We start from the raw sequence: 144,179 nt of genomic DNA on the forward strand, positions 1-144,179 counted from the left end.
CACCGACTCGATGGACGTGAGTTTGAGTGAACTCCAGAGTTGGTGATGGACAGGGAGGCCTGGCATGCTGCGATTCATGGCATCGCAAAGAGTCGGACACTACTGAGCGACTGAACTGAACTGAAGACAATTTTATTGCACGTAATCAGTCACTCAGTAATATGTGACTATGTGACTTCATGGACTGTAGTCCACCAGGCTCCTCTGTCCATGGAATTTTCTAGGCAAGAATGCTGGAGTGGCTTGCCATTTCTACTCCAGGGGATCTTCCTGACTCAGAGATTGAACTGCTCATCTGAGGTTTCTTTTGTTCATTCTTTTTAAAAATTCTGTCCTTTCTTTGTCACCAAAGTCATCTTTGTAAGCCAACTAGAATGATTCTGTTGCCTTTCTCACAACCTTTCCCAGACTTGTCACTTTTCAAGATAAAGTTCCAAGTCTTTCACATAGCATATAGGGCCATTTGTCATCTCTTCCCTGGCCACACACCCACCAAATCTCTTGCCAGAGAACACAACAGGTACTTGGAGTTCTGCAAACAGCATATGTATGCTCTTTTATGCCAGAGTCTTCTCATGGCCTATGAGTCTATCACTTCCTTCCTATCTTGTTTCACTGTCAAAGAACTACAGCAGTCTCCCCTTATTCATAGAGGGTGCATCTCAAGACCTCCAGTGGACCCCTGAAACTGCTGCTGCTGCCAAGTCACTTCAGTCGTGTCTGACTCTGTGCGACCCCATGGACGGCAGCCCACCAGGCTCCCCCGTCCCTGGGATTCTCCAGGCAAGAACACTGGAGTGGGTTGCCATTTCCTTCTCCAGTGCATGAAAGTGAAGTCGCTCAGTTGTGTCCAACTCTTAGTGACCCCATGGATTGCAGCCTACCAGGCTCCTCCGTCCATGGGATTTTCCAGGCAAGAGTATGCCTGTAACCATAGATAGTATCAAATCCTATATATACTATGTTTTTTTTCCTACACATACATACCTATGATAAAGTTTAATTTACACATTAGGCACAGTAAGAGATTAACCAAGATAACTTACAATAAAATCAAATAATTATAACAATATACTGTAATAAAAATTAAATGAATATGATTTTTCTCTCTCTCTCTCTTTCTCTCTGAATGTCTTAGTGTACAAACTTAATGCCTTTTAAAGTCTTGTCCAAGTACTAATCACTCACTGCGCCTGTAACTTTTGCAGTTTGAGGGGTGACAGACAAAGCAGCATGAATTTATTTTTCCTTCTTCACAGCTTCACAGATAGAAAACTTGTTCTTACCATAGAATTCAGCAACCTCAGCACACAATTTTTTTTTTCTTTCCTTATTGAGAACTTTCACCTTTTCACTTAAAGGAAGCATCTTTCATCTTCTCTTTGGCGTATCTGAATGGCCAGCATCACTACTCTTGTGTTGTGGGGCTGTCATTAAGTAAAATGAGGGTGACTTGAATACAAGCACAAATATCATATGATATCACTTACGTGTGGAATCTTAAAAAAGAAAATGAGACAAATGAACTTACATACAAAACAGAAATAGACCTCAGACACAGAAAACAAACATGGTTGCCAAAGAGGAAAGTGAAGGAGGGATTGTTTGGGATGAATATATACATACCACTATATATGAAATAGATGACCAACAAGTACCCACTGTATAGCAGAGCGAAACATACCCAGTATTTAGTAATAATCCATAAGGGAAAAGAATCTAAAAAAGAATATATATATGTATAACTGAGTCACTTTCTTGTACATCTGAAACTATAACATTGTAAATCAACTATCCTTCAATTTAAAAAAAAGTTAAAAAATAACATTTAGAAACACATTGCTGGACTCTACAAAGCAAAACAAAACACCTTATCGCTAAAAAATGCTAACCATCACCTGGCAAAGCAAGGTGGTCACAAATCCTGCTTGTCAAAACCACACCATCCCAGTGTCCTCCAATGATTCTATCTAACTAGTCATCTTGGCTTTTTCTTCTGCAGCTCATTTGGATTTTGTGCTTCATGATGCTGCCAAATGGGGGTCTACTGACTGGGAGAGAAACAGGGATTAGGAGTCACTGAGCAGGTCAGTCAAGGGAACTGGAGGAAGAGAAATGGAAAAATGGCGAACACTGTGGCGCACCGCCCCACCCCTCCAGCCATGTTTGTACCTCCTCTTCCTTTCAGTTGAGCTCCGGGATATTTGTTTTTGCTTAAATATGCTTGAAGGAAATGGCACCCCACTCCAGTACTCTTGCCTGGAAAATCCCATGGACAGAGGAGACTGGTGGGCTACAGTCCACGGGGTCGCAAAGAGTCGGACACGACTGAGCGACTTCACTTTCACTTCACTATGCTTGACTTTGTGACATTCAAAATCTTGTAGAATGGAAAGCAAATGCTCTTTTTGGAACTTGCAATATGAATGTATCTTTATTTTGTTTGCTGTAATTTTGTTTGTTGAAAGAAAGGGAATGGTTAATCATCAAAACTGAGTAAGAATCTCTTAAATGTATTACAACTTGTAGCCTCGGTAAATTTGACCTACTGCCCACATTTAACAGTTTCTGATAGAAGAGACTGTAATGTAAAATATCCTTCATGCAGCCTGGCTAAAACTGGCATTTGGTTAATCAGAAAAAGAAAGAAAGAAAAAAAAGCAATGAAATGTCTGATGACTTATTTCCCAGTGTTCTCCAGCAATTCCATGTAACTATCCATCTTGGCCGTTTCTTCTGAAGTACATTTGGATTGTTTCATGATACAGCCAAATGGTATCTTTTTTTAAAATAGGAAAACTGAGTTCCCCATTTTGCTGGTATAGTTTCAGCCACATGTGAAGAATGGAATAAATATGTGTCATCAGGAGCAGACTGTTAGCAGATGAGATGATGCCTCAAACCGTATCTCAGCAACATCCTTTGCCAAACTCTACTCCCTAAGGAAAGAGAAGCAAATGTACTTTTGAAAAACACTTACATGAGATTAAACATCCTTACATATTTGAGAAATATTTATCATCTTATTAGTAATGAACAGGTTGGTTTCATTATTTAAAAGAAAAATCAAGATTTGTGAACTAGGAAGAAAAAATAATTGAGGGTATATAAGCTTGGAATAATTGAACTGATTATTATTTACTATAAAATAGGCATGATGATTTTTTTGAGATATAAAAATTTACTTACAAATTGCATATTTCTAGTGCTTTTCTTTCTTTGGCATTGGATGTACCACGCTTACTATGTCACCTACAAAAATTTTATGCGAGCATTACACAAAATAAGCGAGGTGACTCTGGGGCAAGTGTGCACACAGGAGTCCTTAAATTCACTAGAGAGACTCAAGCATTCTTTGTAATGATTTTGCATAGGAAGAGTGTCTGACCAGTTGCTGTCTCTATAAATATTAACTGAATTGAATCACTACCCACAAGTTGGATGCAGATGAGAAGCAGATGGAACATGGTCTTTTTGCTTGTCATTGCAAGGGAAATAATTTAATGTAATAACACTTTAGGATGAAAATGTTGAATTTTCCTAGTATAGTACATTGCAGATTTTAGTTTCCTAAGGCAAAAGGGGATACTTTTCTTGTCTAACAATACCAATAATAATTAGAGCTAAATACCATTTTCATATCTAAATGAAGTGGCTTAATAAGTGAACACTGTTTCAAATAGTAGAAAACAAGAGAGTTAAAATGTCACTAAGCTTAGCTCAAAGACACAATTACAGACAGTATTCCCTTATCTGAGATTTTAAAGTAAAATCAGTACATCTTTGGCTTGTGTTTGGTTAATAATGGAAAACATTTCCTAAATTTTAAAAATGAAGTCCATACTTTAGTGATAGAACTAAGGAAAGTTAGCACTCTCTCTCTCCCCATTCCCTCCAAAGCTTTTCCTCCAGATGTTATTTGGTATTTATTTTGCAGTGTTTATTATGACAGTTCAAGCCGTTTATGTTTTAAAGATGCATTGGTCAGTTTATTTATAGAGAGACAGCTTCTTGAAGTCAAGACAATTGACGTGGGTGTGGGTTAAAGCTACCCAGTGCTAGAAAGAATGGAGACGGCTGGTTTCCTCCAGTATGTTCTCTGTCATTTCTTTCATTATGGGGGTTCTGGAGTTTTCTTTTCTTTTTCTTATTTTTTTTCTCAGTCCCATAGGTTTTACGTGATATACCCTGGGAGGAAAAGCTGATTTCCTGGAGCTGTTATCCTGCACAGGAAATGAAAGAAACACAAGGCAGAAGGGGTGACTGGGCCTTCATACATTTGCTTACAATCTGGCTCCAGTCCAGGGTGAAACTGGAAGAGCTGGAGATTTTCCCAAGGCACCCAGGTTGGAGTGCAGTTCGTCTGTTTGGATAGCATCGCTGGTGCTTCTCGAACCGGGCTCAGGACTGGGGGGTGGGCAGTAGGTGGTTATGAGTGTGCAGTAGGGCTGGATCAAGGCTGTGGAGGTTTCCTGTGCTGAACTGTGCTGTAATCCTTTCCCTTTGTGTGTTGCAAAGTAAAACGATATTGAATTGCAAAACCGGGATGAGAAAGTTCAACAAAGTTCTCATTTTTCTCATTGTGATTACTTCACTGACACTTTGACAATATTGAATGGCATTAAAATTTTTTTGTAATGTAAAACAGCAATTTTTTTCCCCAAAGATTGCTTTTCCTTGCCTTTGCTTTCCTGAGTTCCTTAGAACTTTCCATTGGGAAGTCTAGATAGGAAATACATCTACTGACTGAGTTTGTGGGAGTGCAAGCTCAGGAAATGGCACCCCACTCCAGTGTTCTTGCCTGGAGAATCCCAGGGACGGGGGAGCCTGGTGGGCTGCTGTCTATGGGGTCGCACAGAGTCGGACACGACTGAAGCGACTTAGCAGCAGCAGCAGCAAGCTGAGGGCAGTGGCAAGTGGAAGCTGGGGGCGTGGCACCCAATGAAGTCTGGGGAAGCGCTGAGGACCGTTATGGCTTAGGGCTGGTGTGGTGTCTTTAGAACCACAATGCAGTACTTTGTAGTAAGACTGAAGCTTTGTCTTGCAAATTAGAATGTATAGGGAATTTCACTTTTAATTATTGTCCTCTCCTTTAGCAGAATGTGTCTTTCCAAGCTTTAAGAAACAACTTAGCAATGAATTTGTTATCTCAATTCATTTTTAACTTAATATGTGAGTGTTGTACAGCGTTTCAAGTTACACAGTGAAAGGCAAGACAATATGCTACTTTTCTTTGAGGGTCTAAAATAATCTTACACAGGGTTAGCTCTCCACTTGAAATGCTACTCAAAGGTATATTTTATTTTTTTCAACCCTTTGAAGCACTGCTTAAATAGTACTTAGTTACGTTAGTTCAGTAGTGATTTTTATAAAGAATTTTCCTTCAGAACTTAAATCACTCTGATTCTTTGTAAAGTTAGACTTCTGTATTTTCAAATTTTCTTGTTTTTTGGTATCAAAACTTATAAAGTTATATAACTACAAAGGCAATAATGTTTTCTTATCATTTTTACAAGCTGGAAAACATTAATATTTACAACAGATGCCAGGTATGGTAGAGCAATTATTGCAAAATAATATAAAGCTTTAACTTCTTCATACCTGGAGATGATAAATTTTAAGAGAATATATAACTTATACACATGGAAATACTAAATCTAATTGGGTAGCCCTATTGGTCCCTCAAAGCACTGTTGCTGTTAGCTTTATAATAAGGATGGCAGAATCTATCCTTTGATTATTTATTCATTTAAATGATGACTCGTAAGTGGATGGTGCTATTGTCTGAACGTGTCCCCTTCCAATTTCATGTCTTGAGATCTTAATGCTTGTTGTAATGGTATTAGGAGATAGGGTTATTACATCATGTGGATGTAGCCCTCATGATTGGAATTAGTGCCCTTGTAAAAGAGGCTCCAGAGAGATCCTTAGCCTGTTCTACCACAAGATGTCCCAACAAGAAGGTGCCATCTATTAATCAGAAAGTGGGCACTCAAAGGCGAGGTGAAAGTCATTAAGTCATGTCCGACTCTTTGCAACCCCATGGACTATACATGCAGTCCCTGGAATTCTATAGGCCAGAATACTGGAAGGGGTAGCCGTTCCCTTCTCCAAGTGATCTTCCCAATCCAGGGGTTGAACACAGGTCTTCTGCATTGCAGCAGGTTCTTTACTAGCTGAGCCACCAGGGAAGCCCAAGAATACTGGAGTGGGTAGCCTATCTCTTCTCCAGTGGATCTTTCTGACCCAGGAATCGAATTGGGGTTTTCTGCATTGCAGGCAGATTCTTTACCAGCTGAGCATCCAGGAAAGCCTTAAGTGGGCTCTAACTAGATACCAAATCTTCTGGTGCTTTCATCCTTAGTTTCTAAACTCCAGAACTGTTATTTATAAGCTACCAGACTTAGTTATTTTGTTATGGCAGCCCAAACGGACTAAGACAGATAGGAAATACATCTACTGATCAGTTTTGTAGAACTGTCCCACAGGTGACTATATCAAACCTGAAACAACTGATGCTTTTCTACAGTCTTTTCTCTTTAAACTTATTATTCCTTGTTAATTTAATTGCTTAAAAATTATCTAGTTGGCTGGTTGTTTTGAGGGGTGGAAAGGGTTGAGGCAATAAAATTGATGTTGGCCCTGAATTTCATGTTGCTTCAGCCTAGAACAATGGCTATGACCAAACAATTTATTTTGAAGATGTGGAAAGGATAATTTTCACAATAAATTTGAAAAATCTGGAGACATGGAATAGCACATTCTAATGATCTCTTGCTTTCTATAAATAGTAGCATTTTGGATTTGGTTGGATCATATAGATTCCAATTAAGCTGTATTCTCTTGACCCTTTCTTTCACATGTTGCATAGTAAGCTATGCTTTAAATATTCCACAGTCAACAAGTGGAAATATTGGTTTACCACAATAATTCATTTCCCCCCTCCCACCCTAAAAATGTCAACATTTAAAGGAGAGTAGGATGGCAATCAAGAAAGTTAGGATTTACTTGCATGAAAATGATTCACTTTTCTAAACTGACTCTGCTTGTCTATGTCTTTTTTGGAATCATAAACTACTCTCACTGCTGGTTTGGATAAAACTATAATCTATTTTCCTGTAGTGTATGGTGTGTTCTTGTTATGAGTCATAACCATTTTTTTCTATGGGAAAAAGATGAGTAGGGGCAAACTTCGTGATAAATAGGATCTGTTTCTAAACAGTTATCACATAAAGACAATCCCTAGGATGTTAAATACCAAGTGTTTTTATTTTTGTTTTTTCTAGTTTTTATTTTTGTACTGTGTCTTTTTGACTCATGGCATGCAGGATCTTCCCCAACTGGGGATCCAGTCCAAGCCCCTTGCAGTGGAAGCATGAAATCATAACCCCACTGGGCTGCCAGGGAATTCTTAGTTTCCTTTTGTTTTTATTTTATTAAACTACTGCTTTAAGAAGTGTAAAATAATGTCTTTCCTTAGTTTTACATTGAGCAGAGGAACTTATTCAACTATGTCTTCTCCAACTTATTCCAAGATTAATTTTTAAATCATTAGGTCATTTTTTTCCCCTTCTCAAACTAGCCAACCAAAAAAACAATCACGTGAAGTATAGGACCAAAGCAAGGGGAGAGGCCACAGTCCAGGATGACTGACATTGCCATCAGGAAGAGCCCAGTGCCCCATGCCCTAAGGCTAGGAATGTGGCTTTTTTTTTTTTTTTTTTTTTGGATAACATTCTTGGGCTGATAGCTCAGCTGGTAAAGAATCTACCTGCAATGCAAGGAACCCTGGTTTGACTCCTGGGCCAGGAAGATTTGCTGGGGAAGGCATAGACCACCCACTCCAGTATTCTGGCCTGGAGAATTCCATGAACTATATAGTTCATGGGGTCTCAAAGAGTCAGACACGACTGAGCAACTTTTACTTTCACTTGGGGAGAAGCAGTGAGGTAGTACATAGCTGTCTGTGAGTAGAGCTAAGGGCCCCCATTCTTTTGGAATCATAACTTTTCTTCTATTTTCTTGTTTTCAAACCTTGAGGCTGTCATGGCCAGATGGTTGAGTGAGCTGTTAAGGAACCTTCTGCCTCTTGGGAGGTTGGAACTCGGCAAGAGTGTGGATGATCCAGGGACAGAGAGCACACAGGATAGCATCAATGCACTCAAAACCGTCTCCAGTATAAAATTAAGAGTTAGTGGGAACTTATGTTACTGTGTCTAGGCACCACAGATTTGACAAAATGAAGCGGTGTCCCCTTCCCCATTTTTGATGGAGCTCCAATGACAGCAGCTATAAGAAAACCAGAGTGAAAGTGAAAGTTACTCAGTAGTGTCTGACTCTCTGTGACTCCATGGACTGCAGCCCATCAGGCTCCTCTTTTCATCAGGTATTTCTGGGGAAGGATACTGGGGTGGTTTGCCATTTCCTTCTCCAGGAGATCTTCCCCACCCAGGGATCCAACTGGGGTCTCCTGCACGGCAGGCATTTTTTTACCAACTGTGCTACCAGGGAAGCCCCAACAGAAAAATAAGCCAGAAGGAAGGCTGCGTGTTGCATTCTCAAATATGGGGTCTGTCAACTCGGGAATGAGTGCTTTTATTAATTCCTTCTTGGGAAGGACATGGATAATTTCCTCTAAAAATAGTCTCGAGTGTCTCAACAGTGTGAGGAGTGGAGAAAGGCAATCTGTTGCTTTAGCTAGTGACTGGCTAGCAACAATAGTAGCTTGTATATTTACTGTGCTTTGTAATTTCAAAGCACTTATTTTATTACAAAAGTAGGCGTTTCTGCAAAAATTTTAATGGGTTGTTAAGTGGGTTGAAAAACTCTATCTCTTGCTTCAAATCTACTTGTGATATGGAAATTTGATAGGGATAGCTAAAATAGTAACTGATGTTAATGGTACAAAAACCTTTTCAATAAGAATTTGCTAATTTTCTATTTTTAAAAGTAAAACTTAGTCTTTAATATTCAATATTTTTGATTGCTCAATACCATTTTGAACAATATTTTTCATTGCACAGACTGTAGATATAGAAGTATAAGGTATTTTTCAAACTATTTATGGCCATTAAATTCAGTCTTCTGCCATTATCATGTTGCCAGTTTTCCAGCTAATAAAATATTCTTACTGGTTGAGATTCTCTTACAAGTGTATTTTCACGACTATGGGGAATTCCCTGGTGGTCCAGTGACTAAGATTCTGTGCTCTCAGTTCAGGGGACCTAGGTTTGATCCCCTGGCAGGTGACCAGATCCTACATGTGGCAGACTTGGTGCAGCCAAATAAATAAATAATGACTATGAATAAAGCTATGGTTACTCTTTTTGCCTCCGTCTTTACTTCCCTCCATTCATTTCTTCTTTCTTTTCTTCATTTCTTAAAACCTACTTATATGATGGATATACTGCTCTTTGAATTACTGGAGAGACAGGATGGGCAAGAAAAGACATGTGGCAACTGAAACAGCGATACATTCAGTAGCTAGGGGAAAGTGAGGACTCATCTGAAGGAAGCTGTTCTGGCATTTCCAATAGTGAGAAAGATCTGCTGATGCTTATTCTCGTGTCATTTTAACTCTTGACAAGGACTCAAGGGAAAGATAATAGAATTGGCCAATATCCTGCTTACACCGAAAGAGAACCGGATTGAGAGTCATTACACAGTAATAAAGAACGGCTATAGCAATCCAGGACTTTCCCAAGGAGCCATACTTGCCATTCCTTTTGTATGTGAATGCTGGTCTTCTTCGGAGGGCAAATAATTCTCATTTTTCCATTTCCCTCTGAGCACACTTGAATCCTCCCATCAAATCTTCTACTAGCCAGCCCATAGACTTTTTGGAGCCCCCATCCCACCCCCGCCCCCAACACACACACCTACAAATAGTCACATTTGAGTTCAGATTCAGAGTTGAGTCTTATCCTGGGCTAAGGCTTCTGTGATTTGACTTTTCTGCTTCTTCTTTATGAGCTACTAGTTCAGATCACAAGAAAATACTCCTATAATATGTTTATAGACTTCTTTGGAACTAAGAATAAACATGATTTTTTTTTTTTTTTGGTCACTCTGTACAGCATGTGCAACTTCCCTGATTAGGGATTGAACACATGCCCTCAGCAGTGGAAGCATGGAGTCTTAACCACTGTATCACCAGGGAATTCCAAAGAGTTATGAGGTAGGGGAAGGAGCAGGAGCAGAGCTGAAGTGACTTCCAGGCTTATTGATTACTGCTTCTGTGACTTCGGGTGCTTCTCTGTGCTCTAGTTTCCTCATTTTAACAACAAATATATCAATAACCTGCTCACTGTGCTTTGGAGATAATTACATAATATAATTCAGTCAAAGGATAACTGGTTAGCATGAAGGAGGTACAGACAATTTGGGGGTTTTGTTTCTTTTTTCTAATAAATCCAGAAGTAAGAATATAATAAAAATGATCACACATCTACTAAGTTAGTGGCTTGGGAACAACCTGGAGGGGTTGGTCACTAGGTTGGTAACAACCTAGTTTGGGAGGGAGGTGAGAGGGACGTTCAAGTGGGAGGGGACATGGGGAAACCTATGGCTGATTCATGTTGATGTTTGGTGAAAACCAACACAATACTGTTTAGCGATTATACTTTAATTAAAAATAAATAGGTTAAAAAAGCCGGTGAAATGTTATTATTTGCAACAGAAAAAGTCTCAGTTGATCCAACTGCCATCTTTAGGTAATCTTATTCTTTAGTGGAGGATGAATTTATATTGGCTTCCAGACTAACTCTGTGTTACAAGAAGTAACATATCAGCTTAAGAAAGAGGCCTTGTCTCCCACTAATTTGCCCAGAAATAGTTGCAGCTGGACTGAGATAGAGTCTAGTCAGTTCCTCAGCGTCTTTATGCTCATTTATTTTAAAAAATGCATAATTTCAAGAATATGTGATTTCTTAATTTTAACAAATCCAAGACAACACCTGTGTTTACATTTTGGTTACTAATATTCATTTCGTTTCCACTGAATCCTACAGATATACTTATTCCTGGAAATTATTACATTAATTTCCAGGAATAAGTAATTCCTTGATGCAATAATTTCAAAGAATTACTTATTCCTGGAAGTTAATGTGACAATTTCAAGGAATTACTTATTCCTTGAAATTAATGTAATAATTTCAAGGACTAAGCACACTTATATGGATAATATCACATATTAATCAGGACAAAAATGGACTTATATGTGTGGCTTGTGGGATTAGTTATTTTTCTTGATATTTATTATGTACAGAATAATTATTATATTGAGTGGTGAAACTTCTAATTCTCATCTAAGAGCCTGTACATTCCCACTTTTTGGAAAAGCAAAGTTGGGGAACCCAGAAGGACACTGTCACTAATGAGGGGTTATGAGACATCACCTTGAACTAACACAAAGGACAAGGCTTTCCTGCCAATGGTCATCTCCAGACCACCTCTTTCATGCTACACATAAGAAATGAGGACGCGGAGCAGTTAAGTAGTTTGCCGGTCGTTAAGTAGTGCCAGCTATCTATGACTGGATAGAAAAGAGACCTCCTTTCTCTTATAAAGTAGAATTTGGAGACCAGAACAGGCGTGTGGATCAAACACAGATTTACTGCAGATTGCTGCATTCCCTTCATTTTCTTTGTATCTAGACTTTACCAACCATCTGTCACCATTAACAGTTTACCAGATCTTAGAGACAGAATCAGAGCAGAAAGTTAATGCCTTCAGTGACTAATACAGGAATTTTATCAGAAGTCAAGCAGGAGATTTTCCCAAAGTTGAGTAGGCTGCTAGTTTGAAGATGATAATGATTTCACGTGCTTTAAAATCTAATTACGTGTGGATTAAGAACTGCAGTTAAAGTTGATGTTTTCTTTGTCTTCACTTCTATTTCACCCAATGAAAGTGAAAGTGAGGTCACTCAGTCGTGTCCGACTCTTTGCGACCCCGTGGACTGTAGCCCACCAGGCTCCACTGTCCATGAGGCTCTGCTGTCCATGGGATTCTCCAGGCAAGAATACTGGAGTGGGTTGCCATTTCCTTCTCCAGGGGATCTTCCCAACCCAGGGATCGAACCCAGGTCTCCTGCATTGCAGGCAGATGCGTTAACCTCTGAGCCACCAGGGAAGCCCATTTCACCCAATATGTGACTATAATGCTGGTTTTCTTTTTTTTTTTCCCTTCGTAATAATTCTACGTGTAATTATGCGCTGCATCAGAGATTCAGATTATCTGCCATTGTCTGGGGGCCACAGAGTAAAAGTCTGGAGTCAAAACACCTGGGAAGACATGATAATCATTTGCCACAGTTGTTGTGCCCTGGTTTATTTCACCTTTCTTCAGCATTGCATATGCAGGTGTAGACCTTCTCAGTCATTGCTTGTTGAAAGGATGAAGACAATGATAAACACAGAGAGTACACAAAAATTATTTGGCCACATAGGCTTGACTAGGTAAGATTGAGGACAAAGATGGTGATAGAAACCACCTCTAAGGTCTAGAAGATGGGACTATACTTCCACCTAACACAACTCTGTAAGGAAAATGTTTGTTTCTCCTTGGTGACATAAATTTTGTAGTTGAAGATTGGATTATTTTTATACATAACACATTTCACGTGGACCAGAAAAGAAAATACAGAATAAGAAGCAGGAACACATCACTCAGAAATTTTATATCTTGGAAGAGGAAAAGAGAATTAAGGCAAACGGTCCACATGAAGAGTATAGTTTGTGGAGAAAGAATGACCAGAAATTGGCAGCTAGAAACCAGACTCACTGCCAGCTCTTCAGAAAGCAGTGCTCTTTAGAGGGCTAGGAAGACTGGTGAACGGGTAGCTGTGTGTCCTTCCATTGCAACAGGAAGGTTATGGTGGGTCATGAGAGTCTGTGGCACCTGTCTCCTCTTGCCCCAGGCTGTCTGTGGCCTCTCTGAAATACTGGTGAAGCCTCCAGATAGGGTGACTTCAGTTCCCCAAAGAGATCCAGAGACTGAAAAACATGCAGAAGAAAAGGCCAAATGTTCAAGACGCCGGAGGAACCGACATACAAGAAAAGATACAAATTTCGAAGCAAAAAAGGGGGAGTATGAAATCATTTAGGGAGGCCCCTGTAGCTATAACTAGAATTTTTTTAATCACAATAAGAAAAATGGGATAAATATCTTCTAATACTTTATAAGTAAATTTCCATCAGCTCAGATAAGGCTGGACTCCAAAAGCAAACACAGAAATGTAATATGTTCTGAATTCCATAGGATACACAATCCTCTTTCTTATTTCAGGAATCTCTCAGAGTAACAACTTTTTAATAAAACAAACAATAAAATGAACAAAACTTTAAAAACTATCAACAAATATATTTATTGTGGTGGCTCCCCCCTATTAGATACACTTTGTTAGAAAGTAGTATCCCTTTTAGTTCCATGTGGACAATTAAGCAGGTAATAAGATTGTTTTTCCCCCTCCCAGTTGAGAGAGAAAGAAAACACATGACTTTGCAAATATGTTATATTTTCCTTGCTCTAGTTTTTGTTTTCTATGAAATCAGAATTTTCTTCTAATAAGTATGATTTTGTTTTGGAAGTAAGTTACAGGTACATGTTTACAGACATATAACCCAAGGGGTAGCAGAGGCTGAACCACACAGTGCGGACATAGACTGGAGACCTGTTCCAGGTAATCACAACCCTTCACAGTTTTGTAAAGCACAAAAATCATCTCCAGCTCTATGGTTTAGTCCACATTTTGCCTTCCTCCAAGCCCATACAGTATATCAATTCTGAAAATATGTGCACTCTCATGCTTCTTGCAGAAGGACAAATGAGGGCAAGAGAACCAAGCTTAAAACAATTGTTTCCGTGGTGATAATTCCTATGATTCCAAATGCCAGGCCCTAATATCTGAGCACTCCCTAGATTTCCTGGACAAAACAACACTGTCCTTTGAAAGGTGTTTCTCTCCTCTGATCTCTGGTTTCTTCTGAAGGGACACAGCATCTTTCAGTTTGCAGAACTGTCATTTGCTTCTTTAAGCAATAGCTTGAAAACATGACTTTACAGGGAGAAGGTGTTGCTTCTCCAGCTGTTATCATTAGGTTGTTACAGCTTCTAGCCTATTGATGATTATGTACAAAATTCCTTGTCTCTTAAAAATGCACAGAAGCACGTAAGATAACCATTCAAAAGCATCCCTTCTTTGGACTTTTGGCTCTTTGTTGTTAACTATGCTTGTATGAAGAATATAGCGACTATCTGGAATGTTGTTTAGACTGAGCAGTAACTGACACGTTGTCCATTTGTGGTCCTAACGGCTAGAGCACCTGTCCTGGGCATCTGGTGGAGATAGCAGCATTACGAGTTTACGACAATCTCACGGGACCCTCTAGTGTACAGTGCTGACGGATACCGATTTCTGTTGTTTATCTTGGACCTTTCGTTTCTTCTGCTGCTGTTTGTTTTCTCGTTGCTCTGGAGTTTCCCTGCTGGGCTCCAGACCTTTGTTATCAGGTATTGCATCTTTACTTTCTTCTTTATTAGGTTTTTTTCTCTTTCTCTCCCTTCCTTTTCTTCCTGAAATGAAAGGAGACACCTTTTAAAAAGCATTCAGTCATGTTCAGTTTCATTTTTCAAAGTTTTTAAAGACAAGTTGAATTTCTCTTAGGCTGCATACCATGCCCATAGATACGAAATTATCCCGTATTTAAATCATTCATCCAGTTAGTTTTATGAAGGCTGTTGTACTATACTTAAAGCAACGCAAACATGAAACACATGCACATATGATGACATAATTAATACTTGATAGTTCTGAATTCCAGAAGGTTCTATTGCTGTCAGTTTGGTATGAGTATAATTTTACGTGATAGCTATTGGTGGATAATTAATATAAATTTTTGAATAGATTTCTGGTGGCTCAGATGGGACAGAATCTGCATGCAATGCAGAAGACCCAGGTTCTATCCCTAGGTCAGGAAGATCCCCTGGAGAAGGGAATGGCAACCCACTCCAGTATTCTTGCCTGGAGAATTCCATGGATAGAAGAGCATGGCGGGCTACACTCTATGGGGTTGTAAAGAGTCAGACAAAATTGAGAGATTAATACCTTCTTTCAAGAAACTTACTAATGTGTATATGTTATCTGACTCCTATAAGAGGTTCTATTTTGTTTTCAAAATTTTCCAAGTAGCAGTTACCTGTTTGAATTCTGTTCCAAAGAAAGGCAATGTCAAAGAAGGTTAAAACTACTGCACAGTTGCACTCATCTCACACGCTAGCAAAGCAATGTTCAAAATTCTCTAAGCCATGCTTCAACAGTACATGAACCATGAACTTCCAGATGTTCAAGCTGGATTTAGAAAGGGCAGAGATCAAATTGCCAGCATCCGTTGGATCATTGAAAAAGCAAGAAATTTCCAGGAAAAACATCTACTTTTGCTTTATTGACTACGCCAAAGCCTTTGACTGTGTGGATCACAACAAACCGTGGAAAATTCTTCAAGAGATGGGAATACCAGACCACCTGACCTGCCTCCTGAGAAATCTGTATCCAAGTCAAGAAGCAACAGTTAAAACCAGACATGGAACAACAGACTGGTTCCAAATTGGGAAAGGAGTGAGTCAAAGCTGTATATTGTCACCCTGTTTATTGAACTCATATGCAGAGTACATCATGAGAAATGCTGGGCTGGATGAAGCACAAGCTGGAGTCAAGATTGCCAGGAGAAATATCAATAACCTCAGATATGCAATGACACCACCCTTATGACAGAAATCGAAGAACTAAAGAGCCTTTTGGTGAAAGTGAAAGAGGAGAGTGAAAATGTTGGCTTAAAACTCAACATTCAGAAAACTAAGATGATGACATCTAGTCCCATCACTTCATGGCAGATAGATGGGGAAACAATGGAAACAGAGAGAGACTTTATTTTGGGGGGCTCCAAAATCACTGCAGATGCTGAGTGCAGCCACGAAATTAAAAGACGCTTGCTCCTTGGAAGAAAAGTTATGACCAACCTAGACAGCATATTAAAAAGCAGAGACATTTCTTGCCAACAAAGGTCCATCTAGTCAAAGCTATGGTTTTTCCAGTAGTCATGTATGGATGTGAGAGTTGGACTATAGAGAAATGTTTGACTATGACTATGACTTAATAACCCTATGGTATTAGCCATGAGGGCAGGAACTTTCTCTCTCTTAACCAAATGAGTGGATGTTTATTGAAATATACTGGATTCCATGAGAATCTTGACCTTGAACAGGGTTTGAAGCACAGATTTATTCAGATACACAGTGGAAACATTTTAAAAAGTGGAATCAATACAACTTTAAAGGTTTTGATGCAGGAAGCATAGTGAAAGAAAGATTGGGGCCAGAACGAAGAAATGAATTTCATTCTATTGGCCTTGGGTAACTGTTGGCAGTTTTAGGAGAGAGTAATTTCATCAATGGGCTTCCCAGGTGGTGCCAGTGGTAAAGAACCCACCTGCCAATGCAGGAGACATAAGAGAAGCAGGTTTGATCCCTGGCTCAGAAAAATCCTCTGAGGATGGCATGGCAACCCACTCCAGTATTCTTGCCTGGAGAATCCCATGGACAGAGGGACCTTGTCAGGCTATGGTCCACAGGGTCACAAAGAGTCAGACAAGACTGAAATGACAGCATGCAATTTGATCAAAGTGCATGAGTCTGGCACCACATTAGATGAATTGTTTTTAAATTTCAAATTAGTATATTAGCTATATTTTATTATTATGTTAACATTTTACACTTACAACCTACACTGTAAAGTAATTTGGGGGGCATGGTTTAGCAATCTCCATTAACACACATATCCCAGTGAAAAATTACTGATTCAAATCGATACAGTAAGTGAAAACTAAGAACCAAGTATACCTGGGTGTGGAAGAAATTCTGATTGGGCGTATCCCTACATACTGAGTCATGTAGAATCTGAAATTAGTTTCAGTCTACAAAAAGTCATTTTGAACAAAAGTATTTTCGAGAAATTATTTGCATGGGAGAACCAAAATATTTTCACATCCTGAAATAGGCTGCAAATATTGAATTCAGTGGTTTGGCTTTCCTTTTCTTGAGCTCTGGTTATGGAATTCTAGGAACCAACATTATTAATACTGTATATGTATGCTCAGCCAACACAGTCTCCTTCGATTTTATGCCACAACTAGCTTTGTCTGAGACTATATTTATAAAGTCTTCCAGTTATGTTGTGAAAACTTGCCTTGTTGGGCTCAACATGAAAATCTCCAAATTTTGGACTTTAGAAGGAGAGTAAACAAAAACAAGAATTCAGACCACGTAAATCAAATATCAGGCAAATTATTTGGGATATGTAGAGAACAAAAAATATTAGAGTTGACTATTACGTCTAGGGCTGACTAGTCGTATACAGATTTATGAATTTCACCATTCTTTTCACTTAAGAGACTATTGCTGGATTGATAATATTTCTATAGAAGAAATTCAGGGTGTTTTCTTTTTTTTCATGTTGGCTTTACACATTTTCAGTGCTGACATGAACTTAGTAACTAAGAGAAAACTGAAAAGCTAATTTATTGTCTTGCATGTGTACTATAATTTTCATAAATCTGTACAAACTGAAAGAGAGAGATGCTGGTTTTTGTGGTATGTGGTTGATTTTCCAAAGAACATGGCTGAAAAGGTTAGATTACATAATATTTCCATTTGAAGAGCATTTTGGAAGTGTTCAAGTTCATCTCTAAAAATATCGTCAGTGAAAATCATTCCAAAGTTCCATAAAAACTACTGACCCTAAACAAAATGTTATTTTTATGGAAATCATCCAAAAGTTCAGCGTTTGACATTGTTCTCTTGATGATGGCCCAACATTTTACAGCTGTGATCCCAACCATAAAAAATATATAGTTTCTTTCTTGGTCATGGATTGATTTATATGTTTGCTAGCTACATGTGACAACGTATTCAACTTACAGTGCATTTCTGCTTATTAGCAAACTGATATGATTGTTTCTTAACACAGGCAGAAACATTCTTGGAAGTAGCTTGAAACCAGTATTAGAGTTTTATTATCCAAGGAATAACTATTTAGTCTGGGTGGTGAGTGAAAGGGGAGGCTCTACTAAAGTAACAGGAAACTAGCATGTTGTATGTTGTTGTTGCCTAACAGAGGGCTATTGCACAATAGAAAAATGAGATTATTATTTTTTACAGGCCATGTGTTAGTGGTTGGAAATGCTAACTATCCTTTTGCATAAGTAATATGTTTTCCTCTTGTCCAAGAAATAAAAATGCAGAAGAGTGTCTCTAGTCCATTAAAAATCACATGCAATTTGGGAAACCCTGTCAGGTTTTCATTAAAGGAGATTTCTTTTTCTATTCTGCTGACTTTTCATTGATGTGGGCAGGAGTTATTTTATACATTTTTTGGTGATTTTGCAAACTATGCATTCCAGTTATCACAGTCTTGCATATACATTTGTGCTCTGTCATTCACTGATTATGTGTGTGCATGCACCCACGTGCACCAGAATTGGGTTGTAGAGTGCTCCAGTGATTAAAAGAATCTTCATCATGCTTCCATGTCCCAGCTATGAGGGCGGGGTTTGGATAGAAACCATCAAAAAGAAATTAGTCCTAGCACAGAAGTGTAACATTTAAGAACATTAAACACTACATTAGTCAGAAAAACATGGTGTTCAAATTCTAGATCTGCCACCAGCTAGTTGTGTGACTTTTGACAAGTTGATATCTTTGGGATTAATTGTCTGATATTTAAAATGGGGATAATCATTACCACTTGCTGAACTTTTTAAGGGTGCTTGTAAAGCACTTAGCATAGTACATGGTACATATAAATCATGGGAGAAATGAAGGCTACTGTTATTAACTCATTACACAGACAGGAATTAAGCCTCCATCCCTGCCAAGGAGTGTGTTAAAACCTGGAGATACAAGTGAGATATGGGGACAGATACAATAAATAAAGCCGCACACTAATGCAAAAATAGTAGCATGCACAAGATCTATTGATTGCAGAACAAGGAAAGCATTGAACTCTGCCAATGGAGATCGAAAAAGACTCCCCGGACGGGGTGATGTTTAAGCTGAGCTTTAAAGAATTAATGAGAGTCCGCCAGGCTGATGAGGGAAAAAGGGCACAGCAGGCAGTGAACAATATGTCAATGGCATGCAGGCATGCAAGGACGCGGTGAATCTGGGGAACTGAAGTAGACTTCCTTGGTTTGATCAGAGCCTATATATAGTATATTACCCAGAGAAGCTGGAACGACAGACAGGACTCGATTGCCATTTTGGGAGTTTGTTCTGAGGACCAGTGGTACTGAAAACTGGAGAAGGGCAAGGTCAGAATCTAAGAGCAAAGCAGAATGTGGGTGTTTCTGTGACTAGTTTAGAAAAGGCTATTTTCTATTTCAGGAACTTCTAAAAGTAATAAGAACCCATAAAGTGAGTATGGTGATGTACCATTTGAGCCTTGACTTTGAAGAGTAGCTAAAATTTAGCCTAGATCTCTGCGAAGACCATATAGCCACATATTATTCAATATTTGTTGCAAATTATAATTGAGTAGGCCAGTGACATTTTTGAGATTCTGAAGTTATTTTCTGTAAATACAATACTGGAATGGGTTTCCATGCCCTCCTCCAGGAGATCTGCCCAACCCGGGGATCAAACCCCAGGTCTCCCGCATTGCAGGTGGATTCTTTACCGTCTGAGACACCAGGGAAGCCCATGAACACAATAGCGTATTGTCACTTATGTAAAGATCTCCTAGGGCCTTCTGCAAACCGGGTTTCCAAGCACAGATGACTTTGAAAAATAGATTCCTAGTGCCACTCCTGGAGATTATGAGTCAGTAGTTTTATGATGTGCCCAGGAATTAACAACATGTTCATTCCCAGTTGATTCTTCTGTGCAGCTACATTTAAGAACCATAACTAGAGATCAAAAGAAGTCCATGTTCTCAAACATGTGCTTTCAAAAAGTTTATTTCATATCACAGCATTGATCATTTAATTTCTTATACTTCCCCATGGATATCCGGTATGTTTTTTTGACTTACTGTAGCTATTAATTTTTAAGCCAAGTTTTCTAATTAGGTACATTTGGAACATGCACCTATATACAAGATAAAAATTAGTTGCAGATTGTCTTTTTAAAATATGTTCCAAAAGAAGTATGAACTGAAAAGTAAATACATTAAAAAAGAACAAAATAAGTGGTCTTGAATAATATTTCCTAAATTGTGTATTACATACTTTAAGTTCCAAGTAAAAATAAAAACCACAGAAAATGCTGTTATCTTTTTAAATGTAATAGGGTTATAAACAAAAGAATCGTCCTCGCTAGAATCACAAATAGAATTTGTTTATTGAGAATTACTCAAATTAGGAATATCAGTTCACAATTTTCAGGGTGTTTAGAAATATCTGTGTATAGATCGTCATAAAAGCTGCTTCTTGGTGAATTTCTTGCAAGGTACCACTAAGGGGAGCTATTGAGCTTTAAGTAGCTCAACTTCCAAGACTAAGTTTTCTCAGAAAGCTAAAAATGTATCCCACACTCTATGAACTGAGGACTAAATATCACAGAATCTACGATCAAGCCAGTTAAATGAGTATCTCATCAAAAGTACGAAATTCATTGTTAGGTAGTTCTCTTAATTTGGTATGGAAGGAAATTCATTCGATTGGGTATAGAAGGAAATTCATTTGAGAAGCCAAGACTTTATACTTTCAAAAGAGCGCAAATAATGTGAAAAAGGAGTTAATCTGATGATTTTTGGACCTAGAGTTGGACCTGAATTTTATGTATAGAGGATGAAATTCCAATTTTTTCCTTTTTTGTGAAGACATCACTGAAGAAATTTCGCAAAGGAGGGGAAATTGCTACAGTATGACTTCTTCAGCAAATATGATCTATTGTGTAAATACATATTTAAAGGTCTTTGAATTGTGGGCTATATAAACACAGGACAGCTTGACCTAGTGGTGCAGAACAGAGCTGAAAGTCAGCAAGGCTAAATTCTTTTTCAGCTATATTTTTACCAAGTAGAACTGACTTGAGAAATGCATTAAAACCTCTTGGGTTTTTGTTGTTTAACAGAACAGAAATACTTATTTCCTTTCTATTATTTTAACCTAGGAATTTATTTCAAATACAGTGCAAATATGGTATAATGGATACTTAAAATAGGCAGACGATGTCTCCAAATGGAAATTTAAGCTACCTGTTTTATCTACTCTGTATAGTTGATCCTTGAAGAACACAGGTTTGAACTGCACAAGTCGACTTATACATGGATATTTTTCAACAATAATACTACAGTACTACAGCTTCTGGTTGGTTAAATCCCCAGATGCAGGGGAACCACAGATATGGAGGGTGACTATAAATTATACTTGGCGTAACCCTCTGGAGTTGTATAATGGTCAACCATTGTTTAATACATGAATTAGTTCAATTGTATTTCCATTTAATTTCCAAGATGCTTCTGAGTAATTATTTACAGGAAAATAATTTGATGTATCATTACATACTCTGCTAAATGCTGTAATCTGAGAAATTATCTTGAGCCCATGTTTGCAAAGATATTAAGACTGAAACAACATTTTGGCTACCAAATGAAAAGGGTTAATATAAGAGGTGTTCATCCATTGTTAATGGAAGAAAATGAAGAGAAACTAAACAGCCTCTTGATGACAGTGAAAGAAGAGAGTGAAAAAAATGGCTTGGAACTCAACATTCAAAAAACTAAGATGATGGCATCCATCATTTTGTGGCAAATAGAAGGGAAAAGGTGGAAGCAGTGACATGTTTTTTTCTTGGGCTCCAAAATCACTGCAGATAGTGACTGCAGTCATGAAATTGAAAGACATTTGCTCCTTGGAAGGGAATCTACGACGAACCTAGATAGCCTCTTAGAAAGCCGAGACATCACTTTGCCAACAAAGGTCTGTCTGCCACAGCTATGGTTTTTGCAGTAGTCATGTACAGATGTGAGAGTTGGACCATAAAGCTGAGTGCCAAAGAACTGATGCTTTTGAACCATGGTGCTAAAGAAGACTTGAGAGTCCCTTGGACCTCAAGGAGATCAAACCAGTCCATCCTAAAGGAAATCAGTCCTAAAGATTCATCAGAAGGACTGATGCTGAAGCTGAAGTTCCAATCCTTTGGCCACCTGATGTGAAGAGCTGACTCACTGGAAAAGACCCTGATGCTGGGAAAGATTGAAGGCAAAAGGAGAAGCAGGTGGCAGAGGATGAGATAGATAGCATCAGTAACTCAACGGACATGATATTTGAGCAAACTCTGGGAGATAGAGGAGGGCAGAAGAGCCTGGCGTGCTGCAGTTCATGGGTTCAGAAAGAGTGGGGCATGACTTCATGACCAAACAACAACAACAAATCTATTTATGCCCCATTCTTTCGGGGATTCTGAAACAAGATTGTCCTGACTATAGGTACTGAGTGTAAATTTTCAGAGGTTAAAGAAGATAAACCCAAGCTTCCTACCATGGCACCCAGCGCACTTATCCTCTGTGACCGGGCCCCTGCTTACGCAGTCATCAACGTTGAAGTCCTCATCCTGCTCTTGCCAGTCACCCCTGCACAGCACTCACCATAACCCACAATGCTTATAAATCCTACTGATGCATTTCCCTAGAATGCATTCTCTAGTGTCCCTGGATCTAACTCAGACTTAAGTGCTTACATGTCACACCTTCAGAAAAATCTTCCCCATTCTTGTAATCTTTTCCTCTGCTGGATTAATTATGTCTCTCTTCTCTTTGCTCCTTAAACTCCCAATTAGTAATCCTATTGTAATAATCAAGATGAAGATGACTTAGGCTGTCTATTTTTAGAAATACAATCTGCCACTCTTTCTACTTTTGGCCTATCTATTTGCCATGAAGTGATGGGACCGGATGCCATGATCTTAGTTTTTTGAATGTTGAGTTTTAAGCCACCTGTTTCACTCTCCTTTTTCACCTTCATCAAGGGGCTCTTTAGTTCCTCTTCACTTTCTGCCATTAGAGTGGTATCATCTACATGTCTGAAGTTGTTGATATTTCTCCTGGCAATCTTGGTTCCAGCTTGTGATTCATCCAGTTGGCATTTCACACGATACACTGTGCATATAAGTTAAATAAGCAGAGTGACAATATACAGCTTTGATGTACTCCTTTCCCAATTTTGAACCAGCCTGTTGTTCCATGTCTGGTTTTAACTGTTGCTTCTTGACCTGCATATAAGTTTCACAGGAGGCAGGTAAGGTGCTTTGGTATTCCCATCTCTTGAAGAATTTTCCACTGTTTGTTGTGATCAACACAGTCAAAGACTTTAGCGTAGTCAATGAAACAGAAGTAGATGTTTCTCTGCAAGTCCCTTGCTTTTTCTAAAAGACCCTGATCCTGGGAAAGACTGAGGGCAGGAAGAGAAGGGGGCGACAGAGGATGAGATGGTTGGATGGCATCAGTGACTCAATGGACATGAAAACTGTCAAACTCTGGGAGATAGTGAAGGACAGGGAAGCCTGGCATTCTGCAGTCCACAGTGTCTCAAAGAGTTGAACACCAGTTAGCAACTAAACAAAAACAATAACAATTTTTAGAAATAGTAAGAGTAATGATAGATGACTACAATTTAATGAACATGTCCAAGTGCCAGCCATACTCCTAAGAGTAAGTACTGTGTCTATAAGTTCTGTTATCACCTCCATGGAGAGATGAGGAAAAAGATGAGGAAAACCACTGCGCTTCTCTGCCTTCACATTCTATTTTGACAGAACACAATGTGACATGACATCCTTGTATTCTTGTTTTATTTACACTGAAACTGATGAGGACAAAGAAACAAAAAAAGAAAATACAGTGTCCAGGTGTGAACTAACACAAGAAAACATAGAGGTTTTGTAAAGATGAGAACATACTTCCTTGACCTCTTGAAATTCCGGTTTCCTGAGCACCCAGTTGCTCTTCAGAACCTAAGAGCACTTTGCAGTAGATGTTTTGTGTCAGCACGTTCATTTACACTGTGCGTTACAGGCTTCTGTTTTATTGCTACAAGTCAATTTTCATTATTTCCACCCCTCTCACAATCATTTAGAGGTGACATATTGTATACATGTAATTTGGAAATCATTTATATATTTCATCATTCATATGTAACTTAGAAACTTCATTTGACCTTTGAAACTACTATTACACTTTTAACATTCTGATAGAATTCAGCAGAAATTTTTATATTTAGCTAACATTTAATATCAGATAAAGAGGAAGAAAAACTGTATGAATTCAAATTTCAAAATCCTACTGAGGTTTGAAGGCAGTTCTATTATCAATAACTTCATTTCATGGCAGATATCATAAATAGTAATATTAACAACTTTTAAGAATCTATATATTCATAATACCTTAGCATGATGAACTTGCTTTTGCCAAAGCAAGTATGTTTCTTATTGATTGTTGTCAATAGGTCTTTATGGATTTTTTTTTCTCCTTCAGTTGTTTAAGTAGTTTCATTACTCATTGAAGATATAGGGTCTGAAATTTTGAATTCTGGCTCCATGTTCCAACTGAACTTTTCTTATGCCTTTCTCCCAAGGTAACTCCAGTCTATCACAGTGCTTCTGTTGCTCAGAATACTACCCTGTAGAATTTTTGCACTCAAAAGGGGCATTAACTTAGAGTCCAAAAGGGACTGTTAAAGATACTGAATAGTGCATACTATGATGCTCTCTTGTTGTAAGTCATCAGTATTAAAAATAGTTAAAAAGTACAAGGAGAAAAAAACACCCTCAAATGTGTTACTATTTGCAATATGCACAATTTACCCATTATAAAAGTAAAGTGTATCCTGTATTTTATTTTACAATATTTAAACAATATAACAGGGCATTACAATTTATATTATATAGCTATTTTAAATTTAATATTCTTTTATGTGGGCTGATTTCTTTTGAATCAACTACTCTTGTTTGAAAGTTCATTTGAAATTAGTGATTTCATTGAATTTTTTTTTTTTTTTTTTTTTAGTGCGAAATTTCTTAACTTGACTTTGAAATTCTACCCAGCACATTAGGTTAGACAAAATTCTTGAAAACTAAATCATGTACAATTTATGTGTCAGAAGTTTCTTGACCTAAGCATGTTTGCATAATGTGTTTAGAACTAGATCTTGGGTCTTATACAATTTTATCTATTGGATAAGCACGTAAACATTCCGATTTTCATTTGCTGTCAAAGAATGTGTTGGTAAATTTCAGTTTGAAATCAATTAAATTTGGTTCATTACTTCTACCATGAAATTCACGACTAGTTTGTAAAATTACTATTACGGCTCTCCTTAGAAAAAACTGACTCTGGATATGAGTTTTGGATTGTTTAACATGCTGTTTGTGAATTTATGAGCATATGTGTATATTGTTTATCTTCAGAAATTTAGATAGTGATGTGGCTAGTACCGCTATTTCAAAAACTGTTGAAGCTTGCCTTGTAGCATTGTCAAGCGTCCTCCCTGAAATTTTCAGTTGAGATCCTTCTTCTCAAAGTACTAATGACTATCTCAGGGATGAAGTGATGTGTTTCTCTTGGTTGCAGCGCTCATTCTCTGCCTTGCTTCCCTCAGGGCCCACCCTCAACTCGTGGTGGCTGCTAGGTAGCCTACCACCTCATATAGCAAGGTAGAGAATATATGTGAGTCTATGGAATGTTTTCATCAATTTTTGTTCATATCATCCTTAAAAAAAATCGAGTGCAGCCATTTAAATATGAAAAAAACACCCAGTAGAATGGCCTCTTAGAAAGCTCCTACCATATGCATATTGCCAAACTTGAAGTATGTAAGATAGTATTACAGATAGGATTTCTTGCAAAATTATTTTAGAGCAGAACACACAATTATCATCCAGACTATATTTTGAGTGATTCCTTTAAGAAGTATGAACAATTAATTCTTTAATACTTCATGATACTTAATTAAATTTTTTTTCACATTTGTGATAAATTAGTTTTCTTAATTTGTGTCAATTAAAATTTTAAATGTAACAATTTTAATAAGTTACTAGTCAACAATAAGTTGAAAATAAGTGTAGGGCGCTTAGAAACTCTGAGCCTTAAAAATGTTTTTTCCTAGTGAATTTTCATTTTCTTGCTTTAAATCTTTCTGAGTTGACAATCATGTTATCTCAGTCCCCATAAAACATGTTAAAGTAACAATGAAAAATGCTTCAATATGTTGACTTACCCAATTCATTTACCTTAGAAGATCAGAAACCTCAGTTATATCAACATTTGATTCTGAAAATTAACACTTGATATTTTAAACTGTTTTACATCCTTGCATATTCCTCTCGAGAGAGAACACAGTGATAGTGCATTTTTGCGTAGAGCTTAGGATAACACTGGTATTTGAATTTTCTTTTTTTTCTTTCGCTAGGTGTGTAGGCTCACAGTTCAGTTTTTCATACTTGAAATACAGGTTCTGAAATCTCTTTATGGTAAATATCCACCAAATGCTTTTTTTTTTTTAAGAGAATCTCTAAGCCAAGAGCACTGTCTTCATCTTTGATGAAATATAACCTTCCAATTAACAGGAAAGTCCTCCATTTCAAAAGGCTGAACAGAATGCTACTTGAAAATTCATTCCAGCTGGTTAAATTAAAGAACTGAAATAAATCCAAAGAAAGAATATTCTCTTGGCATTTATCATTTGATTCTCATTTGGATAAATTTCCATTTGCTCCAAGAACTTGTCTCGTCTCAGAATTTTGTTCTTCTGAGACAAAAAAAGAAGTGTTGATAGGCATGTTTGACTCTGCTGTACTTCCTCCCTTACCCGGATTGTCTACACGGTTGCATTGACAGTTGGAGATGGCCTCATACTTGGTGACACATTTGCAGTGATTGATTATACAAGATGTTGATATTATTCTCGTCTCTTTCATCATTTTATGTACCAGCTGACTGTGCTGTCTAATTCTCATTCTACCACATCCCACTCTTTCCTTCCTTTGAAGCTTTTTACTGCTCTATGGGGGAAAAAATGTAGCTCTAATCCAGAATTACATCACAGGGGGAAAAACAACTACCAAGTGTCTCATTTAGCATGTGCTACTCCACATTTTTAGTAAAGATGTCACACTCTTTTATAGTCATAATTTACTGTTTTCAGAAATTTATTGATTACTTACATAAAGCTAATTTTTTAATACACTTTCAGTACATCCTCAAATATTTTTACTTTTCTTTTTTGTTATAGACTTGATGCTAAACTCTTGACTTCTTAACTAGCTTGGAAAACAGAGAAAATCCCATGTAGCCTTTACTATATTAAAATGTGTAAGAAATAAATTTTCTTCATTCATGCAAATAAGATCATATGGGGCATATTTCAGCTTTAGTAGATAACGCAAGCTGTTTCAGTTCTTTTTCTCTCACTGTTGGAGCAAAGATCTGTTTTTGATTAGAAATACTTTTCACATTCATTTCACATTCACATTTTCACATTCACTTTCAATAATTACAAGATAGCACCTTGTAATTATTTCATCAACAGTGGTTACATATACTTGAATGGAATACAAACAATTTAATTTCTTCAAGTTTTTAGCAGTTGAGTATTCACTCATCTAGAAATATCAGTCCAATAATTAAGCAAGATTTGAGACCTGGGTTTGATCACTGCATTGGGAAGATCCCCTGGAGAAGGAAATGGCAACCAACTCCAGTATTCTTGCCTAGAGAATCTCATGGACAGGGGAACCTGACGGGCTACAGTTGGACATGACTGGACAACTAACTCACTCACTCACAGTAATATTTTACCACATCTCACTTTACAGTTTTTCGTGGTGCTTCCTTTTTCACTGTACTGATGCATGTTAGGGTGGAAAGAGTCAGGAGGGGAGACACATGTGCAACAAATGTGTGTGTATGTTTTTGTATATATATGAATTTATATGCACATATTTATTTATAGGTCCTTTCCCACTACAGATGGAAAAGTTCTATCTTTCTGCTGGATTTAAAAATACCAATTCAAGACAGAAAGCCTGTTTTCCAATTTAATTTTCAGTAAGTCTAAAAGGGGATTTAGCCAATTAAAAGAGTCCTTCAGAAACTCAAACCTTTAAAATTAAGAGACTCTGCTAGATTACACGTGACTTTTTTTTTATCAAACATTTTCCATATGCTAAATTAAACTTAAATTAACTTGCACCCTTTCTTTTTTTCTTTGAAAACTTTCAAAATGTTTTAGGGAAAATAGAATATGGTGCCCTTATATGCATCTGATTAATGCAGGAAAATTTAAAAAATTATATTCATTCTTCAAATACTCTTTTACACGTGGACTTTCTCTCCTAATGTTGACGTTATCATGAGAAGACCAATTTCCCTCTTCTTTCTTCATGACTAACTAGTTCATTTCCTTCCATTGTTTTGATCGGGTTTCTAAGTGTACATTATATGTATTATATATATATATATAAAATCTAATGAATTCTGACCTATATATTTCTAGGCCCTTTTGTAATACAACATGATGATATTGAATTATATTTCTATTTTTTGTAAAAGTAGTTATATTTTGTGTATATATATATATAATTATATTTCTATTTTTTGTAGTAGTAATAACTGAAATATGATGGACTTATCTTTGTAGAAACTCAACCTTAAATCTGCTTCCCTATAAAAATATTTGAAAAGAAAATACAAGTCACAGAATGGGTTATTTTGGGTGGGGTGCGTAATGTTGGGGTTTCCAGTAGTGGGTTCCTGATTCATTTGCATAATTCTGTGCACAGAGAACCTGGAGGCATAGGGAGGCCTCCATACCTCGGTACACAGGTAAGCGCTGCTACCATTGCTCTGAAGAATGTGGTAGTTTGCCTTGCTCTTTGTCACAAGCCTCCTGTGCACAGTAGTGACTCAATACATATTTGTTGAAAAACTAAGTGAAAATATGAATGATGCTCTTTTTTTCTTGATTTAATGCCTGTCATTCTATTGAGGGAGAGATGGGGAAGGGCAGGCATGCACAGAGATACTTTTGGTGTTATTCTCACACACACAAGCATGCTGTGAGTGAGTGAATGAAGTCACTCAGTTGTGTCCGACTCTTTGTGACCCCATGGACTGTAAGCCTGCCAGGCTCCTCCGTCCATGGGATTTTCCAGGCAAGAATACTGGAGTGGGTTGCCATTTCCTTCTCCAAAGCATGCTGTGATTACCCAATATTTTGAACAACTTGTCTTAATGAACGACATTTTGGAGTCCTCTGCCAGTTAGGGGCTTCCCTGGTAGCTTAGTCAGGAAAGAATCCGCTTGCAGTACAGGAGACTTGGGTTTGATCCCTGGGTCGGGAAGATCCCCTGGAGAAGCAAATGGCAAATCATTCTAGAATCCTTGCCTGGAAAATTCCATGGACAGAGGAGCCTGGCAGGCTGCGGTTCATGAGGTCCCAAAGAGTCAGGCATGACTGAGTGACTAACCCTGTCACTTTTCTGCCAGTTAGCCACTTCCATTTCAGTATTGGTTTCAAGTGAGTACAACCCACTCCAGAGAGCTACATCATGGTTGCAGGGAACTAATTTTGATTTGTCATGCTCTAAAAGATCATCTTTGGGACCAAACCGATGATTAATAACTGCAGTATCCACAAGGCTGCTTCAGAAGAGACCTTAGAAGTCCAGGGTGCACAGAGAGATTACAGAGGATCCGACTGTCTTCTACTGTGAGGAGGAACTTAAATTCCAGAACAGTTTTAGGGATTTGAAGGCTCTAAGGTTTCACTGAAACTCGGAATGTGGACCAACTCTCAGCCCCAAACTTGGAAACAGGGCCTAACAAAAATGTTTTCTGAGGCTGGAGAATAAGAGGTGGTTAGGGAGAGAGACAGAGAGGGGAAACAGAGGAGGAAGCGAAGGGAACTGACTGACTGTGAAAAGTTGAAAGATGACAAAATAAGTTTTTTCTTCAAATTATCTTCTACAGCAGGCATAAATGATGTGTTATTTGGTGTAGATGGGAATGTAGTCTTCTTCTAAAATAATGAAAAATGACCCTGGCTTATCTTGGCCCAGTCTTGGGCCCAATCTTTTGAGCTGGTACTACACAGTCGCAGAATCTTGATTTCCTCTTGAGTTTTGAATGACTGTGTTTCTTGTTGTAATCCACCAAATCCTGCATTCAGTGGAATTCCACTATAATAAAGGGCCATTTGACAATACGATGATACTGTCAATTGAAGAGGGCGTAGCAAGGGCAGCAAATGGCACGTGTAATGCAAGTAACCAGAGAAAGTCCTGGGAAGACTTCAGCCAAATGAGCTGAAAATGAAAGAAACTGTGACAGTTTCTGAAGGAACGAACGCCCTCTTCCTCAATCTCCATGAAAATGAATATTTATTGTTTAATTGAGTATTTAAGAATCAAATAAGAAGGTCTTGGAAATAAAAAGGCTGAATGAAATAGCAAAAAAAAAAATGTTTTAAAGGAATAGACAGTTTTTAATATCTCATGTTTTGCTTTTTTATTTTCTGAGAAAAATACAGAATCTTCTTGTATCCCTGAAGACCACTTGAAAGTATAAAGGGAAATATGTGACTAATGATTGATATAAAACTTTGCCTTATCTCCAGGGGATTTTTAGGAAAAAGGATAGTGGTCAGGAGGTGATTGAAAATGCTAGGAATATGGACTTCCCTGGTGGTCCAGTGATGAGTTTGCCTGCTGATGCTGGGGACACAGGTTCAATCCTTGCTCTGGGAAGTTTCCACATGCTGCGGGGCAGCTAAGCCCATGCATCACAACTGCTGAAGCCTGAGTGCCTAAAGCCTGTGCGCCGCAACAAGAGAAGCCACTTCAATGAGAAATCTGAGTCCTGCAACTAGAGAGTAACCCCTGCTCACCACAGCTAGAGAAAGCCTGCATACAGCAAAGAAGACCCAGTGCAGCCAAAATATTATTATTAACAATAAATATTAATAATGATATTAATAAGTATTAGTGATGTTAATAAAATATTAAAACTAATTTTTAAAATGCTGAGGAGTCAAAATATTTAAGGAAGGCAGGAGTCAGGCTGGCAGATTTGTCTCTGCTGGGCTAGGGCCTGGAGGGACAGGAAGGAGAATCCTTTTCCATCACATCCTTTTGCTGTTGTTTCGTCACTAAGATGTGTCCGACTCTTTTGTGACCCCATGGACTGTAGCCCACCGGGCTCCTTGGTCCATGGGATTCTCCAGGCAAGAATACTGAGTCTGTTGCCATTTCCTTCTCCAGGGGATCTTCCCAGTCCAGGGACTGAATCCATGTCTTCCGCACTGGCAGGGAGATTCTTTACTGCTGAGCCACCAGGGAAGCCCTGGGCGTCCTTAATCAAGTACATTTTTGGATCCTGCAAACTTCATTGGCCCTTTTAGCTTCAGAAGCCTTGAGGAGTGAAGCACAAAAGGCTGTCTTGTGGGCAGCCTTCCCTGAGTATGAATAGGTCTGGGTATGGGTGATGATTCTGTCCTAACTGAAAACAATACCAGTGATTTCTAAAAATCAGCAAATATTTCAGAGCTCATCAAATGCTCTAATAGATGATTTTCCCTATTGCTTACAACATGTAACAACTATTTGTGTTCTTTAGGTATGCTAATATATTTAACATTTTTGATTCACACCTGGATTAATCACATATTTTACTGTATTAGTTGTTAAGTGTTTTGAAAATCACTCCTTGCCTATAGACATCCTTCAAGATACATTTCAAAGGCTGCTTTGTCCATGAAGTCCTCCCTAGTTATTCTCCAGAAGGTGAGTAGGGATGCAGTAAAGTCTAGCTTGTATGACCTTGGACTTTGAAGTTAGACAGATCCTAGTCTGATTCCCTGCCAACCCATTTAGTCATTGTCTATGCTTGAGGGATGTTACTTAAACTCTCAAGACCTCATTTAAAAATATGTATGAGCTTAAAAATATGTGTGGTATTAAATTAAATGTCAAACATGTGAAATGGGTATCAGAAAATGTGCATTTTATATTTGGCTATGTTCCTTAGCAGCTATGTGACCTTAAGTGAAGCACTTTCTGCAATTTAGTTGCCTCATTTATAAACATGAACAGATAATTCCTCTTCTTCTCACTAGTTGGGATAGATGTGAGGAACAAGTACTTAGAAAATTGAAAAAATTATAATTATATATGTTATTTATAGTTATAAAGTTATAAGTCCTAAAATATTATGATGATGGTGGTGGTGCTCTCTATGAAAATACAAAACAGTGGAGTAAACCTAGTCACCTTTGAAAATAGAAAAGCTCTAATATGACTAAAATAAAACTTCAGGGGCACTTAATTTTTTAAGACTTTTGGTGGACGTCCTTAACCCACTCAAGTCTATGTTGTTGTTCAGTCGTTCAGTTGTGTGTGACTCTTTGCGACCCCACGCATGGCAGTACATCAGGCTTCCCTGTCTTTCACTATCTCCTGGAGTTTGCTCAAATTTATGTCCATTGAGTCGGTGATGCCATCCAACCATCTCATTCTCTGTCACCCCCTTCTCCTGCCCTCAATCTTTCCGAGCATCACTGTCTTTTCCAATGAGTCAGCTCTTTGCATCAGATAGCCACAGTATTGGAATTTCAGCTTCAGCATCAGTCCTTCCAATGAATATCCAGGACTGATTTCCTTTAGGATTGACTGGTTGGATCTCCCTGCTGTCCAGGGAACTCTCAAGAGTCTTATCCATCATCACAGTTCAAAAGCATCAATTCTTTGGCACACATCTTTACGGTCCAATTCTCACATCTGTACATGACTACTGGAAAAACCATAGCTTTGACTATATTGACCTTGTCAGCGAAGTGATGTCTCTGCTTTTTAATATGCTGTCTAGGACTATGACTCAAGTCCATGTGCTTTAGTAAAATTTAAAAAAAAAATCTTACTTCTTATATGTTTCTCAACCTTGTTACAGTCTCTTCATTCTCATTTAGTTCAAGCTTCTTACCATCTCTAGAGTACAATTTTGTACAACTAGGGACATTGCATTTTTTTTTTTTTTTCCGCTTTCAGATGTTTCCTACCTTGCTGTCAGGTTACCTTCTTATAGCATAGAGGGCTGCTCTGCCCTTCCCATTGGTCTCTTGTTTTTTTAATCTCCCTGGTTCCTGTACTTCCAAAGTTGGGAGTATATGGTTTAGAAGGTCCTTCAGAATCTGACCCCAGTCTGTTTTATAGAGTGTAATTTTTTCCCCCAATTCGCCTTTGATTTAGCTAAAACCACATGTGTCATGATTATCTGATCACATCATATTCTTTCTTGCTTTTGTGCCTTCGATGCTGGTCCTTAATAGAAAGCTTCTTTAGCTGGAAAAATTCTACTTGTTCTTCAAGAACCAATTATACTTTATCTCCTCTGTTTCCAGAACACCCAACCCATCTGTCTATTTTACCATTATTTGTTTACAACCAACTCTCACAAGAAATTGTAAACTCTCAAGTAAGTCTCATACAGATTTATGTATCCTCCTTGTCATTTTCGCTTCTTGACTACGATGGTTTCTGGAATACAGTAGTTACTCAACTCATAAAGTCAAATGAAAGGATGAATAGGCAGTGTTCAGTGACAGAATCCTGCAAAGCTGGGCAAGCAGTAATACCGCAAAACTTAATCAACAGAAGAGTCTGACAATTCCAGTCATGAAAACAGATTTTCTTATAGGACATCAAGCTTATTTTTCAGACTTACTTTGCTTTTGTCACAATGATATTGCTTTGTTAGTTTCTTTACATTGTGTTTGGTAAAGGAATCTTTGTTTTTGGTGATGGTGTGATCCTGTAAATAAAACTGTTCTATATGAGGAATGGCATCATCATGTCACTTCAGCTGGAAGCAAGGCTTACTCATGGTACTGTTACATCCAACTTTCAATTTTCTAGGCTTCAGTTTGTCCTCTGATTGATATGCACAACACATGCCTGATGAGTTAGAGATGATGGATTTAGTCATATTTTCTACAGTCTGTTTATGAGAAGGATTAACTTCTCTTTTAAGTCAGTGAGGATAGTCAGAGGGGACACATAGAGTAATGAAAGAACTGGACAGACAGCTGAATCTGTCAACAATTTCTTATGGAGGAAATCATCACAGTGAGTCTTCACTTCATAAAAAGGAGCAATGCCAGTTAATGTTTGGTCCTTGGCTTGGTAATCATTTATCCAGGGCCCCTTCAGAGAGCATTATGTAAATTGGGGGGTGGGGGGCTTCAAATTTATAAGTAGCATGGCTTGTTTTGCTGGAACAGCTCAGTGGAAAGCAGAATAAGAGCCTCCCAAAGCTGTCTGTGGCCTAATGCTGGAGCCTATGAATATGCTGCTTTACAAGGTAGATGGAATTAAGGTTGCTATTCAGGAGACTTTGAGATGAGTAGAATATCTGGGATTATCTAGGTAAGCGTAGTCTAATTTCACGAGTCCTTGTGTATGCATGTTCAGTTGCTTCAGTCATGTCTGACTCTTCATGACCCCGAGGATTGTAGCCTGCCAGTCTTCACTGTCCATGGGATTCTCCAGGCAAGAATACTAGAGTGGGTTACCATGCCCTTCTCCAGGGGATCTTCCCAACCCAGGGACTGAACCTGGATCTCCTGCTTTGCAGGTGGATTCTTTACTGCTGAGCCACTGGGGAAGGCCTCATGAGTCCTTAAAAGAACTTAAAAGGAAGAGGCAGAAGAGAGAGTCAAGAGATATGGTATGGTTAAAGACTCAACCTGCCATTTGTGGCTTTGTAGATGGAGGAAGAGGCCATGAGTCAAGAAATGTGGGCAATCTATACAAGCTGGGAAAGACAAGAAAATGAATTCTCCCTTAGCACTTCTAGAAAGAGATACTGCCCCTTGGACACCCTGATTTTAAACTGATTAGGCATGTATTGGTCTTCTGACATAAGAGAATTGTAAGATGATAACTTTGTGTTGTTTAAGACACTAAATTTTGGCAGTGATAGAAAACTAATATGAGCCCAAACTTTGTAATGATTTTCTTATATTTCAGCTCATAAATATATGCCAAAATGGTTTTGAAGGCCATTGTTTTGCTATTTAAATGCTCTAGGAAACTTGAATGGATCATCTTGGTTCTGAATAACATCTCGCTTGTCTACACAGACTTTTAGAACATAAGCACCATACGTTTCATTCTGGCAACTTTCTTTCTGGACATTTGGAGAAACTGAATTTACTGATGATCAAGTGAAAAATAGTAGATCAAAAGCAGCCAAATGTCAGAAATACTCATTTCTTAAAAAGTTCATAACCTCTAATATTTATCCAGTTCTTGTGAGAACCAAAAATTTGCTTCTCCTGAAAACAATCTGATTAATTTTAAGACAAAGTTGTAAAACAAGATGGGTCCTTTCCATCTTATTTTTACATGTATGGTGAATACATTTTCTGCATCAATTTGTGAACAAGGATTCCTATTAAGCAGAAAATCATCTGGAATATATCATCTGCAAGACCAGCTTTAAGAGAAATGAAAGAATGTAAAAACAGGGAGATTCTTTAAGAATGAAATTATGCCTTCCTCCAAGCACCCACACCAGTGTGGTTATAGAGCTTCAGGGAATTTATTCCAATGTTTTCTGAACTCACAGTGTTCATTGCTTCACTTCTTCCTATCAGAACCTCCTGAGGTCAGAAAGTTTTGCCCTTTTCAGAGACTTTTTTCAGCCAGTGAAGGCTTCTGAGCTAACCAGAAATCAAAATGGGATGCTGCATTATGTCAGAACTGCATGTTTAGTCTGCTTTCTTAGAAATAATCAAGAAAAGTTAGATGTGAAAAGTCACAGATGTTCCTTTCCCAGCAATATTTTCATACTTTTGAAGCATACTATGAAAAAATTTAGTTGCAATCTAGAACAATATCTATTTTGCATATCTACATATTTTATTGATTTATATAAGTTAACTAAAGACAAATATATTTTGGAAATGTCTAAGATTATATAATAATATGATTATATCATATATAATATGTGATGCAAGGCAATAAATGTTGTTTCATGTTGATGTTGACCCTTAACCCAGCATGTATTTCTTTGAAAATTCATAGGAAATAGATATTCTACTGTTTATTCTGACTTATGTGAAGTGTTAGTCACTTAGTCATGTCCTATTCTTTGTGACCCCATGGACTCTAGCCCATCAGGCTCTTCTGTCCATGAAATTTTCTAGGCAAGAATACTGGAGTGGGTAGTCATTCTCTTTTCCAAGGGATCTTCCTGATCCAGGGATTGAACCTGGGTCTCCTGTATTGTAGACAGATTCTTTACCGTTTGAGCCACCAGGGAAGCCTATTCTGACTTACAGTTGAGCATATTTATAGCATGGAGAATATTTTTCATTTATTAGACTTCCAATCATTTTAGGAAAATCTTTGAAGAGGTACCTAAAAACTAAGTTGCCCAAAATTTAATCACGTTACTTGTCTTTCATTTTTATTATTATGTGAGAAAACAGGGCTCAAGTTTAAGCTGCCTTAAGACATATATTCTGTTTTGAGTTTAGTAACTAAGCATGTGTATATGTCTTAGAGAATCTCAAAGAGTTTTTGTAACATTTAAAGTTGTTGTTCAACACAAATTCTACAAAATGTCACTGCTTGTCGACTTAATGTATAATCTGTTTAAAAATACAGAGTGAAATAAAATTAGTTAACATTTCAATATTTGAATTAAAGATAACTATAGACTCTTTCACAGAATGTAAAGTCCTAGAGAAACAGTTAGGTAAATACCTATTAATATTCTATGAATGCCAGATTCATTAAACACGTCATTCTATTTCAGAAATGAGTCAAAGGACTGTAACCCACAGTATGAGGCTGATACTAATGAAATAAAACTTATTATTCTATTCAATCATTGAAAAAAACTCAGCAAAACCCCAAGAAACAAAAACAAAACTTTAAGACCACTATTTGGCTGTCTCTCACTCCTTTCCCTGGACACCCATTAAATGATTGACTTTTGAGGAAAAACAAACACATTTGTAAAAAGTTTGGCTTCCTGTGAGTCCTTTCTCCCGTTGTCTTTCATCTGTCTTACTCAAGTTATTAGAAAAAAAGAGAGAGAAAGTAGATGCAAATCTTCTTAATTTACATTTTAAAAACTCCTTTTCAGTTCCTGCTTAACCAGTTTAGTTGTTCACCCAACTCTGACTATTCATCTTTACAGTTCTTGACTTACTAGTCACACCTTATCAGAAATTCTAATAGAATATAGAGTTCAGTTCTTGTGATCAGAACTTATTACTGGCATGGAATAGTTGGTGCCAACCACAAACTAATTTCAGGTTATGTTTGTATCCACGTCCTCTTTTTGACAGGGCACTATCTTCTGCTCGGAGCAAATATACAGGTCCTGCCTGCTGGATGGCCAGCTGGGTTTAAGAAGGAGGCAGGACCTCATGGTTGATAGATACCAGATGAATGTGCCTCTTCTATACAGCTGAGATATGGAATTGTTGTTGGTGAGCATTTGGTACAATCTGGTAGCTTGAAAGGCTGGGAATTCACATTCGTGAATAATTCACATTCGTGATAATTTAAGCAGATTTTAGTCTCACTGGCTTATTCCCAAGAATTGGGTAACATGTTATAGCTTTTGATGATTTGTTGGTTATTTGTTATTCTTCTAAATTCCCAAAGAATGAGCAAAATATCCAGTGGGAATACTGACGTGAGCAGCCACACTCAGCAGTCACTTTGTGAGCCATCAGCCGTGGCACATCACGTTAAAAACCCCCAAGACAGGCCAGTTTTTGGGTCAGAACTCTCTCCAGTTAGAGGAAGGCTCTACCATTAACAAAAGAACAAGTTCAAAAGAAGTCTTGGTTTAAAACTTAAGGTTTGAGAATCTTAGTAGGGTGGAAGCGGGTGGAAACAGGTAGTGTTTGTTAAAAGTAACAATTTGCTGCCACGGAGAATCATAGGGGTTATCAAGAGTATTGTAATTCAGCAACAAGGAATTCATATCTTGTAATTCAGCAACAAGGAATTCATATCTTGTAACGAGTGTCACCTGAGTTAAATGAAGATAAACTTGAACACTTTTTTGCGTGCTGCATTCCATGGGGTCGCAAAGAGTCGGACACTACTGAGCTACAGAACTGAACTGAAACTTTGACTTTTATTTGAAATTAAATATATATATAAATCCTAGAGTAGAATATTTCTTCTTTTATAACATATCTTGAGGTTTTTCACTGTCCAAACCATGGATTATTACAAATTCATCCTAAATTACTTTCTGGTGATTCCTAAGATAAAGTGCTTTCCACCCCACCCCCACTTCCTAGATATTAAAACACATTATGTTCTTTTAAAGGCTTATTCCCCTCATGTGTTTGGCCATATTAAGAATAGTCATGAAAAATGGCTGACCTAAAATAAAACAAGTGGGATTCCAGGACTCAAAGAAGCTGATTGTTAGGAGTGAGCATTTAGGTCTATTCACACACACAAAAAGGAAATAACAAGTTCCCTGACATTGGAGCGTCAATTTCTTTTGTTCCAGGCTTGCACTTCAGCTTCTTTTTCTGCTAAGTCATTGCTTTAACTCCCACTCTGAGATTAATTGCATGACCCTTGGAGATGAATGGTCTTCTACTTAATCTTAGCCAATGCAATCTGGACAACCTCAGGGTTGGTGAGGCTCCTCTTGGGTGGTTTTTCATTTGTTTTAGGAACATTAAAGTATCTCATAAATCTATATTTATTATATTGGTGAGTAATCTATTATAATTAAATATGAAATGCTGAAGACAATGTTAAGGTAACATTGGGGTCACAAACACGCTTTTTATGGTGGTTTCATGGCTGCAAAAATACTCTGGAATTTGCTTTTGTCTTTACGTCTGCATCTGTTTAACATTACGAAGCATCCAACAGCATATCATTTTCAAATGGGCACTTTGTGTTTTAAAATAATAGTGATCTTTTTGATTATAAATACACACTGCTTAAAACAAAAAATTTAGGATGAATCTTGGAGGGAATATGGCTAATTCATTCAAAATGAAGTGTCTTCACTCACCAGTATTAGAAAATTTGGTAAGCCAGTCTTAATAATAACATATTTATGAATATTCAGGGTTTAATACTAGATCTGTTCCTATTAGTTTTCAGACTGAGATCAGCATGGAGATAAAAGAAATTAAGTAATAAAAAAAAATTCAGCTTAAGTATGTGAATTTGGAATCTGCGTTCAGAACAAACTATGATAAATATGCTGAAATTGACCTTTGCAGTATCATCAGGGAGAAAGAGGATTTATTATGCAAATTAATACTGAAACAAATGGTTGGTTTAGAAGTGTTTAAATTATCAAAAAATATAAACTTTTCCAGTCTTTTATATCATTTACAAAAAAAAAAAATTCATCTTACCAGGAAGTATTATTTGATAACTGAAGCAGCTCTCCTAACCAATTTTCCACTTGACTACAATAGGTCAATCACGCATTTGAGGAAAGTGTCACAACTGCATATCGTTCAAACATGTTCTGTAACTCACACCAGGAAAGCTATTTCCTTGGATTTTCTGAGGTTTCAATATTTAGCAGATGCAACCCCTGCCCCACCCTCCACTAACCTCAACAAAACTAAATACCGTGCTTTGGGACTTTCTCTTCAGTAAAAGGACTCAATTTTCTAAGTCAGACAGATGAACAAACCAAAACAAATAGGCATACCCAAAGATAAGAGACACTGTCAATTATAAGGATAAAACCAAGAGTCAACAAATAACTCATACTAGGAAAATAAATGCTAGAGGAAAAATGAATTATAGAACATAATGAGAGTGAGGCCATTTCAGTAAGCTGGGAAAATTACTACTTTTCGTATTTAAATGTGCTACAAAATCTATTCACTAAAGAGTTTTAAAATTGAATAAAGTTTCATGCAGTTGTACCTAAAGTCAGGGATACAAAGGAGTTACTCATAATGATTCCCCGGCTAGTTTAACACGTTAAGATAAAGTTGCCCTGAGCAAGCTTCTTTGTAAATCTAAACACTATTTCTATCAGACATTCTTCCAAATTGGTCTAGGAAAATTTTACTGAGTACTTCAAATGGAACTTTATTGTATGGCTGATAATAAATACAAATAGATCAAACAATGGACTTTGTTAAAAACAAAACGTAGTTGGTGACTACATTTCCAGTTCTCTTGACTCCACATGTATTATTTTAATTATTTTTTAGCACATGTGTACTTAACTTTTGAGGAGAAGGAAGTAAGACTAGTTACATTCTAATGGTGTCAGAAAATATGGTGGTGTGTGTGTGTGTGTGTGCACGCTAAGTTGCATCCAACTCTTTGTGACCCTATGGACTGTAGCCTGCCAGATTCCTCGGTCTATGGGATTCTCCAAGCAAGAATACGGGAGTGGGTTGCCATTTCCTTCTCCAGGGCATCTTCCTCACCCAGGCATCAAACTTGCATCTCCTGCATTGACAGGCAGGCTCTTCACCACTAGCATTACCTGGGAGGCCCTATGGTGGGGGTGAGGTCAAGTTGTAAAGCCATGGTCTTCATGTTCCCACAGGACAGCAGCAACAAAATAAAATCCAGCAAAGAAGCAGTTTCATAAAGTATCTATTACCCTGCTTTTTTAACATCCCATGTTTCCTTTGCTCTCTTCACACGTCTTGTTGTTTTCCTGATGGGAGCATATCCACCGTTCAAAAATGAGATCAAATGAAGTGTTTGTAAAAACACACGGGCAAGGCCAAAATGGCAAGCACCAATTTGTTCTTATTTCCATGAGGCCATCCTTGAATTCGAAGATGTCTAATTATGTTTCATGTGCTCTAGAAGGCTTAATAGATCACTAGTAGGTTTTACCGCATCTTAATTCTGAAAATCTGTATATAATTGAAAGGAAACATATTCCATGTGTTTCTGACTAACTTGCCATTAAGCTTATTTTGTGAGCTCAATTTCATGTCTAAAAAATATTTAAAAGCCTCTTTAAATTGTTAAGCTTTTGCCAAGAGCAAGGTATCGCAACCATGCACACCATTAGAAGTGGGCTGGTCTTTGACAGCCCAAACTAAAGTCTGTAAATAGATACCTAATAAAGCTACTAGAGGAAATATATGCTCCCATCTTTTTGCAAACAAACAGCTTCCTGCCCTCTTTTTCCCTACCTGGAGGAACATGCTATATAATGTTAATGTTAGAAATAAACTCTTCTTCTGTAACAGTCAGTTTCAAAGTTAAGCTACTATATTCTAGGAGGAATTTTACACCATAGCCCTACCCTCAATCTCACATGCCTTCAGCAGATGTCTAGAGCAATTGAGAGCAGCATGTGATTTTTCCATACAGTCGTGAGTTCCCAAAGAACAAACCAAAAGTCATGCTGCATCTGCTTTATTCCTACATGTCCACTGTGTTCTCTCTTGGAACTCTATCCTTGTACAGCTTGCTTCAGGCTTGGAAGCCTCCTGGGTTGGGAACTTTGCTCCACGTCTGGCATATTCACTGGTTCACACGACACTTAGGAGACATATATATTTTGTAAACCGAGTTGCAAATCTGAACCTCTGAAATATATTTTTGCTTTTGTGAATTTCATTTTGTCTTGTTATTTTATAGTAGTTGGATGAGGCATTATTTTTCATAACCTTTTAAAAACCCAAATGAGGATCTTTATTAGGTTCCGTATTTAAACACAACCCAGTGGAAATGGCATCTAAGGCATTTAGAGCCTGAAGGTAACACACTATTGACAGACAGTGTCTTTGTTTAGACAGTGTGACGCTGCAAACATAACCATTTACTCCATTTGAATACGATGTTAGCAATTTGTGAAAACCATTTGGCTTTAAAACAGCAGTGTGATTTGAGGCAAAAGGCCAATTTGCTCATTAAGTTCAAGTTTGTTCTTTGAACAACAGAATGATTATAAAACAGGAAAGATTTAGCAGATTTCGTGGTAGAAATAGAAGGTTCTCAATTTCACCAGCAATAAAATGACAATAAGAAATAATAGCTAATGCCAACCACATGTGGGGTGTGTATAATTTTAAAAGGTCAGAAAAATATAAATAAATGGTTGTCTTGAACATGTGGCAAAAATGTTGAAAGACATAGCGTAGAAAGAAGATTGGATTAACAGACAAAATATCCACATTCTAGTCCTGAATCATCTCTTTACTAGCTAACACTCTTCAGGTTGTTATAAACTTTTTTCAGCCTCAGTTACTTGAAATGTCACTGATCTTGGAGTCAGGTCTGAGTTTGAGTTCTATGTCTGTAGCTTAATATGTGTGATTTATAGTCACCTACTCACATGCATCTGGTCCCATCACTTCATGGGAAATAGATGGGGAAACAGTGGAAACAGTGTCAGACTTTGTTTTTTGGGGCTCCTAAATCACTGTGGATGGTGATTGCAGTCATGAAATTAAAAGACACTTACTCCTTGGAAGGAAAGTTATGACCAACCTAGATAGCATATTCAAAAGCAGAGACATTACTTCGCCAACAAAGGTTCGCCTAGTCAAGGCTATGGTTTTTCCAGTAGTCATGTATGGAGTGAGAGCTGGACTGTGAAGAAAGCTGAGCGCCGAAGAATTGATGCTTTTGAACTGTGGTGTTGGAGAAGACTCTTGAGAGTGTCTTGGACTGCAAGGAGATCCAACCAGTCCATTCTGAAGGAGATCAGCCCTGGGATTTCTTTGGAGGGAATGATGCTAAAGCTGAAACTCCAGTACTTTGGCCACCTCATGTGAAGAGTTGACTCATTGGAAAAGACTCTGATGCTGGGAGGGATTGGGGGCAGGAGGAGAAGGGGACAACCAAGGATGAGATGGCTGGATGGCATCACTGACTCGATGGACGTGAGTCTGAGTGAACTCCAGGAGTTGGTGATGGACAGGGAGGCCTGGTGTGCTGTGATTCATGGGGTCGCAAAGAGTCGGACACGACTGAGCGACTGAACTGAACTGAACTGACTCACATGCACCCAGGTGGCTCAGTGGGTGAAGAATCTGCCTGCAATGAAGGAGGTTCAGAAGACTCAGTTTCAGTCCCTGGATTGGGAAGATCCCCTGGAGAAGGAAATGCAACCCACTCCAGTATTCTTGCCTGAATAATCCCATGGACAGAGGAACCTGGTGGGCTACAGTCCAAAGGGTCAAAAGAGTCAGACACAATTGAGCGACTAAGCACTCAAATGCAAAGTCTCAATATCCTCATTTTTAAAATGGAGTTGATAATAGAAATGCAGAGGTACCTGCAATAGTTAAAAGAACTACATGAGATAATTATGCAAAACTGCCAAGATTTAGACAAATCATATTGTTAAATCACAACCCCACCAGAAAGAATATATGTCAGTGGATATGGTTATTGGGTTTGAGTAAAAGATATACAGCAAGGATATACAACCTAACCAAATTATTTTCTAGCTTTCTTGCCTGGAGAATCCATGGACAGAGGAACCTGATGGGTCATAGTCCTTAGGGTCTCAAAGAGTTGGACACGACTGGAGCGACTTAGCATGCATGCAGGCAAGGATACAACCCAAGCAAATTATTTTCTTTGGCTCTTTGAAAAAGGTAATTTCTGGTCCACTATAATTACTGGAAAATCCCATGGATGGAGGAGCCTGGTAGGCTGCAGTCCATGGGGTCACTAAGAGTAGGACAGACTGAGTGACTTCACTTTCACTTTTCACTTTCATGCACTGGAGAAGGACATGGCAACCCACTCCAGTATTCTTGCCTGGAGAATCCCATGGATGGAGGAGCCTGGTAGGCTGCAGTCCATGGGGTTGCTAAGAGTAGGACAGACTGAGTGACTTCACTTTCACTTTTCACTTTCATGCACTGGAGAAGGACATGGCAACCCACTCCAGTATTCTTGCCTGGAGAATCCCAGCGATGGGGGAGCCTGGTGGGCTGCCGTCTATGGGGTTGCACAGAGTCGGACATGAATGAAGCAACTTAGCAGCAGCAGCAGCAGCATAATTACCCTGGAAAACCATTATTACTTCTTTAATAACTAGAAGTCTCATCTCCATTTTAATCATTTTATCAAGTTCCCAGGAATAATGAAACTAGGAAACAGAACTACTCCACCTTACCCCTTAGTGTCCAGCAGTGAGAAAATTCTCTTCCAGTTGTTGTGCAATTTAGTGGGGCTCCATGGAATATTAAGATTTAAACCAACTCAGAATTTGAATTTTTTAAATAAAAAATTGACTATAAAAGGTAAGTATGTTAAACAACCTGGTTTTAGACTGTAATATCAATAATTAAGGGTTTATTAATGATTCATAAGTCTCCTTTCGAGAGAAATGTAGGTTTGTGAAAAGGCCTTTTAGTTTAAAGGAACAGAGTTTCATGGCAAATCCAATATCTAACATCATGAATTAAAGACAGTTTTATGTTTCCTATGGAACTTTGGGTTTTTGCAGTTAGAAGATTCTGGATCATGTGTTGGTAGTTTTATTCTTTTCAATATTCCAAATACATATATTCAAGTCCTTTGGGTCTTAAACTAACTTATTTTTTTAAATTTAGTATTGCACACACATTTTTAGTTAAGCAATAAACATCTGTCATCTGCCATTTATTAATATTAATTATAAATGGTCAGTGGCTCATGGGATCCAAGTACAGCAGCTGAGATTTTTCTACATCTGACCTCCTTAGAGTTTATATAAAAAGTGTTCAGAGTAGTTCTCCTAAGCTCCTAGCCAATTTAAAGCTGGTTTGTAACCTAGTGTTTTCAATTCTGCATCTAGCAATTAAAAAAAGGAGAAATAAATAACAAAAAACCTGAAAAAAAGCACTGTGCTAGGGGATTAGGTGGAACAAATAACAAGAATATGTCCTGGGACATATAACAAGGGGCAAATAACTGGTCATAGCAAACACCCTCTTCCAACAACACAAGAGAAGACTCTACACATGGACATCACCAGATGGTCAACACCAGAATCAGACTGATTATATTCTTTGCCGTCAAAGATGGAGAAGCTCTATACAGTCAGCAAAAACAAGACCAGGAGCTGACTGCAGCTCAGATCATGAACTCCTTATTGCCAAATTCAGACTTGAAGAAAGTAGGAAAAACAACTAGACCATTCAGGTGTGACCTAAATCAAATCCCTTCTGATTACTCAGGGGAACTGGCAAATAGATTCAAAGGATTAGATCTGATAGACAGAGAGCCTGAAGAACTATGGACAGAGGTTCGTGACACTGTACAGGAGGCAGGGGTTATGACCATCCCCGAGAAAAAGAAATGCAAAAAGGCAAAACGGTTGTCTGAGGAGGCCGTACAAATAGCTGTGAAAAGAAGTGAAAGGCAAAGGAGAAAAGGAAAGATATACCCATTTGAATGCAGAGTTCCAAAGAATAGCTAGGAGATAAGAAAGGCTTCCTCAGTGATCAATGTAAAGAAATAGAGGAAAACAACAGAATGGGAAAGACTAGAGATTTCTTCAAGAAAATTAGAGATACCAAGGGGACATTTCATGCAAAGATGGGCTTGATAAAGGACAGAAATGGTATGGATCTAACAGAAGCAGAAGATAGTCTCCATGACCCAGACAACCACGATGGTGTGATCCCTCACCTAGAGCCAGACATCCTGAAATGTGAAGTCAAGTGGGCCTTAGGAAGCATCATTACGAACAAAGTTAGTGAAGGTGACAGAATTCCAGTTGAGCTATTTCAAATCCTGAAAGATGATGCTGTGAAAGTACTGCACTCAATATGCCAGGAAATCTGGAAAACTCAGCAGTGGCCACAGGACTGGAAAAGGGCAGTTTTCATTCCAATCCCAAAGAAAGGCAATGCCAAAGAGTGTTCAAACTGCCGCAAAATTGCACTCATCTCACATGCTAGCAAAGTAATGCTCAAAATTCTCCAAGCCAAACTTCAACAGTACATGAACTGTGAACTTCCAGATGTTCAAGCTGGATTTAGAAAAAGCATAGGCACCAGAGATCAAATTGCCAACATCTGCTGGATCTACTTTGGCTTTATTGACTATGCAAAAGCCTTTGACTGTGTGGATCACAATAAAACTGGACAATTCTTCAAGAGATGGGAATACCAGACCAGCTGACCTGCCTCCTGAGAAATCTGTATGCATGTCAAGAAGCAACAGTTAGAACTGTACATAGAACAACAGACTGGTTCCAAATCGGGAAAGGAGTACGTCAAGGCTGCATATTGTCACTCTCTTATTTATCTTACATGCAGAGTACATCATGCGAAATGCCAGGCTGGATGAAGAGATTCACAAGCTGGAATCAAGATTGCGGGAGAAATATCAATAACCTCAGATATGCAGATGACACCACCCTTATGGCAGAAAGTGAAGAAGAACTAAAGAGCTTCTTGATGAAAGTGAAAGAGGAGAGTGAAAAAGTTGTTTTAAAACTCTACACTCAGAAAACTAAGATCATGGCATCTGGTCCCATCACTTCATGGCAAATAGGTAGGGAAACAATGGAAACAGTGAGAGACTTTATCTTTTTGGGCTCCAAAATCACTGCAGATGGTGGCTGAAGCCATGAAATTAAAAGACACTTGCTCCTTAGAAGAAAAGCTATGACCAACCTAGACAGCCTATTAAAAACCAGAAATGTTACTTTGTCAACAAAGGTCTGTCTAGTCAAAGCTATGATTTTTCCAGTAGTCATGTATGGATCTGGACTATGAACAAAGCTGAGCGCTGAAGAATTGATGCTTTTAAACTGTGGTGTTGGAGAAGACTCTTAAGAGTCCCTTGACTGCAAGGAGATCCAACCAGTCCATCCTAAAGGAAATCAGTCCTGAATATTCATTGGAAGGACTGAGGCTGAAGCTGAAGCTCCAATACTTTGGCCACCTGATGGGAAGAACTGACTCATTTGAAAAGACCCTAATGCTGGGAAAGATTGAGGGTGAGAGGAGAAGGGGGTGACAGAGGATGAAATGGTTGGATGGCATCACTGACTTGATGGACATGTGTTTGAGTAAGCTCCAGGAGTTGATGATGGACAGGGAAGCCTGATGTGCTGCAGTCCATGGGGTCGCAAAGAGTCGGACACGACGGAGCGACTGCACTGATCACCTCTTTAACCTCTGGTAGAAAATGAGTGCATCAGTTCATTAACACTACAGAGATTTTTGTTGTAGTACTAAGAGCAAAAAAGAGGAAAATGTTTTGCTATCTATGTGTACTATTATGGTATATTGGTAGTATGCCATTCTGGTATCTATACATGCCATATCATGTATACACTTACTGACATTAAAAATAATCCTTTTGTGAAAATTAACCAAAGACAATAAAGAAACAGCAAATCCAGAGTTGAACTGAGATGTTTTGGTTGTCAAACTAGTTCAGCAGTGTTTTACTTAAGTAGGTTGACACTGTGTGTATTAAACTACTCTGACAACTGTGAGCACAAGAAGAAATGATGATTCTATGAACAGATAATCCTTTGAAAATGGAGGAAACCTGCATGAATGGAAGGAAAGGGTGATAAGGCAGGACACAAAGCAAGAGGAGGGACACTAAGGGCGTGAAAGAGGGGAGGAAGCCAAAGGTCCTAGGGAGAGGAATTAAACAGAAAAACTCCTTTTTCCTACACATTTCAAAGAAAAATTAGAAAAACTGGACAAGTGTGCATCCACCACCAGTTTGTCCAAGAAATACTTTAGTCACCTGCATCTTAACTATTGAAACAAACCAATCTGAAACAAAACAAAATTCCTTTATGAGCTTAGTGTTGGTTGGAAAACAGAGGAGCATAATATCAGAGATTAACAGTTTTGTACTTATTACTTTGAGGAATATTTCACTATTTCATATGTCTACACTCCATAAAAAAGAAAAAAGCTATCTAATTAGCATTCTCCTATAAATTAGGATAATCGTTTTTGCTCACAGGTTGTAATTAATTAGATATGTATACATTTCTATGACTCATTTTCAGATTTATCAACTACTCATATTTTCCAAGTGTGAATTCAGTATACTGATATTTCCTTGCCTAAAATGTGATATTATTTAAAAGAAAAAAATCAGTGAGGTATTTCCTGGTGGTCCAGTCGTTAAGTATCTGCCTGCCAAGGCAGGGGACACGGGTTCAATCCTTGGTCTGGGAAGATTCCACTTGTTGCTGGGCAACTAAGTCTGTGCACCACCATTACTGAGCCTGAACTTCAGAGCTCATGAACTGCAGCTACTGAAGCCTGTGCACCGAGAGCCTGGGTGCTTTAAGAAGAGAAGCCACTGCAGTGAGAAGCCCACGCATCACATCTAGAGAGTAACCCCTAGTCTCTGCAACTAGAGAAAGCCCACCTGCAGCAATGAAGACCCAGGGTAGCCAAAAAGAAATAAAAAATAATTAATGTTTAAAAATCAATGAGAAATGAGTGCCACCATGTTTCCAGCCATTAGGTTTCACATAGGACAAGAGTAAAAGGGATATCTCATTTTCAAATGTACATTTTGCATTGAGATAGAAAACATAATTGGACTCTGTTCACAAACCATTTCCTAAATTTGATCTCTTGCAAAAATTACAAAAGTTGGCTTTTCCAGCAGAAACAACAAATAAACAAAACAAGCTTTTACAAAACATATTTTTCAATTATGGCAGCTTGGGCTCACAAAGGATAGAGTTATGACCGGGTGGTGTATACACAGTATAAACACAAGAGTTCAGTAATTAAGTTTGAGTTAATCTTAAAGTTCCAGTGGCCTGGTGCATAATCAAGCAAAAGGTCATTACCCACACTGGTACATTTCACACAGAACACTCAGCTGCTAGAAATGGAAATGGACATGTCTTTACTTTAGCCTGCACAAATCAATTCCAGAAACCATTCATATGAATAGTGGAGTCTTTTTCTATTCATTTGAGAGCCCATTTATTCACAAAGAAAGGTTTATAGCAAACCAGAAAAATCAGAAAAAAAATCAATTAAAATATTAGCATTATGCTGGGCACGCTTGTCTAGTCTAAAACAGATGAAGCAAAGCTTTGGTTACACACTTTTTTACTTAAATGTTTTTTTTTTTTTCCATAAATAATATTGGATAGGGATTACCCTATAGAAGAGTACAAGCTTTTTAATCTTGGGCTTCCCTGGTTGCTCAGATGGTTAAGAATCTGCTTGCAGTGTAAGAGATCTGGGTTCGAGCTCTGGGTCAGGAAGATCCCTTGGAGAAGGGAATGGCTACTGACTCCAGTATTCTTGCCTGGAGAATTCCATGGGCCGAGGAGCCAGGAGGGCTAGAGTCCATTGGGTTGCAAAGAGTCAGACACGGCTGAGTGACTAATATTTTTTTTTTACCCTATAGGAGAGTAAAAAGCTTCTTAATTTTGAGCTTTTTTTTTTTGGAAGAGTATCATGTGCATCTGTTGTTTCTTCAGCCTAGCCCTCTTATTTCTACATAGAACTGCCACTCAAAATGGCCCATGTGACCCTTGGCTTCAGCAGTGGGCATGTGACTGAGGCGGACCAATCACAGCACTCCATTTCCTCTGCTACAGTGAGGGGCTCAAGGGGAGACACATGAGTCAAGCAGGGTCAGTTTGCATCTTCCATGTGATTGGATGAATGGACGCTGAAAGAGAGCTTACTGTCCTTTTGGACTGAGAGCAACCTGGATGTAGACTTAGGGCTTCCCCAGCCAAGCTTTCCCTGTGAGTAGAGACAGACTCCCTGTAGCAGGGGAGACCAATGCCAATAAACAAACACAAACAGAGGCAGGATGAATTGCAATGGCAAGAAGGAGGAAAGAAGATGTATCCAATGATACTGTTTGAGCACTTAGAGCAAGCTGTGTTTTCAGCCAATAGGTTCCTTTTTGCTTAAGTTAATTTAACATCTGTCATTTTTAAATATCCTAGTGAGTACACAGAGGGTAACGGTGCTTGGTGAAAAAGGACTATCAATGAAGGATAAAATACTCTGACATAAACTGTTTTACTCTTAATAATGACAACATTTGCAAACAATTTTTTAAAGAAACTTAAAAACAGTAAGAAAAGTGATAGAAAACATTTCCGATTTAGGACATGAAGAATGAGGTGCTTTAAGCAAAAGGAAAAACGAATCAAATAGAAAATAAAATGGAAAGTGAAGTACATGTGAAGGAGAGCAGAAACTTAGTAGAATAATGGGTTTTGAAGAATTTATACTCATTTTGCACATGTTACTGATAATAGCCCACTGGTGCCAGCCACTGCACTAGAATTTTATGCTTGGGTTTGTCCATTAGTACAAAAGTACACCATAATCTATTTGGGGTCTGCTTTGACAGTGATGTACGAGAATGAAACCATTCAAGTGATCTTTCATGATGCTAAAAATGATAGGGTTTTAATGTAAACAAGTTTGAGAATGTTTCTGTTTCAGTGAGGTCAGGGAATTTCATTGTAATATAGTTGTATTGGCTTGGTGTTGTAACCTAGGTTGTATTGGCCTCTTGGGAGGCGGGTGGATGGAGGTAACTAGTCTTTTCTGTCAGGCTGTTAACAATCTACAAACTTAGTCTGTAACGCTTCTACGAAGTTACCGGAGTAGATAAAAAAAGAGAACAAGATAATAATCTATGGAAATAATAATTCGTTTGTGCCTTCAAATGTGAGGTGATTTCTTTGCCAAAGAGGTTTCAGCAACACCAGCAGTTTCAAGGAGTGACTGTTTGGGAGGTGGGAAGGAGGACAGGAGCATGAAAGGAGGAAGTGTCTTTTTTGCTGGAGAAATGTTTACTTTGTAATTAGCAAAGGACAAGAAGGCCCTTTTGGAAACTATACTTGGGGGTCCAGAATTTAAATTTATGCTGATGCTCTCTGAGGTTCTCTCTAGGGAGCCCTCCTCATTGGCAGGGATCTCAGCTGGCTGGAACAGGCTGCACACGAAGCCAAGGTCTCGGGGTCATTTCTCCAAAGGGCCCGTTAACTCAGCTCTGTTCCACAACTACAAGCTGTACCTTTAACCCTACTCACTCATCTCACAAACACACATTAGCACATCGACACGGTGGTCACAGAGAAAAAGATTTGCCTGCAGACCAAAAAGAAAAGCAGGCGGAGATAGTTCGTTTTTGCCAGCATAAACAAATGTTTTTGTAAATGCAAACTAGTGAAACTGCAGCTACTGACAGAACAAATCAGGATGAAAACTGTCCACACGAGTGGATGCTACAAGCGAGCTGATCACTGATGGTCTTTGCTCTGTGGCCCAATATGAACCATGGCGGGCTTCCCCAGTGGTTCAGTGGTAAAGAACCCCCTACCTTCCTGTGGAGGAAACGTTAAGAGACATGGGTTCGATCCCTGGGTGGGAAGATCCCCTGGAGGAGGAAATGGCAACCAACTCCAGTATTCTTGCCTGGAGAATCCCATGGGCAGAGAAGCCTGGCAGGCTACAGTCCACGGGGTTGCAAAGAGTAGGACATGACTGAAGCAATTTAGCACACACGCATGAACACTTAATAGAATAAGAGATTCATGATAGCCGGGACTTCTGTCTTTCCTGTCCACTGCTATTGGGTTGGCCAAAACATCCTTTCAGGTTTTTCTATAAGAGTGTGTGGAAAAACCTGAATGAACTTTTTGGCCAACCCCAAAAGTGCTTAAAGTGCCTAGCATAAAGCTGGTGCTTTAATAGATATGTGTTGAGTGTATGAGGGTTTCTTGACTGGCCTTTTTAAAAATCATTATTAATATTCCTATTCTTCCCTTTACAAACTGGAAAGTACAATAGAAATAATCTCCTATATACTATCCCCTGTATCAACTGTTGAGTGGGTTTTTACAAAGGAAGAGACATTACCTTAGACAGGAAGAGAATATTGAATAAAAGAGCAGTCACACTCATCTAACTACGAACAAGAGAACGACCCCTGTGGCAGATGGACAAAAACGGTTACAGTTCTCTACCCATCCCTGTATATGCATACCAAATCACAAAGTAACTCTGGGGACTTCTCCCTGCAAGAGGGGATATCTGTTTCTTTAACTCTTGAATCAGGATTGGCCTTGTAACTTGCATAGACTAACAAAACACGGTGGAAATAAAATTGTGCCAGTTCTCAGCACATACTCAACAGGACTGCTTCTCTTCCTCTTAGAACATTATAGAATTCTTGGCCACCTTGAGGATGATAGAAATAGCAGTTTCCTCTGTGCTCAACCAGTCTACCACATTAGGGAGCCAGCCAGAATTGCACAGTGGATCCCAGCCCACACTGCCCATCCACATTTATTGTTTTAAGCTTATATGTTTGGGGGTTATTTCTTATGCAGCAAAAATGAACTGAAACAGTTTCATCCCAACACACAGGATGTAAACAATGGCAAGGTCATTGCCTTGTTGGGGCTGAAGAATGCTTTGTATACTATAACTACTACTCGATTCAACATCCTGACCAGTGTGCACTATGTTACATATACCAATGGGTTGAAAGCATTAGATATTTATAAAAATCACAAAAAAGAAATCTCAGAAAATATAGGCATTTGCAAAAATAATTTGTTATAAAGAGTTAGTATGAAAACCATTTTAGAATAGAGATGCTGCAGTGTATGTTCCAACACACTGGTGAAGCCTAAAAATGATTCTTCTACCAGCAGAGACTGCACAGATAATAGTGATACTTAAGTATTTCACACTGTGAATCATGTCCATTGTGACTTTTGACCACTATGAATAGCCCTCAAATCTTAGAGAACCTACAAAAATGGAATGGTACAAACTTGGTATTAATTTTAATGAGATAATAACTTGGCTAAATTATAAAAAATAGTACAGTACCTGGGATTGCAAAACATGAAATGAAAGGCATCTTACCTTCTGCAGAACTTTTGCTTTAACAGAAGTTTAAGAATATACAATGGAATTGTATTCAACTTTTTCATTAACAGAGTTTAAGAATATACAATGGAATTGTGTTCAAAGCAAGAAACCTAATAACTGCCATTTCACTTTTTTTCAAAATCTGTCTAGGTGCTGGATGTGACCCTTCAGTTCCATTATTACAGAGGGGAGTAAATTGTACATATATAAAGGAGCTTAGCATGGTCTTCACCCCACAAACCTGGGCAACAGATAATGCCTGCAAAGATCCTGCCATTGTAATGTCAACGTCAGAGGAATCAATGAGAGAAACTGGGGCCTATCACAGAGGCAATAACACTCTTTTAACCATATGGATAATAAATTTGGACACACGGCTGTGGAATTGGCAAGTTGATTTGATGCTTCAAAGATTAGGTTGGAATTGGCAGGAAAGAAACAAAGAGGCGTAAAAGTTGTGTAATATAGTGAAGGAAAAAATACATAATCAAATAAATCAGTGCATAGGCCATGAGTGAACGTGACTGAAATGGGCTGGAAGATGAGCCATGTTTTTATGGGGTCTTTAGAGATCAGAAACAGCAGCACACCTGTATTAATACTAAAGGCCCCAAATTTGTATTTGGCGATAACATATACAAACTGTAATCTTTTGGTCAGTAACAATGGTACCCTAAGTCTAATTTGAGTATTTATAGAAAAGATTTTGAAGTATTAGGTTGAACTCTAGTGGAAGTGAAAGTCGCACAGTCATGTCCGACTCTTTGCGATCCCATGGACTGCCTGGCTCCGCTGTCCTTGGAATTCTCCAGGCAGGAGTACTGGAGTGGGTTGCCATTTCCTTCTCCAGGGGATTTTCCCAACTGGGAATTGAACCCAGGTCTCCTGCATTGCAGGCAGATTCTTTACCAACTGAGCCACTAGGGAAGCCCATGAAATTGTTAATATTTGACTATTGACAAGCAAAGTAAGAGCTAGTCCCTGGTGGCTTAGATGATAAAGAATGCAGGAGACCTGGGTTTGATCCCTGGGTCTGGAAGAGCCCCTGGAAAAGGGAAAGGCAACCCACTCCAGTATTCTTGCCTGGAGAAGCCCATGGACAGAGAAGCCCGGCAGGCTATAGTCCATGGAGTTGCAAAGAGTCGGACATGACTAACATACACACATTTATGTGAAAGAAAATGGCAGTTTCATACGGTTTAACCGACTAGACAGGAAAGTATTAAAAAACAGAGATGACTATAGTCACATAATTAGTCTTGGTGAAGAGAGAGCTATGGGGCTTTACTGGTGGTCCAGTGGTTGGGAATCCTTCTGCCAGTGCAGAGGACACGAGTTTGATCCCTGGGTTGGGAGGATGCCATATGCCGTGGGGCACCTGAGCTCGCACACCACAGTGACTGAGCTGGAGCTCCAGAGCCCACGTGCTGCAACCACTGAAGCCTGTGCACCCAGGGCCTGCTCTCCACAAGAAGGGAAGCCGCCGCAACAGGAAGCCAGTGCGCTGCAGCTTGACAGTAGCCCCCGCTCGCCGCAACTGGAGAAAGCCGTGTGTAGCAACAAAGACCCAGTGCAGCCAAAACAAAAAAAAAAAAGAAAAAAGAGCTAAACAGTTACTAAACAAATGACAGGCCTCTCCACTGGGGACATTAAATGAAAAGCTGGGTTTAGCCTTTAAGAGAAAGGCCACACATTTATAGTAAGGACCATATCTCAGAGTGAAAGGCATTATATATTTGCAATAGATTACTTTTCTTAGAGGCTTTAAACACAGCTAAATATTTTTGTATGGTACTGGAATATTTTAAATTCAAAGTGAAAGTCACTCAGTTGTGTTGGACTCTTTGGACTTGTAGCTCACCAGGCTCCTCTGTCCATGGTATTCTCCAGGCAAGAATACTGGAGCGAGTTGCCATTCCCGTTTCCAGAGGGTCTTCAAAATCCAGGGATTGAACCTGGCTCTTCTGCATTGCAGGCAGATTCTCTATTATCTGAGCCACCAGGGAAATTGGGTGGCAAAAACTTCCCCTCTGTTCCACCAAATTGTTCTTGTTACCAAAGGTTTCCACCATGCACAGGTTTCCATTGGTGGCAATGAAATCTTGCCTTGGTTGAATGAAAACTTACATTTGTTCTTCACACAATCTCAAAAAACCATTTAGGGAAGGGGCTGACTAGACCCTAAAGAAGGATCACAAAGAGAAACTATTGAGTTTACACCAGGGTTTCTCCTCTTTGGCACAGTTCAGTTCAGTTCAGTTCAGTTGCTCAGTTGTGTCCAACTCTTTGTGACCCCATGAACCGCAGCACACCAGGCCTCTCTGTCCATCATCAACTCCCGGAGTCCACCCAAACCCATGTCTATTGAGTCAGTGATGCCATCCAACCATCTCATCCTCTGTTGTCCCCTTCTCCTCCTGCCCTCAATCTTTCCCAGCATTAGGGTCTTTTCAAATGAGTCAGCTCTTCACATCAGGTGGCCAAAGTATTGGAGTTTCAGCTTCAACATCAGTCCTTCCAATGAATACCCAGGACTGAATTTTTGATGTGGGGGGCTGTCTTGTGCATTGTAAGATATTTAGCAGCCTTGCCCCACTAGATGCCTGTAACATCCTCCTCCTCTAACTGTGACAGGAAGATGTATACACTGGGGAGCAGACTCAAAACTGGCTGTAAACCAGTCTTTAATGCCATCCTTCTCTCAGCTCTCTATTTTGTGGAATTTTCTCTGACATGTCAAAGGGCCAGTGTACTGACTGTGTGCAGGGAAAGAGCAGAGGGCGCCCACCCTCCAATGCTTAAACAGGATGAGTGTCTGCAGGCCAGCTGGTCCTCCTCCATGAGGTGAAGGTGGTGAGAGGACATCACCGAAATTCTCTAAGCCAGTTGGCATCCTACAATTTTGAGCTAATGAAGCCTTCTATTTGGATTTTGAGAACGGTTCCAAAAATTTTGGCTTCATGTCTTGTTTTGAATTTGAATGAATTTTTAATATGAATCCTTCCTGTAGAAAACTCAACTCTTCATCACTGGAGTGGTTGTTAACAAATATTTTAAGAAGTAAACCAGAGGACAGAGGCGCAAGCCTGGGAACAAAGTAGATTCACTTTTTATTTGCTTTCTTTTTTAAAAACTAAATATGCTGTAATTTTAAATATAGTGCTTATGATAAATATAATGCATGTGTATAATATTGGTATTTAAAAACATGATTAATAACAATTTGTAAGTTAACTTACAAAACTTATCTTCTATGTAAAACCTAGTAGAATTTTACAACTGGGCTTAATTTTGGGAAGGCACATAAGGTGACCTACAGTACGTTCAAATAATGCAATAATTCCCATGCTTGTTTCTTCTCTGGAAATGTCTGGATATTTTCATTTATTTATATCTTAATGGATTCCTTTTCTCCTTCTCTGCCAAGAAGGATGCTATTTCTTTCTTTACACCATGAAAGTAGACCCTGTCCCCATTTTTTCCATGACTGTTCTCTCTCCTTTCTATCCCAAGATCGTGAACTACATGTAATTAATTAGGATCTTGTTCACGCAATTCACCAAAGGACAAAATTTCTTTCATTCTTTGTAAATTTGTTCAAAACCCAGTATCTATCAGAAATTCTCTTCAGTTAATTAAAGGAATCTACATATGATTGGGAAACATTTTGGTGATCTTCCCTTCTCTGCATCTACCTTCCACTGCAAACAAACAAAAAAATCACTGTTTTGCATCAAATGCAAACATATATATACTTCCCTGCTCTGTTTCACTTCCCCTTATCTACGATGGTTACACCCAATATATCAAAAGAGTTAATAAGTATAATTTGGAAACCATTAAAAGTGCATTTTCTCCTTGCTTATTTCTATTTCAAATATATTGTTTTAAGGCATATGTGATACTAGTATATGTTATGTTAGCCCTCATAATCTCTTAAAACACGTTACTTATCTGTGACACTTCAGATATATATAATTTAATTGAGCTATACTCAACTAGAAACTACTGTAATAGTAATAACATCTTATAAAAAATTATAATTGATGGAGAAGTTAAGAGTGATTAAAATGCTGCATGTCAGGTAAAAGGAAATAATCCTAAATGTGCAAGAAGTAGTATATCAGACAAAAGTTTAAATTTGGGGCTACAGAAAAGACATTTACCATCTCGGATTAACTTATGATAATTATTCTAAGCATGAGAAGAATATCAGTAAGAAAAATGCGTATGTGTGTAAGATTTTGCAACCAACTTTTCATATATATATATATATGAAAATTTCATGTGTATAAATATCCATCTTACAACCTGAGTAATCCATTCTGTTACTAAAATCTAGTTCTTCTTATTCAGCTTCTTCTTTGTGTACATTTTGAAAAGTCATTTCTGGATCTTATCATTCTTCCCTGGAGACCTTGCCTTTGGCAATTACAACACAGCAGGAAAAATCCTGAACACATGCTCCATACCTTTTCCAAATAAGAATTATCTACCTCTGTCTATTGTTAACCTCTTAGGCAGGGATGATAGATGTAAATTTAAATTAAAGATTTTCAGGCTAAATTTTGTTTTATAAAACCTTATCTTTTAGCTTACTCATTTGGAAATGCTCAGCCATGAACCTAGAAGATGTTATTTTGTAAATCTACAAGCATTTAGGTGCAGCTCAAGCAACAACTATTCTACCAGTAGGATAAATCATATCTTCATCACTTTATTGTGTTTATATTTATCATTTTATTGTATAGCTCTGAGATATACAATATAAATGAGAAGGCTCTGGGTAGTAGTATGATTTTGATGTGATTTTTGCTAGAGTGGCAAGTTCAGAAGTCATAATTACTTTTCTATTTGGTTTCTTCATATTCAAATAGATATTTATTTGACATTTGAGTTATTATTAAGAGAAGTTAAGAAAATCAATAGATTAGAGAAGTTAAGGAAAGAAAAGTGGTTTCTTTCCTATGTTAAATTTCTAGATAGACTACTTGAGAAAATACTTTTGACAGACATATAAAAAGATGAGTGAAAATTAAATAAAAATGGAACTGAATCTTGAATTTAATTATACATGTAATCCACACTTCCTACTTGGTATCCTATTGATTATCAAATTTGGAAAAGAATAAAGAAACTAAAATTTTCTAGTTGTATAAAGTTCTCATTGTAAACATAAAATGTCATTGTATCCTACTTAGAAGGGAAGAAAAAGACCAGAAAGAAACTTTAAGTCAAGCTTTTGTTACAGGTTATTATTTTAAACTTCTTATGGCATTTATTTTACTTGCTGCTAGTCTAAAACCTAACATTTTTCAATGTTAATGTTTAAGTCAGTGCTAGCAAAATATATTAGAAGACTATTTTCTCAAATAAAAGAAATAAAATATAATTAGTATCTAATTTATCTATTGGATGAGGTTTTCTTCACTTATATTTTAAAAGCAAAGTACACTAAATACTGATTAGTAATGTAGAATCTTTGTGGAAAGAATAATACGAACAAAGACCACCTGTGAATCATTAAATTTCAAGAAAATTTAGTAAACATAAGTAAATGTACGGCTATGGGAGCTTACCAACAAGTAAGAGTGATGAAATATTTGATTTCCAAATCCAACTTTAAAAATCTAAGATGTTTTAAATTAATTGGTAACAAATGTCAGAAAGACCTTTTTCACTAGCCAACTTTCATTCCTAAAACCTAATTTTAATCAAAACCTCCCATAAATTTACAAAAGTTTGAAATTTCCTTTAAAATGATCCATGTATTCAAGAAGTTTGTCCCAGTAACTATTTGATTACTAACGGCAACGGCAGGCTGTACCCATCCTGGTGATGGTCAACTTGGTCTTTTGGTAGAGTGAGGACACTGCAAAGGACGGGTGACCCAAGTGCTTTCTTGTGTGAGCAAAGGTAAAGCCTCACAGCACTCTCTTCTGTGTTTCCACTGAGTTTTTTCACACACCAAGTCTCCCTCCATATATGATACTATGATTATCTGCTTAAACTTGTCTCAAACCTCCGCTGGACTCTGAGTGTAACTTCAGAATAGAGATGGTACCCTATTTAGTTGAGAATCCCAAGTGCTCAGCACTATGTGTGGCTATAAAGGAAAAATTCAATAAAATGATGAATGAATGAAATAAGCAAAGGAAGTTCAACTATAGAGTCAGCCAAGCTATAGCTTGGCTACATTAATTTTTTCAGTTAGTTAATTGAAAGGATCATTTATAGACTCAGCAGATTACTACCAATAGGTACATAGCATATATGTAGGCAGTGGTGCTGGGGACAAGCAAGAAAGATGGAAAAATTATATTTTAAAAGTCAACAACTGCAAATCTTCTAGATAGATGTTTAATCACCAGAAAGCATCATATTAAATGATAAATGAGTTTTCTTTGGCTCTAACAAGACTTCAGAACAAGCCCTTACACAGAGTTATTTAATATTGATTTGGTAGGCTCTATAATCTGATATACTGCAGATGGTGACTGCAGCCATGAAATTAAGAGACGCTTACTCCTTGGAAGAAAAGTTGTGACCAACCTAGATAGTATATTCAAAAGCAGAGACATTACTTTGTCGACTAAGGTCCGTCTAGTCAAGGCTATGGTTTTTCCAGTAGTCATGTATGGATGTGAGAGGTGGACTGTGAAGAAGGCTGAGTGCCGAAGAATTGATGCTTTTGAACTGTGGTGTTGGAGAAGACTCCTGAGAGTTCCTTGGACTGCAAGGAGATCCAACCAATCCATTCTGAAGGAGATCAGCCCTGGGATTTCTTTGGAACGAATGATGCTAAAGCTGAAACTCCAGTACTTTGGCCACCTCATGTGAAGGGTTGACTCACTGGAAAAGACTCTGATGCTGGGAGGGATTGGGGGCAGGAGGAGAAGGGGACGACAGAGGATGAGATGGCTGGATGGCATCACCGACTCGATGGACGTGAGTCTGAGTGAACTCCGGGAGTTGGTGATGGACAGGGAGGCCTGGTGTGCTGCGATTCATGGGGTTGCAAAGAGTCGGACATGACTGAGCAACTGAACTGAACTGAATATGAAAAAATCTGGGGAAAAATTGTCATTAATGCTTGTATTATGCTAATAAAATATACAACTTTTAAAACATGTTTTGCTATAAAAGCTTAACACCTAATTGCACTACTTTGATGTGTAGGAAATGAAAAAAGGAGTAAGTGGATGGCTGGTGTTTACCAGTCTCATGTGTGTACCAAATGCTGTTAGATTTTGCATTTCTGAGGCTTCCCATGAGTTTGCCACATACTAGGAAAATGCGTGATAGGAAAGATAATGGCCCCAAAGGAAGATACAGACATTGATGCATTATAAGGCAGCTCCTTCTCCAGGATTCATTTAGCACACTTGTGTGTAAAGTTCTGATATCAAGCTCCATTTTTAAGAATCACCACCTCAAGATTCTGTACTTTACAGCCAACATATTGTTTGGTACACATTTTAGACATGAGTGATCATACTAAATGTTTCCTAAGAAACAGTGAAATTTGCATCAAATCCTGTGGATCTAACTGAGCACATGTTGTTAGTATGACTGTACCTCGTTCTCCCTTCGGACATTTCTTCCTTTGCACTGTACACTTCCTTGCCTCACTGGTGGGGGGACACAGGTTACCCTTTGCTGATGGATGCTGTATTATCTCTCGGACCCGTGTTTCAGTTCCTCTTTTGAAGCCGCATGTTTTTCCTTTCTTTGTGCATGGACTCCAAGGGCTCCATTCACTGGCCTCACAGTGCACTGAAACAGAACACCAGAAACAGCCTCAGTTCACTCACACACAGTTTCACAATTGTTAAATAAACAAAAAGGCTTGCTTCCATCAGCGCTTGCCCAAATTCTGAGCAGAAATCCTGCAGAACGAAACTGGGCAAGATGACTTAAGGGAAAAGGGAAAGGCAGGAGTAGAATGTTTCCCCCCTTTTAATCCTCATATTATCAGGTAAACTCACTCTTGCATTGGGCTTACTTTTCACTGTAGATTTTAACTCAGGCATTAATGTAATTACAAGTAACCAGTGCTTTATAATTTCTGGAGCACTGCTACAATTTATTTGTGTATGGCTATGCTGGGTCTTCGTTGATGCTTGGGGGCTTTCTCTTTTGTCTCGGCAAGCTGGAGCTACTCTAGCTGTGGAGCATGGGCTCTAAGGGCACACGGGCTTCAGTAGTTGTGGCACGAGGACTCAGTAATTGCAGCTCCCGGCTCTAGGATACAGGCTCAATAGTTGTGACACATGGGTTTAGTTGCTCCGTGGTACATGGGATCTTCCTGGATCAGGGATCAAACCTGCATGTCCTGCATTGGCAGGAAGGCTCTACCACTGAGCAACCAGGGAAGCCCTGCTACAACTACTGATTGATCCTGACCAGATGATGACTGCAGCCAAGAAATTAAAAGATGCTTGCTCCTTGAAAGAAAAGCCATGATCAACCTAGACAGCATATTAAAAAGCAGAGACATTACTTTGCCAACAAAGGTCTGTCTAGTCAGAGCTATGGTTTTTTTCAGTAGTCATGTATGGATGTGAGAGTTGGACTATAAACAAAGCTGGGCACCAAAGAATTGACGCTTTTGAACTGTGGTGTTGGAGAAAACTCTTGAGAGTCCCTTGGACTGCAAGGAGATCCAACCAGACAATCCTAAAGGAAATCAACCCTGAATATTCATTGGAAGGACTGATGCTGAAGCTGAAACTCCAATACTTTGGCCACATGATGAGAAGAACTGACTTCTTGGAAAAGACCCTGATGCTGGGAAAGATTCAAGGCAGGAGGAGAAGGGGATGACAGAGGATTAGATGGCTGGATGGCATCACCGACTCGATGGACATAAGTTTGAGCAAGCTCCAGGAGTTGGTGATGGACTGGGAAGCCTGGTGTGCTGCAGTCCATAGGGTTACAGAGTCAGATATGACTGAGCAACTGAACTGAACTGACTGACCATAGCTTGCTAGGTTAGTCATTCTCAAGAATTGATTCTCAAAGTTCATTGTGCAACAGGATCACCTTCAGTGAGGGCTTGCTAAAACAGACAATGTTGGACCTGTCCCAACCCTGAGTTTCTGATTCAATTGTCTTGGGTGGGGTCTGGGAATTTGCATTTTTTATGATACAGGTGATACAGATTTGCAGGTACTGAGAACACACTTTGAGAACTTCTGTACGAGACAGTGGTTAAGCTAAAGATGAATCCAGGTCTTTGGCCTACAACTCACTGCATTTGCTATAGTGCTACAATACTGTAATATTGCCAATTATTAATTAGTATAGATCAGGCATAGCAGTGTCTATTTTAAGTGAATTCCAGGTCAATTTCAGCTGATAAACTGCTTCTAGAATTCACTTAACTGGCTTGTTTCTAGGATGAATTGATATCCTTTTTCTAAAGCTTCTTTTGTAGAATTTTTTCCCTTTTTCTGTATGTATCAATCTTTTCAATCTTGGCTTTCCAAGGTCTTTTCTATAACATATTTTTGCACTTATAAAAATATGTACCTGCAAGGTGATATTCTTATATTTATGTTCATAAAACTTCCTGACTTACAACAACTGAAATGACTTGCAACAGTAACCCTTTCAGATGATATAAGAGTCTCTTTCTACAAAAACAAATTCCCAGTAACCTTTTTTGCTGGCTTCTGATGTAAAGAATCCTTATTTCAGAGCAGAATACTATTTTTTGCACAATCTCAAGAAATATAACTTCAATGTTTCAGAAATTTGAAACCATTCATAATACATTTTTTTTCACATGCTTTTTTCAGTTACTTTCAGATATCTGAGTGCAACACAGAGTTGAGTGGAAATGGATGTGAATTTAAGGCATTCTATTATGTATACTATCATGTAAGAATTGAATCGCCAGTCTATGTCTGACGCAGAATACAGCATGCTTGGGGCTGGTGCATGGGGATGACCCAGAGAGATGTTATGGGAAGGGAGGTGGGAGGGGGGTTCATGTTTGGGAACACATGTAAGAATTAAAGATTTTAAAATTAAAAAAAAAAAGTTTCTATGAACTTAAATGAACTTTACTGAGCCACTTTCAAAAGAGTCTTCATGCTCAGCTATACTATTATATTGCTATACTATTATAATATTGGCTAAAGAATAGAGCAACCAAATCATTTAATGACATCATAATCTCTTGCCAGTTAAGGTCATATCTCTGATCCCAATATTACTCATTAAAACGTAGGGAAGCTTTAGTATACACCAATAAAGATACCTCCAAGAAAGTAAATGGAAAAAAAAAAAAATCCAGTTTGTGAGCTGTAACTTTGTCCAGTGTTCATTTAACGCCAGAACTATGAGTACTAAATTAGAAAAAAAAAATTATATGATGTGGAAATGACCCAAACTTTAGTGCTTTTTTATAAGAGCAAAGATGCTCTAGGAAAAAGCATATCTAGACTTCAGAGAAACAGATTTTAAAAATTACAACATAGGTAGCTTCAGTCAGATGATGAATGGTTCTAAAAGTGAAATTTTACTGACAGCCTTATATTATTCCATTGAAGAAGGAGGAGGAAAAATATTCATAACTAACGAGTTCAGACAATAAAGGGCTCTAATACAATAAGATAGCTAAAAAATATTGAGAGAATAAGAAATGAGCCTTTAATGTTTGTGTGCAAAAAGTATTTTTAGAAAAAACAGCAACTTTGTTGAACATGTAAAGACAACAAAAAGGGTGATTTAAGTAATATTCAGGTCATTAAATGAACAGTGTAGGTCTGGGGCACTATTTGGTTAAGAGGTAATTAAGGAAAAAAACAGGACTGCTCAACTCTGCCTTTCTTTTATATTCTCCATTAAGAATAATCTTAACATTGGAAATGTTTGACTGTTCACTAATGAAACAAGTGTCTCAAAAATGTAATTAGCTCCTTGTCCCCGGAAGTGGTCATGGTGTGGTTGAATCATCAGCCTGGAATGCTGTAAAAAGGATTCTTGAAATGGAGAAAAGTTCAACTGAATGTTTCACTAGTAATGGTCTTACAGCATTATTCACTTCTCATTCTTGTTGTCTGACTCCATAGCTCCAGAGGGAATGTAGCAAGGCCATATCCGTCACTGCTCACTGTTTGGAGCTAGGTGCTTTCCTTCTATGACTACTTGAACACCAGCTGTCTAAGAAGAGCGATGCCAGTGGCAGAATGACAGTGCAGAAAAGAGGCAAATATTTGGAGCACAAAGTGTAAGTAATAGGTCTACTGAAAGATTGGGTTCATTTGACATTTTTGCTTAATTTGACCTGCCATCCACGAGAAGTGGATATGTTATGACGTTAAGTCTTTCACCCTAGCTCTGTATGAGGGTAGTGTTTTCTCGGTTTATGACATGCTCTCTCAATTTAAAATCTACGTAAGACGCAAGTCATACGGTGTAGATTTTAGCAAAGGGAGAGACGAGACACATCCTTCAACCTCTGTCCGAGAGAGCCAGAGTCAAGGCACTAATTATAGCAATGACAGTGATTCGCATTGCGTCCTCGGGATCACTGCTTCAGCTCGCTGGGTTCTAGTTTTCAGAATTGTTAAAGGAACAGCCTTTAACAGCTCTTTGTGATCATCAAGCAGGTTACCATTTTTCATGAAATTCTGAGGTAAACTCATGGGCACGGCCAACACACTGCTTGTAGGCCAGATACCATGCAATGGGAGGCATGCCTTAGGGAGCAAGCAACAAAAGCCAGCTGAGGACTAAAGCAGTTGATTTGCCTATTCCTATGTCAGAGGTCAATTCCAGCAGTCCTCAACCTTTTTGGCACCAGGGGTCTATTTCACAAAAGACGATTTTCCCATGGACCAGGGGTTAGGGAATGGTTTTGGGGTGATTCAAGCGCATTACATTTTTTTTTCCACTTTATTCCTATTATTATTACATCAGTGCCACCTCAGATCACCAGGCATTAGACCCCAGAAATTGGGGACCCCTGATTTATACCGATCGATTCAAGGAGCCAGATTCACCAGATGGCTTTTAGATTGCTAAGTGAAGTGAAGTCAGTCAGTTGTGTCCAACTCTTTGTGACCCCATGGACTGTAGCCTACCAGGCTCCTCCCTCCACGGGATTCTCCAGGCAAGAGTACTGGAGTGGGTTGCCATTAGATTGCTAACCCCTATTCTAAAATATATACATTTCTTAAATTTAATTGTGTTACCAATCTTTATGTAAATTACTTTGCATAAATTACCAGGAAGCTTTAACAGCTAATCCCACAGTCAGATGTTAAATGCTGTCTCTGATAGGAAAGCATTAACAGATTTAAGATGAATGGCCTTTGAAGGACTTGATGCTACACCTTCTACAACTGATAAAGTCTAAACATTTACCCCTTTCCTAGGTAGAGCAACACCACTAACTTTCCAAAACTCATTCTGAATTTCTGTCCTTGAATATTCCACAGAACTGTTTCCTATTTTCTCCACAGTTTGGAAGTTATTACCTCTAATCATCAGCCCTCAGGACCTACAGAGAGATGAATGTGAAGTGCATTCTCATGTAACTTTTACTCAATTTCTAAGTTATTTTTCTGTTTTTATTGACTAGAGGGAAAAAAATAAAGACCCAACCAAATTGAGCCACGAGCTGTTTCAGGAAAGTTGTTTCCCAGATGCTTCTGAAATTATCTTTAAAATATCATCTGTTTGTTTCATCCTCACACAAACTTTGTTTAGAAATAAAAGTCTCCTATGGATCTGAAATGGTTAAAGCGCCACTTTAGAGTTATTACTCCAGTACTTTAGATTCTAATGGGTCTGTCTGTGGGGACCCCAGGGATGTCCTGGAGACTGTCTTGTACTGAATCAAGGGGACATTGGCGTGCATATGCCAACATCGCTGCAGCATCAAAGGTTCTTGCAGCCCTTGCCCAGGGGATTTTGAGATTTAGTATGCTGTTTCCCCATTTGGTTGAGCATCTGCTCCCCAACTGTTCATCAAACTTGTAGCTGTAGTAGCTGCCCACCATTTAAAAGAGGGAAAATATAGCCTGACAGTGATCCGTTATTTAGACAAACAACTTGTCTGAGGAACCTCCCCTCCAAGAAACTCAGCCTGCAATTAATCAGACCCTGGGACTGTGTCCGTCTGTCAGTTTGAGTAAGCCCCAAATCCTCTTCTTGTCTCTGAATACCTGTGCAAGCAGAGAATTTCAGCAAAGTAGTGTGAGAGAAAAAAGTGTGATTTTTAAAAATGTGCTTTATCATATCCAGTTCTTTAAATCTTTGATCCATTTACTGAGTATTAATGGGCTGGATCCAGAGAATATGTGTCCTCCTCTTGGAAAATAACTTTGGTCACTGGTTGACATTAGACCCAGGTGGAAACTCTCAACCTAAGGTGGACATGTAGTTCAAGATTAAATTTGTAACACACACACACACACACATATATATGGAAGTATGTGTGTGTATACTTATACATTGCTAGAAGTAAAACTTCATTAAATAATGATACAAAATAAGTCTATATCACAATAGTTGAAAGAGTTGTCGACAGTTCCTAACAAATAATGGGGCACCCACAGGTGTTAAATTCACTGTAATACATGTTGAGTAAGGCCCGTTAGGATGTTATCTTTGTACAGGAGGGAGTGAGCCTCTAAGAGGAACCCCTCGGGTTCTTGTGAGGCAGGATTCTGAGCAGCACTTCCATGGAGACTGATGCTATCGGCTCTGATGTTTCTCAAATCTCCTAAGTCCTCACCAATACTGACGCACTCCATGGTGTGGTTATTGGCTTCCAACCCTTCTGGGCAATTGTCAAGGCACTTTCCAAGGTGTAAGTAAAATCCACTTTTACACTTTGTGCAGAAATTTTTGTTGAAACAGGTATCACAGTCAGCTTTGCATTCTGAAAACAAAAAAAGAAAAGAGAAATACACTTCCATTATTGTGAGTTAACTATTTTATTTTGTGGGTCCAGTTCTGTATGCTTACAACGCTGGCACCTGCAACTTGTGTGTTAAACACACAGCCTCAAAACTATTTTGCCAAACAGAATTCAGGATTCCTCCATAATCATTTAGTTGATGTACATCAGTCATTGATTTCAAAATTGTTGTTCTTATTGCCTTGTGAAAAAAATTTTTGACAAGAATGCTTATAAGACTGCATGTCTACTTCTACTAAATGATAGTAAAAATGTTTTATTAGAACTTTCATGGAATGTTCTACGATATTGCCTTCACGCTGCTCTTGAGATTTCTTTGTTCGTTCACCAAATATTTGATTGCCCATTGTGTGCCAAGCACCATTCTAGATACAGGTTGATGGCAGCAAATAAAAGAGAGGGAAAGTCTATTCTCCATGATGCTTATATTCTAAGAAGGGAGAGATCAATAATGATAGTTGACCCTTACATGGTGATTACCGTGGGTCACACACTGCTACAAGTATTTTACAATATTAAGTCATTTAAACCTTACAACAGCCCAGTGAGGTAGCCCCTATTCTCTCATTTTACAGATAAGGGAACTACGGCTCAAAAAGGTTGTGTCATTAACTCAAGACCATGGAACACAGTGGTCTTTGAAACTAGGCAGTCTGTTTCAGACTTCTTCCAGAGTGACAAGTGCTCTAGAAAAAAAAATTAAGACAAACATAAAAGGTAGGAAGAAGATACGAAAAATGACTGGTAAGGGGAAGAGGTTGATTATTTTGGATAAGATAGTCATGGAACGCCTCTCTCAGAAAATGACATCTGAGCAGCATCTTAAATGAAAGGAGAGAGCCAGCCAAGTGAAGGTGTGGGCAAAGAGCTTTCCAAACTACCAGACAGGGAGTGTAGAACAATGATTTCAAAAGCCTTGAGGTGAGAAACTCCTGCAAGCAGGCTGGGGAAGTTTGTGCAAAGTGATTGAGGGGCAGTCATAGGAGGGAATTTGGAGAGGAAAAACAGGGCCACATGCGGTGTATGCTGGAGAAGTGCCGTGTGCTAATTCACGTTTTGAAAGGTTCCTCAGTCTACAGTGTGGAGAGAAGACTTTCAGGGTCTGCAAGAGAGGTGATCTGAGAGTGTTTCCAACACTTAATTCCAACTGATAAGTCAATATTTCAGTTGTTGTAATGGAATCCTTCTTGAAGCAAGAATAGCTGAATTACTGTGTCATTAAATACTTGGATTCCATGATAGCAGTGGGAACCCAGATGGCATTGGTGCTTGCCATATTCTTATACAGGTTCAATGAATAATCACCACATTCTCAGTTTTGTTTTTTACAATGAAAAAAAAAAAAAAAACCACCAACAAAAAACACCTCTCAAAACTGGAATATTTTTTAGAGTAGTGAAAATTTTCCTGCCCTGAGGGCTAAGTTCAAGTATGGTTTAGTCTAATTGTCAGGTAAAGACTATTATTTACTTAACATTGAATATTACAAAAATGCTAGAGGCCGTTTCATATCTGGAAAGTACCCCCAGTCAGTTCAGTTCAGTTGTTCAGTCCTGTCTGACTCTTTGCGACCCTGTGGACTGCAGCACGCCAGGCTTCCCTGTCCATCACCTACTCCCAGAGCTTGCTCAAACTCATGTCCATCGAGTCAGTGATGCCATCCCCCAAGGATGAGATAAAAACATAATTTTGTTTAGGCACTTACTTGTACACTTATTTATATCTGGATATCGGGTTCCATAATATCCACTTGGACATGAAGAGAGACACACTCCAATCTGCTTCATGCCAATTCTTTCCAGAACAAAAAATAGTTTGGGCTTACATGACAAACAGCCATTGTAATCTGAACACGTTGCACAGCCTCCCTGGCAGCCTTGACTGACGTTAGGATGCACTGGGGGACAAATGTAGAAAGACAAAAATAACAGTTAAATCATAAATATAGAAGTTCAATGACGTTCTCTGGGCAGGATACACATGTTCTTTTATTAGCTTGCAATTTGGTGGTAATGGGTGAATGAGTTCAGAATTTTTCCCTCTCTTTTCTGTGATCTGATGTTTCCCTTGAATAGATACATACATTGTATTTACTTTCAAAGTTTTAAAACTGTGAGCATTTGAAAATAAGAATATACTGCCTCAAAATACTTATAGATAATATAAATCAAGTGGAAGTATGCTTACTGAACTAGTGTCCCAGTAGATTAGAGATGAGAATTTTGTGCTCTTTCATTGAAATCAGTACATATTAGTTTTGCTTTTCATGTATGTGGTGGATGTATCTAATGTCTTCAAATAAGGATGACAACATAGATTGGGACTTAACTGGAGAAGGAACATTACTTTCTAGGATATCTTTTTCAAACTCTGGTGTATTAGAAAACACAATTTTACTCTTTGATTCAAAGCAAATTGACTCTGAAGCTCTGTAGCGATTTAGCACCTCACTCCTTGCCAATGCTTTCCTGAATCATTTCTGCTCATATGATATTTACCAGCTGAAATTTATATAATGGTGAAAATGATTTACCTTACCAGTAGTTCCACGTGGATCATACTAAGTATTTATAATACTGAATAATATTTATTATAAGTTGTGTTCAATATTTGATCTGTTAGGAGAGAAGTCATAGTTTTGGGGCCCTCATCTTTCATTTACTTAAGTGAAATCTACATTTGGTGAGGACATGACCAGTCCATTCTAAGGGCTGCTACTACACATGTTCCTGAGAATTCCAAGATTTCTGAGAGTCACCAACATACGTGGTGAGACAATTCATTAGCAAGTCTGAACAAATATAAACAAACATTTGGAAGATTCATGTTTACTTGAGATCTTCATAACTTTAAACCTTTTTTTAATGACTATTAACTAGTTATAGACACTGTGTGTGAGCAGAGGGAATTTGCTGACTGAGAGGCATCTCTCATGTAGCTAGTGTTTGGGATGATTTTTTTCTTCTAATGTATTCTCTACTCAAATACAATATTAACGTCTTTACTGTCCCTTTAGGAGTGCAGAAGGGAATCATCCTGACCCTAAGAGAAGTAGGGCTGATGCACAAGAGTGCAAAGGCATCCCTGTGTCTCTCTCTCTTTTGTTGGTGGTGGGAGGGACCTTCAATTATTAAGTCTGTCTTCACAGTGATGTTTGATTATTGCAAAGTCCTTTACTGCAAAAACAAATCCCATCAGGCTTAGTTAGAAGGGGTACGCATAAACCCAATCAGCCTTACCACAGGGGTGCACGGGTTAGCTGCTGAGAGGTCATTCAGTTGACCAGCATCCTCTGCCTGGAGGAAACCATCCCTGAATCAGCCACAGGAACCACAAGCAGCTCATTCTCATTCCAAGACATTTTGTAAATAAACTGAGGAAATGTGTGGGGGAAGGGAAGTCTGCTTTTCCTGTACATGCTCCTCCATGGGGTGGGGCGGACATATAAAGTGGCACAGGAGGTTTAGACATTACAGGACCTGGGGGACTTGTAAGCGAATACTGCCTTCCAAGGAACAGAGTCATTTTTCATGCCAGTAACTCCAGTATTGGAGGCTTACAGAAAATGTGTACATATTTTAATCAGGGAAAGACCCTAAAAAAGAAAGGGGGTGAAAACTCCATGTGTTTGGAATCAAACTGATAAATTTCAAAAAGTGATAGTTGTAGGTAAAAACCTGTAAAACCTTTCATAAAAATTATCCCTGGAAAAATAGACCTTCAGTTTGAAAGAAAGTCATTTCAAGCTCAGGGAAGTAAGTGACTGTATTTCAGTGAAGATGGACTGGATTGGTCCACGTCAATGTGTCTCTCTGTCTCCGAGACACAGTTGCTTGAAGGAACACAAGTGTAAGTTTAAGCCCCTTGAAACTTTTGTCAATTATAAGGTTAAATAGTTACAAAAAGTAAACATGATTTACATGATCTGAGCCTCAAAAATGGATATACCTTGAAATATATTTTATTTAAAAATTTGGGTTTTGAATGTCTGGAAACTTCTGGAAGAGAGATCTCTGTATGCATCCCAGGATTAACAATTTAGCCCCAAATTATGAAATGTGCTACAGTGATCTCGCTCAAGCCCCTCTTTAAAACTTTTACTGATGAACTGTAGCACATTCGACTCACACATGGTACTACAATTACTCTTTTTTTCCCCATATTTTGCTTTTTTGAGACAAAAGCTTTTGACAAAATAGCATTCTTTCCCCCAATTTTCTTCACTCCACTATCACACTGTGTTAATTACTTTGGCGAAGCCATTTAGGATATTTTCTAATTATGTGGTTTAATACCTACTTTGATCTGCTTTTGCAAGGTTCTGACAACATAGTTTTGAAAAATCAAAGATGTAATTGTTCTAACTGGCAAAGAAAATACCTGTTTGTTTTCAATCAGAGAATTTTGAACATGGGCAGCTACAAATAATGGCAAACTTTACTTATTCAGGAGGGGTTAAGTATTATGCTGTGGAAAGTAAGAAAAAAATCGAGACTACAAAGTTCAGGTTCTATGATTCTAGATTCTTTTATAGTTGAGTATCATGACATTTTGCTTTCTTGAACCCTGTATAAGGATCACTCAAGTTATGCAGTTAGTATTACACAACTGGATACAAATTTCCCAAACTTCATCTTAAGGGAAGAGTTTTTACTTTTTATATGGAAACCACAGAAAACTTTGGTCTGGATTGACTGTAACAACCCTTTCAGCCTTAAAATCTTATAATACTAAGAGAGAAAATAGAACTCTACTTGTCATGCGATTCATTTCCCGCCCCCCACTCTTGTAATACCTTCATTTTCTATTTCTGAATCATTTCTTTTCAAACAATGTTTTGTATTATTATTTTATATGAGCACTGGAGGGATTGGTGGTAGTGAAGTTTCAAAGAATATCTAACGTTTGAACTTAATCTTAGAAAATGTATCCAAGTTAGCAGTATGTAAGAGGCCATGGTGGGGCCGGAGATGGGAACACCACATTAATTCCCATCAAGGAGACTGGCACGAGTTCCATGCAACTGATGCTGAACTAGTAGTGAATGGAGGTATAAGGCATATCAAGACAATTTTGAAGCACAGGATAGATCTAGGTTACAAAACCCCTTGTGGGCTCTTCCAAGGAAATTATTCTGTAGACTTGGAGGACTTACACCTGGTGAGTGATATAACCACATCTGTATTATCATAGAGGGGAAATTTCCCTGGCAGGCATGGAAACTAGAAGACTAAAGCAATGATCAAGGTAAAAAGACAGATGAAAGCTTAAAATACAGCAGAAGTCGTGTAATGTGGTGAGGGAGGGATTCATATTCCAAGGATACTTGGGAGGTGGCATCAATCAAATATATTGAGCAACAGAATGTGGACTGAATACATAAAATAACTTGCGTTTTGCATTTTCGCCAGTAAACAGAATGGAAAGGGACTACTAAATAAAAGCCTGCAGTTAGAGGGAAGGGCAAGGTACACAGAATAAGAAGGTCTACGAATATAAACATGGTTGGGGGTCTTTGATTTTGCAGATTTTGTGAAATATCCAAATAGCCATGCTTAGTAGATGGAGCTTAATGTTGTGATGGTTCCTAGAGATGAATCTGGGAGTCATCTAATTAGAGAAGACATCTTGAAAGGGGGGGTTGCCAAAGATGCCAAAAGAAGGAATAGTAGTCCAAATAAGGAAGAGAAAAAGATGTATAATCAGCTAATTTTAGTAATAGGGATTCCCTGGCGGCTCAGTGGAAAAGAATCTGCCTGTCAATACAGGAGATGTGGGTTCAATCCCTGGGTCAGGAAAATCCCCTGGAGGAGGAAATGGCAACCCACTCCATTATTCTTGCCTGGGAAATCCCATGGACAGAAGAGCCTGGTGGGCTACAGTCCATGGGATTGCAAAGAGTTGGACACAACTTAGCTACTAAACAACAACAATTTCAGTAATACTTTGTATTTCTTTATCACTTTTGCTTTCAAAGCATGCATCTCAGAAGGCTAAATTAGCCGCGGAGGGACTCCCTAGCTGGTCCAGTGGTTAAGAATCTGCCTTCCAAAGCAAGGGACTTGAGTTTGATCACTGGTTCAGGAACTACTGAGCCCACACGCCACAACTAGAGAAGCCTGGACACTGCAACAAAGACTCAGTGCAATCAGTAAATAAACAGATAATACAAGCATGGACATTACTGTTAGTAAGGACAGAAGTTATCACAATTACTTATTTTGGAACCCCAGACTAAGAACTCAATGAAATGCTGTAAGCTACTGGACAAATAGTTTAGATCCAAGAGTAGATCTTAGCTCCTTGATACCTGACACCAATCTATTTAGGACTTCTCAGGTGGCACAGTGGTGAAGAATCCACTTGCTAATGCAGGAGACACAAGAGACGTGGGTTCGATCCCTAGGTTGGGAAGATCCCCTGGAGAAGTGAAATGGTAACCCACTCTAGTATTTTTGCCTGGGAAGTCCCATGGACAGAGGAGCCTGTGGGCTACAGTCCCTGTGGTTGCAAAAGAGTTGGACATGACTCAGAGACTAAACAACAGCAAACCAACCTATGTACATATAAGCAAACTTTAGATGTGTAACGTGGATAAATATAAAGTGAAAAATGGGCAGAATTCATGGAAACTCTAAATTGGGACCTTCTGGTTATGATGCATCAAATACATGGTGAAATTTGTATGACTTTTCCTGAAATTGGGAAAGAAGAAAGTATCTTTTCTTAACTTATATATGAAAGTTAACTATGACGAATATATCTTAATGCATAACAGACCAATTTTCAGTGTCTGAACTGTCGACACTATCTGTGTAAGTGACTTCAATTTCTCTAGCTGTTAAACAAACCTTCCTACTGTTTCTTGGTTTGATAAACTTACGATGCATAACTGATGCAACCATTCCTAAAGGCTCTTGTCATGAGAGCCAATTCAACTTTTTAAATAAAATATCCAGAACATGGAGTTTTCAACAGTACTGTGCATTTGAAAAATACACACTTTATATTAGTGTTTATGATATACAAAACCAACTGCAGCATTGGAATCTAAGTTTGTTTCTTTAACTGTTTAAGTGTAAGTCAACGATTTTTCCAACTTTGTGTGTTCATGCTAAGTAGCGTTAGTTGTACCCAACTTTTCATGACCCTATGGACTGTAGCCCGCCAGCCTCCTCTGTCCATGGGCTTCTCTAGGCAAGAATACTGGAATGAGTTGCCATGCCTTCCTCCAGGGGATCTTCCCAACCCAGGGATCTGAACCTGTGTCTCCTGAAACTCCTGCATTGCAGGGGGATTATTTACTGCTGAGCCACCATGGAAGCCCTTGCCTTACTTTAATTTCCTTCTAAAGCCCCAATGCAAATACTAATCTGTATTTGTTATGCAGAAGGAATCTACTGTAATTGTTATGCAGAAGGAATCCATTATTGTTGTTGCTCATGTCCAGTTACTCAGTCCTGTCTGACTTTGCAACCCCATGGACTGCAGCATGCCAGGTATTCCTGTACTTCACCATCTCCCAGAGTTTGCTCAAACTCATGTTCATTGAGTTGGTGATGTCATCCAATCATCTGGTCCTCTGTCATCCCCTTCTCTTCCTGCCTTCTATCTTTTGCAGCATCAGGGTCTTTTCCAATGAGTAGGCTTTTCGTATAAGGTGGCCAAAGTATTAGAGCTTCAGCATCAGTCCTTCTAATGAATATTCAGAGTTGATTTCCTTTAGGACGGACTGGTTGGATCTCCTTGCAGTCCAAGGGACTCTCAAGAGTCTTCTCCAGCACCACAGTTCAAAAGCATCAATTCTTCAGTGCTCAGCCTTCTTTATGGTCCAACTCTCACATCCATACATGATTACTGGAAAAACCATACCTTTGACTAGACAGACCTTTGTTGGTAAAGTAATGTCTCTGTTTTTTAATATGCTGTCAAGGTTTGTCATAGTTTTTCCTCCAAGGAGCAAGTGTCTGAATTTCATGGTTGCAGTCACCATTCATAGTGATTTTGGAGCCCAAGAAAACAGTCTTTCACTGTTTCCATTTTTTTGCCCTCTATATGCCATGAGGGCTCGAAAATCACTGCAGATGATGACTACAGCCATGAAATTAAAACACGTTTACTCCTTGGAAGAAAAGTTATGACCACCCTAGATAGCATATTGAAAAGCAGAGACATTACTTTGTCAACAAAGGTCCATCTAGTCAAGGGTATGGTTTTTCCAATAGTCACGTGTGGATGTGAGAGTTGGACTAAAAAGAAAGCTGAGCACCGAATAATTGATGTTTTTGAACTGTGGTGTTGGAGAAGACTCTTGAGAGTCCCTTGGACTGCAAGGAGATCCAGCTAGTCCATCCTAAAGGAAATCAGTCCTGAATATTCATTGGAAGGACTGATGTTGAAGTTGAAACTCCAAAACTGTGGCCACCTGACGAGAAGAGCTGACTCATTTGAAAAGACCCTGATGCTGGGAATGATTGAGGGCAGGAGGAGAAAGGGACAATGGAGGATGAGATGGTTGGATGGCATCACCGACTCAATGGACATGAGTTTCATAAACTCCGGGAGTTGGTGATGGACAGGGAGGCCTGGTGTGCTGCAGTCCATGGGGTAGCAGAGTTGGACAAGACTGAGCGACTGAACTGAACTGATATGCCATGAAGTAATGGAACCAGAGGCCATGATCTTCATTTTTTGAATGCTGAGTTTTAACCCAGCTTTTTCCCTCTCCTTTTTTACCTTCATCAAGGGGCTCTTTAGTTCCTCTTAACTTTCTGCCATAAGGGTGGTGTCATCTGCATATCTGAGGTTATTGATATTTCTCCCAGCAATCTTGATTCCAGCTTGTGAGTCATCCAGCCCAGCACTTCATATGATGTACTCTGCATATAAGTTAAATAAGCAGAGTGACAATATACAGCCTTGACTCACTCCTTTCCCAATTGAACCAGTCTGTTTTCCATGTTTGGTTCTAACTGTTTTTTCTTGATCTGCATACAGGTTTCTCAGGTGGTAGGTAAGGTGGTCTGGTATTTCCATCTCTTTACGAATTTTCCATAGTTTGTTGTGATCCACATAGTCAAATACTTTGACATAGTCAATGAAGCCAATATTTTTCTGGAATTTTTCTTGCTTTTTTATGATCCAACAAATGTTGGCAATTTGATCTCTGGTTTCTCTGCCATTTCTAAATCCAGCTTGTACATCTGGAAGTTCTCAGTTCACATGCTGCTGAAGCCTGGAGAGAGTTGCCTTGCCCTTCTCTGGGGGATCTTCCCAACCCAGGGATTGAACCCAGGTGTCCTGCATTGCAGGCAGATTCTTTACCATCTGAGCCACTAGGGAAGCCCAATAATTGATTTTAAATGAACTGCAGCTATGAACATATAGTAAAGAGATCAGATTTTATATCACATACATTCTGAGGATGCTTCATTAATTATGAAATAAATCATTCAAAATAATATAATAAAGACTTCCCTAGGGGACTTCCCTGGTGGTCTGCTGCTTAAGACTTGGCATTCCCAATGCAGTGGGCATGGGTTTGATCCCCAGTTGGGAAACTAGGATCTGGCATGCTACAAGGCTCAGTCTTTCTCTCTCTCTCTCTCTCTCTCTCTCTCTCTCACACACACACACACACACACGCACACACTAAGTTTTCTAGGTGCCATTTACTTCAGTTATCAGTTCACTTAGAGAAAATGCAGACTTTTTTCCTGCCTAAGTAAGAACAGCAAATTTCTATCATATCTTGAGACTTGATTGTTATAGAATCATTTTTAAGTTTAATGCAATGTTTTGGTCACAGAAAAAGAAGTTCCGTGGTTCCTCTGGAATGTTTGGCAATATTCACTTTAAGAAAAGTCTAATGCTAAAAATTTGAATAACTTGGCAGTCTCTTTCAAATTTTATTGATTCAACCCCAGAAAATATTGAAAGTCAATGTTTCTTATTTATTCCTAAGTTAAATCTTTTAGGGCAGAAGTGACTATAGTTAAGATCTCTAGAACCATTTGGGCAACTTGGGACTATTGGGTATAACATCAAAACATCAAAAGTGGCTTGAATAAATATGATTACTTATTGTACATATAAGTACAATACTTGTATACATAAATATTTGTATGCTTACAATGTATACAATTGTATACATACAATATTTGCATACGTACTTGTTTGTATACATTCTTAAATAATGATATCTGGATGAACAGAGGTCTAGCATAGTCATCCATTGTTATTTTTGACTAATAATTTGTTGAAAGAGTGACATGTTTGTATATACACACATATATATTCTATTGTTGAAATACTGTGTATCATCTGATGATTTTAATGTTTTTGTATACCAATGTTTAAATCATTAAATGAATTAAAATTCACCTATGCTATGTAAATATACAAATGTACACTTGTTTTTGTGTTAGACACATGACACTCACACATCCTATTTGGTCTTTTATTAAATCAATATTACAGACATTAACTGACATGAAGCAGTTAAAATAATTGAGTCTGCCACATCTTTTATCCCAGTGAATCAACTTCTGATACTCTGAAAGTCTGTGCCCAGACCAATGGGTTCACAAAATTCCTAGCAATCTCAGAGAGGAATGTATTCACCAGCTGCTGAATATAGCCCAGTGAGGACTCCACCATTATTATGTGGGAAACATACTGTTTTTAATGGAAACTATTTCTTTGAAAACTTGGAAGATCTTTCTCTTTCTCTTACTGAATAATAATTTCCTGAAGGGACTCTAATATTTATATTCTATAAATACTTTAAAATAAAACCACAGCAATAAAACAGACCTAACATTAAGTAGCAATTAGCTAGACTTTCCACTAAAATCAAGCCAGCTCAAAATATTAACATGGCTAGCAAGTGATGGCAGATATAGATTTCCCGAAATCTAAGATATGATGAATATTTGGAACTAGATGCCAAGTTGGTGGCCAATGACTGAGCTTTGTCTATCCACAGGCTATAGAATCAGAACTAGAAGTGAAAGATGAAAGTAGGTTACATCGTGTGTGTATATGTACATATAGTATTACATGTAATACATATGTACTACATAAAATATTACATAACATTGCATATGTTATATATGCATTATATATCATATGTATGTGTTATTATATATAATATATACACATATCTGCTATTATATACACATGTATATAGTGGAGATCAGTGTTAAGGGTTTTAACAAAATTTTCGGATAACTTCTTTTTTTTTTTTTTTCTGATAACTTCTATGTGCCCAACACTACACATGGTGCAGAAAACATAGGCGCGAATAAGACATCTGGTTCCCAATCTGATGATGTTAATCAGTTAATAAGCAAGTCAACAAAGAAATTAAATGCTCAAAGATTGTGATGAGTGTTGTGAAGGAAGTAAACAGGTGGATAAAGCAGAAAATAACTCTGGGAATCTACTTTAAATACGGTGTTCAGGAAAGGCCTCTTTAAGAAGTTTACCCTTTAGTAAACCGGGAGGATGAGAAGGACTCAGCCCTGAAAACCTGAGGGCCAGTACCCCAGGTGGAGCCTCAGTCAGCACAAAGGCTGTGGGCAAGAACAGGGCACAAGGAATAGCCAAGGGGAAACCAAACAGGCTGCAGTGCTGTGACTGGTATGAGACGAGGCTAGGAAAGGAGGTTAAAGCCAGATCCTACACACCCTTAATGACCAAAGTAAGCAGCTCGGATTGTCTACCAAGACCCTTTAGGCTCTGCATTGCTAAGTAGATATCAGAAGGAAAGGAAAGAACACATTTTTGCCTGATTTAGTCATCCACTTTAATTTTTTGCTAATTTTATAGGTTATAGAACAGAACCAACATCTTGTATTCCACAAACACAGGTTTTCTTATTAAGTTTTATATTAAAGGATAATGTTCTAACTAGACATAACTTAGGAATTTACACTCAGATTCCAATCTCCTGTACATTGTTCTACCTGTACTTTGCTCTTGGGAAGACTTATTTCATTTTTGTTTCTCCCATCTCTCTATAGCAGTAACTTTAGTTTTCTTTGGGGTTTTACATTTTTATTCTACTGTACTGGAGTGTGTGTGGGGGGAAGGGGAGGGGGCCTTGGTAGTGGTGAGGAGAAACAAAAATGTTATGAAATATATAAGATGCCATAAAATCAAACTCTAAAAAAGTAAAACAGTCTGCAACCTTGCATATAATCTTTTTTTGTGTGTTTTTCTGAATTCTTGCCATTAGTGACACATACTGACACAGTCTAATTTAGAACAACAACATTATCGTTTTCACTTATGATCTAACCTTCCTTTTAGAATCCCACTATTATTATGAATTAAATAACCTAAGGGCTAATTCCAAAGTTGATTCTTCAAACGCAGTGAAAACCATATTAGTTTTCATGTGACCTACCAATAGCTGTAGTTGATGCTGAAACTGCAACAAAAAGCATTTGTAGAATCAAAATAGTGGAATTTTTTTCTCCTTAACTACAAGTAGAAAATCTGTCATAAAGTTAATGCACTCTGCTATGGGTGTAATACATAAGGTACTGAATCAACATCTCCAGCTGTTGCTAAGAGCGGGAGAGCTTCCCCTTCTCCAAGTGGCTATGTTCCCAATGGAGGTGAATAGAGGACAAGACGGCCTGGATGGGGGTAACGGAGACCCAGATTCTGTAGAGAGCTAGGACCTGTTGATGAGTTAGTGGGTGGTAATAGCAGCGTTTTTCATGAGACAGATCCAACAGTGTTCATCCAACAGTGGGAATCATTATGTGCTCTGGTCTGGCTGAGCCATTCCCTTTTTTTTTTTTTTTTTTTAGGAGAGAATTAATTAGAAATCAACATAAACAGAAAATGTGATAGTTTAATGGTAATGAATCTGCATGGGTGTGATTCCATAACTACTAAGTTTGCATTCTTGAATGAAACAAACTTCAGTTTGTGCTAAAAACAAACTCCACTTTGTTATATTAGGAATAAACTTGGATCTTCTCACCACATAGCATGCTCAAGTAGCATATCTCATGCTGAAGTCTTAGCATAAGCAAACAGCAGGCAAGAGACTTGTGGTATTTTAACAGGCACAAGAAGATGTGCAAATAGTGGGTATACCATTAAATAAATCCAGCTTTATGTGTGACATCTGAAATCCTGAACAGAAAAAAAAAAAAAAAGTGGATTTTTTTTCTATGTTCACAAAATTGCTGACACAACAGAAGGTGCAGATACGCACCTTTGTGAGTAGAATGTGTTTTTGTACTTATGTGCACCACTCAGTTGGAGAAGGCAATGGCACCCCACTCCAGTACTCTTGCCTGGAAAATCCCATGGATGGAGGAGCCTGGTGGGCTGCAGTCCATGGGGTCGCTAGGAGTCGACACAACTGCGCGACTTCACTTTCACTTTTCACTTTCATGCATTGGAGAAGGAAATGGCAACCCACTCCAGTGTTCTTGCCTGGAGAATCCCAGGGACAGGGGAGCCTGTTGGGCTGCCGTCTATGGGGTCGCACAGAGTCGAACACAACTGAAGCAACTTAGCAGCAGCAGCAGCAGCAGCAGCAGCACCACTCACCGTGGCACTGCCTCAGTCAGAAAAGGGGCTTCCACATTTCCTAGAGGAGCACAGGGACTGGGAGGAGGAGAACTGGCTTTGGACTTAAACAGAGTTGACATTTACTAGCTGGAAAACCAGAATGTACGTCTTCAACTAGGTATTCATTTAAACGACTGAGTTTTCTAAACATCCAGACATGGGGCGAGTTGGTGAACATTCAAAGATGAAGAAAACCAATAATTTGTGTCGAAGAGTTCACAGTCTGATTATAATTTAGATAGACAACAGATGTGTAACCTCTCTGAACCTAAGCTTCCTTACCTGCAACCTGAGAATATCTACCTGATGGACATGGTGGGAGTCGGGGCGGGGGGGGGGGGGGGGGGGGGGAAGGGAATTAAGTGAGAGCATTTGGAAGCACCTAGCACTGTTACAGGTGTGTGTGCATACGTGCTAAGTTGCTTCAGTCATGTCCCACTCTTTGCAACCCTATGGACTGTAGCCCACCAGGCTCCTCTGTCCATGGGCTTCTCCAGGCAAGAACACTGGAGTGACTTGCCATGCCCTCCTCCAGGGGATCTTCCCGACTCAGTGGTGGAAGCCACATCTCTTATGTCTCCTACATTGGCAGAGTTTCTTTACCACTAGTAACACCTGGGAAGCCCACTCTTATAGGTACTTATTACAGATCAGTAAGTGTAAGACATTTTGTTTTACCTAAGAAGTACCAACCACATTCGTGTATTATGTCCACTCTTATTCAAGGCAGCTGGGAGCTTTGGTCAATAATAACTCTTCAAAAGCCTCAAAGCAAGAAGACAGGAGATTTGGGGAACCTTTAAGAGCCAAGGATTCACTAACAGTCATAGAGGGGGGCTACTTTTTCAGGACTGCAGCCACAGCTTTTAACGAATATCCAAGATGCTCTTACACAACATTCTGAGCAAGAAGTCCTCCGGGACTCTAGCAACCCACTGAAGACAAGAACCTGCTTAAACCGATGGAAAGATTTCAGGCATGCCATGGAAGTGGTACCAGAATGATAACAGAGAACCTGAAGGTCCTAGAGTATGTCCAGACTCACGTCTAGACTAAACTTTGCTATGTGTGAAAACGACCTGGAGAACTTGTTAATAATGCAGATGCGTAGGTTTCACTCCAAAACTCTTTGATTTGGGGAATGAAGAGGCGGGCTTAGGTAGCTCCATTTATAACAGGCCCTCTAGGTGAATGTCATGCAGATGATATTAATATCATACTCTCAGGATCACATCACGGCCATCCTCCCAACTAGGTACTTATTCAGTGATTACTGGAAATTCTCTACTAGGGACTGAGAGACAAAACATGGTCCCTGGCTCAAGAATTCTATAATACCATAGTAAAATAGTCTGTTTATATTCTGAGGGCTATAAATATATAGTTTAGAAATGAAGTAAGCAGACATTAAAAGGTAGGCGCAATTACTGATGGTTGAGGTATTTGAAGATTGCAGAGAGCAATTAGGAATATGGGACTTGAGGGAAGAGAAGAACTTAGGCAAATGGAAGGAGAAGGAATGTTATGAACAGAAGTGTTCATAACAGGAAGATAAAAAGAATATTTGGGACAATGGTGAATATAAAGCTGTGGAATTTTAAGGGGATCTTAGAGCTCTTCCTTCTCTCTTAAATTTCAAATGAGAACACTGACATCCATAAAGTTAACCAGCTTCCAGCTGATAGAATCATAAACCTTTGGAACTTTAGAGGGATTTAGTTCAAGCCGCTCTCCCAGAAGAGTCTATTTAATCATGTTTAGTAAAACAAATCTTATGATATCTGGGGGCAAACAATATAATTATTTTACAGCATCCCATCATATTGAACATATTAAAACATCTCCCCACAGTGAACGTAAATCTGTCTTTCACAAAGTTCACGTGCTTAGCTGCTCAGCAGTGCCCAGCCCTTTGTGACTCCATGGACTATAGCCCACCAGGCTCCTCTGTCCATAGGATTTTCCCAGAAAGAATATTGGAGTGGGTTGTCATTCTCTTCTCCAGGGGGTCTTCCTGAATCAGGGATTGAAGCTGGGTCTCCTGCATTGCAGGCAGATTCTTTACCGTCTGAGCTACCAGGGAAGCCCTCATTTGACAATACTTCTCAAGTAATCCAACATACCAAATGAACATAATTAGTTAAATATCTTTCTCGGAGGTGTTTTAGGGACCCTCTGAAGCACACTATTAGGTTGGAGCAAAAGTAATTATGGTTTTGGACCCTGAATTTTAAATCATTATAACTAGGCTCAAACACATGTTTATTAAACAAAATATGAACCATTACAATCAACACATTTTTGCCAATGAGAAATAAGTTTGTTTATTCCTATAGCATAAAAATCCATGCTTTGGGATTCAATGAACTCTTGGAAAGCATTTTCTGAGTCCTGTTGGTTGTGGAAGCATTTTCCCTGAAAATAGTTGTCGAGATGCTTGAAGTGGTAGTCAGCTGGCAAGAGGTCAGGTGAATATGGGGGAAGAGGTAAAACGTGGTAGCCCAACTCATTCAACTTTTGAAGCACTGGTTGTGTGACACGCAGCCAGCTGTTGTTGTAGAGAAGAATTGGGCCCTTTCTGTTGACCAATGCCAAACTCAGCTACTGCAGTTTTCAGTGCATCTCATTGATGTGCTGAGCATAATTCTCAGATGTGATGGTTTCACTGGGATTCAGAAAGCTGTAGTGGATCAGAGAAGCGGCGGACTACCCAACAGTGACCACGAACTTTTTTGGTGCAAGTTTGGCTTTAAGAAGTGCCTTAGAGCTTCTTCTCAGTCCAACCACTGAACTGGTCATCAACAGTTGTCATATAAAATTCACTTTTTGTCACATGTCACAATCCAATTGAGAAATGGTTCATCGTTGTTGTGTAGAATAAGAGAAGATGACACCTCAAAACAAGTATTGGTTTGATTTGTGGTCAGCTCATGAGGCACCCACTTATTGAGCTTTTTCACCTTTCCAATTTGCTTCAAATGCAAAAGAACTGTAAAATGGTTGACGCTGAGTTCTTTGGCAATTTCTGGTGCAGTTTTAAGAGGATCAGCTTCGATGATCCTCTCAATTGGTCTTAATCAACTTTCAATGGCTGGCCACTGCACTCCTCATCTTCAAGGCTCTAATCTTTGCAAAACTTCTTGACCCACCTCTGTACTGTATGTTAAGTAGCAGCTTTGGGGCCAAATGAATTGCTGATGTTGCAAGTTGTCTCTGCTGCTTTATGAATCCATTTTGAACTCAAATAAGAAAACTGCTGGGATTTGCTTTGTCTAACACCATTTCCATAGTCTAAAATACATATAAAATAAACAGCGAGTAATAATTCATTAGCAAAAAACATAAAGCAAGAAATGCACATTAAAATGATGTAGAACATAACCACATTTTAAGAATGTATTCCAATATCAAATGGCAAAGTTCAACAAGACAAAACCAAAATGACTTTTGCACCAACCTAATATCATAGACCACACTCTATATGCTTTCTGTTTTCCTTAAGACAGTTTGCCAGACTGGTGCCTAGGATGGTAGGCTGCAGTCCATGGGGTTGCTAAGAGTCAGCCACGACTGAGCAACTTCACTTTCACTTCTCACTTTCATGCATTGGAGAAGGAAATGGCAATCCACTCCAGTGTTCTTGCCTGGAGAATCCCAGGGATGGGGAAGCCTGGTGGGCTGCCATCTATGGGATTGCACAGAGTCCGACACAACTGAAGCGATTTAGCAGCAGCAGCAGCAGCAGCAGGATGGAAAGATAGATAAGACCTAGGAGTTTCCAGTATGGCTAGAGATTACAAACTAGGTTAAGCCAGCATGGTAAACTCTGTGTACAAATCACGCAGAAAGCAAACACCTAGTTGGCAGACATTACATTTGAGCTGGATTTTGAGAAATAAGGAGAAATGGGGTGGGGGTGGGGGGTTGAATTTAATTGTAGATGTAATCTGCATGAACTGTTTATGGCCAAATCCAAGACATGCTCTAATTTGGTTCTAAGTGAATCCTCTCTGATGGTGAAGAAGAGATGCACTGGAGAAGGGAGACTCAAGTTGAGGGAGTCAGTAGGATGTTCTGTTCTGTATCTGGTACTGCTGTCAGCTCAGTTAGTACAGGATTAATAAGATGTTAAAAAGAAAGCACAGATCTTAAAGTTATTGCCAGTGAAGATGGGCAGGACTTATGGGATCTGACAATCAGTTTTCAATGGGCAAATGAAGGAGTAATACATGTTGAGTTGGGGGTTTCTAACTTGGGAGGCCAGGCATAAAACGATGTGGTAGCTGAGATATGGGAATTCAGATATCAAGCCAGAAGGACAGGTGGTGAGGGAGGGAGAAAAGTAAGTAAAAATGATTGTTTTATTTTGAGGTCCTGGGGCTTGGACTTGTTTTATTTCTCTTTGTGTATCCCAAAGCCATAGCGCAGGACAAGGCATATTAACAGGTTCACAAGATACCATAAAGAATAATACCCTAACCCCCTTCATTTCATTAAAAAGAAAATTCAAACCCCAAAGAGCAAAAGCTGAGGTTTATGGAGTTTGGTGTCTTGACAAGGATCTCCTAGCATTAGTGGCACTCTTCGGGGTTTTTTTTTTTTTTTTTCGGTTTGACTGGAATGTAAAATTTATGGAGAGAAATAGAGGGGAGAGACAGTTAAGACTAAACATAGGAAGTAGGCCAAGGAGTTGACCATGATGATAACAAGGATACATCATGGTTTTGAAAGGTGATGGGACTTTAGGAAAAGTGGTTCTTGCATTATATGAGTTCAGAACACAGAGCTGGGAATCACAGTGCTTGTGATCCAGCAGTTTAATCATTACACCTGAGCATGTGAGAACTTAGGAATGGAAGCTAAGAGTTCTCCAAAACCAAAGAGAGCTGAAATGCTGACACTAAGTGTAATTTCTTACAGGATCAATATCTCGTTACATTTTCCAGTGTTTGAGATCATTCCCTGATATTCATTTCCCTGTGATTAGTCATTGTGGAGACAGGTCTTGGAAAGTTCAGTTCAGTTCAGTTCAGTCGCTCACTCGTGTCCGACTCTTTGTGACCCCATGAATCGCAGCACGCCAGGCCTCCCTGTCCATCACCATCCCCCGGAGTTCACTCAGACTCACGTCCATCGAGTCCGTGATACCATCCAGCCATCTCATCCTCTGTCATCCCCTTCTCATCCTGCCCCCAATTCCTCCCAGCATCAGAGTCTTTTCCAATGAGTCAACTCTTCGCATGAGGTGGCCAAAGTACTGGAGTTTCAGCTTTAGCATCATTCCTCTCAAGGAAATCCCAGGGCTGATCTCCTTCAGAATGGACTGGTTGGATCTCCTTGCAGTCCAAGGGACCCTCAAGAGTCTTCTCCAACACCACAGTTCAAAAGCATCAATTCTTGGTCGCTCAGCCTTCTTCACAGTCCAACTCTCACATCCATACATGACCACAGGAAAAACCATAGCCTTGACTAGATGGACCTTAGTCAGCAAAGTAATGTCTCTGCTTTTGAATATGCTATCTAGGTTGGCCATAACTTTTCTTCCAAGGAGGAAGCGTCTTTTAATTTCATGGCTGCAATCACCATCTGCAGTGCACTGTTTCCACTGTTTCCCCATCTATTTCCCATGGCGTGATGGGACCGGATGCCATGATCTTCATTTTCTGAATTTTGAGCTTTAAGCCAACTTTTTCACTCTCCACTTTCACTTTCATCAAGAGTCTTTTTAGTTCCTCTTCACTTTCTGCCATAAGGGTGGTTTCATCTGCATATCTGAGGTTACTGATATTTCTCCCGGCAATCTTGATTCCAGCTTGTGTTTCTTCCAGTCCAGCGTTTCTCATGATGTACTCTGCATAGAAGTTAAATAAGCAGGATGACAATATATAGCCTTGACGTACTCCTTTTCCTGTTTGGAACCAGTCTGTTGTTCCATGTCCAGTTCTAACTGTTGCTTCCTGACCTGCATACAGATTTCTCAAGAGGCAGGTCAGGTGGTCTGGTATTCCAATCTCTTTCAGAATTTTCCACAGTTTCTTGTGATCCACACAGTCAAAGTCTTTGGCATAGTCAATAAAGCAGAAATAGATGTTTTTCTGGAACTCTCTTGCTTTTTCCATGATCCAGAGGATGTTGGCAATTTGATCTCTGGTTCCTCTGCCTTTTCTAAAACCAACTGAACATCAGGAAGTTCACGGTTCACATATTGCTGAAGCCTGGCTTTGAGAATTTTGAGAATTACTTTAATATTGCCCAGAGTAGGAGCACAGACACTTGACTGTTATACCTCTGATATTCTATCTTCCTCACTGGATGAAAGAAATGTTCCCGTGGTCCATGACAAGTGATCACTCTCCATTGAGACTATAGAGCCAAAATCTTTAGTAACAAAAAGAGATCCAAATTGGTTCATTTTCCATCATGCCCCCAATAAGCATGTTACTTTGGATACTGTATCATCAGAAAGCTCTCAGTCAATTTTAATCAGGAAGCTAATTTCAAGGTCCTAATTCATGATCTTATATATAACAAAAGTAAATTATTATAGACAATGAAATAACAAAATAGGAAAGCATTTTATCTTGAATAATTTTATAAATTAATATATTACTATGGATCTTTATTTTTAGTTTCTTTTAGCTTATAAGGACTATTGAGGGAGTCATGGGTTTAGAATTTTATTCTTAGATTTAAAAGCATTTTTGTTCATTCTTTAAAATGGTCCCCCTTTGGGGATATCCTTTTCCCTCAGAATTGCCCCACATCCCCCCTTCCAGGATGAGCTCACGCTTGGGTATTACAATGGGAAACGACCTTAAAGAACCACCAATTCACCTTATCAATCAGTAAGAATAATCTCATCCATAACAAAGATTTCCCCTAATTCATATGCCTTTGTTGTCAGACTCAAAGAAAATTTTATTAATAGTAGTAATTTCACAGGAAGATAAAAGAGGATTCTGCCAATGCAGGAAAGGCTATAAACTTGTAGTAAAACAAAAGACATATTCCCCTGTAAGAAACCTGAAGCTGAGGTTTGCCACTTACCACCTTTATGATGTTTATACAAATCACTTTCTTTGAGAGTTATCTGTAAAGGACAGTAAAACCTGCTCTGCTCATTTCATAGGGTATTGAAAAAATCAAGACAAATATGAAAAAGTGCTTACAAGTTATACAAAATTATTAGGTTGGCCAAAAGTTCGTCTCGGTTTTTCCATACGATGTAAGATGTTCCATAACATCGTATGGAAAACCCTGAATGAAATTTTTGGCCAAGCTAATATATTGATATGTTATTGTTAATAATGGGCATGATGGTACTCTACCATCTCAGGGCCAGATTTGAACTTACCATTCCCAGGAATGGAATAAGAATACATTTGACGAGAAAACTGACAACTTTATTTTATGGGAATATGTAGAATTGAGTTATTTTTTTTTTAAATTGTGTCCTCTTGTGAGTCTTGTTACACTAGGGACTTTTTAAGGTTTAGATCTTGGAGTAAGAAAATGAAGAGATTGTGAAATAAATAGCCAGTAAACAGATGATTTTCTTTGAAATGACCATTAATTAAACAAATAGGAAATCAGATTGCTGGAAGATCCACAGAGCACTTCTCTGGAATATCAGTCCTTGGAACCATCTGCTGTGCGGTGTTTGGTGTTACAGAATGGCCACAGGAGTTGTTTCTACTCTTGGCTCCACTGCAAAGTGAGTTTGGTCAAGTAATTCACGTCTCTGGCCTTTCTTTTCCCTCTTAAGTTACATAAGGGAATTATGCCACAGACATAACTTCCCCCAATCTTCCTAGCTCTTAAAGCATGTTGTACACCTAATCCGCATGGCTCTTTCTCTAGCATTCTCAGTTTCAGTAAGTGGTTCCACCCACTGGCTAGAGCCGAGCCAAGCACCCTCCCCAATCTCGTCTCAATCCCTTCGCTCTGAGCAGAGCTCACATCTTCCCATTTCCTGCCACCACTTTTGCTCCTGTTGAGCAGTGACAGAGGACTTTTCAGAAGAGCAGCTGTAATCTTATCAGGCCCCTGCTGTAACAACAGTTTAAAGGCTTCTATTCTACTTCCCAAGTAACCATTTCTGCCAGTTAGCCCAGTTTACTCTTTCAACCTCACCTGTCTAAGAAGGCGTTAGTAGTTCTGTCTCAGTAGCAGAAAGAGAATTTCCCTCACTTCAACCTCTTCTGACCTTCCTGGTTAATGGACTTAATGAAAAGCAGAGTGTAATGGAGAAAACAGTGCCTCAGTTTAGAAGATCTGGGTACACACTTAGTTCTACCCTTGCTGACTATGTCATTTTGATCTGTTTCCTAATTAGTTTAAGCCTCAGTTCCTTCATTTCTAAAATAGTTAACTATATATTGATATTGCATAAGACTGGGGTGAAGGTTACATGAGATAACACATATAAAATGCCTGAGGGTCACCTCTCTTTACTCAAAATCCTTCACAAGTTAGTAATAACACACAGAAAAGAAGTGGGCCATGTGATTTTCGGGAATCTGAGTTCTGGCAACTGATAGACTTAAAGCTATCAATTGATGTTAGGAAAGATCACTAACAGACTTACATAGAAATACAAATAACTTGTTGACATGCATTTGCCACACTGGTGCCTGAAGTATTAATACAGCCAATTGTATGGTCCATGTAGTGGTCAAAGGTTACCATAAAAGGTTTGGAAAATGCCTCTGAGATATGAGCAAAAATGCACTATGTTTAAATACACAATATTTTAATGTTTGTTTGATAAAAGTGATTCCAGTTAATGAACTAGTGTGAAAGTTCAACTATAGAAATTGTTCAGTGCCAAAAAAAGAAATTCACTCAGCTAAACCACGCTGCTCCATTACAAGCTTTACCTAACAATGCCAACCACTTTTATGGTTTGCATGGCAAACTTCCTATGATTGTCACAAAGGTCATGCTAAATGATGACTCCTATTCATCGGTCATAAATTTTCAAACAAGAAAATACCAGGAGACTCAATAAATTCCAGTGTTTTCTGTTGATCTGTCTTCTACTTTCCTGTGTTTTCCTTACAGTATGTCTACTATCCTTATTTTCCAGAGAAAAACCTGGATGCTCATTAGGCTTATTTGTAAACAATTTGATTTCCAGTTATATTTGTGCAAGCCTTAAAAAAGAAAAGTTATACAGCTTAGAGTGCTTAACAGTTCTCATTTACTGTAAGCCAAATATTGTTTAATTCTGGCTTCACGTTTCTTTTTTCCTTAACCGCTGTGATGTGCTATGAAGGCAGGTTTCACGTGTGGTTTGCTCACTTTTGTAACCTCAGCACATACTAAATGTTCAATAAATAACTGCTGAATGAACAAACGAATAAATTTATGCTGTTTTAATACAGGCTAAGTTTAATTTCAACTTTTCCCCCAATAGAACTTCTTTTCCATTTGTTGGTTTTTAAAAATATGATCTAAACAACCCCATGAAGGTACTAAGAGAAACTTATGCTGCATTCAAGCCCTAACTCCATATTCTTGAAGTTTTGATGGATAGTTGTCAAGTTTAGAGAATGCTACAAAGAGGAAAGGGAAAGTTCTTTGATCTTACTGTCACAGGGACTTCAAGATCAGTCTCCTGCTTTCAAATAAAAGAAAGATTAAAAATCAGATTTTATAATGGCTGCAACTGAATCACAGACTAAATGATTTGTCTAAATTATACAGCAGAGTGTTAATCAGAAGTCAATTCACCCACCCTCCACTGTGGCATTTCTCTAACCATAGTCCAGACTCACAAAGATCAAGATTCTAAAAAGCCAAGGAAAAAGATATTTTCCTTCAATGAAGTTTATCAAGTTTCCATTTCATCTTCCTTAAATCTCTTTTTATTTTCTTTGCTAAATCATCAACAAATACAGGATTCAAGTGGGATCCAACTGGAGACTCAGCATCAAATGGTTGTCATAATAAGTTAGACTCAAAACAAGGAGGAGTAAAATCTCACTGTAGATATTTTAATAATATTCTTTATAGAGCATTGCTTTTCTAAAATGATTTTCAGCAGAAAAAAAATCCTATGGGAAGTGAAGAAAAATCCTACTTCTATAAAGAAGAAAAAATTACATATACTAATAAGAAATCTTAGATCGTGACTTATCAGTATAGAAACTGAATTAAAATTCTTTGCTTTTTATGTTTTAATGTAGGCCTTAAATCATCAAGGGAAGGTGGCAACAACTGGTATAAAGGATGAATACCTTTTCTAATCAAGTATCGCAGTAATCATCAATATAGTGGAATTAATTTAAAATTCAGTCAGTGAAGCCTCCAATGCTTTCAATTACTTAGCTGGGTAATCCCCTAGTATATAAAACACTTAAACATGCCATGCAAATAGGAAAGCACAGAAGTGGACTAGTGCTCTTCCACCCATTGAGGCTAGGGTACCACCCTGTTTTAACAAGTGATATTTGATAAAAGCATTAGAGCTTAGCCATTATCCTTTTTAGTAGTTCTTGAATAATATAGAAATGAGAACTTACATCAGATAGGATCTCAGATGTATGACTTAATTTTGTTGGGAATATGGAGAAATAGCTAAGAACTGTATTTGATAAAAAAATACAGGGTTGATCAAAAAATCTGTAATTGCCCCTCACTTTTTTATTAAAAACACGAGTAGCCAAGTTTTACTAGTCTCAATTTAATCGAACTCATTTCCCCTACATTCTGTGTACATTAAAACATGTCATCTCTCTGGAGATAACTTCAAATAATATTTTGCAGCTCAGGTTACATACAGTTCAATCTAACTCTTGTCTTGATTTTTTTTTCCCCCTTCACCTTTTTCTCTAGTGTCCCATATTGGAATCTGTGCATCAGATAGCATAAGGCTTGTTGTTGCAAACATTAATAAGATCTATCATTCGGGAACACTTACTTACACTTTGTTTCATCTCTAATGGAAAGGATTTCTCTAAATATTTACACCAGAACAGTTGTCAGAATGAATCCTGCAAAATTGCTGGCATACTCCCAGGAGCAGGGAGCTGGTGTTAGGGGGAGGGGAGATTCCTGGTCCTTGGTTGTCTAATCTGAAGCAGTCCTAGATTTTCAGGAAGCTTCTTGCTGGAACATGAGGGGTTTGTATTAACAAAAAGGTACTTCAGTGTGTAGACCAATTCAAGTGAAGTATCTGAACAGCCACTTTCATTTATTGCTCTTGTAAAAACGGTTCTTCATTGGCTTTAGGTTTAAAGTAAAAGGGACGGTTTAAGTTTCAGAGACATAGCAAAAAAAAAAAAAAAAAAGTGTATGACGAAAGAATCTTGTACAGGAAGTGTGAAGAAACATTGAAATCATTTTATGCAATGGCCCTTAAGGTGCTTTAATATATAGAAATGTCTTGTTCCCTCCATGAATTGCTAGGCGAGAGAGTCAGCATGCAAGAGTTAGACAGGAGAGAAGTGAAACCTGCCAAGATAAATGTAGCAGTGTTTTATAAATTAACTCCGCTGTCTGTGTGTTTGTTTTTTCTTTGGAAGAGCCTAAAATTAAGGCTATTCGACTCATCTTAGTGATGGTTTAGAATTTAAGGAGTGGATGAGGAAGTAAGTTTGGGCTAGAAAGGGCAGAGAAAATATCCTGCACAGGAAAATCTCAGCAATTTTCACTTGAAATGTGTTCTTATCTGGTGAATGATGGTATTTCTGCCCCCAAAGTCTATGAATGAAGTAGTTTGGTTAAAAAATGATTCCACAAAGGTTTCTAGGTTTGTAAGCATGCCATTATAGTATGGGCAGTTTATTAAGTTCAAAGGCAAACAGTTGACAATGAATTCGAGAAAGTCAATGAGATGTCCATGTGGGTACTGAAAACAGTGGAAGCAGCCTGAGATGGTCTAGAGCTACTCTTGCTGGAAATCTCCCTTATTCTATTGGAAATTAAATGTTGAGGTATGGGCACATAATGCTCACACGTCTGCAAACACATTCGAATTAGGGCCGGCTTCTGGAGGCTCCATGCTCGGGAGAACGGTGCATGCCATTGATTGTACTAGGGCCAAGAATGCATCGACATGATCCTGCAAGTCTAGCTGGCTTCCAAGGGAATCCCACTGATCTATGTTAAAAGCTTGGATTTACATCAAGCTCTGGACAGAACTGGAATGCTGGATGGATGTCTTAGAAATATGCTACAGGAGACACTGCCTATTTTAAATTACCTTAGTCTTTGTGGAGGGGGCTACAAGTTAACATCTTAATATTGGCATCAATTGAGTGTGAATTGAGACCGGAGGGGCTTAAGGACACTACCTTTGGGCTTTACTTCTTGTTACCTAATAGTAATGAGGGTCCTTTTAAACTGAGATCAACAAATAGGTCATACATTGGAAAATAAGACTGAAATCTGTAAGAGACAAATCTTCAGGGACTCAGTGAAAAGTCAAACTGTTAGTTGCTTAGTTGTGTCCGACTCTTTGCGACCCCATGGACTGTAGCCCACCAGGCTCCTCTGTCCACTGGGTTCTCCAGGCAAGAATACTGGAGTAGGTGGCCATTCTCTTCTCCAGGGGGTCTTCTTGACCCAGGGACTGAACCCAAGTCTCCCACGTTGCAGGCAGATTCTTTACTGTCTGAGCCACCAGGGAAGCGGCTCAATATGTGGTCCTTTAGTTTGTGGCCAGGCAACATTCAGGTTCAGGTTCAGTTCAGTCGCTCAGTTGTGTCCAACTCTTTGCGACTCCATGGACTGGAGCACGCCAGGCCTCCCTGTCCATCATCAACTCCCAGAGTTTACTCAAACTCATGTCCATTGAGTCAGTAATGCCATCCAACCATCTCATCCTCTGTCGGCCCCTTCTCATCCTGCCTTCAATCTTTCCCAGCATCAGGGTCTTTTCCAAGGAGTCAGCTCTTGCATCAGGTGGCCAAAGTATTGGAGTTTTAACTTCAACATCAGTCCTTCCAATGGACACTCAGGACTGATCTCCTTTAGGATGGACTGGTTGGATCTCCTTGCAGTCCAAGGGACTCTCAAGAGTCTCTCAAGACTCTCAAGAGTCAGGCAATATTAGTCTATATCTTTTGTATTTAATGGCAGAAACCACATGTCATCAAAAGGTATGATACAAGTAAGCACATTTTGCTGCTAAATTTCCAAAAGTTAAGATTCTTCCATTCTTAAATCAGCTCATGGTCAAATTTCAGACCAAAGAAAATAAAATACATGATTTCACTAAACTGCTATCATATTGATAGCAGATCATGATAACTCTTTGGCAAAGGGCATAAGGTCAGAGTTTACTTGCCCAGTGTTACCTGGAGATTGCCAGTTGCCACAGAAGGCTGGCAAGAATAACAATCTGACTTCCTGCCTTTCTGTGGATTTAAAAAAAGCAATATCACCCATCCACATGTTTAAACAAAGAGAGATTCAGGTCACAGGAGTCTAAGGTTTAAGATTACAGGAGTACTGAAATATACTGACGTCATTCTGAATCATAAAAGAATGTCAGACTTACCACATTTAGGACACTGATCACTGGGGACTCTGTATCTTTGTTCAACTAAAGATCCACTTGAGGTGACAGAATAACCTTTCTGGGTATTTGAGGCAATGCCAATAGTTTCAAAGGTGAACTTTCACTGAGATGATTCAGGATAAATACACATGTGCTACTTGAATATTTTCCTGTAGAAAGGTTTAACAATCTTCTCCCATGCTAAGTTGCTTCAGGCACGCCTGACTCTTTGTGACCCTGTGGACTCTAGCCTTCCAGGCGCCTTTGTTCATGGGGTTCTCCAGGCAGGAGTACTGGAGTGGGTTTCCATGCCCTCCTCCAGGGGATCTTCCCAACCCAGGGATCAAACCAACTTCTCTTACATCTTCTGCATTGACAGGAAGGTTCTTTACCACTAGAACTTCTACTTTCTAACATATTGAGAGCTTAAAATTAGAGCACCACTTAGCTCTTAATAATTTTGACTTAACTACTGACAGCGCCACACCTCAAAATGGTATTGTTTTCAGTAAAAGAAATCCTAAGTTTGCTCTTGGTCTTTTCCTAGCTCTAGAGGTTTTAGAGCTCCTATCCTGTGTAATGTACTTCTATTTTCTTATTTCCAAATATTACTTCAGTAATGTTATATCTAAATTGACCTTAGGATGTTTACAAAGCTCCTTTCCCTTCCCTCCCCATCCTAATCGGACACCTCTTGTACAAAGACTCAGGCGGCATTCCTTGAGTTCTTTTTATCTACTCAGGAAGGGAGGAGGAGGGCTTGCAGTGGTGGCAGCTGGAGCTCTGTATGTGTGGTTTGCCCTCATGCAGGCAGAAGGTGGTTTATAAGATGACCGTGATTTGCACTGGGCACGTATACTGGCGGCATGTTTCCATCTCGTGCATGCGTAGCGTGAATAACCTATTGAGGAAAAAAATTGGTGGAAAAGCATTGTTTTCTGGTGGGCTTCCTGCTGCCTGTAACTCATGATTGCTCCCAATCCCCAGGGACAAGTAACTAGGTCTGACCACGGAGCAACGGCTCAAGCGTGCTGTGATGACCCTCTGCCCCCAAAGCCTGGCTTTCCTCAGTCTAATTGCTTTTGGCAATTGTGGTTATTGGGATTTGGCCTAGTGACTCCCTGGAACCCAAATTCTCCCAAGGAGCCCCCTTAACAAGCAGAATTAAGTCTGACAGGAAGCCCAGACTTCCACTTCACTTTTACATGGAGTTTTCCCTGGTTTATGGCAAGGTCTGAACATCGTTCATGGGCTAGAAAATAATAATAAACAAGATTTAATAAAGATAACCACTTGAAGAAGAGCACATTAGGGGGGAAGTAAGAACAGCAAATTCAAGAATAAACAACTTACTGCAAAACTTCACCCACTAAGATGGAGTTAAAACTGTGCAGTTTATAGTAGTTTCATTGATCACCAGTAGCAGTCAATCTAAAGTTAGTCAGGAATTGTAGAAATCATAAAAGAAAAAGATGTTTATTTCTTATTAGAGGCTATTTCCTAACCATTTCGCTTTTCCTGAAAACAAAGAGGACTCTAGGGCACAATCATCTGGTAATACATGAAAACAGTTGTTTATGATTCTGTAGCTCTGAAAAAACATCTTTGGTATGGCTGATGCCTCATCTTCCATCCTATTAACTGCCTCCCTCACCCCTGCTGTAGTTCACCAGCAAGCACCCTGACTCCTGAATCCACTTCTCTTGGCAGCAAGGCTCCCGTCAGGGAAACCAACAGCAGTGTCTGTTACGCCCTCCATCATGCCCCACTGTGTGCACTCTGCTATCTCTCCTTCGACTCTCTGAACAAGACAATTCTAAATCACATGATCTTGGCTGCACCAGTCAGTGCCACAAGTTTAAACAGGACTCACCTGATTAACAATCTGGGGCTATCAGATAAACAAATGCTTTACATTTTAAAACTACTATCTGTTCCGTGACACAGATCTCATCTCTTAACATAATCCCTACAAGTCTATTTTGTTTGTCTAGCTCTCAAGAAATGGGCATTGTTTTCAAATTGTTGAGCTGTCAGTGTTATCCTCAGATGAAGGTTTCCATAGAACTTTTCAGTTTTGACTGCATCTTAGCATCACCAGGATTGCTTTCGAAAGTGCAGATGTCCAGGTCCCATCCCCAGAGATGGTTGTATCTGGTCTAGGGTGGAGCCTGACTTTTTTTTTTTTTTAGATTCCCCAGGTGATTCTAATTTGAAGTTAGGGTAGAAAATCACTGTACCAAGGCCCATAAAGCAAGAATTCAGGGTGGAGGTTACTGTTAATGCTCATGGTAAAAGGAATATAAATAAGAGATTTTATGAAGCACCATAAAGATAACTTTTCTGGATAACAAACACTAGCCAGTGAAATATCTATTGTGGTTATAAATTACATAGAACGATTTTGATATTTAACTGCAAAATTACAGACTTTGCCCACATTCTCATGCCTTAGTTAGTCTTCTCTTGAATTGCACACCATAGATGGGAAGAATAATCTTCAAGTACTTCATATAAACTGTGCTATTCTATTGCTTCTAGGCAACTTTCTATGTTTAAAAACTATCAGTAGGGCAGGTTTAAGAAAGGAGAGGAAAAACAACCAAGAAAGGAAAGAGATGCGGGAAAGAGTATTAGAATACCAGAAGCAACCTCTGGAGTAAAAGTCTGAAGAAGGCTTGTGGTTTGTTAAATGAGGAGGAAGAGATACTAAGCAATGAGAGTAAGGGAAAGAAAAAAAGTAGGGTAGGGTTTGAGAGCCCCCGTCCCATCCCCTGCCATGATTGCTTCAAGTACGCCAATCCCAACAGCTGAAGTGACATGGAAAAATCAGGGAAGGCCATGAGCTTTGAAGTCAGTCCTGGGCTGGAATCCCAGGTACCACATCTTACCCAAGTGACCTCAGGCAACTGATACGAGAGTATTGGCACCTGTCTTACAGGTTAAGTGTGAGCACTCAGTGAGACAATATTTGCAAAAGCATCAAGGGCAGAGTCTGGCACCCACACGTGGTTAGAACACAGCACCTATTAAAATCATCATCGTCACATCACTCACTTTAATAAATAAATACAAATGCACATTCAGACAGATGCATGTGAATATAACAGTGGTTCTGAGAACTATAAAACCATAGCTGCCACAAGGTATCTATACACACTTTGTCATAACATTTCACCTCTTCTTATCTAAATGTGACTGACTCTGCCTCTTCTTACAGGACAGCCTTTGACGAGATGACCGTGTTCACATATGTGCAGTCCCATTGTATGAGGGTACATAACAATGGGAAAATAGCTGCTCTTTTTCTTACCAGCTAATCAAGCATATGTTAAGAAAAGGGTGTTCTAAAATAAGCATTTCACAAATTATGTGATTTTATATTGTGTGGTGGTGGCTTGTATTATGTGGTTATAAAATGGGGGCTGCTTTACCACTTACTCTCAGGAATGTGCTTTGTATTGGGGTATAATTATAAATGTGCTTACCAGCTAGTTTTCTAAGGGCAATTTTTGGGAGTGAATAGGGTGCACTGAATTATTGTGTATTCATTTTAGAAAGAAGTTTTAAGGTAACTAAATCTCAATCTCATGCCCCTGTCAGTTACTCAGAACAGGCATGCTAGAAAATATATCCTGCTTCCTGATACAGAAGACCCAACTTGACTAGGAGAAGCAAACAAAGGCATGGGACCTGGTTGTTACTGAGTAGTAGTGTTAGCCACTCAGTCATGTCCAACTCTGCGGCCCCATGGAGCCAACCAAGCTCCTCCGTCCTTGGGATTCTCCAGGCAAGAACACCGGAGTGGGTTGCCATTCCTTTCTCTAGGGGATCTTCCCAATCCAAGGATCGAATCCAGGTCTCCTGCATTGCAGGCAGATTCTTCGCCGTCTGAGCCACCAGAGAAGCCCTAACTGGTTGTTACTGAGGCTAGACAATTACTCGGTGGGCGTGTTGCAGAAGCAGTTCATGTGCTACATAGATGGACTGAATTTCTTCAAGTTTCAATCCATTCTGAGAATTTGTGTTTTTTAAATTTTATTTTTAAACTTTTTATTGGGATATAATCGATTAACACTGCTGTGATAGTTTCAGGTGAACAGTGAAGGAATTCAGCCATACATATACATGTATCCATTTTCCCCCAGACTCCCCTCCCATCTAGGCTGCCACGTAACATTGAGCAGAATTCCATGTGCTATACAGTAGGTCCTTGTTGGTTACCCATCTTAAATAGAGCAGTGTGTACATGAGCATCCCAAAGTCCCTAACTATCCTTCCCTCCCTTCTTCCCCACTGCAGAATTTCTTATTTTAAGAGAGTGTACTTTGAAAAATCTGCTTGAAAGTAGAATACTATGAGTAGATGCTAGATCCAAGTGGAATGATATAAAAAAATCTCTTTTACTCTTTAAGGAAACATCTTCCCTTACTATAAACTTTTTTAGGTCCCCTAAGATCTGTGGCAAACTAATACAGTGCCACAGTTGATGAGACTTTCAAGAATGATTTTCAGTTAGAAGTCTTGGCAATGTAAAATTAAAGCTCCTGATACCAGTGACCGCTCTCTTATGTGCACAAAAAGGGCACATATGTTGAGAATGATATATCAAGCCCCTTAAAACAGATAAAGTGAAGTGAGTGAAAGTGGCTCAGTTGTGTCTGACTCTTTGCAACCCCATGGACTATACAGTCCATGGAATTCTCCAGGCCAGAATACTGAAGTGGGTAGCGTTCCCTTATCCAGGGGATCTTCCCAACCCATGAATAAAACCCAGGTCTCCCGCATTGCAGGCAGATTCCTTACCAGCTGAGCCACGAGGGAAGCCCAGATGAAGTGCCTTGCTTCTCACCAGATCTGAGTCCTTTTACTCCAAAGTGTGGTGACAAACAAGGCTCTCTTCCTCTTTTCCCTTCATACGCACTCTGCTCAGTCACTGTCATAACACAGGGTCTTATCACTTAAACCTGGGTCACTGTAATTGCCACTTCCACCCCCAGCACAGGCCACTTCTAAAAGCCTGACATGTAAGGGAGTTCTGAAGCGTCTCTCTGGTTGGGATTCCAAACCAGTTCCCTGTGACTCTTATGTCTAAGGACAAAATGAATTTGCTGAAGATGGAGTGTGTGGACTGATGCTATGGTTATAGTCTTCTGGCACTAGAAATTGTGATGGGGGCGGGGGAAGTGTGGGATATCATAATTAATTCAGTCTCTATGTTGATAAGTTACTTATTAATCTTTATATGATGAAGTTACAAAATCACTGCAGATGGTGACTTCAGCCATGAAATTAAAAGACACTTACTCCTTGGAAGAAGAGTTATGACCAACCTAGATAGCATATTGAAAAGCAGAGATATTACTTTGCCAACAGAGGTCCATCTAGTCAAGGATGGACAACCTAACTGGTTGTTACTGAGGCTAGACAATTACTCGGTGGGCATGTTGCAGAAGCAGTTCATGTGCTACATAGATGGGCTTTTCCAGTGGCCATGTCGTGGATGTGAGAGTTGGACTGTGGTCATGTATGGATGTGAGAGTTGGACTGTGAAGAAGGCTGAGTGCCGAAGAATTGATGCTTTTGAACTGTGGTGTTGGAGAAGACTCCTGAGAGTCCCTTGGACTGCAAGGAGATCCAACCAGTCCATTCTGAAGGAGATCAGCCCTGGGATTTCTTTGGAAGGAATGATGCTAAAGCTGAAACTCCAGTACTTTGGCCACCTCATGCAAAGAGTTGACTCACTGGAAAAGACTCTGATGCTGGGAGGGATTGGGGGCAGGATGAGAAGGGGACGACAGAGGATGAGATGGCTGGATGGCATCACTGACTCGATGGACGTGAGTCTGAGTGAACTCCGGGAGTTGGTGATGGACAGGGAGGCCTGGCGAGCTGTGATTCATGGGGTCGCAAAGAGTTGGACACGACTGAGCGACTGAACTGAACTGAACTGAAATCAAATGAATACTTCTTATATTCATTTATATTCATCATCTACTAAACTTAGTTAAATAAGATAGCTAAGTTTAGAAGAAATAACTCCCCACTTCTGCTCATGCTTCATGCTCTTATACCAAAAGATTAAAGGTTGAAGAGACTATAAGAATCATTTAGCTCTAAATTTTTAACCAACCCCCTCACTTCACAGATGAGGAGCTGAAGCTTTGTGTGGTATAAGGGCTTGCCTGGGATATTCAGATATCACAAGCAGCGCTGGACCTAGGACCCAGGTCTTCTACTTCTCAGTCTTATTCTCCCTCAGTGATGTCTTAGGTCTCCGTCTCTACCATGGATTTATGTATGTTTGCTGTTATCCATCAAATTATTCAGGTCAGAGGGAAGCCTAATAAAGTAGCAATTTGAAGACTGGGTTGGATACTTGCACAAGGCATAAAGCATAAAGAGAGTTAAAGGCTATTAAATATGTATTTAATTAGGCAATCATATCCTTTAGTACCATTAAATTTTCTTTAAAAACTTTCAGAAGAATTTTAGTGACAGCAGATGGTAACTAGCACCCTTGCCAAGATTACAAATAAGGCAGAAACATTCTTATCAGATAAGAGGCACCTGCAAACATGTCTTTTTTAAAATGAGTTTTTGAAATTATTCAAACTTTTTATGGTTTGAATAATTGTGAATAGTGAGGAAGTGGGAAGAGAAGTTAGGTAAAAAGAATTCAGGCCTTTTGCTTAAAAGTTTCATGTTGTTGAAATACCCTCAGAGCAGAAAGTGGGATTTCTTAATACTCAGTGGTATCGTCAGCACCTCTACCATCCTTGAGAATGGAACATTCCATTCTTTTCAGCAGTGTTGGATAACTACTTTAATCAGAATACTAGTAATAACCCTGAATGGAAAGATCGATGGACAGAACTAAATAAATAGAAAAAATGGACAGCATCTTTTACAGATATGTATTTTTTACTTTATATGTTTCTCTGCTATATGTTTGCTAAGATATAGCTACAAAGCATTTCAAAGGTACTAGGTTGGCCAACATACGGTAAATTTAAGATAAATCCAATCATTTTAAACCTTAAGAAAAAATTCACAATTAAAAAAGCAACCCACACCTTTCCTCAAAATCAAAAGCAAGGCAAAAAAAAAAATCTATATAATTTATGATGCAATGCTTTTACAAATGATCATTCTCAAAAAAATGCCAGTGTACAATGCACTGTTCAGAGAAGAAAAAGTCCTAACCAAGTAAAACATATAATTTCAACACACTGTCTTACATGATCCTTACCATGCTCTCAAAACTGAATGATGTTTTCCTAATGGTAACCAAAGTTGATTCTTACATTTCATGAAACATAATACCCACTCTGATGGCATTTCAAGAATTCACTACTTGGAAAAAAATGTTTTGGGGGCTGGGGAGAGTGAATAGTAAGGAAGTGGGAAGAGAGGTTAGGACAATGTCCAAAATGAAACATTTGGATAGAGATAAAGCAGGGGGAAGATGATTTAGAAAACTGTTGTATGTGGAATAGTTTTATTTTTTGACAGTTTATTCTTGTAATTGCAGAGGGGTCATGTCATCTTACCTCTACATAGGGATCTGACAGCATACAGTATTCTATCAATAATACAGAGAATTTAAAAGAATGATTGCATTTTTTTAAAAGAAAAGATTAACCATTTAACTAGAAATATTTGAAATAGTAGCAACCTGGAGATCTCTGTTCAGATTGAAATAGCCTCAAGTGATCAGATGACTAATAAACTTGTTTTGCAGTAGTGTGGTGAGAGTTTCTCCATAATTTGAAAATCAAAATTAACTACATATTGTAATTCCCCATTCATCACTTCCTGGGGACCTAACTTGTAAAATATTAAATTCCAGGAAATATTTAATGGAGAAACGATTGAACAAAACTTATTTACTTACAAGCTAAAAGGCTGTTCGTATTTCATGCTTAAAAAATACTGAAGTAATGACATTGATCAATTTGATGCCTATTATATTGTCAATGACTTTACATAGAATAACTTGGGACTAAAAAGACAATATTTAAAAACTATCATAATACTCTTAGTAAAATCATTCTATTGAAGTGATGAAGGATTAAAATAGTACGACAAAGAGATATTTTAAGAAACAATTTTGATAGTGTAATAATGATTAAATTAGAATTCACAAAAATAGATCTTTGCTTATATTTAGATGTTGCCATCACTGCTTACTTAAGAATTTGGGGCTTTGATTTATGAAGATATCATACAATATGTTGCAGAATATATTTTCTCTAGCAAATTTTACTCATCTCTCCATCCATTAAACAGTGTTTCTCTCAAAAACAAGGTAGACTGGTAACAAAAGTAGACAAGTGAAAAAATGCACTGTAGTCAACATCCAAACCAGACACACTTTCATCCAAAATTAATATCACAAAATGTATAGTAGAATGAACAACTTTTCTGTCTTACAGTTAGCCTGTTATTTTCCCAGTTAGTTATATAATCATCAAGAGTGTATCATAATTTCAGAGAATGGCTCAACAACCAAGATATCATGAGCAATGGCCACTGTATTCATCATTTTTCAGTTTGTCACCATTAAAATAATTTTTCTTGTGTTCTTACTCCTTTATTTCAAACATCTTTATGAAATATTTAAAAAAATTTTATAGATTGTGCAATGGGAGCTTGGTAATTATTATGCATACAATGGCTTGTCAAAATCTGGATCTACCTGGGATCTAAGCAATTAAAAATGAATTAATAGATGGCATCAAATAAAAAGGATACCATAATGGCATCTGTTGTTCCTCACAATAGTATTCTGGCATAATATGAACCTACAATGTCTTCCTAATAACCAAATAATATATTATACTTAGCAAACTATCAGGTATTTAACTCTTTGACACCGATCATTAATGTATAATATATAGAAAGAACAGTTCAAAAACGTCCAGTCAACCATAAGAGCTTATTCTCCAAACACAGGAGAAATGATGGTTTGGAGATAATCAGATTTATTATCTAATACTCCTGACATCTACTCTCAGACATGGATTAGCATATAGCATAATAGCAGGAGACAAGTTCCATTCAGTATCTTACAGCTTTGTATAGATTACTTAGCCTCTGTTTCTTGGGTTCTTTCCCTGTAAAATGGGTATATTAATACCGGCCTCTATACCTCAAGTGGCTATATAGGGTCCCCAGCAAGTAACTCAAGTTAAAAGTGTGGTGCAATTGTAAGATACTGCGGTTATTATGGCAAACACAACCTTTACTTTTGTTAGCAGATAATCTAGAATTCAGAAGCTAACTCTATCAAGTAGCAAAGGCTGAGTGGGAAATGATTTTAAAACTGGATTGAGGATTCTTTATGTAACATCCTCTGAAAACATTTCTGGTTGAGGACGGTTGAATGAGGATTGCATTCCATGTTTATCTTAAGTAAATTCAACTTAGCCAACTCTAGGAGCTGTATATGAATCCAAGTAGATAATAAAGTTAATGGGTATTTTTTCATCCATAACGCCATGGCGGTGGTGGTTCAGTTGCTAAGTTGTGTCTGACTCTTGTCATGTTATGGACTGTAGCCCACCGGGCTCCTCTGTCTATGGGATTTTCCAGGCAAGAATACTGTAGTGGGTTGCCATTTCCTTCTTCAGGGGACCTTCCTGACCCCTGCTGGAACCCAAACCTCCTGCATTGCAGGCAGATCCTTATCCATAACGCAATAAGTATTTTTTAAACTCCTGTTTAAAATGTTTCTTTTATAAAAGGAAACAAGAAACTAGTTTACAACAAAGTAGAGATAAACGGTATACCAGTTGCCTGAGGGAAACTGGGATTATTGATACAGCTGCTTCGCTGGTGGCTCAGAGGTTAAAGCATCTGCCTCCAATGCGGGAGACCTGGGTTCGATCCCTGGGTCGGGAAGATCCCCTGGAGAAGGAAATGGCAACCCACTCCAGTATTCTTGCCTGGAGAATCCCCTGGATGGAGGAGCCTGGTAGGCTACAGTCCACGGGGTTGCTGAGCGACTTCACCTTCACCTTTATCTCCATTATCTGAGGATTAGTCATGGCTCCTTATATTTGATAATATTTAACACTGCAAATGAATTTTTTTTTTTTTGCAGGAAACTTTTCCACCAAAACATTCAAGAGACTGCTTTAAAAATTTTGAAAAATAGTTTTTGCACCTCAATTTTCTATCATTGGTTAAGATTTTAAAGTTTAGGATAGTGAAGCTATTTAACTCTAAGGACAAAATGGATACCCTTAAATACCTTAATTGTCTCTTGAAGAATAAAGAGGAAAGACTGTTTCTTTCTAGAATACCTTTACTACCTTATTTTTCATTTAAACAACTTTTTCCCAGTCTCTACTTGAGAAAACTTTTTTCCCCAGAGATTTTCCAAACAATGAGTATGTGAACATGCAATCTTACCTTGAATTTCTGGATTTTTTAACAAATCTCTCTCTTTACCCTCTTACCCTTTCCCCATTCTCAAAATAACCGGACAAGCCCCATGCTACACCTGCCAAGAGAATCTGTCTCCTCAGAGAACGCAAGGGGTCGCCCCTCTCCCATAATTGCACCAGCAAACCCCAGTAGCAAAGGCAAGACTCAAGCGTGAAGGAGCAAGGAGCATCCCCTGCTAGGGGAATTCTCTCCCGGCCCCACACCCACAGTACAATCGTAATTTCAACACAGTTCCACCCACTTCGTCTCTCATCCCCGCTGCACAACAAGAGGGCGCCTTTGACTTGGCCTTGAGACGATGAAGGCAGATCAAAAAGCAGCTCGTCTTTAGACTCTGTAAATCCTCTCCAGTTTAAGCCCAGAGGTGCATCATCCCCCTCTGCTCTCAGAAGACTTGGGGCAGCACCACTGGGCAGCTTCCTGCACCGCTATCCTCGCTGGGGAAGTGAGAACCAATGGGTGGTCAGCTTTCTTGCCCATGCCTTTCATCGCAAACAGCCCTCCCCCGCCCCCACCCCGGAATCGGAGACAACTCTGACACGCAAGACCCTGTCCTTCCCTTGCAACTGTGGGGCTCCTGGCCTTGGGATCCTCGGTAGGGTGAAAAAGGGTGTGAGCCATGGACCCCAGGTGGGGTACTGGCTGGAAGATGGGATGGGAAGGCAGGAGGCTGCACTTGCGCCTAGCATCTCTCTTTCTCGCCATCGACCTGCGGGAGAGACTCAGTGCCCTCGAGCAGGACTCTGCAAGAAGGGGACCTGGGGACTGCCAGGAACTAGGGCAAGGCTCGAGTCCCAAGCCATTTGTTTCGTGAGGCAGCCGCAAGGCTCGAGTGGAAGAGTAGGTGGAAGGATTTTGAAGACTACAACCATTCAGAGGCCAAGAAAAATAAATCGGATGCCCTGACATGTTTAGATTAGGCCTTCCTGCCCCTTGCTACGCGATCCTAGAGGCAGTGAGGCTGGGCAGGAGCCCCTGGAGCTTTGGCTCAGCTATGTTTTTTAAAGACAATTTTCAGGTGAATCAGACCTTGTCTGCTTTAGGCAAGCGGCACAAAGGGGGCTTTCAGGGGACCCTCACATCCAGGGACAGGGCACAAGTAAGCGGCGGAGAAGCGATTACTAAATCTCCATCTCACACAAGCCCATGCTGTGTCTTCTGCGCTGTTACCCACGCTTACCCCGAGGGGCTTCGCGGGCCAGCGCTGGGAGCTGGCTCTGCGCACCGGAGCAGGCGCCGCCAAGCGTCATTGACTCCCGGGCGGCGGAGGTCTGAGTTGGTCAAGGCAATAGCCTCGTTCCCTGCGCCCCAGGAAGCTTTCTCCCTCCGGGTCCCCGCCAGCGCTCCCTACACTGGAGCTCGGGTCGCTCCGGCTCTAACTGCGAAGAAGGGACTCCCCACTTCTGCACAGAAGCCAGAGCGCCCAGCGCGCCAGGCTTCCCGAGAGCAAGAAGTGCCTTTCTCGGGTTTGTCTCATCTATGGAAGACTCCACCTTGAAACAGACCAAGCCGCGACGGAGGTGCCCTTAGGGATACCCGTTTCATCCCAGCTATGGCACAGTCCTAGGAAGGCTACACCAGCCAACCTTTCCGAGTAACTGGAGTCAGGATAAGGGGAAGCGAGGAGGCGAGCCAGAGTCTTTAGGGGAACCCCATCCTCGGTATGTGTCTGCCCCCCGGGAACCCACTTGAAAGGGCCTGAGACGGTAAAAGCCCTCCCGGGTGACAGGCAAGATTGTCACTGGAAACCTGGCACCCTTGGCTCCCAGTGGCTGGCTCCGCATCTCTCGCGATCCCCCGAGGCGTACGCCGAGCGGCTCCGCCAGCGCGCAGGCAAGCGAACCCAGAGCGCCCGGCGCGCCCTACAGTTCCACTCGCGCGTGGTTGAGGGTAGCGGCAGCGCAGGCGCTGGCTCTTGGTTTCCCGAGGGGCGGGAGAGCTCTTCGCGACCCCTGCGCCGAGGGAAGACCCCGCGAGGTCTCCCCACGCGAGGCGGCGACGCAAGGTGAGCGGGCGCCGCGGCCGCGCCTCCCCCGGCGGGCACTCAGTGGGTCAGGGGCATCCCGCCTGCCGGGCGTCCGCGACGCCCGGGGGCTGGAGGCTCCTGTCCCAGTCTTGCGAGGAAAGCACACATCCCCTGAGCTGGTCTTAACGAAGGAGCGAACTTTTCCGCTAACCTGCGGTTATGCGGGCGCCGGAAGCACAGGAGCGCCGGGTCCGCCGGACTATGGCACCCAGGAAGATGCGGGGCAAGAGAGGAGCGGCCGAAAGGAAGGCGTGAACCACCGGACCCTAAACTGTTACCTCCTCTCCAGGCGTGGGGTGTGGGTGGGAGGACTGCCGCCGCTGTGAGCCGACTCAAGTCAAGGAAAAGCGACCCGACAGGTGAACGCGGCGGGAGGGAGCAAATGCGTAAAAAAGCCTGCACTTACTTCTTCGCTGGCGCCTTCCCCGGGAGGCGTTTTGGCTGCCGATGTATTCCATAAAGTTCAAAATGATAAAAAACCAAGAAATCAGTCGCAAGTGCATAGTAACCCAATAATGTTTCCCTTCCTTTGCTCCTTTTTTTTTTCTTTTGATTGTTAATTAAGATTGACTGTTTCAGAAATACACGTAGGTGTTAGGCGTATGGAGAGAGCAAGCGCTAACCCCAGCTGCGGACAACTTCTCCACTCAGATCCGACAGGCGAGCCGGGATGGCAAACGCAGTGGGGTCGGGTGGTCAGGGAAACCAACTATTGTACTTTCAAACTGTCCGAGCCCTGAGCTGCGGGGGCTCCGGTGCGGTGGCTGTCAATGCCGCGAGTGAGGGTTCCAGAAGCAGCGAGCGGCCTCGCCAGGGTGGCCGCAGGTAGCATGGTGCGCCGCGGCTGCGCGGGATCCGGGCGGGCGGTGGCGACGGTGGCGGCCCCTCGGGCTTTAGAGGTGGCGGAGGCAGCGGCAGGGGTCCCGGGAGCGGAGGGGAGCGGGCGCCGTGGGCACCGCGGCCATGGCCAAGGGCCGGCGGAGAGACCCCGAGCTGCTTCTGCCGTTCGCAAGCAGGAGCGGCTCCACTGGTGGAGGGAGGGAAGGAGGGAGGCCGCGAGGGAGGGACAGGGCGAGGGAGGGGGAGGGGGACGGCTGCGGGGGGCGGGGGGAGCTTGGGGGCGGGGAAGGAAACTGCTGGAGCAACAACCCCGAGCGACCTCAATAACTTTCAATTTCAAGAGTGAAAGAGGGAGCTGGAAAAGTACAGGCGTCGCGATTTGGCAGAGGCACGGGAAGAGGCGCCTAAGGGGTCCCGGGTCTGCGGCGGAGCATCTCTGGACGCGGCGAAGAAGGCGGGAGAACGAGAGCCCGGGGCGGGGGGGAGCCGAGGAGGCACTGCGGGCGCCGTGGAACCCCTCCGAAGGGCGGCTCTCTCGGGGAGAGGTGGGCGCGCTCCGGCTGCGAGTGTGGAGGTGGAAGGTCCGGCGGCCGCGAGACCACCCCGCCCCTCGTGCCCCCCTCCCCGCCCCCCGGGGCCGACTCCCGAGTTGGGCGGGTCTCCGCCGCCAGAGGCCGGGCGCGCTCCGCTCCTGCCGGGGGCCGAGCGTCCCGGCTCCCTCGCGCCTCGGCTCCCGGAGCCCGCGCGCAAGCCCGGCCCCACGGCAGCTCGCTCCGCGCCCTCCGGGGCAGATCGCTGGGGGGTTTCAGGCTACGGACGCTTTCCCCGTCTTCTCGAGCCCCTCCTCTTGTTTCTCTCCTTTCCTTTCTTTCTTTTCAATAAAAGTCGCTGCAGTTGGTCCGGCGCAGGGCGGGTGGTCCGGAGGAATTTCGGCGGACACTCGCGGTCACCCTGACCGCCCGTTACCTGCCCGACGCGGCTCGGACTCAGAGGTGTGTGCTCTCACACACCGTTTGGAAGTTCAACTGTGCTGCGACTTTCTCCCAAAGGGAGTCTTTGCCGGGGCTCTGGAAGATTCCTCCTCCCCTCGGGCAGTTCCCTCGGCAGTCAGCTCGCCCTCGCTCTGCGCCGTTCTCTCTCTCTCTCTCTCTCAGTCTTCTCGAGAAGATCTCGTGTGCAATTTGGTTTCTCATCTGGGGGACTGGGAGTGATCTTGGGAAAGATTTTCCCAGCTCGGGCAGGGGGAGGAGGAGAAGGTCCCTATTCCCGTTCCCAGGGCAAGCAGGGGTCCTTGGCAGCGGAAAATAAGGTTCGTTGTTCTCCCGCGCCTTCGCCCCCGTCCCACCCCCCCCCCCCCCCGCCTCCATCCGAGGTGGGAAAGTTGAGGGCTGGCCCTTCAGAGCAGGGTACACTCAGGCTCTTATTAATCCGTGGTAGCTTCCCATCTCTTTTCTCCAGTACCACAAGTCGGAAGAGCTTCCAGTACTTACTGAAGAAACTGAAAGTCACAAGCCCCCAAAGTGATTTTAATGTAAATGTGTCCTCTGTGCTGTATTACTCAGACTGTCTCCAGGGTTCTGCTCTATGGCCTTACAACTTCACACAGCCCCAGGCTTCTTAGAGGTGGCTTTGAAAAAGTCCCTGATTCATGGACAGCTTGCTAATGCTTATGCTCAAAAATTTAGGTTTAGAAAATAGCTAAAGTCTTGCAGAAAAACAGTAAGATCTGTCTTTTCCCTTCTTTTATTCATTTGTAATCCTTCTTAGTGGATTGCCTTAATTTATATGTTGATGAATGAGAGGAGGAAAAAAAAAGTGATTGCTTCTATCCATCCCATTCTGCAAGCTTGCAGTGCTTCATTCAAATTGTTGTGTGTCCATGAAGATGTAGCTGTTATTCATTCCCAAAGTGAGGAGATGAAATGGCCTGGAAGCAATAGGAAGGGAACATGAAATAAACACTGCTGTGAAGGTGCTAAAAATTAGAATCTGAGAGACTGGCCTTTCCTTGTGAATTCCTTAATTAAATATCATCTATTACTTTACATACCTGTATGGGAATTTTGAAGGTAGAAAGAGTTTTCTTTAGGTTCTTTATTCTGCAGAAAACAACAACCCATCAAGACTGTCCTTTGGGATTTATTTTAAAGATTGTCATTTGCAACATTTCTCTTTCTATGGTGGAGCTGTATTTTCTATACGTCACACACACACACTCCCTTCCTTAATCTGTTGCATAATGTCCTGTTCCAAATGACTGAGTCTATTACTTTGAACCAAAAAAGTTGCAGATAACAGGACAATTCCAATACTGATTGTCCAAGGAAGAAGCTACTCTAAGTTTTCTGTGCCCCTCTGGGCCAGCCTTGCTTTCCCTCTTCCTTAATGCCTCAGATCCTGAATATCTGCACCATAAAACGTGGGGATTTAAAGGCTGTGGGAGGCTCCCTTTGAAAAGGACTCCAGAGAGGGCTTTTCTAATCCTAGATACTTGAGCTGGATGGGGTGAGGTTGCAAAAAGGGGATGTAAAAAAGCAATTTGGCGAACAAGTTCAGGGAAATAAATACGAAGAAAGACATTTACTTTTCACTGTGTGTTGTGCAGACATACGTTCATTTGGATGAGGGCAGGAATGGCCCTGTCAATAAATAAACAAACACAGTGAGAAGCTACAGTTCCTGAGCCATCCCAGAAAAGATGCAGTGGGCAGGAAAAGCTTGTCAAGGAGTAAGTGCTGCTCTGAGGAAACATAAGGAAAACATTAAATACATGGCGAGTGTATTCTTTCTCTCTTGACGCTATGTGTTAGAATAACTTTTTCCTGATCCATGTTATCATACTATTAAATGCGTATTTTCTTTCCTGGCTGAGTCTTACGTCCCCTCCACTGTCCTTGCAGCTTATGGAAAGCTTGCCATGGCCTATTTTGTGCAACATAGTCCTTGTTTTTTTAAAATCAAGAAAACGATGCTCACAAAAGCATGTGGCTGCTGATGGATTCTAGGGCCCAAGCCTAAAACAAGTTAAAAGCCACAGGCTTAGCCTAGAAGTCAACTTTTGCTTGCTGTCTGTTTTTTTCCAGAAAACATTAAAGTTCCAGGGAGTTTAGATAACCAGGAGTTTGAGTCAGACCATGAGGACAGAAGAGTTTTGGACAAAGATAGAGGGTTAAACACATCCAGACTAGTTACCGCAACTTCTCATCTCTCTTTTCTTTACTTCCCCCACCAGGCAGTGACAACAGTAACAAGTTATTTTTGTCCCTTGCAGCAGTGGCACTTTAAGGAAAGAAAATGATTGTCATATTGTTGAATCCATACTGCAAATATGTGAAGGGGGCGGGGGGGGGGGCGGGGGGTGGTGGTGCAGTGGCGACGGTGGTGGAGGCGTGCTCCAGAAAGAGAGAGCAAGCCCAAGAGTTTGGAATGGGACATCACCGGTAGTGATGAGAGATGTTTGGCAAACTTCGGGCTGACATCAGTCATTATACCACAAAGCTAACATGCAGACCCTGAAAACGCTCAGCTCTCCAGTTACTCAGATCTGGAGGCATCTGAGTGAGTTAAGTCAAGCAGGGTACTGCGGGTGGGGTCTGTGTAACTGATGTAGCTGGAAGTCACTCCTGAAACAGAGAGCAGACAGCAGTATTTAAAAGCCATTGAAATGAGTAGATGAAGGAAACGACTATTTTTAGAGAGACAGAGGAGACAGAATTATTATAGCAATTTAAAAAATGATTAAATGGTTATGTAGCATTAAGAACATGAGAAAATCAAGACCCATGATGAATTACTTTCTGTCAATGAGAAAGAATGTTCTTCCTCCCAGATGAAGTTAGGAGACACTTAGAAAGTTCTGGTGAGCACCATCTGGTGTAAGGCCTTCCCAGGTGGCACAGTGGTAAAGAACCTGCCTGCCAGTGCAGGAGATGCAAGAGACTCCAGTTCGACCCCTGGGTCAGAAAGATCCCCTGGAGTAGGAAATGGCAATGCTCCTCCAGTATTCTTGCCTGGAAAATTCCATGGACAGTGGAGGCTGGTGGGCTACAGTCCCCTGGGGCCGCAAAGAATCAGACACAATTGAGGGCACACGCACTGTCTGGTGTGCCTGTTTTTAAAACACCTTCACAAATCAGTTGATTACTGGGCTCACTGAAATAGTGAATGTCTGGTAGTACTTAATATAAATTATTTACTGCCTCAGAAAATTTTGTTTGACTGCAGAATATCAATAGAAAGAGGCTGTGTGTTGTGATAAGAAGGGCAAGAAATCTCGGGATCAAGGTGAGTCCCTTGTTCTGGATTTGTTGTTGTGTTTCAGGTTTCTTTATCTGAAAAATGAGGGAATCCAATCATCTGCAGAGTCCCTTTTAGCTCTGAAAATAATGGCAATATATCCAAAAAAGAAAGACATGCTTGTAACTGCAAATGTCAACGCTATTTCTAGTTATGTGACATCACAGATTTCACTTACAGAATTATGTTGAACTGAATAGGTCCAGATTTAGAAATCTGCCTGTAATTGTGTTGATTTTCTGGAAATGCCTAAGCTCTTAGAAGAATCCTAGATGACTGGCCTGGGCAAGTCAGATCCAGGACTAGCTTCATCTGTCTAGATGTCTCTAGACGTGGGGACAAAGAGGAACACATTTTAATCCTGGATTCTGGGCACATGCCCGGAGAGATTAGGGAAAAGGACTTCTATGCCTCATGGAGATAGTACTCAATCTCTTTTTGTTTTTAGGAATTGTAAGTGGGGAAGGCGCACGGATTTCACTGAGTGTGTGGTCTTTCCTTTTATTCTGTGTTATTCCTTTCTTTTTCCTACTCCTGTCTTTGGATGAGGACTGATAACCATGTCTCTTTTGTCCCAGGAAATGCTCCAGGAAGTCAACGGTGAAGCTTGAGTGGCTGTGGTCACAGATTTAGGTGGAAGGATTATTGTCAATGACATTCAAATCCTATAATATGTCGTGGGCAAGGCCACATGATAATTTAAATGAACAACTTTTTTGCAGTTGCTCTTGCATGTGTTATCTCAAAGCAGCCTCAAAGCACATGATTTCATAGATGAGACAACATAAGTCAGAAAGATAAAGTTGTTTGCTAAAACTTATATAGACACTCTTTGGTTATGTCACCCTCAAGAGCTATGTTCTCTGCTCTCCCTGACCCCGAGGTTGTTGATTTCTATGGACTTTCTATGGACCAGAACTTTCTTCCTCTGGTTCCTGATTCAGTTCGGTCAATGGGACCACCAGGAGGAGATCAGAATATGGGAGGAAAGAGTGATTCTGCTCCTTCTCAGCTTCAGCATCATTCTAGAAGAGGCTGTATCCATAGGGGTGACCACAGCTCTGTCAAGCAGCCCCATTTCTATGGCCCTAGTTCTTAACCAGGTTTCAATAACACCATTGACTCTCCCTGCCTCTTTACCTAGGAGTGAAAATGGCTAGTTCCTGGGTGCCTTAACATCGCCTGTTGTTTCCCTTCATTTGTGCTATCATAAATAGTCCTTTTTGTAAAAGTATGTTCCAAAAATTCTTATGGGGTTCCAGACTTCCCTCGTGGTCCAGCGGTTGAGACTCCGTGCTCCCAATGCTGGGGGCCCAGGTTCGATCCCTGGTCAGGGAACTAGACCCCACATACTGCAACTAAGAGTTCACCTGATGTGACTAAAAGCTCCTGCATGCCATGACTAAGACCTGGTGCAGTCAAACAAATAATCTTTTTTTAAAAAAAGAAACAAAAAACAAAAACACCACCTATTCAAAAATTCTTGCAAGGTCCCTCCCCAAGTGACACAGAAGTGTCAGAACTGAGACTGGAGACTAGGCCATCTGACTTAGTCAGTGCTTTTTCTACCATGTCACCAGCCCTATCCAGAGGAACGTACTCTGATTAAAACTGAGGTGGGTAAAGGGGCGGATGATAGGGGAAGTTGCAGGGTTCCAAGCCAGGAAGGCTTCTGATGTAAACAAGCAGGCATACAACAGATTTTGGAGCAAAGTTGTGGGTTAAACCAGAGTGAATAACTAGAATCAGAATGGCAATGAACAAAGTGAAATTCATGTACAAAATTATACTGGGCATCAGAAGTAAGATGATTACACAGGAAAGGTAAATCAGGTACTCATTTGTTCCGCAAGTGTATGTTGATGGTGCCTCCTATGAAGGACAGCGGGCTGGACAAGGAGACAGAGATTCATGCATGGTCTTTAAGACAGAATGTGGAAGTGATGACCGTGTAGGTTGTATTGGCATTCTGGATAAAAACAATGTGATGGTTTATGACAGAAATAAAATGGCATGGAGAGACACATAAGGGCATGTTCAACAAGCTTTAAGGAAACGTCTCATCCAAGCAGCTCTATTAAAAAGCAAAACAACATAACAAAAACAATCTCTCTCCATCTATATATTTACCTGTTGCTTCTGGTTTACATTAGTTGTTAACCAATACAATTAGGTAGCTGATTTTGGTCAACTGGTCACCCTTATTTCAGCATTCATTGAACATAAGGTAAGCACCACGCTAGGCTCTAGAGATACAAAACTCTGAACACTAGGACCTTGCCCTCAAGTAGAGAACACTCGGTGAAGGAGCCTGTGTGCTAAGTTGCTTCAGTTGTGTCTGACTCTTTGCGACCCCAGGGACTGTAGCCCACCAGGCTCCTCTGCCCATGGGATTCTCCAGGCAAGAGTACTGGAGTGGGTTGCCATGCCTTTCTCCAGGGGATCTTCCTGACCCGGGGATCTTCCTGACCCAGGGATCAAACTTGAGCCGCTGTCTCCTGCAGTTCCCTGCTTTGCAGGCAGATTCTTTTCTACTGAGCCACCAGGAAGTCCCTCAGTGAGGGAGAGAGCCACATACACCATGAAAGCTTCCAGGAGATAAATGCTGTGTGATAAGGCTGGTGGCATGTTGTGGGAAGAGGAAAGAGAAACAATGCTTTGGGGGAAGGTGGGGTGTGATAAGCTCTGTGTCTAAGATGGGCAACATTTAAAGGACTAATAGTGAATCTTAATGCAGATAAGGAAGGATTCCTTCCCTTGCTTAGACTGGCCCTAACTCAGAGGTGGAGGGATAAGCTCTCCTTCTATTTTGCTCTGTGAAGGTCGGTGGTCAAGGTTGGCTGCCTGCTTGCTAGGGAGGAGGCCATGCTCCTGGAGTGGTATCAGGCCTCCTCCTCTTCCAGCAATTCAATGTGGCTCAGTATTGACTATGTGGGAGTGCTGTTAATGGCTGATACCTATGCAGGGGTCTTTGTGGGTTAATGATTTGACCAGTTTATTAAAGCTGCACTGTGGGTGGATTTCACTCATGTGAGAAAAATGACATTTCATTTCTCCAGTTTCTTATAAGTATTTTGAATATATTTATAATAATCACCACCACCAACAAATGAAAGTCAGTCTTCCTTGGGGTCTGGCTGCTCTCATTCTCCTGCCCCACCCCCACGTTCCACCATTCCATACACATTCAAGTATTTCTTTGCAACATGTTCTCTCAGACGGTGTTTCGGTCACCCAGCTTTGCCCAAACATCCCCTGCTGAGTCTCATCCACTGGCTGATCTAACCCTCCCCTGCTTCAGAAGCACCTTACTCTGAAACCTAAGTCTAATTCACACATTAGTGATCAAGAATTGACTTAGCTCTGCCACTGTCCCCTTCTTCTCTTCCCTCACAGAAGCCTTTCTTTCTAGAAGCGGATTTTGATTTCACATTGGTCTGGGGGGTATGCCCCAGATATAGGGATTTTAAAACCTGTATAACGAATAGAAAAGTTTCTGGTTTGCTGGTGGTTCTGGCATGTGGATGCTAGCCTGCTTTTGACTTTTTCCCATTTGGCAGGTGGGGGAGATAGTGGAGGAAGGGGAAGCCTGGCATGGTGCCGTCCATGGGGTTGCAAAGAGTTGGTCACGACCTAGCCACCTAACAACAGCAACAGAGTTCCAGGAGACTTGTAGGATAAAAGTTTGGACTTAAGTCTATAAGTAGAGAGCTGTTATCATTTGGAACTCATGGAGGAAAAACTTGTTGGGACATTGTAGTCTTGGGAGGAGTCATAAGAACTTCCCTATATGGAGGTAACTCGAGCCTGTTATTTTCCTTCCTTTCTTTCTTGTCTCACAGGCTAAGATAGGTGTTTCTTAAGATTTGTGAATGCAGCCTAGAGAGCTCTTCATTAAAAAGAAGTGAAGTGAAGTCGCTCAGTCATATCTGACTCTTTGCGACCCCGTAGACTGTAGCCTACCAGGCTTCTCTGTCTACGGGATTCTCCAGGCAAGAACACTGGAGTGGGTTACCATTTCCTTCTCCAGGGGATCTTCCTGACCCAGGGATCGAACCCAGGTCTCCTGCACTGGAGGCAGACGCTTTACCCTCTAAGCCACCAGGGGAAGCCCCTCATTAAAAAGAACCACTGTTTAAATGCTTTCTTCCTGAGAGCCTTCCTTTTGCCTGCTAACACTAACAAATGGACTTATGTTCGTGCACAGGAACGTAAGGAATTTAATAAGGTGAAGCCACGATCTTTACTCCCTCGGTGTTCATTGATTCTCTGACTTAAGAATGGCACGGTGATTTTGCCTGACTTCATGGTGAATTTTCATCATCTGTGGTCATAAGAATTAATATTTTTAGTAACATCATAATTTATGTAAAATATGGTGTCTTCCATGTTTTTGTTAAAGATGTGGTATAGTAGTTAGAAATTTGATGCCAGCTCAGCTACTAATAGATAAGTAATAACCTGAGGATGTCTCCCTCAAGTAATTATATAGTATATATAGCTTGCTTTACCTTTTCCTTTATGTGTGCTCATGACTATATATTTTTTTCACCTGTTTAATCCCATTGCTGAAATTGTCCACAACATTATGTATACTACTTGAAATCATCATAATTAAAAATTAATTTTAAATGCACACACCCCCAAGACAGTTAAGAACAAGTAAACTATTTTAATTAGGTTGTTTTTTCTTAACAGATCTCTGACATGTGGCAAGGGAAGATCAGCGTGTGCAGGGCATTATGAAATGTGAGTATGTGGGAGGCATGTCTAATAAGGATGCTCAGTGACTATGGGAGGTTGAAAAGTAAGGACAGAAACAGAAGCTGCAAGAAAAAGCAGCAGAAGGGGAGATTGACTGTTTCAAGGATAAACTTAGTTTTCTAGAGGTGAGCAAATGAAGCGTTAATGAAAATTTAAGTTAGACACCTTCTTGCAATCCCCTTACCACAGGAGAAGATTGTGTCAAAGATTAAACAATGGATTGTCCTAAAAATAATTTTGACAAAATGAAGCCTTCATCAGACTAGGTCCCTGGGGGACTATGGTGGCCAGCCCTCTTTCTCCCTACCTGTTGATGGCTGTGTTGGACATGCAGCAGGAGTGAGAAACAAACCTTTGTAGTTAGTGGGCTACTCAGATTTCCCTACAGTCAGATTTTGATTCCTTCAGTCAACATAGGTGAATGAAAATACGTGTGCAGAAGGAGAATAAATTAGAGAATTAAAATAGACAATTTCGATAAAAATAATAATAATGGATCATTTACAAGGTAAGATTCAATAGTTTCTTACTGATAATGGGCAAAATTGACTGAAAGATTGCATAGCTGATTCCCTGGAGTAGGCTGTGTTTGCTGTATACACGTTTTAGAGAATTTGAAGGGTCTGGTAGTTACTCTAATTTTTTCACATTGGCAAATATTTCGCTCTAATTCTATAACTCCCGCCCTCTGAAGTGCACTCCTTGACTGTGCTTGTGGCACTTTGGAACACCAAGCCCTAAGGGGCTTCAGGATTCCTGTGTATACAGGGCACCATGCTGTGACTGCCATTAGATGGGAGCTGGGATACAATAGAGAAACCTGTTGGCACTAGAACCTGAGGCAGAATGCTTAAGGATTCCCTGAGACTGCACTGTTGTTAAAGACCTTGGTGGGAGGGATTTCCAGTCTTCTTTGCAAGCTTAAAAAAGTTCAGAACAAATTTTATTTCACTCTAATGCAGCTTATGGGCTTCCTGGGTGGTGCTAGTGGTAAAGAATCCACCTCCTGGTGTAGGAGACATGAGAGGTAAGTTAGATCCCTGGGTGGGATGATCCCCTGGAGGAGAAAATGGCAACCCACTCGAGATTTCTTGCCTGGAAAATCCCATGGATAGGGGAGCCCGGAGGCCTGCGGTCCATGGGGTCGCAAAGAGCCGGATACGACGGAGCAACTGACACTAACGCCACTTACACCAGCATGAGGCTTCTGTCCTGAATTGAAATTTCAAAGACAAACCAAAACCTGCCCAGAAGCTGGTAAAACTTCCAGTCCTTAATGAAAATGGTTGTTTAATTTGACTTGCAAAATTCATGGCTTTCTAGAACTGGAAGTGCTCTTAGAGATCACCCAGTATATATTATTTTGTTTTGTAGATGAGGAAACTGAGGCCTGAAAGATTAGATGACCTGCCCAAAATCCCACTGGCAAAGCTGAGGCTAAAGCCCATCCCCTCTCATTTCTAGGATGTTTTTGACCACACCAAGATTCTGCATGTAGTTTCACTCAGCATTCAGTGTTCATCACTGTTTTAGAAATTTGTATCCTTTTGTTTCACGTCAGTAGGGTTAGAACAGCGCATTCATTAACTGGTTCCTTTTTGTGTGTACTCCCATTTATCCAATGCTCCTTTACTACCTTCTTTGGAAACTGTATTGATCCTCATTACTACTTTCAAAGGAAGAACTCTTCATACAGAAAATAGTACGAATTTACCAATTCCGTTGGGTTTAACACTTTAATTCTGATTCTTTGAATATTTCTTCATAGACTTTGCAAAATCTAGGGTCAGATGAATTCTGAATATAATAGAAGGGAGATCTAATATTTCTGTTTTTATTTTCCTAAGGCCCATATTTGTTTTTATAATATAAGATTCTAATATGAATTTGCTATACAAGTGGCCCTGTTTTTTCAGTTGCACTTAAGGGAAAAAAAAGTATAACTTCCACAGTTAAATAAGGCCATGTGTTTGTTCCATGTATTACCCTATACTTGTACTGATGAAATTGTCATTTATTTTCAAATTAGTTCCATGTATAAAAAAGTCACTTGGATTCTGCTTTCCCACTGCTGATTAGTGAAAATACTGTGTCTGCCTTGTGAGCAATAAACATGAATTTATTACTCTTGTGAAAATTATACCAAAGAAATGATGGACCTAGGTCCCCAGGAACTCATAATTTAGTTATAAAGAAGACATAAAGAAATATAAGAACCATGAAAATCTTATACTCTGGATATATTCTTAACCCTAGAAAAAGGTTACTGTTTAGACTACAGAGAAATGAGAAGAACTAGGTCAGTCAGTCAAGGTGTCAGTGTTTGAAGATTTGGGTGTTAAGCCAGATTTTGAAGCAAATCTGATGAAGATATAGGGAGAGGGTAGTTCAGGTGCTGAAGTTCTCACTGTTCAAAGGAAACTCTTGGGCTCGAATTTTTCTGTCTCTCCTTTGAGACTAACTGAATGACCCAGTCTGTGCACCTGCTCCTTCAGAACGTTCAGGTTCTTTTTCAGCAGCAATTCCTGAGAGCTCAGTTCCACCGACTACGTAAAGCGCTCTGGCATGTTGTCCCATTCGTTCACCTAATTGTTTTTCCATCGAGGCAGGTTGGCAGGTTATTCTCAATCTCCCCCTCCATGCTATTAGTCTTACCCACCACTGGGATCTAAGCATATAAGTGATGTGTAGGGCAGAGGGAGAAGGGAAGGAGAGGCGGGTGGCTAAGCCTTAGCTCTAACTCTCACTCTCTTCCTGAAGGTGTCAGTTTAATAGGCCTTGCTGCTCACATGTGGTCCACAGAGCACCACCCCAGAGACCACCTTATTAGAAATGCCAAATCTCAGGCCCCGCCCGAGATCTGCTGAAGCAGTCTACTGAATCACTTCAACCATTTTCCTAGGTGATTTGCATGAACATTCAGGGTTGAGAAGCTGCTTCCCAATATAGTCATTTATGGGAGCTTTTCAAGGTGCTTCCCTGGTAGCTCGGACAGTAAAGAATCAGCCTGCAGTCCAGGAAACCTGAGTTCTCTCCCTGCGTTGGGAAGGTCTCCTGGAGAAGGGAATGTCAACACACTCAAGTATTCTTGCCAGAAGAATCCATGGACAGAGGAGCCTGGTAAGCTCCAGTATCTGGGGTCACCAAGAGTCAGACGTGACTGAGCAACTAACACACTTTCAAAGTACTAATTAGTGGGCTCTATTTCAACATAGTTAAATCAGAATCTCTGGTGATTGGGCATCTGTATGATTGAGACATTTCCCGGGAGGTTCTAGTCAGTGCTTCTTCTGGGCTGCAGTACACCAGGCACTACGGTCACTGTCTCTCGAACTTTGCTCACATTCGTGTCCATTGAGTCGGTGATGCTATCTAACAGTCTCATCCTCTGTTCCCCTGTTCTTTTGCCTTCAATCTTGCCCAGCGTCAGGGTCTTTTCCAATGAGTCGGCTCGTCACAACAGGTGGCCAAAGTATTGAAGCTTCAGCATCAGTCCTTCCAGTGAATATTCAAAGTTGATTTCCTTTAGGATTGACTGGTTTGATCTCCTTGCAGTCCAAGGAATCCTCAAGAGTCTTCTCCAGCACCACAATTCAAACGCACAATTCAAAAGCATCAATTCTTCTCTATGGTCTCCTCTTCTTTATGGTCAACTCTCACATCTGTACATGACTACTGGAAAAACCGCAGCCTTGACTGTGAAGAAAAAGTAACATCTCTGCTTTTTAATACGCTGTCTAGGTTTGTCTAGCTTTTCTTCCAAGGAGCAAGCGTCTTTTAATTTCATGGCCGCAGTCACATCTGCAGTTATTTTGGAGCCCAAGAAAATAAGATCTGTCACTGCTTCCACTTTTTCTCCTTCTACTTGCCATAAAGTGATGGGACTGGCTGCCATGATCTTAGTTTTTTGAATATTTAGTTTTAAGCCAGCTTTTTACCCTCCTCTTTCACTGTCATCAAGAGGTTCTTTAGTTCCTCTTCACTTTCTGCCATTAGAGTGGTATCATCTGCATATCTGAGGTTTTTGATATTTCTCTTGGCAATCTTGATTCCAGCTTGTGCTTCATCCAGCCCAACATTTCACATGATGTATTCTGCATAGAAGTTAAACAAGCTGGGTAACAATATACAGCCTTGACGTACTCCTTTCCCAATTTGGAACCAGTTAGTTGTTCCATGTCCAGTTCTAACTGTTGCTTCTTGACCCGTATACAGTTAGAACCAGATATGGAACAACTGACTGGAGACAAGTAAGGTGATCTGGTATTCCTATCTCTTTAAGAATTTTCTGAAGATTTTTTTTGTGCAGTCAATAAAGCATAAGTTGGCATTTTTCTGGAATTCCCTCCAAGATCCAACAAATGTTGGCAATTTGATCTCTGGTTCCTCTGTCTTTTCTAAACCTAGCTGCTACCTCTGTAAGTTCTTGGTTCATGTACTGCTGAAGCTTAGCTTGAAGGACTTTGAGTGTTATCCTGCTAGCATGTGAAATGAGTACAATTGTGTGGTAGTTCAAACATTCTTTGGCATTGCCCTTCTTCTAGTCAATGCCCCTGTATCCTTTTACCAGATGATAAGACAGAATAGACCCACAAAGCAGGGAGGTAAACATGGGAAAGAGAGAATATGGGATAAGATATATGTTTCAAAATATCTGATTGGGTCTAAGCAGAGGTATACAAAAAAGATCTTCATGACTCAGATAACCATGATGGTGTGATCACTCACCTAGAACCAGATATCCTGGAATGAGAAGTCAAGTGGGCCTTAGGAAGCATCACTACAAAGCATCCCAACAAAGCTAGTGGAGGTGATGGAGTTCCAGTTGAGCTATTTCAAATCCTAAAAGATGATGCTGTGAAAGTGCTGCACTCAGTATGCCAGCAAATTTGGAAAACTCAGCGGTGACCACAGGACTAGAAAAGGTCAATTTTCATTCCAATCCCAAAGAAAGGCAATGCCAAAGAATGTTCAAACTATCACACAATTGCACTCATCTCACATGCCAGCAAAGTCATGCTCAAAATTCTCTGAGCCAGGCTTTAGCAGTACATGAACTGTGAACTTCCAGACATTCAAGCTGGATTTAGAAAAGGCAAAGGAACCAGAGATCAAATTGCCAACGTCTGTTGAATCATAGAAAAAGCAAGAGAGTTCCAGAAAAACATCTACTTTTGCTTTATTGACTATGCCAAAGACTTTGACTGTGTGGATCACAACAAACTGTGGAAAATTCTTCAAGAGTTGGGAATACTAGACCACCTGACCTGCCTCCTGAGAAATCTGTATGCATGTCAAGAAGCAACAGTTAGTACTGTACATGGGACAATAGGCTGGTTCCAAATTGAGGAAGTCAGTCAAGGCTATATACTGTCACCCTGCTTATTTAACTTACATGCAAAGTACGTCATGCAACATGTTGGGCTGGATGAAGGACAAGCTGGAATCAAGATTGCCGGGAGAAATATCAGTAACCTCAGATGTGCAGATGACACCACCCTTATGGCAGAAAGTGAAGAAGGACTAAAGAGCCTCTTGATGAAAGTGAAAGAGGAGAGTGAAAAAGCGGGGCTAAAACTCAGCATTCAGAAAACTAAGATCATGACATCCAGTCCCATCACTTTATGGCAAATAGATGGGGAAACAATGGAAACAGTGAGGGACTTTATTTTCTTGTGCTCCAGAATCACTGCAGATGGTGACTGCAGCCATGAAATTAAAAGAAGCTTGCTCCTTGGAAGAAAAGCTATGACCAACCTAGACAGCCTATTATAAACCAGAGATATTACTTTGCCAACAAAGGTCCATCTAGTCAAAGCTATGGTTTTTCCAGTGGTCATGTATGGATGTGAGAGTTGGACTATAAAGAAGGCTGAGCACCGAAGAACTGATGCTTTTGAACTGTGGTGTTGGAGAAGACTGTTGAGAGTCTCTTGGACTGCAAGGAGATCCAACCAGTCCATCCTAAAGGAAATCAGTCCTGAATATTCATTGGAAGGACTAATGTTGAAGCTGAAACTCCAATAATTTGGCCACCTGATGCAAAGAGCTGACTCACTGGAAAAGACCCTGATGCTGGGAAAGATTGAAGGCAGGAGGAGAAGGGGACAACAGAGGATGAGATCATTGGATGGCATCACCAACTCAATGGACATGAGATTGAGCAAGCTCTGGGAGTTGGTGATGGATAGAGAAGCCTGGCGTGCTGCAGTCCATAGGGTCACAAAGAGTTGGACAGGACTGACTGAACTGAACTGAAGCAGAGGTGGAGGTGGGTGGGGCTCAAATCAGTTTGCATCCCCTTATCTTAATCAAGAGTCATTGCTGCACCTAGATCAGTGAATGATTTTCAACAACTTTGAATCTCTTTGTTTGGGAAAGGGGTGGTGTTGAAGGTAACATTTCAGAGAAGATAACCAGAGTATTTAGAGGAAGACAGAGAGCAAATCAGAATGGATAATGTGATTGAGAGTCTTTGGATTCAATAGGAAAGGAATGAATAGGCGTTCTTCAGTACTGTGGAAAGCTATTCTGTGGATTTCTTTTACTATTTTGTCACCAAGTTGAGGAATACTGACTTCAAAAGTGTGTAGTTTTTTTTATTGCTGACACAAAGGGCAACAATACTTTTCTAATACTGGTGTGGATATGATCCTTGCATTCATTCAATACATCAACCATCTTGACGTACAGCACCAAACTGGTATCTAAGATGAATCCTTCATAGGATTGTTAGTTGCCATTCAAGACCTTGTACCCATTTATAGAACAATTTAGATTTTATTTGTTTTATTTTTGTAGTAGGAAAATACTGTGTATTTTAAATACCTACATAGAGAAATGTGCAGAGTACTCCGCTAGGTGCTGCAGATGGAAAGAATATTAAAGGATACCACCCCTGCCTCTGAAGGGCTTAAAATTCATTGGAAGTGGGGGGAGTGGGAAGGTCAGAGCTTGTGTGCACGAAAACCTAAACAACTGTGAAGCAGAGCACATATTGAAAGCCAAATGGGAGATTCAGAGAAGTGCTAAAGAAGCTGGGGGTTCTCTGACGCTTGTGGATATTATGCTTTGGGCTTCTCTCTCTAAAAGATGTCTGTGTGAACTCAGAGACTTATTCTATTTCATCACATTTTCTCACTTAGAGCTTTAATAATTGTTTAACTTCTCTTAAAAACAATTAGTTGAATGCAAAGGTTTCTTAGGTGTGTCTCTGGCGCTAAGTTTAAAGGTACTTCAGAGACACAATGAGTTATCTTGCTAAACTTGAATATCTAGGGAAGTTACAAGACCTTAAGATAATTAGCCTTTGTAATATGCTTCCAAACTGGACATTTGGCAGATAACTATTGTCCTGCCTTCTCCTTCCAGCAAGGGGTTGTGATTTCCCAACAAAGACAGAGGAGTTGCAAAACAGCAGGACTTTGCTACAATTAGTAATTAATGAGGTGCTAAAAGTGCCAGAGCAGAGGCTCCCAGACGTGGTGTGTGACTCAAAGGGATAAGAAGCACCCAGAATTTCAAACAAAAGTGTCACTTAAATAAACAGAAAGTCAAGTGAGTCCAGTCTGTGGAATGGGAAATGGTCTATTGACATCATGAGTGATCATACAACTGTGTAATACAATACAATAAAGATTAGTCACTGCATTTTGCAACTTATGAAAAAGTTTTTTTCCTCCTCTAAATCCTGCAGAAAGTGAGCAGTCATCTGCTTTGCAGTATTCAATGAAGTCAAAATGAACTCTTAATGTACCGTAGTGTTCAAATAAATAACCAATTCGTACAGGTTCTCACCAGCATGACTTTCCTCTGCCTCTTTAATGTATATTAGTCAATCAAGTTAATTATTAATATTAGTTGACAGGCCAAAGTACTTTACTAACTAGTAGCCAGAGACCCAAGGCCTAAAGAGAGATTTCTTTACTGATAGGAGCTTTGTTGAGAGAGAACATAAGGGTTGCTTTGGACCATAAGAGTTGCCTAAAGTGGAATATGTTTTCCTGTAGAGTAGAATTCCTACGTAAATTTGGATGAGTATTAAAGCATTTTCAAATTAAGATTTTATGGTTTCTTCAGGAATTCCCTGGCAGTCCAGTGCTTGGAACTCCATGCTTTCACTACCAGGGCCTGGGTTTGATCACTGGTCCGGGAACTAAGATTTGGCAAGCTGCACACACGCTCCCCCACCCCACCACCTCCTGCCCCCTCAAATGCACTATTTAAATTTTGGGGTGGTAGATAATAAAATAACATCAAAATAGCATTTACCAACCTAGAATAGTAGAAGTTCACTAAACAGGTCACTAAAATATCTATATCCATAAATGGGCTTCCTTGGTGGGTCAGTGTTAAAGAATCAGTCTGCAATGCAGGAGACTGGGTTCGATCGCTGAATCAGGAAGATGCCCTGGAAAAGGAAATGGCAACCACTCCAGCACTCTTGCCTGGAGAATCCTATGGACAGACGAGCCTACAGTCCATGGGGTCACAAAGAGTCGGACACGACTGAAGAGACTAAGTACACACGCACACATATATAGACGTACTTTATGTAGGGTTCCTGCTGTAAAGAACAAAAATGGTTAGATGCAATTTGATTATCCTAGCATAAGTATTATTCCTTTGAGGGGTTTCATAGTTACATCGATTGTTATCAATGTATGACACTTAATGTTTCAATGACCTTGAGAAAATTTCTCTCTTTAACAAGCCTACTTGACATTGAAAATGCAAAACAGGTGAAAGAAATCTCTTAAAGGTATCCAAATGTTAAGATATTAGGAGAATTAAGCAACTCCCTGATTTTTGTTTTTGCAGTATGGAACTAATACATATATATCTTGCCATAATAAAATGCATAACATTTTCACATTTACAAGTAACTGTATGTTCATTATACATGTGAAAAAGCTGAATATATTTGAATTTGGTTAGTGAACTTTAATTTGTAGAAATAAAGGCTTCAAGGTAGGTTTACTTGATAGCATTTATTAAATGCTAGCCCATTGGAAAAAACCACTAGCTGCCTCACACTAAAGGTATTATTGGGAATTTGGAATTTTAATACTGTAAATCACAAAGCCAGTATTTAATGACTTGACTTTAGAGATCTCTTGTCCTGGTACCAGCAGGTTAGAGATATAAATCAATAGTTTACTCAGCAGAAACATTTTAGCTCTATCCATTAAGACTACCGGAATTGTTATGGCTTTTCTTCTTTAAGAAACTTTGTAGATTTTGTGGGGGAAGGGGAGAATATTGTATCAAGAGCATTTCCTGCTTTGAAATGTGTACTGAAAAAGAATTCACTAGATCAAGTCTTTTCCTCCAACATACTCTAGAGGGAGTCAAATCTAAGAAAGTTATACTTCCTGCATTTCAACTGCTATTGGTTCTTTTTAGAAATTCCTTTTTTTGGTGACATCGTTGTTTGGCCCTCTTAGTTAATAAAGGTCCAGTCCAGGAGGTGATGAGAACCTGGAGCTAAGGAGGCCAAAGTGGGGACTGACTCCCTATACGAACCAGGTAGCATCTTACAGAGAAAATATCCTGTCCTTCGTTACAGACTGCCTGGGTCAGCCTGTGAACCAATGCATGTTTTGGCATGAATGGGTAGGTAAAGAGTGGAGTGAGAATGTATTTATGAATCAGGGAAATTCTTCCTTCCAGATAAAAATATAAGCTCCACTATGAGTCTTAACATTGCCATTAATTAGCTGTATGAAGTTGGAAATGCTATTATCCTCTTCAAAAGTCAGTTTTCAACGATCCAGATCTCAATTTTATGATATTATTTCAACAGAAGATAGTTTACCATTTGTATAAAAGCCTGCCTTGAAAATCTGAGAATGAGCCAGGAACTTCTAGATAAATTGTGGATGTCCAGTGTTTTGTTCTTAAAATACTTGGACCATCACTGAACGTACATAACTGGACTACATGTTCTTCTCCTAAACACTTATTGGGCTCTTTGCTCCTTTTATGGCTTTTTTTTTTAAAATCTGGAATTCCTCCAGCTGCTCTCTGCAACTATAGAAATCCTATGTGTTCTTCAAGGCCCTACTCAACTGATGTGTGCTCCATGAGAAACACCTTGTACCTTCCAACATTATGGGAATGATTTCTGCTTCCTCTGAACTTTCTTGGCATTTTGCTTTCCTTTTTCTTCTGGCATTTTCATTTTTTATCTTGCCTCATAATTGTTTTTGGACGTGGCTTACCTCTTCGTGCTCAGTCGTGTCCGACTCTTTGTGGTCATAGCCCACCAGGATGCTCTGTCCATGGGATTTTCCAGGCAAGAATAGTGGGGTGAGGTGCCATTTCCTAGTCCATGGGATCTTCCCTACCCAGGGATCTTCAGCGCATCTTAAAGCTCTTTAAGTGCAGATCTGATTATATTCTTCATTTTAAGTAGCATGACTGGCTCATAGGAAATGCTCAAATATTTACTCAAACATGAATGAAAGAATGCTACTGAATAAAAAAAAAACAACACCTAGTTTTAGAAACTTATTTAAGGAGACAAGGAGTTCGTTTTAGCATCACTAATTGCAATTCTTCACGTTTCCTCTTCGAATGCTAAGATAGCTCCTACATTTTTTGAGGAAATAGTTTTAGGAAATTTTCTCTTTAGGGATCAAGGGAGGAAAAATTATTTTGAATATCTTTTTCTGGTGTACTTTACATATTTATTTCTAAGAAATTATAGTTTCGATTTTATTCTCTGGCAGCTATAAGTTGGTATTACTCAAAGCAGATTTTGAGTGAATGCTTTTAAGATCTGCAAAACATTTTCATATAGTTCATTCTTGTAAATGTAGCCCTTGGGGATGAGGGGTAGCCAGCATTTTTCTCATCAGATACCAATTTATTTCCATACCACAACAGGCTCACATCTCCAAGTAGAACTGGACGTGAAATTAGAAATTCTTATATTTAGTACAAAATGTGTATAGACTTTTGCTTCACAGTTTCTTAATCATTGCAACTTTGATTTCGGTTATTATGCTTCCGTCTTTTCCTCCTGTTTCGATTTCCACATTTTGTTTCTTCCTTACAGCCCACAGCTATGATAAGACATTTATATGCTAGGTTTTCAATACATGTTTTATTTGTTTTGATTCTTACTAGTCATTTTCCTCTACGAGGGAGTGGAATTTTATCCAGGGAAACGAGTGATGCATGTAGAATTTGTCTTTCTTTTCTTTTTTCTTTTTTTTTTTTGATAACTTGCAAAATTACCTGCCTTCTTAGTGGCCTTTTTCATCACAAACTTTTCATCCTGTATTTTAGCTCTTCTGTATTTCTTTCTTCAAGTGGCTACCATTTCATTCCTGTTGGCCATTAGCTTACACTGTGGGATCCCCTCCCTTGGTATTGCAAAGGCATAAGTCCCTGATGATAAAATATTGAGTGGCAGGGTTGAGATTTCTGGACCTGAGGGCCTTGTGCCTCATCATGTCCTTCACGTTATCATACCATGAACATTTAAGGCTTTATCAGTGGGTGTGGCAGAGTGTTATTCCTTCTACCCTGATGTTGAATGTCTTTCACTTAGGCCTCCTCACCTCTGAGCTCAGTGCAGGGCTGAAGGCAGAGTTCTGATCCATTCTTTCTAATTTCTATCTCATCCTTCCGCCACAGTTCTTTGTGCCTCTTCTGGACTGGTGTGATGACCAGGGTAAGAAAATTTTATCTCCACTTAAATATGTATTTTAGAAAATTACATCTTATATTAATCGTAGTATCATATACTAGAATCAGAAGTGTCGAAAAGGTTGATGTTAAGGCCAGGTTGAAACAGTATTGTTGTAGGAAGAGGGACCCCTTCCAGGGCCAGATACTGGGCTCTTGTCTAACACTCAGAAATGAATTGTCCAAGGAGACACATGTGCTGACAAAGCAAGAGATTTTATTGGGAAAGAGCACCCGGGTGGAGGGCAGTAGGGTAAGGGAACCCAGGAGAACTGCTCTGCCGCGTGGCTCGCAGTCTCGGGTTTTATGGTGATGGGATTAGTGTCGGGGTGGTCTTTGGCCAATCATTCTAATTCAGAGTCTTTCCTGGTGGCGCACGCATCGCTCAGCCAAGATGGATGCTAGCGAGAGGGATTCTGGGAAGTAGACCGACACGCGGTGTCTCCTTTAGACCTTTCCTGAACTCTTCCAGTTGGTGGTGGCTTATTTGTTCTGTATTCTTTATCAGGATCTCCTGTCATAAAATAACTCATGCACATGGTTACTATGGTGCCTGGCCAGGGTGGGTGGTTTCAATCAGTGTGCTTCCCCTAACAGCATTAAAGAGGGAAAAATGCCATTTGCAAAGATGAGCTCTGGTAGGAGTTCATAGCACCCTGTATTTGAGTTCTGTCCCTTGGGTTGATGTTTTGTTCAACTGATTTTTTTTGGTGTTCCAGAAGGCTGAGCAGTGTGGAGTGTGCAATATCTAACATAGATTGCAGAGACCTTGTGATAACTTATAATCCAGGTTAATTTCTAGGTCTTCCTTGTAGAAGGAAGATGTTTTCATTTAAAAAGCAAACTATTGATAGGGCAGAAAACAAAACATATTTTTATCCTTTACATCAAAAATCTGAACAGAATTTCATAATAGAGATAGTATCATCTATGACTTTAGAGGCTTAGTTTCTGTGTCTTCTTTGATGATTCCGTTTGCAGTTTAAGGTATGCCTTTAAATGGTAGAGGAATATTTTGAGTATTAAAGCCATTGTGACTCTACTAAGGAGCAGCTGGTTCTCTTCCCTCATAAAGTGGTTGGTACCTTTCTCTTCTCTTGGTTTCAGAGCTGGCTTAGATTTCAGGCTGGCACTTCATGGTATTGATAATGATATAAGTTGCTGGTAAAGTATAACGTATATATGGCCAATATTGATAAAGTGAACATAAATTTTATGATGTTTCCATAGCATTGAACTGCTCTCAATATTTCAGGATTGTAGATTTGTGTCATCATCTCCCTTCTTTCTTTTATTCCTTCTTCATTTCTTTTTAATGGCTGAAAAGTATAGATTAACTGACAAACTGATGTGTTCATGTGTACTGGACCCAAGTCTTTTTCGAAACTCTTAAAATGAATGACTGATAAAACTAATGCTTGAATATCTTGAAAGAAAGACACTAATGTCATAAAAATGTTCAGAATCTAGAACTAAACACATCATAGCTAATGTGTTTATCTATAAAGATATATAAACAGGCAGTGCCAAGATCATTCCTTGGGAAAAAATTAGTGTCCGAAGAGTAGTCTTCATAGTAACCTATGCATTACTTAGAGTCATAAGTCTTTGCTTTTATCCTGCATATATGGTTTTTTATCCGTCATATTTTATGTTTTGGGGTGCAGCTTATATCAAGGATAGCAATGATGACACAGAAAAAACTACCTTTTAACTGCAAAATTTCCTGAGGGTAAATGGTTAGGACTTCGACAACATATGTAAATTTCTGTGGTGCGACAATTATCTCAAACATTTAGATATGGCTTTGGGAAACCCACTAAATGTCTTTGAAGTTGGGAAGAAAAAAGATTAAGTTTCATTTACAATAATGCAGAAAAATATGTAAAATATTTATTGGGAAAAAAGTTATGTTGCAGCAGAGGCACAGAAATAAGGGACTTGTCTTAATCGTAATGAGCTCTCTTAAAACCTTATCTGAATTATTACTGGTGGATTTCTCTTGTTGCCTTTATACTTCTGTTCAGTTTCATGCCAAGACTTTAAAAAATGCAAAACATATAGGGAAGTAAAGCTCTCGAAGGATCTTCTCCGTAAGCCTGAGGATTCGCACTCTCTCTGTGCTTTGTCTCTCCTCACCCCATCAAAACATCTCCACGCCACTGTGGTTTCCACGATTTATAAAATGACAATTTTTTTCATTTTAGAAAACAAGGAAATGTAGCCATGTTTCTACTACTATAGACAAGATGCATTCCATTAAAAATAATTAAGTGAAACATTTAGATTCAAACTTCCAAATTAGCTCTGGCCATTAGATTTTTATCCGTAGACATCTGTATTCATCTACTCATTTGGGGACTAACTTTTTCTATTGAAGTTGGAGATGTTTTACGTTAAATAAAATTAATAGCTCCTCATTTATGTGCTCTGAGAGGTCTCAGAACTGATGAGGAATGTTTTTCCAATAAATATTTGGGTATTGATTTGTTTGCTTTAATACTGTGTATTTTTGCCTTTTAATAGGGAGGTTGACCATTTAGCGTAATTTAAATCTTTCTTTTTTAGTATTCTGTCTGATGTTTCCTGATTTTGTGCTCCCTTGGAGTCTCCTTTTATTAGTGATGAGTTATATTTTGGTTTTGACTTGTCTAGGGATTTGGAAAGTAAGCATCCCATTTTAAATTTTACTCCTGCTTAACTAGTAGAATTAAAATACTTTCAAAAATGCTTTAGTTTATTAGTCTCTCTTATATTGGAGGTAAACATATATTAATAACTCATTTGTTCAGGTTACTTATTTTTATTTTTGTAATTACTATATTTACATAATTAATATATCTGTGGTAGAATTAAACACTCATGTATCTTCTCACATTCACCTGATGCCATGTACTTCCGGGGTCTTGGCTGTTTGCTCAGTGGAGCTCTTTGACCATTACACTATAGTGTTGCCTCGTTCCCAAATATCACTCGTCTCAGATTCCCCTGGCAAGATGGCAGATTTTACTGCACCTGATGGCGGAGAGCTACAGCAGCAGGTAAAGCAGGCTCGACTCGGCTAAATGCACGACAACTTTCCCTCTTCCCACTGGTTCTGCTTTCCGCTGAGCGCTGAGCAGTGGGCATGAGATATGCCTTTCCCAAAGACTCTTCAGATGTGATGACTAATACAACCCGGCAGGACAGAGGAGTTAACTTGTGAAGGGATAGTTGACCAGTGAGGAATAGGAGATGAGAGAGAGCTGATTCTCTAGTTCACTCCCATCTCATCCCCAACTATTGCAGCGTGCGAACGGATGTTCCATGTGGCCTGCCAGGACATGGCCCCAGCCACGCTTTCCTGTGAAGCTGTGCCAGTCCCATGTTGTTTTCGCTTCCTTGCTTCCTTGTCTCATCTGCTGGTTTCTCTCATTCATTCTTATAGCCACTGATTGCATTCTTTTCCCAAGTGAAGCTATTAAGATTTAATCTTTAACTTAGCCTCTGTTTATAGGAAATCTTGGTTTTGACAGATATATATTTGTTTTAAGTTAAGCCCTATATTGAAATATAAAATGTAGGAATTAAAAAAATAATTCCTATTTTTTTCATTTTCTAGATTGAAAAAAAAATTGGGCAATTTATTCTATTACTGAGTTGTAAGGGTTCTTTCTTTTTTTAACATTTAGTTAAAAAAATATTTTTTGTTTACTTATTTACTTGTTTTTGTCTGTCCTGAGTCTTTGTTGCTGTGCAGGCTTTTGTCTAGTGGTGGTGAGCAAGGGGCACTCTCTGGTTTTGGTGTGGGACTTCTCACTGTGGTGGTCTCTCCTGTAGTGGAGCATGAGCTCTAGGGCACGTGGGCTTCAGCAGTTGCCATATGTGGGCTCAGTAACAGCCATTCACGGGCTCTAGAGCACAGGCTCAGTAGTCATGGTGCTGGGGCTTAGTTACTCAGAGGCATGTGGGATCTTCCCGGATCAGGGATTGACTTGGTGTCTCCTGCATTGGTAGGTGGATTCTTTACCACTGAGCCATCAAGGAAGCTCCGCTTTTCCAGACTTTTAGTAAACATTTTCATATACTTAGGACAGATGGTAATACATATATATATATATATTTTTTTTTTTTCTCTGTGGAGTTTTGTAAGAAATGAAATTATCTTGTATACATTTTCCTGAGATTTGGTCTTTTCATAAAGCCATGATTTTTGGACATTGTTGTATGCCAGTACATTGTGTTCTATATCATTCTTTTAAACACAGTATTCCACAGTATGGATGAACCTAAAGGTCTAAGCCATTCCCTTTTAACTTGTGTTTACATGCTTCCAATTTTTTGCTGGTACACATAATGTTCCAATAAAAATTTTGCAGGTGCTTCTATGTGCTATGTGTCCATGTTCACATATTTCTCAGGGATACAGAAGTTTTGAGTGAGATTGCTGGAGATGAATGTCATGCACATTGTAAATTTTACTTGTTACTCCCAAATCCCACATCTTCCATCATCTGCACATATTTTTACTGTGATCAACTTCAACAATTTTCAAACTCAACAGCGCTGGATAATATAAATCTTTATGCCAAGCCCATATGTGAAAAAAATTTCATTGTTGTTTTAATTTATATTTGCCTAATTAAAGAAGACAAATAGCTTCCCATGTTTCCCCAGCCATTAAAATTGCTTCTTCTAAAAGTGCCTGCTTTTATTCTTTCCTCATGATAGCTTTTGGGCCCACATGTGTTATGAACTGTTATGGAATATTTCACTCTTCAGCCTTTCCTGCTACTGAGGTACTTATTTTTCATAAATACTGACTTTTATGTAAGATTATTAGCAAATACTTATTTTTTCATATAGTTTCTTATTAGGTTTTATTATCAAATATTTCAGTTTGATTCTGTTAGCAGAAGGAGAGTCTGAAGACCCTCCCCTCTGCTGGCATCAGTTCCTGTTTAGGACACAAAGAAGAATCTAAGGTCTTAGCCCTTGCAAGTAAGTTCATTCACAATAAGGAAAGAAAGAATAGCTTGCAAAATGTTGGACGGGACCAAGTGACTGAGCAGACACAGAGAAAGAACAAAGAGAACACTGCAAGAGAGAGGTGGACCACGCCAAGGTAGTCAAATGGCGCTGGAGGGCTGGGGTACAGAGTTTTTAAGGCAAGGTTATTTGCATAATCCAGGGGGTTGTTGATTGACAGCCTTGATTGACAGCCTTGATTGACCGCTGCAGGTTATATAACAAGATGCTCTACTATGGCTGTCCTTCCCATAATTCAGTCTATTATAACTAGATGTATGTACTCACGGAATAATTGTGAGCAGTTAATGAGTCCAATGGCCACCAAAGGTTACTTTAGTACAGAATAGTGTGAGGTTTGCGCATGTGTTAGAGTAGGGAAAGTCTTGCCAGTGAAGATGTTGGGGGTGGTTTTTATGCCTCCTCTGACTATTTTTGGAGTGCTGGCAAGGGCATGTTAAGGGTGGGGCTTGCAAATTGCTTGGTGGGATTAGGTAGCTCTTGGACAGTTAGCTGAAGGGGCCAACTCTTGCTGCTCTCAGCTAACTTCCTGCCTATCCTTAACAGAGTTCAGCACTTATAATCTTTCTAAATAATATGATTACTTATGAAGTTTTGATTTTCAGCTTTCAGAAATCTTTTTAAACTTAACTTTTATTATTACTTTATGACATAAGCAATTATAAACTACAAATATGGAAATTCACAAGGATAAAAAACACTTTCATATATGTTAATATTTGTTATATAACTTTTAAGATATAATGATATATATTTAAAAATGACATATAATCCTGTTATTTTATAATTTACTTTTCCACAATTGTATGATGTAAACATTTCTTAAACATGTCAATATATTTTTTGATAAGTGTTACAAGGAAGGTATGCTCCTGAACCTTTGAATGGCTTAAGTTGCTTTCACAGATGAATACTAACTTGTCTGAATATTAAATTATTGGGACAAGAAGTTTTCCCTTAGATCTTTTTGCCAGTTATTGTTACAGAAAAAAAATTTATATCAGCTATTCCTTTTGTTTATAGTCATCATGTAAATTTCTTGTCTAGGTTTATCTTTATGGGTAATAAATCTACATATAACTTTTCAAATCCCTTATCAGTTAAATTCTCTTTTTTATGTGACTTTTTTTCCCCTGGATATTATGGCATGAAGTGAAGTCGCTCAGTCGTGTCCGACTCTTTGCGACCCCATGAACTGTAGCCTACCAGGCTCCTCTGTCCATGGGATTTTCCAGGCAATAGTCCTGGAGTGGGTTGCCATTTCCTTCTCCAGGGGATCTTCCCAACCCAGGGATCGAACCCGGGTCTCCTGCGTTGTAGGCAGATGCTTTACCATCTGAGCCACCAGGGAAGTCCATACCAACTAATACTTAGCAGACTTTTACGTCAAATGGCCTCAGTTGTAAGTCTTTCCCTGTTTGCTTGGTGATCTTGGGCTAGTCACTGTTTCCCTCAGTTGCTAAATCTATAAATATGGAATGGATTGCTGGTAGAACTGAGAAAGTGGGATGCATGTCAAGTGCTTTGAAAGTTTCTCTGCATGTTTTAGGTATTTGTTGCTTTGTCTACACACCACCATTTAGTCTTTTCTTTTTCAAAGTATTTTGGAAGACTGCTTCAGGTATGTATATTACATCACTGATTTGATTTCTCACAGATGTGAATTTAAATTCTGTTATTACATTTTAGTTTAAGAAAGTGATCTCTTCTTACCTATTTCCTTGTTTTTCATATTCTGCTGGTTTTCCATCTCTCCCTTATGGGTTTCTCCTCTGTTTCATAAATGTTCTAAGTCCTTGATTCTAAAATAAAGCACCAAATATGCAGATCTTAAATATATTTTTTCAAAGTTGTCTTTCTTTCACTGGGCCTTAAACTTGATGTAACTTCTCCCAGGTTGTCATTGCTTTTTATTTTTCTCCAGAAGTCCAGTTTGCTTTCTTTATTTTTGTTTTATTTTTCTATTTATTTATTCTTGGTATTTGCTAACACATTGGCTGTGTGCATTACCCTTGGGATTCAGAGTCGATTTACTTTAGTGATGGTTAAGTCTACCTCTCAGACTTCTGGCCTTAATGGCTGGTTAGTACAGGGAATTCTTTCTCAATTTTCACTAACTGCAACTGTTTATCTAGTGTCACTATAAAAAATTTGATCTGTCTTTATATTCCACTGCCTGCTATATGTCATTTTGAACACATAAGGAAGGACATTAAAAACTACAATCTTCAATATACTCCACAAATCTTGTCTGTTCAGTTCAGTTCAGTTCAGTCGCTCAGTCGTGTCTGACTCTTTGCGTCCCCATGAACCGCAGCACGCCAGACCTCCCTGTCCATCACCAGCTGCCAGAGTCTACCCAAACCCATGTCCATTGAGTCGGTGATGCCATCCAACCATCTCATCCTCTATTGTCCCCTTTTCCTCCTGCCCTCAATCTTTCCCAGCTTCAGGGTCTTTTCCAATGAGTCAGCTCTTCACATCAGATGGCCAAAGTATTGGGTTTCAGCTTCAACATCAGTCCTTCCAGTGAACACCCAGGACTGATCTTCTTTAGGATGGACTGGTTGGATCTCCTTGCAGTCCAAAGGACTCTCAAGAGTCTTCTCCAAAACCACAGTTCAAAACCATCAATTCTTCAGCACTCAGCTTTCTTTATAGTCCAACTCTCACATCCATACATGGCTACTGGAAAAACCATAGCCCTGACTAGATGGACCTTTGTTGACAAACTAATGTCTCTGCTTTTTAATATGCTCTTGTCTGTAACTATGTCTGAAATGTAAAAATATCTTATTTGTAAGAATTATCTTTTCTAGAAATAAATATGCCATTACTACTGTGTTTACATTCTATCCCTACCCAGCTTTTCTAGAGTTTGCAGGATTAGACCAAGATGTAGAAAGGGAGGTCTCTGGTGATTTGGGAAGTGGAAGTGGGAAGAAGCCCCTTGCCTGCTTCAAAAACCTGCACCTACCATCAGGGATGGGCTTCCCAGGTGGGGCTAGTGGTAAAGAACCTCCCTTCCAGGAGACATGAGAGATGCGGTTTTGATCCCTGGGTCAGAAAGATCCCCGGGAGGAGGGCACGGCAACCCACTTCAGTATTCTTGCCTGGAGAATAGCATGGACAGAGGAGCCTGGTGGGGCTACAGTCCAGGGGGTTACAAAGAGTCAACAGGATGGAAGCAACTTAGCACACACCACCAGGGATATTTAGGTCTTCCTTCTGGATGGTACACTTCACATCCAGTGGATTGTGATGAATTGAATTACTGTCTAAAGACCCACTAGATGATTTGACACATGGTAGGTACTCAACATAAGAAATCTGTATGAGAAAGCATGAGAAATCTGTATGCAGGTCAAGAACCAACAGTTAGAACTGGACATGGAACAGCAGACTGGTTCCAAATCGGGAAAAGAGTACATTAAGGCTGTATTTTGTCTTCCTGCTTATTTAACTTATATGATGAGTACATCATGCAAAATGCCAGGATGGATGAAGCACAAGCTGGAATCAAGATTGCTGGGAGAAATATCAATAACCTCAGACATGCAGATGACACTACCTTTATGGCAGAAAGTGAACAGGAACTGAAGAGCTTCTTGATGAAAATGAAAGAGGAGAGTGAAAAAGTTGGCTTAAAGCTCAACATTCAGAAAACTAAGATCATGGCATCCAATCCCATCACGTCATGGCAAATAGATGGAGAAACAGTGGAAACAGTGAAAGACTTTATTTTTTGGGCTCCAAAATCACTGCAGATGGTGACTGACTGCAGCCATGAAATTAAAAGACACTTGCTCCTTGGAAGAAAAGCTATGACCAGCCTAGACAACATATTCAAAAGCAGAGACATTACTTTGCTGACAAAGGTCTGTCTAGTCAAAGCTATAGTTTTTCCAGTAGTTGTGTATGGATGTGAGAGTTGGACTATAAAGAAAGCTGAGTGCAGAAGAACTGATACTTTTGAACTGTGGTGTTGGAGAAGACTCTTGAGAGTCCCTTAGACTGCAAGGAGATCCAACCAATCAATCCTAAAGGAAATCAGTCCAGAATATTCATTGGAAGAATACTGAAGCTGAAACTTCAATATTTTGGCCACCTGATGTGAAGAAGTGACTCATTTGAAAAAACCCAGATGCTGGGAAAGGCAGGAAGAAAGGGAACGACAGAGGATGAAATGGTCAGATGGCATCACTGACGTGATGGACATGAGTTTGAGCAAGCTCTGGGAGTTGGTGATGGACAGGGATGCCTGGCGTGCTGCAGTCCATGTGGTTGCAAAGAGTTGGACCTGACTGAGCAACTGAACTGAACTGAACTGAGGTACTCAACAAATAAGTATTCTTTTCTCTCCTTGTGGTGGGCAGTGCCATCAACTTTCCTTTTAGGATTCTTCTCCAGTGCTTCCTAAAGTCTGGCGTTAGTTCACTGTCAAGTCTTAATTCCCAGTGTATGTCAACTTTTCATTTCCTTTAGGTAACGGTGAATGGACTGGTTGGATCTCCTTGCAGTCCAAGGGACTCTCAAGAGTCTTCTCCAACATCACAATTCAAAAGCATCAATTCTTCAGCGCTGGGAGGGACTGGGGGCAGGAGGAAAAGGGGACGATGGAGGATGAGATGGCTGGATGGCATCACCGACTCGATGGACGTGGGTTTGAGTGAACTCTGGGAGTTGGTGATGGACAGGGAGGCCTGGCGTGCTGCACTTCATGGGGTCACAAAGAGTTGGACACGACTGAGTGACTGAACTGAACTGAACTGAATGGTGAATGGCGAGATTTATCAGACCTCTAGCCATTTCATACTGAATTACCTATGTATGTTTTAGAAACATTGCTCTGGTATCACCATGGCAGGAGCATTGATAGGAAGTGAGGTTGAGGAAGAAAGAAGAGTCAGTAGGATACATTCACAGTTTTAACCCCAAATGACAAAACTGGAACATTCATAAGAAGATTACAGAGAAGAGGGCTGTGCACCGCAGGTGGATTCTTAACTGCTGAGCCACCGGGGAAGCCTTTGTTAAATTTCTACTGTACAGCAAAGTGGACCAGCTATATGTGTACATCCCCTCTTTTTTGGATTTCCTTCCCATTTAAGTCACCACAGAGCATTGAGTAGGGTTCCCTAAACTATATAGTAGGTTGTCATTAGTTACCTATTTTGTACATGGTATCAATAGTGCAGACATTTGTATTTAGATTTTATTTGCTTATTCCCTCCTCCCCTTGGGGCTGCTTCTCCAGATATTAAGTGCAGACCATATATGACTGAACATAAGGTGGCTTTACTCTCTGATGCAGAGGGTGTTAGGATAGAAGGACATTGGAAAAAATGATTATTCAATTTTTATCCTTGTTTCCTAGTAGATCTGACACAGATTTCTTAGCTGCAGTTTCTGTACAGCCTCTGTGTGCGTGGTGAGTCTCTCAGTTGTGTCCAACTCGTTGTGACCCTATGGACAGCAGCCCACCAGGCTCCTCTGTCCATGTTATTCTCCAGGCCAGAATCCTGGAGTGGGTTGCCATTTCTTCCTCCAGGGGATCTTTCTGACCCAGGGATTGAACCTGTACTTCCTGCACTGGCAAGTGGACTTTTTAACACTGAGCCACCTGGGAAGCCCATAGGTGTCAACGTAATAATTGTCTTGTGTGCAAAAGCAGAGGTGGCTGCTGAAAGGCTAAACCCAAACAGTAAGTTTATCAGATGACTATGTGATGCTGATTGATGGCTATAGGATGGGTCTTCAATGCCTGTATTATCTCTGTCCTGAGCATGCTATCTGAAACTTTCCTTGAATTACTTTCTTTGGACTTACTTAACAAAAAAAGCAACCCTCATGATGGCAGTGAATTCACAATAAGATAAGAATGACCCAGCTGCTCCTTTACAAGGTGAGAAAGAGTGACCCAGTGCCGAGGCATGACTGCAGACTGGGGATCGTAGTGGTTTTTGTATAGAAAAACCACAAGTCATTATAGTTACTACATTTTAATTCAAGCTAGTTTTTATATTTCTGCTGCTGCTGCTGCTAAGTCACTTCAGTCGTGTCCGACTCCGTGCGACCCCATAGATGGCAGCCCACCAGGCTCCCCCGTCCCTCGGATTCACCAGGCAAGAACACTGGAGTGGGTTGACATTTCCTTCTCCAATGCATGAAAGTGAAAAGTGAAAGTGAAGTCGCTCAGTCGTTTCTGATTCTTTGCGACCTCATGGACTGCAGCCTACCAGGCTCCTCTGTCCATGGGATTTTCTAGGCAAGAGTACTGGAGTGGGGTGCCATTGCTACTTTAATATTTAATGGAAATGCATGACAAGAATGAGCCTAGCCACTTGTGATTTTGCGTCACTTCCAACTTTATAAAAGTATAGTAACAATTTTATATACATGTAAATATATATAATATATTTTATTCTGATAGGTGAGATCACTTAATAAATGCGGCAAGTTAAACCAACTCACAACCTAAATATTTTTGTTGGCATGGCAGTATGTGTTTGTTTCTATGATGGTCTGTTTCCAAAGATAACTGTCTACTTTAAGTTCCTTAAGGGCAAAGATTTTGTTTTATTCATCATTGGGTACTCTGTGCTGAGTGAAATGCTTTTAATATAGTAGGTCATCAATGACTTTTATTGCATAAATAGCAGAAAGTGAAAAATGAGAAACTAAAAGGGAAATGACAATTTAGAACTTATATTCTAGGGGAAAACTTCCATTGATAGAAATAAGAGACCTGCTTACTCAGGGTCCTAGCATGCATTCCTGAAAAAACCAAAACCATGAATTCCATTGTGTAGTGTTTGAAATAAACAGTTCCCCTTTTTTTATGACACTAAATCGAGGAAACACAGAAATCTGGTCTTGGATAATTTGGTGTGGCCAGAAAGATGACTTGATTCATAACACAAATTAGTTGGGATGAGTGTGATATTTCCCGTGGTCTGTAAAACCTCTCAGTCCTCTGTCCCCTCATCAACAGCCTTTTTAGCCATAATGCCTTTAAGTAGGAGGACTTGTTAGACCACAGACTTCCAGACTCAATTTTTGTATATCCTGATGAAAATTCTCAAATTTCTCTGCTGAATGTAAACATCTGTGTGATGTGTTTAAACTGAAACTTACTGAGTGTTGGCAAGCTTTGCTGAAGTGAATAGGGTGGTACATTTGTATGGATGGAATTGTTTGGGACAAGGAAGTGATAAAACAAAATAATCTAAGCTTGGGATGCACTAGCATGTTTGCCTTAGGACACAACCTATCCCGTCACCTCTGTTCCTTCTATCTCCTCCCCTCCTGGACTCCTTTTGAATTTACTGACCTCTCTGACTAAAATTCAATGTAATTCCCTATATTTTGTTTTTTCCTTTCTATTTATATAGTATGATCCTTCATTCTCTCTGGTTGCACTGCATCTTTCTCCAACTATATTCTAGGATGACTGACCCAATCTAGCCATAATGCCAATAACACATAAAAAATGAATTAAAAAATTCCAAGAGACCTTTGTAAAGAGTACCATGTTAAGCGAAAAAAAAAAAAAAAGGAGTACCATGTAAATATAGTTCATTTTTCCTCCAGTTTTTAATGAAAGGCTTACAGTACTGACCTGGACCAATGAATGTTGTAGATGTGATGACTGGAAAACAACCGGTTGGTATAATTATAAATGATTACCATTCGCGCCCTGCAAATGTACTGAATATATCAAAGACATAAATAAAGATTCAGTGCAAATTGGAGTAGAGATCAAGAAAAACTGAGGTGAAACTCAAGGGGGAAAAGTCATAGGATTTGGGCTCTTCTTTCCATGGAATCCTTTAAGCAAGAATACTGGAGTAGGTTGCCATTCTTTTCTCCAGGGCATCTTGCCAACCCAGGGATTGAACCCAGGTCTCCTGCATTGCAGGCAGATTCTTTACCATCTGAGCCACCAGGTAAGCCTCTTTCTAAATCCAAGTTTTATCAATTAAGAGGAAATCTCATTTAGTATGTTAGAGAGAATGTACTCAATGTTTCTTTAGGTATAAATGGGTTTCTTTTCAGTAGTTATGCATAGGCCTCTTGAAGTAAAGTTATATAAAGCCAGTATTTTTGGTGTATAAAATATAATAGACAACTACCACATAAGGTACATACAGTGGTTAGTTTAAGCTTTCAAACTCTTCAGAGTTTATGGTAAAGAATCACTTTTCACCTGGAGGCAGTTAACAGAGAAAATTCTTTTATAAGCAAGTTATTTTAAATTAATCTTTATTCTGTTTGAGATTTTGTACTCCTTGCAAATTAAGCTAACCTGCCATACTTTCATAGATGGTGGCAGATGACACAGGATTCCTGCTTCTGAGACAAAGGACCTTATTATCAACAACACCAAAGCCAGAGTATCAAGCATTTTCTCGTGCTGTTTCCCCACACCCTATTCTTATTGGACAGTACAAAAGATTAGGTAATACCTGTCCATGCGGTGAGTTGTATTAAAGGAGAAAGGTCGTGAAATTAGGAAGCCTGAATCTTTTATAATGGACAGTTACCATTCTTGCTCTTTACTCTGAAAAGGGACATACTTTTTATTATACGGGACAAAAGACAGATCTGCTCTTTGCTCTGCTGTGTAACCTGTTTTTATTTTCCAAAGGCTCTTTGTTATACAAATATCCTTGAAAAGATGGTCTGTAAGAACGATAGAAACTGCCTCTGCTCCCAAGATGTGGAAGAATGGAAGAGGCTTAAGGAGAACTCTCTCCTCAAATAAAATTTGACAAAAACATGCTTATCCTCTAGATATCTTGCACTTAAATTATTGAGTGATCTGAGAGGCCAATTACATTTAGTTTTCCAGGGCAAATGGTGCTAAGGTGGCTGCGGAGGGTCCAGAATGTTTGAAGGGAGTTTGACACGTTTGTCTTCTCTACTGGGTAGCTGTGGGGGGTTGGGTGAGGTGGACGTATATATCCAACATAATGCTCTTTTAAGCTGACTAATCTATTTACCATTAGACATCCCCTGTACCACTCTCCCTCCCAAAAAAGGTCCTGGCAGCCTTGCTTCATTTGTTTGTGGACAAGATAGCATTTATCATAAACATTTCACTATATGACAGCATTCACTCTGATTTCTGACTTGCTCACAGTCTCTTTAGGTCCTGAGTTTTGCCTTATTTCTTGTCTATGTCTTTACATTTGTTTCTCGGATCTTCTGTTTAATAAAATTCTTCCAATAGTGACTGATAATCCTTGTGATAAAGCTAGTGCTTACTCTTTGGTTTATATCTGCTGCCCAGTACTCTGCAAAACACATCTCTTCTAGCCAGGCCTCCAAGATTCTATCTCATTGCTGAGAACTGGTCCACAGGCTTGAGGTCCACACCCAGTTTTCACCAGCTTTTATGAAAGGAAGCCAGGCTCTGCCCTAAACATGAACACTCTTTGCAAGATCCCCACCAGATGGTCCTCAAGCTTTTACTTCGTGTGTGTCTTCTGGGTTGACAGTGGGGTTGAAAGAATCAAATAGTAATATATAACTGGGAGGTATATCTTGAAAACCATTTCAATAAAGATCCAGACCTTGGATTTAAAACCTATTTAATTATGGATCAGATATATATGCTGTAAAAAGCATAGAGAACACATTATTTTCATAATATGTAAATTTCATGTAAAATTGTCCAATCCTGAGTGCTTCAGATATGATCTGGGACCTATGAAATATGGTGTGAGACAGAGTTTTTTTTAGAATGAGATAGATATTTTGTAAGGAAAGACCACAAATATTTAAATATACTTGACTTCAGAAATAATAAACGTTAACTTTGTTGCCCCATAAAAAAGTTTCTGATCTTTAAGCAAGGGGAAAACATAGAGTGAGGATTGACATGAAGATCAATGTTAATAACAGTTAAAGGCCTTGTCAATCCACACACACTGTTTTCTGTCTACCATTATGGTCTTGATCTTCTATTCAACTTGAATTTTCCTTAATTCTTCAATGTTAATATTTCCATATTATTATATATATTTTAAAGTTACAAATTAAAACAAGATATGAACAAATACATAAAATCTTAACTGCTTTTATATCTGCTTATTTAATTTGCCTAGACAGAAATATTTTAGAATAAAATGTGGCCTTAACTATATGTGCTGTAGCCTATAAATTCTAGTCTCCTACTGGAGTGGGAGGAGAGTGTATTTTACTTAGAAATACTGCCTCAGTGTTTGGCTACATAGAAATTTCTATGGATTGTTTGGAACTCAGTAATTTGTAGAATTATAGAATGTACTAATGCCTTAGAAATTAGAAAGAAACTTTTTTTTTTTTTCTGAATGAAGGAGAAAACTGAGCTCCTAAGGGTTAACAATAGCTTGATACAATTAAGCTTAATACAGTCATACAATTAATGACAAAACCAGGACCTCAATTCAAGCCTCCCTACATTAAATTCAGCATTTTCCCCACGGTAACCTGCTGTGATTGTTTTAGCTTCATATTGAATAATGAATTAGAATCAAAGAATACAAAATGAAAACCAATGCCAGTCAACAAAAGACAAGATAATACCCTCAGGGAGTGTGGAGGTATTGCAAACTGAACTTCTTGGGAAAAATTGAACACATGCCCAGGATGTAGAGACAGGTCATCAGGTTAAAAAGTGAATCAGAGATCCTAAAAATACAAGGTGTTTGGTGACCAATGGCATTTGGAGTAATAAAAATCAGATAGAGATAATCAAACTTCATATCGCAGCACGTAAGTTGATGCTCCAGGGATCCAGCATCTCCTTCTCCATTGCCTCCCCTCTCCCTTATGAAGTAATTTCTTGGCCCTTAGAACTGTTTTCGCGATTTATAAAGTTTTGCTGCCAGAGTCCCATCCCATTTGGCAGAAGGAAGGGAACAAAGCCCCCAACAGCTCCACTAATTTCTACAAAGGACTTGACTCCCACTGTCTCTTTATTTCTTGGCTTTGGGCAATGACAGAGTGCAGAATCAGATGTTGCACAGAAGTCTTGATAACAACTTAGAAAGATGGCCATTGCTTGCTTGCTCTGTTAAGTTTCTTTTCTTTTTTTTTTCCATTGGAAATGTTACTATGTATGTTTCCAGG

At 39.8% G+C, this 144,179-nt stretch overlaps 1 protein-coding gene and 2 non-coding genes across 4 annotated transcripts; all 3 read right to left on the bottom strand.

Annotated features, from left to right (window-relative positions):
• Positions 1–12,316: 12,316 nt before the first annotated feature.
• Positions 12,317–107,436, bottom strand: RSPO3 (R-spondin 3). 2 transcript variants are annotated; one of them, XM_052645593.1, is made up of 6 exons: positions 106,843–107,436; positions 68,555–68,746; positions 66,664–66,810; positions 60,489–60,686; positions 14,411–14,574; positions 12,317–12,995 (listed from the first exon to the last, which is right to left on the bottom strand). In XM_052645593.1, the coding sequence occupies exons 1-6, from the start codon at positions 106,937–106,939 to the stop codon at positions 12,882–12,884; spliced, it is 912 nt and encodes a 303-aa protein (XP_052501553.1). In that variant the 5' UTR covers positions 106,940–107,436; the 3' UTR covers positions 12,317–12,881. The 2 variants fall into 2 exon arrangements, with proteins under 2 accessions (XP_052501553.1, XP_052501554.1); XM_052645594.1 differs by lacking the exon at positions 12,317–12,995 and having other exon boundaries at positions 13,351–14,574.
• On the bottom strand, positions 53,766–53,837 carry TRNAC-GCA (transfer RNA cysteine (anticodon GCA)). The gene has a single exon. It is a non-coding gene; the product is annotated as a tRNA-Cys (tRNA).
• Positions 107,437–134,340: 26,904 nt separating the features above from the next.
• TRNAC-ACA (transfer RNA cysteine (anticodon ACA)) lies at positions 134,341–134,412 on the bottom strand. The gene has a single exon. It is a non-coding gene; the product is annotated as a tRNA-Cys (tRNA).
• Between the last annotated feature and the right edge of the window lie 9,767 nt (positions 134,413–144,179).

The sequence above is a fragment of the Budorcas taxicolor genome, chromosome 9 (genome assembly GCF_023091745.1).
Source record: "Budorcas taxicolor isolate Tak-1 chromosome 9, Takin1.1, whole genome shotgun sequence".
In the NCBI taxonomy this organism is placed as follows: Eukaryota; Metazoa; Chordata; class Mammalia; order Artiodactyla; family Bovidae; genus Budorcas; species Budorcas taxicolor.

Bases quoted from the DNA above. Each gene is read 5' to 3' on its own strand.
- RSPO3 (XM_052645593.1), bottom strand. From the start codon at position 106,939: ATGCACTTGCGACTGATTTCTTGGTTTTTTATCATTTTGAACTTTATG. The intron at 66,811-68,554 runs GTAAGTGCCTAA...TTTTGTTTTCAG, and splicing joins AGATATAAATAAGTGTACAA to AATGCAAAGCTGACTGTGAT. The intron at 14,575-60,488 runs GTACAGTCATAC...CTTTCATTTCAG, and splicing joins ATGTCCGAAGGGAGAACGAG to GAAGAAAAGGAAGGGAGAGA.